This window comes from Adiantum capillus-veneris, chromosome 20, assembly GCF_014529385.1.
Source record: "Adiantum capillus-veneris isolate H3 chromosome 20, ASM1452938v2, whole genome shotgun sequence".
Classification (NCBI taxonomy): Eukaryota; Viridiplantae; Streptophyta; class Polypodiopsida; order Polypodiales; family Pteridaceae; genus Adiantum; species Adiantum capillus-veneris.
In genome coordinates, this window is record NC_140950.1 from 145,216,447 (window position 1) to 145,360,625 (window position 144,179).

Genomic DNA, 144,179 nt, shown 5'->3' on the forward strand with positions numbered 1-144,179 from the left:
TGGTACGAGCTCAGGCTCTCTCCGGGCTCTTGGCTCAGCAGAACTAACTTCTCTAGTGCAGCAAGAAGCTCTTTTCATCTTCGCTCTGCGGAGGAGAACGTGACAAAAAATGTGGGTGGTCCAAGTTGTCGGATCATTGCGAAGACTTTTTTTTTCATCTTTTCCTTGTAGTCGGGGGATGTGCGCAGTGCCTCGAAGTCTCTGAAGTCTAACCTTGAGTTGAGAAGCCTCTCTATGTTTGTGTCTTCTACAACTTGCGTTGCAGTCAGAACTGCACCTACTAGCTTTCCCTTGCGTATTTGCACCCAATTAGAGGAAGCAACTTGTTATGACATGATTTTGATAGACTTGAAAAATAAATTCTCGATGTCCAGGGCAAATCTTCTGTCGAAGTTCAGGAGCTCCCACTTTGCAATCGTTTGATAATCTTTGGTTGCGGCTTCTCTATATCTTCTAGGGGACCCAAAGAAAAGAGTTGGGAAGCTCAACTCCTCGCAATACTTGTCCGTGAAGAGGCTCAACGGTGAATTTCCCTCGCAAGGTGCAACATGAAGAATCTTGCCATTGTAATCGACAACCTCTGCCACACTTGTGACGCCATGAAGCATGACATCAGTCTGTTCATCCTCAAGCTCAACATCGTGCGCATTGGCATCAAGGGTATTCACAGGAGCCATACTTAGACTAGAAAGGTGTACAAGCCACTTATCGTTGATGGTGACACCTTCTCTCATGTAGAGTGGTGTGGACAATAGCGTAGTGGTTGCACGCATTGTGAGCAGGGGTCGCACAACACCGTTTAGGTAACATCTATCGTATTTGAGCTTCCGTTTGATTCCCACAAGGACAGAAGCCTCATCCTCAATGAAGCGAGGCAGCACAGCCTGTCTCTTCTCCAAGTTGGCAAGCACATTGACAACGCTACCTCTAAGCCCATACTGACCATCATACATCAGTTCACGTATCTTGGAGAAGGGGATACGAATGGAGACCAAGAGTGCCTCTACGGGGTTTAGATCTGACACAAAGGGAAGCGCTGGATTGAACCCTGTCTCTTGCAAGCTCCACATGCGATCGCTTGTCAAGTGTTTCTTGCACTGGCTGAAGACGTACACATACCCATAGCGTCTTCGCTTCCTCGAAGTGGATTTCGCAACTAAAGGCAGAAGCTGACGTGTTAGCTGGCGTCGGAATAGCAAGCGTCCACATTTTTTGCAGGGTGTAATGGGCTTGTCCTTGATGCTTTTGTTGTATCTCTTAATCGGCTTGCTCAACCTGGCATGGGTGCGTTGTATCTGAGCACCAGTGACCAGGCCCTTATCTTTCTCCAGGTGTGAAAGCTTGCATTTCACGGGTTGGATTGCGTGCAATGTGTGTGGGTGCTTGGCCTGGAACATGTGGACCACCTCAACATCAGGCAAAGCCTCATGCAACAAGGATAGCCTATGCAAAGTGGCAACCTCATCTTCTTTCCATCCAACACGTGTACGGCTTGAGCACGTTGTGAAGGTGAGAAGGTATGCGATGCCATTGCTTATTTCAGAGAGCAGAATGCCCTTTGCAAGAAATGGTTTCGATGGCATCCCCAAGATGATTGTTCTCATGCTTCCATTTCTTTTCAAATACACTTTTAACCTACAAATCGCAAAGCAAGAAAAGGCCGTTAACACGTCGAGGCTAAGAGCAAGTGAGTTGGTGCATGTTGAATACAAAGATGAGAATTTTGTGGCCGTCATTGCGCTAGTGGCCTTGTCAGTAGAGAAGAAGAGGCATGCACCAGGGATACATGTATTTCAAGCAAGAAGCTCTCAAACAAGTTGTTGAGAAAATTTGATCTAAGGTCATGCGGTGCACCTGTTGAGTTTTGGAGATGGTGTAGCGCGAGGAAGATGTCTGAATTGTTCGGAAACTGTGCCGCAAAAAAGATATCGACATCGTGTTCGAGCAAGTGAGTCATTGCAAAGACACGCAAAGATTGTAAATATTCAGCCGTCTTGTGTGTTTGTTTTTGTGTGTGTGTGTGTGTGTGTGTGTGTGTGTGTGTGTGTGTGTGAGAGAGAGAGAGAGAGAGAGAGAGAGAGAGAGAGTCTGTGCTTTGGAAGGTTGAAAAGATGGAGAGGAAGGAACAGTAGAAAGCGAGTTATGGAGAGACACCACGACAACAAGGCTCAAAAGCAGGATACCATTTTCTTATGAAACTCCATATACAATGGACAAGCCAAAATTTAGTTCATCGATTGTAGAGGGGTCTAGGTAAGGAAGCATAGTTATTCGTGGTGAAAGGCCAAAAGCTATGGAAATCCATGCTCTCAAAGCATCTAGGTTTCCAACAAAGGAGTGAAAGATATCATAGACCCATTTGTGCCAATTTTGAACACACCCTCGCCAAGAGATGTTGATAAAATATACCTCACCTCTGGAATGCTCTCCATGTAAACCTCCTTAAAGCTCCTTGGCAAGGCCAAAAGACGATCCACCATAGACCCTGACACTTGAACCGCCACAACACGTCTGTCAATGCTGCTTCGGATCTGTGCCTCCAACCTGAGAGTCGTGTTGATGACGTGATCTTTATTGCAAAGAGAACAACACAGTCGGCCTTCAACCTTCTTCACCTTTGGCGAGTCACAAACTGAGCACTGGGAATGCAAGAGAGCTCTATTGAAGTTCACAAAGCGCAAAGTCCCCACAACCTACAAAAAAAACAAACGTGTAAAGACCACTAAAGATGTCTTTATCCGGTTGAGTACAAAGCATGCAAAGTCACCTCTCTATTGTAGCCGAGAATCTCATGTTGTCTATGAAATGCTGCGGTCAATTCTTGCTTTAAGCATGATCTTCCCACGGGGGCCAAAGTTGTGACGTCCAAAACAGACAATGTGCGCACCTTGCCAACAAAGAGGTCAATATTCCTAGCCACAAACATAACAATGTCCTCCCTAGCCATCTGGGCCATGACTCGATCATAGTCATGCTTTCAAGAGCTTTCAAGAGTTGACAAATCTGACCTACATATGACAAAAGGTTTGTCAATATCGAAAGAAAGAAACGCTGAAGCCAATGCTTCTGATACGTACAACTGATTTGTCGTCTGGGGTTGGGCCATCAGCAACAACCAAATCCCAAAATGTAGTGCCAATTCTCTGATGGAAATTACGACTTTGCAAGACAAGAAACGCCAGTGTCGCTAAGGGCATACATGGGCTAGTAGTCTCGGAAATTGCAGCGTCAGCAAGAAATGTGCTTATCTTAGTCTCATGATAGAAAGCTAAAGAAACAGGGAATGGGTCACAAGGTCGAATGGTTGTCGACACACCGACATGCAAGGAGAACAAAGCTGACCCAACATCATTATGGTTTTTAGCCCTCACAAGAGGATAGTCAATCCTGATGAACAAGCCGATCTTGAGCTCCCTGGTGTAGGTCTCAATGAAGGGATCCACAACAACGACCGTGATCGTGTCGATGCAATCAGCATCGACGATGTCGAACTTGAAGTAACGTGCATTTTTCTTTTGCCCAGGTGAGATGGAACGGTATGTGCCATACCAATTCATGATTTTTCCCTCTATGGAGAAAGGTTTACTACCCTCATCTATATCGCTAATCACGAATAGCGGCAAGGTTTCCTTGACTAACAGGCTTTTCCCATTGTCCAGTAGCTTGCCGCTGTCCAAGACATTGTGAGCAGCCAAAGATTGGCCAACTTCAGAAAATGAGGCTGCAACTTTGCTTAATTTGCGAGCTGGGCAAGGAAGTTGTTGTTGAGACGAAGACGGTGCTTGTGTGCACTCCTCCCCTAGTGGAGAGTATCCTTTGCCTGCAAAAAAAATCAGAGCACCTTCTTAACGCAACTCAACACTCAAGAGTGCATTGTAGCAAAGAACATTGCAGACACGTCAAGCCTGTTCCACAAAGAATGATTGTGCACACTGGCCATACCTGCACTGCTAGCGGGATCGATAGCAGGGCTTCCTTGAAGCAAGGCACGCCTACACCTCTTCCAAGCTACGGTTTCCTCGAAGCCCGAATTTGGGGGCGACCCGGCAGAGCTCGACACCACCAAGTGCGATGAACGTTTGCTTGAAGGACATGGAGGAGACTCAACGAACCTGCGCAGCTCTGCAGGAGGAAAAGAAAAGGAAGCATCCAATTAACCGTAGCATTGACTAGTTGAGCAAAGCAAAGAGGGTGTAAAAAACATCCTACAAGTAGCACACTCGTAAAAGCAAAGGAAGAACAAGGCGCAGAAATGAAGCTCTTGAAAGGATGCGAACAAGCTTGCGCCAAATATGATTTCTTTTTGGATGAGTAAGCAAGCAAGTTGTTTAATCTTGGAAAATGTCACGTTTCAAATCCCTCAGTAGGTTACATATACACAAGAAGATTTAGAAATTTTCTCATGTAGGAAAACGAAGTCTCTCAATGTTTTTCATACAATGCATAACATCATGAGCTTCTGCTCGAGAGGCAACGCATATGGAGGCCTGCGAGCCAGGTGGCAAGATTGTGGGTTACTCAAGTGAGGATGATGATAAGCAGTGTCAGGTGGACCCTGCCGATTCACTCCCCTCAGGTGATGGGGAAATGCGAGCATGCATAGACATGCATAAGTCAAAAGCTAATGAAGGACTGATGCCCGAGGCTGGGCTTACTGGGGTTTGTGAGCTGTTGCAAGTAGAGACGGGTCAGAAAAGGTATAACTAGAACATAAAAAGATTAGGGCTGTGGGATACGGGAAAGCCGTTCCGTGTATATCATGCTAGTGCTATGATTAGCAAAGGCAGAGGGTTGTCGAGTGGGGTGTATGCAGGGTTAAAGGAACTGGAGGCAACACCTTTGGGGTTGTTCTCAATGGGTATGCGCCTTGGTAGGCAGGGGCAGATTATGGCGAGCGTGCAATTGTACTTCAATGAAGATGTAGTGAACCATCAGTTTTCAGGTTTCTCACTCAAGGCGAGGTGCCCGTTCGTGAAGTATTCACAAATCCTGGCCATTAAGAGCTGGGGTTTTCAGACTTGGTTTGACGGATCAGATGTGGTGCAGTTGGAGGGTTCAAACTTCCCTCGACTGAGGCGTCCCACAAATCAGGGACGGCCAAGCATGTTATCCAGATGGTGGTCAGTAGGAACTTGTGCCCTAGTTGTAATCATTGTACTCACTCGATACACGGGAGAACTGTCCATTGAATGGCAAGCATGGAGCAAAGTTTGGATTGAATTTTTTTTGAGGACCTTGAGCTCCTTGGCCTGGCTTGACTGGCCAAATATGATGCAACCAAAGGGCCGGCTGTCCCTTTACCTAAGACGTCCCGCAATACACCTGACGATCTCCTCGATGGTCAAGATGGCACGGACAAGTGCAACCTGAGCTAGAGAGACAAGCAAAATGCAAGGAGGTAACATGGTATGGGCCGAGTTTGGTTTCAAACGTGACAGTAATTGAGGGTCTTGGGAGATCAAGCCCAGATTTGTTGTGATGCTCGTGTTGTGGTATTGGGATCGTATGCTCACGAGGAGCAACGTTGAACGGAGCATCCATCGAAGTCATGGATGGCGATTGGGGCTACCTGGGTTTGTTGATAAGGAGCCCCCTAGCGGGGTACTCGATGGGATTGAGCAGGGCCTACTGAAGGTGAAGATATGTGAGATGACTGTTTTTTTTTTTGAGAACCCTGAGCCAAGTTGTGGCAATGACCAATTGTGGCCCTCCGAGCGGGGGGCTTTGCGAGGTCTTCCAAGTAGGTGAAAGTAGGTGTTTGATGCTTTATGGCTGGGGCTCCGTGGCGGGGTCGCTGGCTCCTCTGGACCACTTAGGTGGAGAGACAAAATGTTGGAAGAATGTCGTATGGGACCCGAGAGAAGGTAGCCAATGTTGTGATGCATTTGGTTATGATATGACCTGCATGTGTGGAGGTACTGAGATAACAGCACAACGGAACGCGCTTGGTCGGGGAAGCCACGAGGATTAGGGTCGTTTTTGGGCCTTGATAGATGGGATGTAGAAGGACAAGCATTGCACTTAATGGATCAGCGGAGGCTTGTTCTGTAATGGAATTTGCCTATTCAATTTGAGAGTAGCGGAATTTAATGAGAGTACTTTCAAGAAATGATTTTGTGAGCATAGCGGGTAGACGTAATTGAAGATAGCAACATAATCATAGCAATTAGTTAACTTGGCATAGACAATACTTTTGCAAGAGAGAGAATTTAGAGAACATGACAACAGTTGAGGACCGGATTTATGTGGATCCGGTCCCCCCTCCAATAGGCATTTGTATTATGATTTCTCCCATAAAGAGAGACTTATTACAATACATTCTTTGTGTTCCTTGTGACCTAGGTGAAGCAATGAAGATGGAAAGCTTCATGCATCACCATCATAGCATAACCTAAACTTGAAGAAAGCTTTAACTATACCAAGCCTCAGTCCCAAGACCTCAAACACCTTCGAAGGTGGAGAGAGCTAGTAGGGAATGAGGGTAGGGAAGAGGAAGAAGAAACATTTCATACGAGAAAGAGCTAGTTCCTCACTTATCATAACTCTTGTGCTAGCATACATAATAGCATAGTCATGAAGAAGAAATAGATGGCAAGCTCAAGCATTGAAGCATGGCTCTTGGATGGATTTGCACTCCATAGCCAAGAGTGTTGGTGTAGGCTCTCAACCTCTACTTGCTTGGAGAAAGAGAGGGAGCTCTTGCACTTTGCATAGTACACAATGAGAGTGTTTGTGAGTGTGTGTGGTTGAGGATACCCCCTAAGCACCCCCCTAGCTTGCTTGGGTCGACCCCCCCTTGTAGCTCATGCTTGAAGCTCATTGGACCCCTCCAGGCCTAGCCAATCACAAGCAGGAGCCATTACAAGCAATAGGGATAGCCTTGGGACAAGTGTCCCCCTTTCCCCTTTGAGAGAGAGGACTTGATAAATGCAAAATCAATTAATTAAATATCCTTTATTATCATTGGACCCCTTGGGTGGCCAACCAATATGTTTCAGGCACACCATGAGGGCAACATGAGGAGGAACTTGACAAGTGTCCTTGCTGCCTCTTCAAGCTGGGGCTTCCCTTGTGTGTGTGTGTGTGTGTGTGTGTGTGTGTGTGTGTGTGTGTGTGTGTGTGTGTGTGTGTGTGTGTGTGTGTGTGTGTGTTCTCTCTCATCCCCCCCCCCCCCCCCTTGTAGGCTCGCCCCCCTCCTTGTAGGGATCTTTTTGACTTTGGATGAGCAAGCCCCTTAGTCATCAAGCACGACTAAGCACTTGAAGTAGGGGGTGTTCCCACAAGCATCTCAGGCAAGCTTCTCAAGGCACCTCAAGCACCTTAATCATGCACCAAGTCAAGCACCTCAAGCATGGAGCCAGTCAAGCACCTCAAGCATATTAATCAAGCACCTCAAGCATGACAAGCACCTCAAGCACGACAAGCACCTCGAGTTTGGGCCGGGTTCCCACCTCAAGCTCAACCCTAGCTTACCTAAGGTCAAAGGACTTTTACACACATTATTGGAGGTCTTCAATGAAGCTAACCCTAAGGTCTTATGCTCCATTGGCTAGCCTTGCTCTTGATAGACCATCTCCCATTTGGGCCCCTTTACTATTGGCCCCGTGTTGAGATAGATCTATAAGCACATATCTATATCTTAACACATGTTCATGTTTATTCTCCCACATTAAGTGATCAATTTAATATGAGAAAATCATTTGGGTTGGTTAGATATTAGATTTTATGACATGTTCGAATGCGGGCCACAGATGGCCTATTCCTTTATGCTGTTGAGAGAGAAGGAGAGAACACAGAAGTAGAACCCCAAAGTGTGTAGAATACACACATGAGATGATGTATATATAGAGGGGACCTGGGTGCCATATATAGAGAAGCCATATATTGAGTAGCTTCACATATAAGCTCAACACCCCCGCTCAAATAAGGGTCCCTAACTGTGGATGAAAAAACCCTTGGGGGATCAAGGGAAAAACCCACAGCTCTATATACACCCACCGTTATATTATAAAAATCATTGAATATACAAATGTTTACGAGGAGCTACATCACTCCTTTTACAATGAATGTTTTATGAGGAGTTACATTACTCCTATCAAATACAATAATGAATACAAAGGTTCAATAAAGAGGTGTAAAAGCTATCGATTAGCTTGTAATCAAAAGTGTCTCCGTGAATCTGCTGTGTAGCTTGTCATCAATATCGCATCACCAAACATGTCTTCATGTTGTCATCAATATGGCATCACCAAACATATCTTCATAAATCTTTTATTGTCACCAAGTTTGTCTTCATAAAATCAATTCTTTGATCAATCCTACATAGATCATAGACTCCAAAAAAAAACATGACATGAAAATTATTAGCATCGTTAATGAAATAATTACGTTCACAATGCCATAAGAGATGGTTCGCGACACCACTCTTTTGACGACATATATACGCACGACAACATATGGTACATAAAGTATAAACGTAAAAGTACAAAATGTGTGATTACGTGATACAAATGATATGTGTATATACTACATAAAACAACATTTATCAATGTAGTGATCAATGAATACCATCAAAGTATTAACAAAATATCATCATTATGTCAATAAAAATGAATAAATGATCATGGTATCAACGAAAAGCATCATGATATCACCGAGAATAATCATTGTATCAACGAAACAACATCATGGCATCACCGAGAATAACCATGGTATCAACGAAATATCATCATGGCATCACCGAGAATAACCATGGTATCAACGAAACAACATCATGGTATCATCGAGAATAACCATTGTATCAACAAAACATCATCATGGTATCAATAAAAATCACCATGGAATCAACGAAATATCATCATGGAATCACCGAGAATAACCATGGTATCAACGAAATATCATCATGGCACCACCGAGAATAACCATGGTATCAATGACATATCATCATGGTATCAACGAAAATCACCATGACCAAAGTATTAACAAAACATCATCATGGTACCATCAAAATCACTATGGTATCAATGAGAAATTATCAATAAAATGACGTAAACTATATCTCTAAAAGAATAATTATACGAGAATCAATGAACGAGTATATCATATAACAAAAGATCATGTACCAACAGTAGCCCGATAGAATTTGGACGATCATCAACGGCTTGACTGAATCGGAACGATGTGTAACTGGCTTCTGCAGCAAAGTTACGTCAGTAACAAATATATGATTGATGAAGAAAAATATAATTGAGAAGTTTTCAATTATGAGAAAAATCAAAAGCAAAAAGTAAAATTTTGATTTTCAAACATATTCGCAGTCCGAGACGATAACCCAAAATTGGTGCAGAATTTAGAGAAACTTTCTTCTGCAAAGTTATAGATTACATCGATTCCAATCCCCATCGCGGGTAGTTTCTTCTGCAAAGTTGTAGACCACATCGATTCCGGTCTCTCAAGTGGGTAGTTTCTGCAAAATCGTTTTCAATAAGCAGAAAAATAAAAAATAAAAAACGGAAATTGCTTTTTAGGTATGTACGCAGTCCGCGAACGATAACTCAAAATCGGTGCAGAATTTGAAAACACTTTCTTCTGCAAAGTTGTAGACCACATCGATTCCGCTCTTTTTCACGAGAAGTTTCTGCAAAATCGTTTTCAATTAGCAGAAAAATTAAAAACAAAAAGCAAAAGTTGCTTTTCAGGTATGTACGCAGTCCGCGAATGATAACTCAAAATCAGTGCAGAATTTGAAAACACTTCCTTCTGCAAAGTTGTTGACCACATCGATTCCGGTCTTTTAAGCGGGTAGATTCTGCAAAATCGTTTCTGATTAGCAAAAAAATCAAAAACAAAAAGCGGAAGTTGCTTTTCAGGTATGTACGCAGTCCGCGAACGATAACTCAAAATCGGTGAAGAATTTGAAAAAACTTCCTTCTGCAAAGTTGTAGACGAAATTGATTCCGATCTCCCACGCGGGTAGTTTCTGCAAAATCGTTTCGAATTAGCAAAAAAATCAAAAACAAAACGCGGAAGCTGTTTTTCAGGTATGTACGCAGTCCGTGAACGATAACTCAAAATCGGTGCAGAATTTGAAAAAACTTCCTTCTGCAAAGTTGTAGACCACATCGATTCCGGTCTCTCCATCGAGTAGTTTCTACAAAATCGTTTCCAATTAGCAAAAAAATATAAAACAAAACGCGGAAGCTGTTTTTCAGGTATGTACGCAGTCCGTGAACGATAACTCAAAATCGGTGCAGAATTTGAAGAAACTTCCTTCTGCAAAGTTGTAGACCACATCGATTCCGATCCCTCCAAGGGGGGTAGTTTCTACAAAATCGATTTTGATCAAGAGAAAAATTGAAAACAAAAACGTACTGCTCTGATACCATGTTGAGAGAGAAGGAGAGAACACAGAAGTAGAACCCCAAAGTGTGTAGAATACACACATGAGATGATGTATATATAGAGGGGACCTGGGTGCCATATATAGAGAAGCCATATATTGAGTAGCTTCACATATAAGCTCAACATATGCAAGATATTGTCATGGGTGATTCATGATCAGATTGCTAGTCGAGAGCTTTTGGAGATGTACTTAGCAACATAGTCCTACTGGCTTTGCTTGCCAAGTAGCCCACCATGCCATTTTAGATTCCAATGAAACTTTATGCCCCAAGAGATCATACTCTACGCCGTTTTAGAGCCCCTAATCCCCAATGCAATCTTTTGCCTTCACACCACTCACATCTAGCATTATTTGCATGCTTGCAACTGTCTCATGAATTTGATCATTGTGTTATAGATCAATACCACCTTTTCCTTATATCAAGGCCACTCCACATGCTCTCAAATTTTTGGTTTCACTTTTTCCACTTTTGTGGCCCCAAGCACGTGAGTGAACTGATGCTTGAAGGTTTTGTTGTTGTTGGTTAAAGATGCCAATGATTTGCAGAATTTCAAATGCAACATATATATGATGACAATGATGATGTTGAGCACTACAAGACAAAGAGAAATTGTTTTGATCTCACTGTAAACACTTAAATGGTTCATGTTTTTAAAAAACAAATGGGACTTTGGAACAATGGCTCAACCATAACAATACCTTTATCTAGCCTACTAAGCCTCTGAATAAATTGAGGTTCAAGAGAACCCAAAGTCTCTTCACAGCCTCCAAAGATTGTTGATCCTCGGGACTTAATGTTGCAACACAGCTAGATTAAAAAAAAATGGCCTAGAAGTGGGATAGGCCAAGAATTTGAAGCCTTTAAAGCAGGTGCAAGAAATATTAAAGCTTGAGATGCAAAATATTGCCAAATTTCTGCCACTACATCATGTGAAAGAGCATCCACAACATGAACAAGCTACAAAAGAGCAGATCAATTAGTGAGAATGCTATAGATATACTATTAAAAAAAAAGCAAATCGGCATGTGTTGATCAAAGGTAAAATGAGTTACATAAGCCATTTTAGATAATAGATCAAAGGAGTCAAAAGGACATGGAAAATAGCAATGCATGTGTGCAAGAACCATCAACCATGAATACCTCTGTTAGCAGCAGTTCTTAAAGGTAGCTAGCATTGGGAGAAAACATCAAAGCCAAACTTGCTTGGTAGCCAGATTAATAGACAACTGGACCAATCTTCCTTTGTCTCTAGAATTATTCGTATTTAAGGTCACCAAGGATTGAAAAGTTTGAAAGCCAGTTATAAGATTCTCGACCCTGGTTACATCAAGCCGCTCCTTCCTCGCATACACAAAGTACTTCAATGATGCTCTGGTCCTTGGACTATTAGAAACTACAAGCGATCAGCTCAAAAACATTGACACGCCCCATTACAAGCACTATGGCTTTGTTACCTATGGCTCCGAGCCGACAAGAGGCCTTCGTTGTGGGAAGGCTCTCCTAGGGAAAGGCATAACGAGATCCCAAGCGAGGATGCTACTAATAAGACACAGAGAACTCATAAGACACAGGTTTTGACCGTGGCACCGCGGGTGCGCTCGGGCCGTTCAGTCAAGCACAGCAGGGTGCTACGCTGGTCGCCAACTGACCCAACAGGGGGACTCGGTTTGCTTCAGAGACCTGCCTTGCGGTGCTGTTTATCGAGCGCACAGCAGGTGGCTGTGCTGCCAGTGATTAGTCCACTCAGGAGACTGCGTGCCTTACAGTTGCAGCAGGTCAGAGGGGCAGCAAGGGGTTGTCCCCTGTTTTCAATAATACCCGTATTGGGGCTGTGGTGCAGGAGCTACTTCGTGAATACAGCAAGGGGCAGCAGGTCGAATTCTCATAGAAAGCTCCAGGAGCTTGGGCAGGTTGAGTATTGCTCGTCACGAGCTGACCCAGCAAGGGGGCCACGTGTTATTGATCATTGCACAGGCAGCGAGGCTTTTTCTCACAAAGGAGGTTGCATGCCATTTGGATCTGTTGAGACAGGGTAGGTGACACAGCACATAGAAAGGGGCTGAGCCTCCGTGACTTGCTTCGTCACATGCCAAACCTAGCCGCCAATGGAGGAAACAATCAGCTCAAACAGCGGTGCTCCTAATGCAACAGAAGCAAATGGAGCAACACTAGCCCATGGTAGGCAGGACCACCTCAAAAAAGTAGGGAATGAAATGATGTCACTGCAACTGTCTCGAGTAAATCACTTGCAAGCAGAACAGAAACCAACCGCCAGGAGCGGGAAAAGAACGCCAGCCCAAGAAACGTTTTCGAGTGCGTCGCTCGCAAGCAAGAACAAACCAGAACCAACAATCAAAACCAACACCAGCATAGCGCAAGTAAATCAATTATCGATATACATAAGCATACAAGAAACCGTCGACGAGGCAGAGAAACAAACCTTCAGAGAAGTCCATGCTCTCACCATCACTCGACGAGGCATTGCTTGCACTCCCTTCACCACCACCAGTAATGCCACCATTCGATGCCATGATAATAGAGAATCTAGCTACTTTAAGGCACAACACACAAACCCTCAAACTAATCCACGGCAGATGCTCAGCAAATTTCAACTCCTCACAAGCGACAACAACTTCTTCGACAGTATTTGGAAGAAGAAAACATTCATTTGCATATGGTGACTCAACTCAATTTAAATTTGGAATTGCAACATATCAGAACATAGAAATTGGATAGCAAAGAGAGAATCTTCCACCAAGTAGTGATAGCTCAAAGCTTAAACATCAAAGCAAAGATTGCGACTTGCTGGCATATTTACAAAAGCAGGACAAAGAGAGAATCTTCCACTAGATAGATAGCTCAAAAGCTCAAATTAAATAGTAAAAAAAACTTGAGACTTGCTGCTACATCTACAAAAGCACGACACAACATAATGACAACCAGCTGAGACAAGGGCTTGTTATTACACTGTATTTTTCTGGCCTTTTATACAAGCTACAATGAGCACATGGATTGTTCTATTCCAAGCATTACATTCCAACACGTGCTCTCAAGCATAGAAAATGAAGACGAATAGCGCTCACCACCTAAGGCTACACAAGGACGCCATTGAATGCAGTCGCCCCTAAAAGCATACGGTTCAAGTATCTTGAAAAGCATCCATACAGCGCCCGCCTTCGGCATTAAACAAGCACCACTGCCTTATCGAACACTTGCACCACTGGACCACGTCCTCTGGCAGGAGCAGCACTAAAAAAGCATACCTGCTGTGCGCCATCTTCTCAGAAGGACGACACCCGCTGCACGCGCCACCTTCTCTGGTAGGAACAGGGCAAAAAGGGACGAGATCCACCAGAAGCAGCACGAAAAAAGGAGTTGCAAATTATGTCAAATGAAACTTTAGGAAACCTAATGACACGTGGAAACCATCCAACAACAACATCGAACTGCCTGAGGTTTGCAAAAAATTTGCACCTAAAACCCTATGGCCTTCCGCAAGCCAATAATACTATGAACCTAATATAGATAATATATATTTAATACCGTTTATTTAATATGAGTAATATATGTTTAATACTATATATTCCAGAAGAAAACAAGTTCTTAGCATCATAGAAACAATCCAAGAGATCCAAGGCTTAAACTCTAGACTAATCTGTAGCAATAGAACATTATATAGTGGGGTCCAACCACAACGTAGGATCTTTCTTCACTTGTACTTCAATACTCATGGATTTGTTTCTATATCCTTTTATTGTTATAAGTCACAGGATGGGCATAAAATCCAACACTTTTGTTTTGTATATAAATGTAGCACGACATAGTTGTCTTCTAAACCAATAAATACACAATTTTTTTGATAAAGAAGAAAATATATAGCAAAATACAGCAATAAAAAGATAAAACTAAATCATAATAATCCAAGAAATTTTTTGAGGTACAAGCTAGAAAAACATAGTCTAACAGCATTTTGATTGCCTTGTATTGTGTCCAATGACTTATGTCTACGCTATCAATGTCTCCCACGTATATATCACATATATAGATTCATTAGATCATATATATGTACATCAAGATGTACATATTTTCCTAGCTTATGAGCTATATTGTTGATCAATATAAATTTATGATAAAAACTTAAAAATAACCAAATTGTTACATTTTAGAATATACATCTTTTTTTTGTAAGAATATCCGTAAAGGATTAATTTCTTGAATGTTAGTCGTATTTAATTGTCCTACATACTTGGTTCTACTATATATAGCAATGAAATAACTATTCAGAAAAGCAATAATTATTTGTAATTATCATGCATGGATTGATACACAATTAACATCCAACTAAAGTATTATGCTAACAATACTTATAATTGTAATAAGTATAATACAATTCTTATTTTAAACAGCATACAAAAAACTCAGAATTATATTTTGAAACTACTCTTTCAGCATACAAGTGGTATAATATGTACTTTATAAAAATATACACAAGACATAAGTTATTTGAGTATCGGATATACTTAATTATTATGTATATTTACAAGGAAAAAAAAAAGAAAAAGCTTTAGTACACAGATACTATGTTCAATACCATACTTAAGAAAATAATACAGTCCGCTTGTACTCTATATAATCAACAACACAGAGTGTATTGTGCTATAAAACAAATATATATACATATATTATTTTTTGATTTATTTTTTTGCATAGTAGGAATTAATACCTACCTCATTATTTAATTACAAATACTTTTACATTGATAATTAGCACTTATGTTGTCTTCTTCTTTTCTTCACTCACAAATTTCTGTAAAAAAAGTAATACTTATGTTTTCCTCTTCTTCTTTTGCTTCGCTCGTAGATTTCTTAAATTAAAGTAGTTCACCATGGACTCAGTCAGTGCCGAGCAGGTATGAATTTACGTTAAAAAAAGTTTCATCTTTTTTATACAATAAATTTTGCATTTAATTCTTAGACGATTCAAAACAAAGCTCATCGTCAAACATATTATTTATAATAAACATTGCAAATATATATATATATATATATATATATATATATATATAATATTAAGTTAAAAAATAGTATATTACTTAAAGAAAATGCTTAAACTAATTAATAGTGTGAAAATAGTATAGAGTATATATTCATATAGTATATAAAAATAATTTATTTTGATAAAAAAATAGTACTAATTTTTTTTCCTTTCCCTTTGGACTCATCTGCTCAAACTCCTTCGCAAATAAAACGTTGTTGTTAACACAGGTATAATGAAGGTCAACGATTTCTCTGAACAAATGATATCTGGTACAATCTTTGAAGGGATCATTCTTAATAGATACGGAACATACGGCCAAACTTTTTCTACGAATATGACCCCGTTCCCGCAAGCAGATCTTGTCGATCAAGAAGGATTCACAACAATTACTCTGGAATTAATAAATCTCAGATAAGCAAATTTGAGTCCAGTATTTAGAAACCAACTTTGATTCAACTAATTTTGGTCCAACTAAAAAAACCTCCATACAACAAAGGCAATGCTCTAGTGATTATTGTCCTTGACAACAGTACAGTAATACATAAACTCCGAGCTAAGAACGTCGACATTATGTTCTTCTTGAATGCAAAAATTATTGAATTGACTCATATTTCAAAGCATGTTGAGAAGGAAGATATAGTCTCTGTAGTAGTAATCCAAGATGGAGGACTACAAGTTACAGGCAAAGATAAAACCTTCTTCCATATACAATTTGCAGACGGTGTGAATGAATATGATTGACCTGATGTAAGTGCTAAATTCGGTTTTATACAGGTTTTACCAAAATTATATATACCTGATCAATGTTCTGTGGAAAATATATTTATGAAGGTTGTCTTTATGAGTGGATGCGAGGAAGATTGAAATGTTATTTTGAATGAGTTTAATAATAAGAATTACGCAATGTTCGTACTTAAGAACCCATTCTCTAGTTTGTATAGAGGCAAACGGTCTTTGCAATTCCAAACGTGTTCAATTGCAGTCCTTGTTATTGACGACGAATGCAACCATTTACAGAATGTTGCCGACTTTTGAAAAATGTTAAAAGAGGTGATTTATAGTATTATGTACTATACTTAAATATTTACAAAAGAAGCTATGTATATATATACGCACACTTTTTTACATATACATATACATATAAAGCTTAAACCATTCTTATGTGTACGGGTGAATGGCTGTTTGATTTTTGCAGCTCCAACCCGTCCCTTTTATATCGAATGTAAACGTTGTAGCTGCAAAATCCAATACAGTTCTTACTCTATGCCTAATATCAACACAATGAAATTATATTGCACGTGATGCTCCAAAACTACTCGAGTGAAGCCCATTCCATACTTGACTAAGACAATTCAAATTGATGGGATTTGTATGAATGTGTATGTAATAAATGATTGGGTCATGAAGCTCCTCGGTATAAACGAGCCAATCGACACATTTTTTCAAAACCATAAAAAAGAGTTCTACAAAAAAGTGATTACTGCACGTATTCAAGGCCATTTCAAGATAAATAATGCAAATGCTATTATAGATTACAAAGGAGGATCTTTCAAAAAACCTAAAATCGATGAATCATCACTGGTATATGTTATCACTAGTATATTTTTAGTAAAAAGGTACTTGCTTTTTTAAATCTCTCACGTTTTTATGTTTTGTTCTTCAGGAGTCTGTAACATACTCACTGGAAATGTAAATTCAGGTACTCATTTCCGTGACTACTTGAACATTCACTACTTTTATTACATAATAATGTTTTTTTAACTTTACAGAGACTTGGTGCGAATAGTTTTGAGCATTGTGCATTTTGACAAAAGCAGGAAGAATACATACTTGTAAATGAACTTGGTCATTTTGTATAAAGCACGGGCATTTTACACAGATAATATCTACTTCCTTAACAAAACCAAGAAAAAAACTTCAAAATTTCACAAAACAAATGGTTGACAAATTATTGTATAAGAATTGTACATATTTTGATGCAAGATTAGAATGTTTGAAAGATTATATATATGTACCTGGTGACTGCTTGTTCAATACTCTTAGTTGTTGTAGAACACAATCTCCTCTGCTATATTACAAAAAACTATCATTAATAGATTCATATGCTCTTTACATAATTATGATAATGAAGCTCTAAAATGTTCAAAAACTTTTTTGTCTCTTGACATCCTGTTGACTTTGCACAATGTCTATTCTTTAAATAAATATTTTTTTTAAATGCAACTACCAGCATTGACTGGATGTTTATGGGGAGACCACTTTTGCATATTTTGGTTTTCTTGCTTATTCAATAAGAGTGTGACACTGTGGTCCAAGACCTCCAAGAAAACATATATTACATACTCATCTTAGTTTACTAAAAATTTACATATACTATACGATGATAGGCTTATATATAGTGGACATTTTGAGCCCTTAGTCTCACATCAATCTGTTTCTGCTACTAACTACGAAACGTACCAAAACAAGACACAACTATACTTTACCCAAGCTTTTGTGATTTGCAAACAATCAAAGATTTTTATTTTTATTTTGGTGATTGTATGTTCAATTCTATTGCATTCTGTTGGAGGCTCGCCATAGCATAGGCAATCTCCCACAAAATCTATCAATCCGGAGAGAGAGAGCATGACCCGTTGGAAGCATCACACAAAGAATGTGCGAGAGCGTCATCGGATGCAAAGATTGAGAGGATTCAAGAGCATGCATCCTCCAATGCAAATAGAAATCATCCCAAATCAACTAATGCTAATCGCACATCAAGCATCAATTTCAAGCAATCATCTACACACATCAAGCAATGAACTGAAACACACTAATCTTGGAATCTCTCAAGCACAACTCTAATTACATGCATTGACGATTAAGCACACAAGATCGCATTCAAGTCGGCCACCCCAACCATGCCCATCATGGTGTCCAAATCAAGTCACACATAATCAAATTAAGCTCAAGGCTTCTTAAACCTACACACACACACAAGCACACCATTAGAGGACAACTCTAATCCCTCAATCACGAGTACACCCACTCCGCTTAATCGAGAGAGTTAGATAAGGACACTAATCGGAGTAGCTTAGTATAAGTAAGAGCTAGATTAAAGAAGATCAACACTTCAAAACAATGAAGGAAAGTAGATAAACATGATTGACAACATAATGAAGACTAGATTAATTAAGAGATGATTACACTAATTACATGTGATTAGCACTAGCCTTCTAAGCATGGGCATTAAGCTCAAAGGCTAGGCCATCAAGACCTCCCCTAGGGAGAGAGTTCTCAAAAGGACCACTCAAGAATGACCTCTCATTAAGCATAGGGCTCTTTTATAGCTTTGGGCCTCAAACCCTTCAACTATGGGATAAAGTGAGCTCTCTAGCCTAGACTCATACAACTTTGGAACTCCTAAATGAGCCCAAGCCCTATACAATGAAAAGTAAATACTATGCACTATGGCATATCCACAGCTTGGTGCATAATTGGTGTAGCCTGTGTTAGCCACTGCTAACATTCCCCCCTTCCTAATTTGGCGCACGTCCTCATGTGCCGGTGAAGCAAAACATGGTGACATGGTAGAAAGCATGTAATGGAATTGGCCTATTTAACTTGAGAGTAGCGGAAATTAGTGAGATTACTTTTGAGAAATAACTTTGTGAGCATAACGGGTGAACATAATTGAAGATAGCAACATAATCATAGCAACTAGTTAACTTAGCATGAACAATACTTTTGCAAGAGAGAGAATTTAGAGAACATGACAACAGTTGAGGACCGGATTTATGTGGAGCCGGTCCCCCCTCCAATAGGCATTTGTATTATGATTTCTCCCATTAAGAGAGACTTGTTACAATACAGTCTTTGTGTTCCTTGTGACCTAGGTGATGCAATGAAGATGGAAAGCTTCATGCATCACAAACATAACATAAACTTGAAGAAATCTTTAAGTATCTCAAGCCTCAGTCCCAAGACCTCAAACACCTTCGAAGGTGGAGAGAGCTAGCAGGGAATGAGGGTAGGAAAGAGGAAGAAGAAACATTTCGTAGGAGAAAGAATTAGTTCCTCACTTATCATACTCTTGTTGCTAGCATACATAATAGCATAGTAATGAAGAAGAAGGAGATGGCAAGCTTAAGCATTGAGTATGGCTCTTGGTTGGATTTGCACTCCATAGCCAAGAGTGTTGGTGTAGGCTCTCAACCTCTACTTGCTTGGAGAGGGAGCTCTTGCACTTTGCATAGCACACAAATGAGAGTGTTTGTGAGTGTGTGTGGGTGAGTATACCCCCTAAGCAACCCCCTGGCTTGCTTGGGTCGACCCCCCCTTGTAGCTCATGCTTGAAGCTCATTGGACCCCTCCAGGCCTAGCCAATCATGAGCAAAAGGCATTACAAGCAGTAGGGGTAGCCTTGAGACAAGTGTCCCCCTTTCCCCTTTGAGAGAGAGGGCTAGATAAATGTTAAATCAATTAATTAAATCTCCTAAATTACTATTGGACCCCTTGGGTGGCCAACCAATAGGTTTTTGGCATCTCATGAAGGTAACATAGGTAGGGGCCTGACATGTGTCCTTGTTGCCTCTTCAAGCTTGGGCCTTCCTTGTGTGTGTGAGTGTGTGTTCTCTCTCTATCCCCTAGGAAAAGGGCTCGCCCCCCCTCTTGTAGGGATACTTTTGACTTTTGGTGCTCAAGCACCTTAGTCATCAAGCATGACAATGCACTTGAACTAGGGGTGTTCCCACAAGAATCTCACGCAAGCATGTCAAAGAAACTCGAGCACCTTAATCAAGTAGCAAGTCAAGCACCTCAAGCACCTCAAGCATGACAAGCACCTCAAGCACCACAAGCACCTCAAGCACGACAAGCACCTCGAGCTTGGGCGGAGTTCCCGCCTCAAGCTCAGCCCTAGCTTACCTAAGGTCAAAGAACTTTTACACACATTATTGGAGGTCTTCAATGAAGCTAACCCTAAAGTCTTATGCTCCATTGGTTAGCCTTGCTCTTTGATAGACCATCTCTCATTTGGGCCCCTTTACCATTGGCCCCGTGTTGAGATAGCTCTATAAGCACATATCTATATCTTAACACTTGTTCCCGTTTATTCTCCCACATTAAGTGATCAATTTAATATGAGAAAATCCTTTGGGTTGGTTAGATATTAGATTTTATGACATTACCTCTCTCTTGAAATCATAGTCGTCCTCGACTATGAGGTAGAAGAGATAAAGCCTTAGTCATTAGTCAATCTTACTTGGCGGGTAGAGAATCCCTTTTGACCCTACAACATCTTTCCAAGATGGATGACTAATCCATTTGGTGTTTGAGAGACGCCGTCATCACAAACATGATTCTAAGCATGCATACTAGTTAAATTTGTGCACAATTAAAAAGAGGACTAGTCTTATAAGACAAAAACATGAGTCATTTAAAAGAAATTTGTACATTTGCTTACTCTAATGTAGCATTGTAAGCATTAACAAGGTTCATACTATCCTTAAGCTGTACTCCTTGCATCCATCTAGCATCTTCAAAAGGATAATTTTTGAACTTAAAAAGATACCGTCGGATAATCTTACCATGTCGTAGTACCTTGTCTTCATGCCGAAGGACAGCTTCGGGTTGTAGCACCTCTTCTTGGTCTTCCACTTCGGGAGGGTCTTCAATAATTGGTTCAGTTGGTGGCTCTCCTTTGTAGGGTTTAAGTAGGATTACATGAAAGGCATTGTGTATAAGCCAATGGTTGGGCAACTTGAGTTGATAAGTCGTCTCATTGATGGGCTTCAAGATTTGGAAAGGACCATAGTAGCGTTTTGCTAGTTTAGCATAATACTTTTGATGGCCCATACGATTTTTGCCCGTCGTTTGCCTTAATCGAGCCTTAGGAAACTTGAGTAAGACCCAATCATTTTCTTTGAACACGCTCTTCTGTGCTTATCAGCAGTAGCTGTTTTCCTTTGTTGAGAGATGGATATAGCCTCCCTAATCTTTTGAAAAGATTCTTGTAGGTCACGGCTATACTCATCGGCGGCAAAGATCTTCCCATGTACTTTGAGTAGCAAGGGACTTTTAGGTCTTCCCTCAATGATCTCAAAAGGTGCTTTTCCCGTAGAAGTATGTACAGTATTATTGTAGGCATACTCTACAAGAGGTAAGTACTTTTCCCATTGTGAGCATTGATCTACTTTGGTAACATAAGTCTTGAGTAGATCGAGTATCGTAAGATTGGCTATCTCACTTTGGCCATCCGTTTGTGAAGGATAGGCCAAAGAGAAATTCAATCTTGTTCCTAGATTTTCAAAGAGACCTTTCCAGAAATTACTAGTCATTCTAGGATCTCTATCTGACACGAGGGATGTGGGTAATCCATGGTGCTTGAAAATCTGAGATATGAAGAGAGTTGCCATTTGATGTGCCTTAATAGTCTTTTTGACAGGAATAAAATGTGCTTGCTTGCTAAACCTGCCGACTATTGTCCATATTCTTGTATTCCCATGGATAGACTTGGGTAATCCAAAGATGAAATCCATGGATATACTCTCCCATGGTGAATTTGGAATAGGCAATGGCTGGAGTAATCCAGGTTGCTTCCCTCTATCATACTTGGTCTTTTGGCATACTACACATTTTGATACATACTCTTGTATGTCCACTTTCATGGTAGGCCAATAAAAGTACGTCTCTACTCCTCGGAGAGTAGGTTGAATACCTCTATGCCCCGCATATGGAGGAGCATGAGATTCATACATAACTTTCTCATGAAGGGAATGGGTTACACATAGCCTATTGCCGTGGAGAAGATAACCATCCTGCAAGGTGAATGGTTCTTCTTTCTTCCCCAAAGCAAGGGCTGACATTATGTCTCTAAAGTTAGGGTCAGTAGCATACTCATCTATCATAGAGGATAGATCATTGTGAGTAGCTATAGACACCGCATTAACTTTTGGTCGTCGTGAAAGTGCATCGGCAACTTGATTGTGCTTACCAGCTATGTGAGCAATATGGAAATTAAATTGCGAAAGAAAATTTGCCCGCCTCATTTGTTTGTCGGAAAGCTTGGTTTGCGTCATGAAATACTTGACACTTTGGTGGTCAGTTCGTAGGATAAATGGAGTCCCCAATAGGTAGTGCTTCCATGTGTCTAGGGCATGTAGAACAACTAAAAGCTCTTTCTCATAAATGCCCAAGACTCGTTCATCAATATTCAGCCTTCGGCTCTCATATGCTATGGCATGCCCTTCTTGAAGCAAAACTGCTCCAAGGCAATCACCACAAGCATCACATTGGACCTCAAATGGCTTTGAGAGATCCGGAACCACTAGGACTGGTTGGGAAGTAAGTTTCTCTTGGAGCTTTTCAAAAGCATTTTGCTCCTTAGCAGTCCATACAAACTTAACGTTCTTCTTAGTTAAGTCGTGTAGTGGTCCTGATACTTGAGAGAATTTTGCTATGAAGCGTCTATAGTATGCGCACATACCAACAAAGATTCTTACCTCATGTAGATTTCTTGGGTTAGGCCATGCTTTTATTACCTCTAACTTTGATGGATCCATTTGGATACCATCTTTAGAGATGATATGACCTAGGTATTGAATCGCTTGAAGGAAGAATTCGCTTTTTTTTTGGTTGAGATAAATCTTGTTCTCCCTCAATGCTTGAAAAATCACTTGGAGATGTTGCTTATGTTCCTCCAAAGACTTGGAGTAGATGATGATATCATCAAAGAACACTCCAATGAATTTACGATATGGTCTAAAACTTTTCACCATCAAACGATTGAACGTAGCTGGTGCATTAGTCAAGCCAAAAGGCATGACTAGATATTCATAAACACCAAACGTTGTGTGAAACGCGGTCTTTAAGATATCTTCATCCACTACCCTTATTTGATGATAGCGACTCTTAAGGTCAATCCTACTGAAGTAGGTAGAGCCTTGTAGCTTATCAAACAGATCTTCTACTCGAGGTACGGGAAATCTGTTTTTGATAGTGATATGGTTTAGTGCTCGATAGTCCACACACATACGGTATGTACCATCTTTCTTTTAAACTAAAAGGACTGGAGAACAAAAGGGAGAGGAACTAGGCCTCACCATCCCTTTGTCTACCAGCTCTTGTACTTGCCTCATGATCTCCTCTTGTTGAGCTTGTGAGACTCTATAAGGAGGCTTGTTAGGTGGTGAGCTTCCAGGAAGGAGCTCAATACGATGGTCATCATCCCCTCGTTTTGGAGGTAAGTCCATAGGGATATCATCGATGAACACATCTTGGAATCCTTTTTAGAAAAGTAGACAAGTCTAACTCTTCTTGATTCCCATTATTTACATTTGATGAAACATTAGTATCTTTTAGAGACTCTTTGACAAAAACCATGTACGCAGAAACTGAGCTCTTCATTGACTTATCAAAAGCAAGAGGATTTACAAGTGGAATAGTGCGACCACGATCACTAGCATCTATATACATGTTCTTTCCCCTGTAGGTGAAGTAGATTTTCCTTTCAGGGAACTTCATGTTGGCAGCCATGCGATCAAACCATGGTGCCCCTAGGATAACATCCTCATGTTGGAGAGGAGAGATGAAGAAGTCTTCTTTGTGGACATAGCTTTGGACATGAAGCCTCAACTTCCCAATCAAGGGAGTAACGGAGGCTTGTTGTCCCTTGAAAGCTGCATCAGCCACTACTATATCTCCCATCTCAAAAGCTTGAATGCCCAACTTGGTGGCCAACTCTATTGATATGAAGTTGAGAGTAGAGACAGGGTCAAACAAGATGAAGGCATCATTCTCTCTTACCTTTCCCCAAGCATAGGAAAGTGATGATCCTTTGCAATGAGCATCCTCTTTTGGAGCTTCGATGGTGGAAGCCCTAGGAGTCTCATTGCGAGTATTCTTCTTGGGGCAAGAACGATAGCCATGTCCTTGATCCCCACACTTGAAACACTTATGGTCCTTGCGAAAAGATTCAAGCTCTTCAGGAGAGAGTTTGTTTTTACCTTTGTAAACTCCCTTCTCCTTGGACCGATTGTTGTTGTTGTTGTTGGAATTGACTTGGGAAGTATTTTGAACATTGTTTTTTCCCTTTGCATCATTTTTGTCTTTGTTTTCCATGGGCTTGACATTACGTCTAGCCCCTTGATGGAAATTGATGCGTGAAGCAACCATGGTGTGATGGATTACTTCGGTAATAGTAGCAGGCCATTGAGAGTCGATGTATTCGGCCATCTCTTCAGGTAATCCCGCACAGAATTGCTGCCTTTGCTCGGCAAAGTCTATCTTTTGAAAGACAATCACCTTGAGATGTAAATCCCAAAACTTGTCTACATATTTGTGGATAGACTCATGGGAGAGGAGCTTCAAGCTGCGCCATTCGGTAAGCACTTTGTCCTTTGCATCGCTTGCAAGGAATTGCTTCATGATGAAAACTCGTAGAGTTTTCCATGTCTTTGGGGCTTCACCATTTCCACGAAGGCTAGCCCACCATCGACGAGCTGATTTTTGGAAGTGCATAGCTACATGGCGTAGCTTGGAGGACTCTGTGAAGCCCTCATCTCCAAAGGCCGCATCAAATTGCCGAATGAAGGCCAACACTTTGTCGGTAGCACCAAAGGTGCCATCATAGGTGAGAAAAGAGATACTCTTTCCTCCCTCCTTGAACTTCTTTAGCTTTTGTGACCTTCGCCATGCAGGAAATGATTTGCGATGTCCTCCCCTCTTGTATTTTCTAGGAGAGTAGCCATAACTTTCGTCAGAAGAGGAGGAAGGTGAAGAAGAAGAAGGAGAAGAGGGTGACCTCTTCCTAGCCCTTTTCTTTCTTTGTTTCCTCTCTTGCCTTTCAGAGTGATGAGGAGAAGGACTATGTGTTGATCTTTTCCTCTTGGGAGGAGTAGGTGATCGTCTAGACCGCCGTCTTCGTGGAGCCACATCTTCAGAGGAACTTAACCTTTCATTGCTTTCTTGCTCTTTGGATTCCTCCTCTCGAATGGGAGAGAGTCTTCTTTTAAGGGTCTCTTCAAGAGGCCTCCTAAGCTCTCTCTCCTCTTGGAGAGGAAGGGAAATTCCATAAGCACGAATTTGTTGAGTAACTTTGGCTTGCAAAGCAGGGTTGCCCATAGCTTGCTGCAACCTAGTGACGAGATAATTCACAAACATGGGAGCATCATCATTAGCACCTTCAAGTGCAAAGTCAAAGCTATCAATGTTCATTCTACTCTCTTGATTATTTTCAGCCATGTTAACAAAATTTATGTATGTACTTAGTGTATGCTTTGGCAATTCAAAACCTTAGTTGCCACTCCTCTTAGTCTTTGAAAATCTGCTCTTAAGTATCTACATCCACGGCTCGAAGTGGTTAATTATAGAGAGTAGAGGAGTAGGTCTATCATAGCAGAGTTGCCAAGGGCTAGCTCCTTTCGGACTTCTTATGGCTCAATAATGGTAAAGCCGTAGGCAAGTCTAAAAAGACTCCATTATTAAGTCCAAAGCTCCCGAGGTGTGCACCATCCCCGACATAGTGGGCTCAAAAAAACCGATAATAGATCCCAGTTCCACTTACCCTAATATAATTAACAACATCAACCATTTATAGGCTACTTAAGCACCTCTCTTCTTAAGCAAGAAAAGGGAAACCAAATGCTCTGATACCAATGTAATGGAATTGGCCTATTTAACTTGAGAGTAGCGGAAATAAGTGAGAGTACTTTTGAGAAATAACTTTGTGAGCATAACGGGTGAACATAATTGAAGATAGCAACATAATCATAGCACTTAGTTAACTTGGCATGAACAATACTTTTGCAAGAGAGAGAATTTAGAGAACATGGCAACAGTTGAGGATCGGATTTATGTGGAGCCGGTCCCCCCTCCAATAGGCATTTGTATTATGATTTCTCCCATTAAGAGAGACTTGTTACAATACAGTCTTTGTGTTCCTTGTGACCTAGGTGATTCAATGAAGATGGAAATCTTCATGCATCACAAACATAACATAAACTTGAAGAAAGCTTTAACTATCCCAAGCCTCAATCCCAAGACCTCAAACACCTTCGAAGGTGGAGAGAGCTAGCAGGGAATGAGGGTAGGGAAGAGGAAGAAGAAACATTTCGTAGGAGAAAGAATTAGTTCCTCACTTATCATACTCTTGTTGCTAGCATACATAATAGCATATTAATGAAGAAGAAGGAGATGGCAAGCTTAAGCATTGAGCATGGCTCTTGGTTGGATTTGCACTCCATATCCAAGAGTGTTGGTGTAGGCTCTCAACCTCTACTTGCTTGGAGAGGGATCTCTTGCGCTTTGCATAGCACACAAATGAGAGTGTTTGTGAGTGTGTCTGGGTGAGTATACCCCCTAAGCAACCCCCTAGCTTGCTTGGGTCAACCCCCCGTTGTAGCTCATGCTTGAAGCTCATTGGACCCCTCCAGGCCTAGCCAATCATGAGCAAAAGGCATTACAAGCAGTAGGGGTAGCCTTGAGACAAGCCTTGAGACAAGTGTCCCCCTTTCCCCTTTGAGAGAGAGGGCTAGATAAATGTTAAAAAAATTAATTAAATCTCCTAAATTACTATTGGACCCCTTGGGTGGCCAACCAATAGGTTTTTGGCATCTCATGAAGGTAACATAGGTAGGGGCCTAACATGTGTCCTTGTTGCCTCTTCAAGCTTGGGCCTTCCTTGTGTGTGTGAGTGTGTGTTCTCTCTCTATCCCCTAGGAAAAGGGCTCGCCCCCCCTCTTGTAGGGATACTTTTGACTTTTGGTGCTCAAGCACCTTAGTCATCAAGCATGACAATGCACTTGAACTAGGGGTGTTCCCACAAGCATCTCAGGAAAGCATGTCAAAGCACCTCGAGCACCTTAATCAAGTAGCAAGTCAAGCACCTCAAGCATGTAGCAGGTCAAGTACCTCAAGCACCTTAATCAAGTACCTCAAGCATCTCAGGAAAGCATGTCAAAGCACCTCGAGCACCTTAATCAAGTAGCAAGTCAAGCACCTCAAGCATGTAGCAGGTCAAGCACCTCAAGCACCTTAATCAAGTACCTCAAGCCCCTTAATCAAGCACCTCAAGCATGACAAGCACCTCGATCTTGGGCCGGGTTCCCGCCTCGCCCTCGCTTTACCTAAGGTCAAAGGACTTTTACACACATTATTGGAGGTCTTCAATGAAGCTAACCCTAAGGTCTTATGCTCCATTGGTTAGCCTTGCTCTTTGATAGACCATCTCTCATTTGGGCCCCTTTACCATTGGCCCCGTGTTGAGATAGCTCTATAAGCACATATCTATATCTTAACACTTGTTCCCGTTTATTCTCCCACATTAAGTGATCAATTTAATATGAGAAAATCATTTGGGTTGGTTAGATATTAGATTTTATGACAAAGCAAGTCCATGGAAGAAATGTTGAGCTGCAAAACATAAGAACAAGTAATGAGCATCAAAGGCCACCAAGATTGAACAAAACATGAAGCATAAATGAACAATCATGCAAAGTTATTTTTTGCTTCTAAAAGATGGGTCAATCATAGTCAAAAACTAGACAACATAAAGCAAAAAAATACTCAAACTATTGTGAAGATTAAACCACTTGAAATTTCAGTTTTATGCATAAAACACAAGCAATCAATTATGTCCCTAGGCTAATGCAAGTTCATAAACCTACTAGCCTAAAAACTATGTGAACAATCTTAATAAATCATTCAAGTCTATCATGTCTATGGGCTATAAAAAAGCTCCTAATCTATTAGTCTATTGTCAAAGCTCTTTGAAGCTCATGGAAGTTTTGATTTAGTCATTCATGGAAAAATTAAGGCACAATCACAAGGCTACCACCCCAAGGCAAGTCTAGGTGCGACTCTCGGCTCCTTGAACCCTCAAGAAGGTGTTCCAAAAGCCTACTAGCTTACCGAGGCGACGGCTAACCCCTATCGGCCCAGGGCATCGATTTAGGGCCTTGACCAAGCGAGCCAAGGTGATTCCCCTCGCCTACCAAGTGCCAATAAGGTGCTAGGCCTCACAAAGACACATCATAACATAGAATTTTTATTTTCATGTGCTATTTTTGCTACTTTTTTGGACACTTATTTGCTTCATGATTCATTTTTTTAGCACATTTTTATTGCTTCCTTTATGAGATACTAATGGCAATTGGACTAAAAAAGACTAAAGCCTAATCATAGCCCTAAGTCATGACAAAAATGAGTGGAGTATTACGACTATCACTAAGAATCTAGGACTAGTAAGAAGTGAACCTACATTAACCTAAGGTCAAGGCCAATTACCTATGATTAACATACATAAAACCTAATTTTTTGACGAGTTTTAATTTTCACAAAGCAAAGTGTTGAAACTTTAAAATGCCTAGCTTTCGAACATGAAAAAAAACCATAGCTTAGAAGCAGATTCACTTAAGCCAAGCAAGAGAATGAAGAGATGAGAAAGAGAAAAATCATGGAAGGATTACACCTATTCATGCTCTTTGAGCATCCTTGAGCAAGCATCCTTTGTGTAGAGAAGCCTCTTGATCTTTTTTATTTGCAAAAAGAAGCCTTTTGAAGCTAAGTGTAAACACAAGCTACAAAAGCCAATTATTTGAAAACCAAAAGCACAGAAAAAACATTAATGAAAACCTAAAGCTAGGGTCTTGCATACCCGAATTTGCCAAAGGGAAAAAACCCAAGGGAAAAAAATGCCTTTCGTTATGCACATGATCCTCTAATGTAGCAAATTTATGTATACATAACAACCATGAGAGATAAAATGAGCTTCTACATAAGCAAATAGTGCAATTTTTACCATCTCTCATGCATGATTCAAAGTTGATTAGTTTCTAGCTCACTTGAAGTATGGAAAAAACAATACAAGAGCTGAAAATAATGCACCTTTTGAATGAAATGATGTGGCTCTTTAAAACCAAATTTTACAATTTAAAGCTTTTCAAAAAGTTGGCTAACAACTAGCTCAATAAATTTTACAATTTTAGAGCACGCTATGAGCTAGAGATGACTTCAACTTGATGAAATGAAAATGAATGGCTCTCGACAGCCAAAATTTTTTACTTGAAAGCTCTCAAAAAATTGGGTAAACACTAGCTCAAAAGAAAACATTTGCATTTTAGACCAAGCTATGAGCTAGCATTACAACTTTAATCCAAACAATTGGAATGGCTCTAATTAGCCACATTTTGCAATATTTTTCAATGATGACCCTTTCTTGGATCATTTGAACACACACTTCGTCCACATTCCTTCAAAAAAAAACTCAAAGCATTAGTGCTCTTTAGCTTTTGATCATCCAATACAAGCACTAAAACTTGCACAAAGCCAAGTTCAAATTTTTACTCACACTCTTGTCCATCAAAACAAGCTCAATGTTAGTGTTATGCAAGGATTTTCCATTTGAATCAAACACTAAAAATGTACAATAAATGCCAAGCCCAAACTTTCATGCACACCTTCGATGATCGCATCCAACTAGCACTCATATGGCATGCATAGCAAGGGAAAAAGAGAACATAAAATGAAAAGAATTGAAGCTCCCTCGAGGCATCAAAACCTTGTGTTGTATCTTTGGCCACCATCCCTTCAAAAAAGATTATTGATTAGTGCTATACATTCATATGGTCAACACAATACAAGCACTAAAAATCGTGTTCAATGCTATCCCATGGCCATTCAAGAAACGCAGTGCTATGCAATGATTAAAATCAAGCACTAAAATGCAAAAGCAGTGCTAAGTTCAAACATAAAGTCCGAACCAAGGATCAACTCATCCAATGTAGCTCTCCAATGAAGCTATATGCATGCCAAAAGAGTTTTTCATATACTGTAATGAAAATTTGTGAGCAGGATAAGCACTAATCACAACGCACACAATCAATGCCCCCATTCCTGCTCTTATGTAGCAAGTCTACCATACATAGCATAAGAGAAAGAAGGTTTATGATGAAATAAGTGTCATCTCTCTCAAATCCGTCAATGCCCAATTTCATGTAGTTTGCCATACCTCTTCAAATTGAAGTTTGATCATTGGTGAATAAAACCATTTATCATACAAAGTAAGCATTAAAAAATCATGATCCATCACGAATCCTCCCGCAAAATGTCAATGAAAAAAATAATAGCAATTTTATATGAACATGAATGCCCTTGAGCGCATGCTCAAGAAAATTTCACCGTCACTCTTCACAAAATCAAAGTGTGATTTTTTATTTTTTATTTCTGCCTGCTCCTTTCGATGGCTACTGTGAATATTACCCATTCAAGGCAAGGATGAGAACCTTCTTTTGGATTTCGGAAATTTGCGAGCTCAATCAGAGGTGGGAATACCCTCCAATCTAAAGATATTATTTATTTATTTATTTTTATTTGTTTTCACCAAGGCTTGAGTCGAAGACTGTGACGGCAGTGCGCGCAGGAGAGGTGTGAGGGCCTCAACCTCAAGGGCTCACAATCGATTAGCATTGTGTGTGTTGATGAGGTGGTCCGCAATCAGCGCCAGTGTTGCCCAATGCGTGTGGTTGATGGTGAGAGCCAAGAGGTTGATGGTGAGAGCAATAGGTATGTTGTGAATTCGGATGTGGCCGCATCATGTCAGACATTTCAGGACAGCAGCGCTATCAAGATTTGCAGGAAATTAACAGTGTTTCAGACTTGTCCCATGCTGAACTCGTGCAGTCAGGACTCTTTCATTCTTTCCCTTGTAACCCATGGCCATCTATTGTACCTACATCAGCGTTTTCTCCTCAACTTCGGCCACTTGCATCACCACCTCCAGCTCAGCTCATAACAATCTCTTTTAGCTGCATTTGCGGTGGACATGGAGGCTGGGGGCGGCGATGGGGGCCTTAGAGAGGGGGGCTCCCGAGCGGGAGGGACTGAGGGCCTCTTTTTCCTGAGCTGATCCGTCCCCATAAACTGCCTCAACAGATGAATCCACAGGCATGGGCTCCTCTGGCATGGTGGGGTGTGCTTGGGTAAGATTCTAATTTGGCATGGGGCAAGTGGGCAACATAAGGTAGGCGCCACCCCAGCTACGATGACATTGAGTGTATGTGTTATTTGAAGAGCCAGGAGAAGGTGAGTAGCACAGTGATGGTGGCAGCATGGCGAGAACACTGGGTATGCCAGCATCCGGGGTCTCATGTGTAATTCTTTGAGGGAGTGTGTGTGTTGTGAGCTCTTGAAGCCATGGCAGGCAAACTCGCAGGCTGCAGCAAAACTCCGATGGCACTTGTTCACTGCATCAAGGTAAAGACCAGGCAGGATTGTTTGCACAGCTTTTAGCAAGTGGCAATTGACAACCAGGCAAGGCCGCAGCAGCAATATTCCAGGGCCAGCTTCGAATGCGACAACTGCAAGGATTTGTGCATTGTGCTGAAAATAGAATCGAAATTATGCGCCAGAATTGAGGTCAATACAGGATTCTTAGCAAGCGTGCTAGTGTCAATATAGGGCAGCGCGAATCAAGGCCGGTGTGTGCGTGTGTTTGTGAAGATTCTAGGCAGGAGGATTGTGTGTGTGTGTGTGTGTGTGTGTGTGTGTGTTACAAGCCAGTGAGCTGAGCTGTCCTCAATGCTGTAAAAAACAAAAACGATGCCCACTGCCAATCAATGGCGGGCTTGTGTCAAGCCAAAAGTGGCACATACCGAATTCACTGGTGTCCAAAACAGCGGCGTGCGTGTGTGCCGGATGCGCCAATCCAAGCAATGGGCATCGTGCCAAGCCTGTCATGCGCGCAGAGTCATTTCCCCTTTTTTTAAAAAAAAAATTTAATGTCCTCTTGAGTGTATGTTCCCACGCATAGTATTGTTTGTGTGTGTGAGTCAAGCCGACAGGCGGAGTGGGACTAGTGAATGCCGGGCAGATCACGAAAATTTTGTGAGCGGGGCAAATCCAAAAGAAGCTCGTTCATATTTGTTTTTTTCTTTGGATGGTATCTCCAAGGGAAGGTTCTCACAGAAATTCGACGGTGTGTGAACAAAGTTACGCCCAAGCAAGCAAACAGTCACATGATGATTTGAGTGTAGCGACCATTTAGTGTTAGCAAAATTGAAAAACATTTCATTCTTGAAAAGTCTCTAATTTCCCACTTTCTATGTTTCAATTGAATATTTTCGAGCCATATCAACGTTAATAAGTGCTCATGCATCTCACTTGAACAAACTTTTTGAACTATTACTATCCAAATGGGGAAAAATTTCAATGAAACCATGCTATCCATCTTCAAAATGATGATTCTTTAGACATGCACACACATTCAAATCTTGCCCTAATTTTGGCAATTAGGCCTACTCCATGACCGGAATAGCCTCACATACACATCAATTTAATGATTTGCACACACAATTTATGCAAAACTACCATTCCACAAGCATCTAGGCATCCTATTTGATTACAATTTCATTCCAATTTCATGAAATTAGGCATAAATTTCATCAATTAGGCACACATACCTAATTTTAGCAATGATTTAGCAACTCAATGGGATCAACTTAATCAGTCAAAAATTGAACGGAGTAGGTCAATCCACTTACAATTGATTGCTTGCTCGCTTAGTCCTTGCTCCTCGCATAGACACTCCATTGCACACACATGTGTGCAACTCCGATTCGGTCCAAAATTGATCGAAAAATTGATCAAAATCAACACTCAATCACATGATTAGGCATAAATTAGAGCAATTAAGAGTGATGATCCTCCTCAATTAAGGGGATTTAGCATACATTCCCAATCAAAATTAGTGGTTAAGTTAGCACAATTAGCATGGAGTTAGTACAATTAGCATGAATGGGATGCAAAATTAGTGAAGGTTAGTGAAAAATTAGCAAAATCAAAAGAGAATTTAGGGGTTTTTGGGGTGAAATGACTCTATACACATCTAATTAAACCTAATTACACTACACACAAATCAAATCCTACCTAATTACAAGAAATCGGTAATCAAATTACTCTTATCTTTTGCAACCTCAACTCCACTAGAGTAGGCAACCCGTCCCCGCCAACGGCGCCAATGTTGGAGGCTTGCCATAGCATAGGCAATCTCCCACAAAATCTATCAATCCGGAGAGAGAGAGCATGACCCGCCGGCTAGGGCTTGGAGGCATCACACAAAGAATGTGCGAGAGCGTCATCGGATGCAAAGATTGAGAGGTTTCAAGAGCATGCATCCTCCAATGCAAATAGAAATCATCCCAAATCAACTAATGCTAATCACACATCAAGCATCAATTTCAAGCAATCATCTACACACATCAAGCAACAAAGAGAAACACACTAATCTTGGAATCTCTCAAGCACAACTCTAATTACATGCATTGACGATTAAGCACACAAGATCGCATTCAAGTCGGCCACCCCAACCATGCCCATCATGGTGTCCAAATCAAGTCACACATAATCAAATTAAGCTCAAGGCTTCTTAAACCTACACACACACAAGCACACCATTAGAGGACAACTCTAATCCCTCAATCACGAGTAAACCCACTCCGCTTAATCGAGAGAGTTAGATAAGGACACTAATCGGAGTAGCTTAGCATAAGTAAGAGTTAGATTAAAGAAGATCAACACTTCAAAACAATGAAGGAAAGTAGATAAACATGATTGACAACATAATGAAGATTAGATTAATTAAGAGAGGATTACACTAATTACATGTGATTAGCACTAGCCTTCTAAGCATGGGCATTAAGCTCAAAGGCTAGGCCATCAAGACCTCCCCTAGGGAGAGAGTTCTCAAAAGGACCACTCAAGAATGACCTCTCATTAAGCATAGGGCTCTTTTATAGCTTTGGGCCTCAAACCCTTCAACTATGGGATAAAGTGAGCTCTTTAGCCTAAACTCATACAACTTTGGAACTCCTAAATGAGCCCAAGCCCTATACAATGAAAAGTAAATATTGTGCACTATGGCACATCCACAGCTTGTGGTGCATAATTGGTGTAGCCTATGTTAGCTGCTACTAACACATTCTCACTTAATGATCAAAATACACAAGAATATTTGATTGTTATGCGCGAAGAGGTAAGACATAGAAGCGTCACTAAACTAGTTGAAAGTCTCTATGAGAATGATCATGTAGCTATCAAAACTATGCAAATCCACTTAGCACCATTCTTTCTACAAGACGCTCATGGTATTGACACTACAGAAGAATACATTCAACGAATGATATTAACATCATCTCTAGGTGGTTTATGGGGAGATGCAGTTATACTATACTAGATTGCACAAGCTCTCAAATTGAAGATCAATGTGTGGGGATAATCTTATCATACAATATTATTCAATACAACCTTCATGAGCAATAATAAAAAATTGAATTTACTTTTTCACTACAAATATGGAAAAGAAGGACATTATGAACTGCTAATTCTAATAACAGAAGAGCAAATAAGAGAAAATCAACTCAATACATCGAATGCCAGAACAAGAAAATAGAGTGTACAGAAAAAACAATTTTGTGTTTAGAAATAAGTATGACCAAGACAACAAATTTACCCTTCAAAGCAGGAAAAAATACATAAAATGGAACAAAATTTTTGAGAAAAAGTTATTTAAATTTTTTGAAAACAATATGCATTTGAAAAAAGCAAGAAATATCTAATATATTTTCAGAATAAAATCAAGAATATATTGGAACACTGAATGCAATTACTACTAAACTCAATGGGTTATTGAAAAGACAAAACTCTCCTAAAAGTTTTGAAAATATGGAACATATTAGGCCGCTAAAATGGAACTCATATACAAATATGAAATTGCTCGATTGTTACAAAGAACAACGACTAGCATTAAAAAAAGAAATTTGTACTACTTTTTTGCACCAAACCAATACACCAATAATTAGCCTCAATAAAGTAAGAAAACGCCTAAATTTCCTACTTAAAATTAATAATAACAAACTTCCAGAAGAAGACCCAGTAGAAGATAACAATTTCAAGAACAAAATTTAGTACATTATGACAAAATTTCACGAAGCTACAGAAGACATACCCATAAATCCTCGTGTTTGTTGTAAACGGCTGTGTTTTTCTAATGAGATAATTTCAAAATCATATATACAAAATACGAATGATTGAGAATGAAACTTTGTCTATTTTGAACTAGAACGATGCATCAAAAGACCAGTTATGTACTAGCTGCATATATTATTGTAAAAAAAAGAAAGCTCCAAAATTTACCTCACCTTCATTTATTCAAATGAATGAACATATTCCATCAGTCTATATTCTTAATGAACTTGAAGAATGTTTGATTGCACCAAGAAACACATATGACCAGGTTCATCAATATTTGCATTATGGACAATTTCTACTGCGAGGAAGTATAATAATCTTCCAACAGCAATCGATAAAATTTGCAAATTACTGCCTCAAATAAGCATTGAAAATACAACTATAGGTGTAGCTATTATAAAGAAAATAGAATATAAATCCATTGATAAAAGTGGCCAGATTCAACCACGACATGTAATCAAAGCTTTACTTGATTTGATTTATACTCCGCTATATAAAGAATATGCAGTACAAATTCATGAAGAATTTCTTCAGCAGCTTCTTGCTCTCCGACCTTCAGAATCTAATAACAATATACATAATTTTACTTCATTGAATAATACAAACTTTGAAAATCACAGTATCAAAAATGGTGAATTGCATGAGCAGTCGAGCCACATACAGATACTCTAATTCACAGCTTTTTAGATTCAAATGACTTTTTTGATGCTTCTTCAAATGTTTTAACTATTGCACCTTGCCAAAACAAGAAACCATTAGGTATATTTGTAAATACTATGAAGAACTAAATTTTCCTTCCCCTTCTTTACGAAAAAAGATGCTACAAACCACTTGGACCCTATCGATATACATACCAAGACATTTGCCAATTTGAACTTACGAACAAAGATCGGCGATTTACTAACCATATAACGAACATATTTTTTAAGGTAATAAAAATAATGATTCATCGGATTTACTCATCAACATGGATAAGATTTAGAAAAGCTACACTAAACAATCAAACACTATGTGTCAGAGACATCAAAACGCAAGAAAATCTTGAGAATACACTACATTCAAATATTGGCTATAGAGACCTTCAGCGATTACAAATTTCTCCAAATTACTACGAACAATTACGAAAAAATATTTTCGGAATGATCTGCCAACTTGAACCACTTGCTTTTTTTGTTACATTTACAAGTGGAGAATGTAATTGAAAGCCATTACAAAAAGCACTACAAACTCTATCAAAAGACAAATCACTCCAAAAACAACAACCAAGTTTACAAGACTACATACGAGAATATCCAATCACATGTGCGTGGTATTATAACCATAGAACATGCTTACAAAACACATTGAAGCATGCACCATTTATATATGGTACAATCAAAGACTTTTTCTTTGTCACTGAGTTTCAATCACGTGGAAGTGAACACGATCATGGTCTTCTTTGGATTGATAATGCTCCAGTTTACAACGGGAAAAAACATAAAAGAAATAGTCGTTTTTGTAGATCATTACATATCTTGCGATAAGATGCAAATCGCAAAACATTTGCAGCACATCCAAATACATTCCCACACATATGCACGTAAAAAACATAGTTAAAGCAATATAAACTAAAATTTCAAAACCGCCACTTTTAGATACATTTATTCTTAAACCTCTAGTAAAGATTAAAAACAATGATAAACAAAGTGATAATAAAATTCAACAATACCTAGAAGTATATGATGATAGCAAGGTTCTCAATTTTTGCCAATTCCTCTTTGCTCTAGAAATGATTAAAATTACTTATTTAAGAGAAATACAATCAACAATTAAAAGACCAAAAGTTTTTCTGAGAAGAAACTTACTAAATATACAAACAAATGCATTCGCAAAATGTCTTATCAATATTTGGGAAGCTAATATAGACTCCCAATTCATTTTAGAACCATATGGAGCAGCACAATATTTTACTTTGTATTTAACAAAAGTCAATAACACTCTTACAAAAACCTTCCAAGAAATATTAAGCCGTGCAAAAATAGAAAAGACGAGTACAATTGAATGAATTAAACAACTTGGATCAGCATTACTGAATACGCAGCAAATGCCAATACAACAATCCATTTATATAATACTATCATTACCCCTCTTCCATGCAACATGTACATTCCAATTCATAAATACAGCGCCAAAAAATGAACGTGCTTTTTTTTTGAAACGTCCATGAGATTTGGAAGGCTTACAAGACAAATCTACAAGCATAATGAAAGAATCAATTTTAGACAAGTATTGTCAGCGATCACTGCACTTAGAAGATTGTATATTAGCAGACATTGCTGCTGAATATACTTATGATTAAAATTTATAATTTTTTAAAAAAAAGAAAAAAAGAAAAATTAATTAGATCAATCAGATATCCCAAAGCACAAGACCTTAATGAAAACTACTACAGAGAAATGACACTTATGCACTTACCTTTTTGAAACAATGAAAATACTCTTATAAAGGGATATATGACCTAGAAAGAAGTAAATGATAAATATAACCATCAGTTAAGTAATATGATACAAAACCAATGAAACAACATTGAAGAACTAAATAAAAATATAGAAAATCATTCACGCTCTTATAATGATGACAATACCTACATCAAAATAAATACAACGGGTATAGAAACTGTTGATATCGACACTCAAATAGGATATTAAACATATAAAAAAGAGAAACACCAAATACTAACAATTCCTTGTTCAACTCTTGAAACGTCTCAACACCATATGCAGATATAAAATCTAATGCACAAGAACGATGCTTTTTTTATGATATACAATACAGATTACATTATGATATACAATACAGATTACATTATGAATCTCAAAGCCAATTCTTTGCTTTTATAACAGGTGGAGCAGAAACAAGTAAAACAACTCTCTTAAGAGCAATTAGTGAAGAACTTGTTAGGTTTTATAGTTCGGATAGTAATTCTGAGCTAATGAAGCCAAAAGTTCTTAGACTAACGTACACGGCTAAAACAATATATAATATTCATGGAACTACAATTCATTCGGCTCTACATATACTGATAGCCGTTTTTTCGGCTTTCCATAATTGCCATAGTAACCTACCTCACCCTATCAAATCACTCAAACATTTTGGTTATCCCTACCATTTCACTATATATAGGTGTGTGTGAGTTAGGGAACTTTTCCCATATTTTCTTAAAAACCCTCAATTAGCTAGTCATTGGGTTAGTTGAGCCAAAAAAATAAAAAAATAATAATTAAATATTATGGCCCATTTGTGTGTAAATATTTCATTGTATATAGGGCCTAAATAAAAGGATTTTTCATATTTATTTTGGTATTTATTTAAATATTTCTACCTATAGTGTGTTATTTATGCTATGTATATTGACTCAACATTACCATATTTTTTCTTACCATTTTGCATACTCTTTATTGCATATAAAAATAATTTCATGCAAGCTTCTCTTATTTTTGGTGTAACTCAACAAAAATCCAAAAAAACTAGTTTTATTTATGTGTATATTTTTTCACTATTGTGATTTTTCCTTCCTACATCTATTCTCTTTTACTCTCATAAATTAGAACACCAAAAATATTCATCTTCTTATGGTAGACTTATAATGAGAGAGATTTATTTTGACCCCTTTATATTTTTTCCACCTATATTATTTATATTTGACATGTACATATTTTTTTAGACCCCTCAATATTTGATTTTCTTAGTTGTACTATTCACTTATATCATGATCTCAACAATATCTTCAATTATAGACCTACCAAATAACGTCAAGGGTATGTGGCATGCATGCATGCACCATGGGGAGCTCACTCTTGGAGGTATTCAAAAGAATCATCCAAAGAAGAACCTCACAAGGACCTTGTGCAGTGGAAAAAACAGTCGGTTTTGCTGAATTTTTAAAGATCACATGCTCCCCGAATTTGAAAAGGTGATACAAACAAAAGTTGTAGCTCGTGAGCTGAACTTTCACCTCAAATTTTTTCATATTTTTTTGAGCTACGAGCTGTGATCTATGGTTTTATTGGAGGACCCTAGTTTGCCCATGCTATGCAGCCACACTCCCTCTTCCACTTTATCATTTTCCTCTTTCACACACACTCCTCCCTCTCCTTCCCACTTCCAAACCTGCAACTCCCATGTCCTAATTCACCCTCTTCACCATTGCCACATCTCTCACACCTCCATAGCCTTCATCCTCCATTTCTACACCCTATGTGCCCCCCTTTCTCTCTACATATATGTCCATATTACCATACTCTCTTCAACATAGCTTCATCGACACGCGCTGCTTCGCCATGCTGACTGCTTCTTCTTCCGGTGCTGTAAAGAGGTGAATGTCAACTTCTCCAAAGCTTCAACCTCTCTTTACAAGCTCATCCCTTCTCTAACTTTTCTCATCATATATCTCACCATTTGGTGAATGATTTTGTAAATATTTTTTAGTGATAATTACTAACTACTAACCACTAACCTTATTGTAAAATGCACCCTCTACTAGAGTAGGCACTCCCAAATTATTCACTCCATCCTCTCTCCTTTCATCCGCAATAATTCTCTTCCCTTGAGCCCACATCCATGTGACTCAAACGACAAGAGAGACCCACCCTCATTAAAATAAAAATAAAAATATGCATAATCTTTTATTCCTTCAAATAAACTTGATTAGGCCTAATCCTAATCGGGGCTTCTAAAACCTATAAATAGAGCCCTTCTCTCCCTTGTAAATCATCACATGATCACACTACACCACACCATTCTCAACACATAACACACCACTCTTCAAGCCTAGTTGTGTAAAGTGTGTGCATTGTGAGTGCTCTATTCCATCACTACACATAGGTGCATGGAGAAGCTTGAAGTTAGTTATGCCATCTAGCGGAGTGGAGTGATACTATACTCCGCAATCACACTTGTAGCCTACTCTTGTCCATAAATAAGATTCATAGTTTTGGGTGCAATTGTATGCTGCAACTATGACTCTTCTCTCCAAATTGACTTGATAAGTTGGCTCATCAGGTGGTTGAAGGTATATTGTCCTTGAAGTTTGTTGTGCTATTTCATGCTTGGTGGTTTGAGGGTTTGTTGAATTGTTTGCCTAAAAGGTAAATGGTAAGAGGGTGCTCGGTGAGAGGGCTCCCGTGACCCTAAGACAATTTGTGTATTGGCAACAAGGTCAAGTTTTGTGTTGTCTCTCTATTTCTCATCAAGCTTTGTGTGCATCTAGTCTTTAAGGCTAAGACTGAGTTGCTCAAGTTGATTTGTGCTCTTTACCTCTCTCTGGCGTGGTGAATGTTTGTGTTTGGTGTGTGTGGCTATCTTGCATTCCCCTCATCTTTGTGCGTTTGAGTACAAGGAGATATCACGTGCGTCCTAGTTCGCATCTACAACTAGGTGGTGCCCCTTTTCTTGTTTGGTTTCTGGCTGTGGTTTGTTGTTGTCTCTGATTGTGCTTGCCCCAACCCCAATTAAGCAGCACGGGAGCCTCGAAGGGTGTTTAGAGGCCGCTCTTCTTGTTGCCCACCCCGGACCGCCTCAATACCAATAAATCAGAAAACTCTAACACAGATTTTAGACTAATATCTAACTAAATTATATAGCAAACTAAAAGCTAATATTATTGATGAAATTTTATTGATAGGAGCACGAATGTTTTTGTACATAAATAAAAGTCTTTAAACAATCAAACATATTTACCATCTACCATTTGGAGGACTGCATATATTTTCTTTCGGTGATTTATATCAACTTCCTCCTACAAGAGATAATTGGATATTCTTAGATACTAATCCACTTACACCAAATATGTGGAAAAATTACTTATGCAATATGAACTAACACAAGTCATGCAACAAAACGACACGACCTTCATAGACATATTGAATAGAAATAGAATTAATCAACAAACAAAAATTGATATCAAAATTTTGAACACGTTGTGCTTTAAAAAATTAAGCATGAGATTCATATACTTCACTTATTTTATACACAACAAGAAACTCAAAAATATAATAATGATGTTCTTCAATTGACAGAAGGACCAACCTTTACACTTGTTGCAGTAGACATGCCTCTTATAACTAATCCTATAATTTTAACCAGCAAATAAGACTGCAGGACTATATACGATCATAAAAATAAAACCATCAATGCTAGTTGAGTTATGTGCAGGAAGTTATGATATTTTTTACGGTCTTGTAAATGGGGTAGATGGATATTCTAGAACTATTACAACGTACAATGAAAAAATTATGTGGATTTAATTTTTAAATTAAAAATAGGACAAGAAACAGTACAAAGTATAAATATTTCCCTCTATAATTCTACCATGGATCCTACATGGACATGCATATTTTCAACAACAAAATCATTTTAATTAGGACTAAACACTAATAAACAAACATATAGAACAAAGTTTCTAGTCCAACAAGCTTCTGCTCGAACGGTGTGCCATTCCCAAGGACTCTCATTGCAGACAATGGCATTTTCTCCTAGAAAAACAAACATGGATTTGTTACCATATACATGTGGTAGTGATGTGTGTGAACACACTAGGACCGCCGAGGCATTTTTTCCCTCTTTAGGAGGTTTTTTCCCCCGAGCATTGTATATACGCCCATCACTCTAGGGCTATCCATCTTTCCATTGCACACTAGGTAACACACTCTCTATTGTGTGCCTTGAGCTTCCTTCTTCTTCTCCAAGCTATGTGCATTTCTCTGCAACCCTAATTCCAACAATTGGTATCAGAGCAGGTCACATCCTCCCGGGCTTAGTTGCCAGTTGCTCCAGTGCACGCCTGCTCACTTTCTCTGATTATAGTGAGGTTTGATGAGCGTTCACAGGTCTACTCAGATTTCAGATTCGGGCTCATTTTGGCCTCCGTTTCCACTACAGGCAGGTCTGCACACGCAATTTTGTCATTTTGTGTAGAATTTTTGTCAGTGCCGTTTTTTCCATAACAGGTGCCTTACAGTCTTCTACGATTTGTGCTATATAGCACATGTTTTTCCGGCTCCGTTTCTCCTATTTGTCAAGTTTGATGCATTATGCACATTGTTGTTGCAAGAGTCACTTTCTAGAAAAAAACAAGACTAGGCAGCATGCAGTTGAACAGGCTTTTATTACTTCTCAGAGAAAGGGTGGTAACAGCAATACAACCACTTCTTATGGTTCTACTATGAGTGGAAAAAATTCTATTCCTAATGCTTCTGCTGGCAACAATTCGTCAGGAAATTCTGGTGATAAGGGCAACAAGAAAATGCGTTGCTATTATTCTAAAGCTAATGATCACTTGATCAAGTCGTGTCCTAAGTTGAAGTCCAAAGAGGCTAAGAAGAAAGAGGGTGGTTCCACCGCAAATGGTGGTTCCACTACAAATGCAGCCATTGTTGAGTCTTCTGTGAAAGGAGACTGTGTTGCTGATGTTGATGCAGAATGGGCTTTTAGCGCAGAGTGCACTTACAATCCTGCTGTCCATGATGCATGCTTGTCAGTTGCTGCATATTCACATGTGTGGTATTTCGACAGTGGTGCTACAAAACACATTACCTCACATAGTGAATTGTTCACCTCTCTCAAGTCTGTCCCTCATGGGAATTCAGTCACTTGTGCGAACAATGCCTCTTATCCGGTTCAGAGAGTTGGAAAGATTGTGCTTACTGCTGCAAATGGCAATTCCTTCACACTTGTTGATGCACTTTATGTACTTGGGATCAAGAAGAATCTCTTGTTTGTATCCGCACTTGCTAGACTTGCACTTGTACTCAAATTTGTGGATGATAGATGTACAGTTCGTGATCTCAATTTTCGTGATGAAATTGTTGCATCTGGTCTTTTGTGCCGTGGGTTTTATAAGCTCACTTTGTATGACAAGTGTGGATAAAATTTTGCAAATGCTGTTGCAGATTCAAGGACTATTTCAGATACAAAACTTTGGCATGCACGTTTTGGTCATCTGAATTTTACCAGTTTGCTGCGTTTGCAAAAATCTTATATGGTTGCTTCTTTGCTGTTGCTTGAAGCACCTGTCAAACATGTTTGTGAAGGCTATATTTTGGGTAAGATGCAGCGTTCTAAGTTTCCAAAGGATGGTTCAGTTCGGGCCACATGCAGGTTGCAGCTTGTGCATAGTGATGTTTGTGGGCCCATGCAAACTCCGTGCTTGGGCAATTACCTTTACTTCGTGACTTTCATTGATGATTACTCCAGGAATGCATGGGTATTTCCGCTTAAAGCAAAGTCCAAAGTTTTTATGTGCTTCAAACAATTTCTGGCTATGGCTGAAAATGTCTCAAAATGTACTAATGGCACCCTCCGTTCTGATCGAGGGGGGGAGTATATGTCTCATGAATTCAATGCATTTCTGGCTAGTCGTGGGATAAAACACCAATTTATGCCTTATACACCTCAGCAAAATGGTGTTGCTGAGAGGAAAAAACTTACGAAAATGGCACGATGTATGGTCAAAAGTCAAGCTTTGCCGCATTCTTTTTGGCTTGAGGCCATCATGTGTGCCACTTATGTACTAAACAGGTGTCCTACAAAAGCTTTGCAATCTATTACTTCATATGAATCATGGCATGATAGAAAGCCTTCTATTGAGCACATGCGTGTTTTTGGCTATTTGGCATATACTTTGGTGCCACAAACACATCGCAAAAAAAATGGATGATAAGGCTATCAAACGTATTTTTGGTTGTTATAGTGTTGAAAGCAAAGGTTACAGGTTGTATCATCCGCAAACAAAACGTATTCTGGTTTCATGGGATGTAGTGTTTGTGGAAGATTCTGTTCATCCCTTGCTGTCATGTACTAGAAACGGTAATGTAAGCTCACAGGACATTTTGACACTTTGTTGCCTCTTTTTAGTGGTGGAAATACGAATGTAAGTTCCAATGAGGCAAATGTACAGCCTATGGGGGTTTCTGAAAATGTTACAGATCAGCCTATTACTGATGCAGATGTACATGATGTACTTGATGAGGAAAGGGCTGAAAATGAGCACACTAGAGGTATTCCAAAATGGCTGATGCACACTTTGCGTGACAGTAAATTGGATGCACCTTTGTCTAGTCGTACTCATTCAGGCTCTCGCCATGCATCTCATGCATCAGATTGTTATGATTTGGCTATGTATAGCTTACATGATGTTGAGGAGCCTCTCTCTTTTGATTAAGCATAGAATTCATAAAATTGGATGGCTACCATGCAATCAGAATATGATGCACTTATAGAAAATGACACATGGCCTTTATGTGATTTGTCTCCTAGAAAAAAGGCCATTGGTACCAAGTGGGTTTACAAGTTGAAACGCAAGCCGGATGGTGAGATTGATCGCCATAAGGCTCGACTTGTTGCAAAGGGTTATGCACAGCAAAAAGGCATAGATTATGAGGAGACCTTTGCTCCCACTTGTCGTATGACTACTATGCATTTTCTATGTGCATTGGCAGCTCAGTTTGGGTGGGATGTACATCAATCCGACATTGTTACTGCTTTCTTGAATGGTGACATATTTGAGGAAGTTTATGTAACGCAGCCTCGCGGTTTTGTCAAGAAAGGACAAGAGGACAAAGTGTGCAAATGTAACAAGGCTTTGTATGGGTTGAAGCAATCTCCTCGTGCTTGGTACGAGAAAGCTGACACTCATTTGGTCAAACGAGGCTTTTGTAACAGTCCAACAAAAAGCACATTGTATGTAAAGAGTGAGGGTGATGTACTTCTCATTGTGGTCCTTTATGTCAATGATTTGCTAATCACTGGACCAACTGAGAGACATATTGCTGAATTTAAGGCTGATTTGAATGCTACTTTCAAGATGAAAGATTTGGGGCTGTCGCATCATTACTTGGGTATATAGTTTAAGCAGTGTAATGGTGGTATTGCCTTGTGTCAAAAAAGTTACATAGAGACATTGCTATGTAAGTTTGGACTTGAGGATTGCAAACCTATTGCCACTCCCATGGAAATAGGTTTGAAGTTGAGTCTACATGATGCTAGCGATCCTGCTGATGTCACTCTTTACCAAACTGCTATGGCTACCTCATTTACGTATGCAACACGAGGCCGGATACTCAGTTTGCAGTCTCACAGGTTAGCAGATTTATGCATAGCCCAGGGTCTAAGCATTGGCAGGCTGTCAAGAGGATTTTACACTACCTTAGTGGCACTTTACATCTTGTCTTGTTTTATCCCAAGGGGGGATCATTGCCGCCAGACTTACATGCTTTTTCGGACTCAGATTGGGTTGGTTGTTTTGACACGCAAGTGTCCACAAGTGGTTTTTGTTTCATGCTTGGTAGTTCATGTATATCATGGTTGAGCAAGAATCAACCTATTGTGGCCACTTCAAGTTGTGAGACTGAGTACATGCCAATCTTCACAGCTACGGTTGAGTGTATATGGCTCAGACGCCTTATGGATGATTTGGGTGTTGGACAGGACACTGCCAACACGATCTACATTGACAGTCAGAGCGCATTGGCAGTTGCGAGGAACCCAGTTTTCATGATCGCACAAAGCACATTGAGGTGCATTACCACTATGTCAGGGAGAGGCTCTCAGCAGGAGAGATCAGCTTGGCTTATGTGCCAACACAAAACAACCTTGCAGATCTTTTCACAAAGGCATTGTCTTGTGAGAAGCTTGAAGCTTTCCGCAAAGCTTTGGGCTTACTCCCCTTTGTGGACTGATCATGTCCTCAGGGCATGGCACTTCCCTTTACTCATGTGCCAGCTCTCGTTCACCGCATCACTCCAGGGGGGATTTGTTACCATATACATGTGGTAGTGATGTGTGTGAACACACTAGGACCGCCGGGGCATTTTTTTCCTCTTTAGGAGGTTTTTCCCCCCGAGCATTGTATATACGCCATCACTCTAGGGCTATCCATATTTCCATTACACACTAAGTAACACACTCTCTATTGTGTGCCTTGAGCTTCCTTTGTCTTCTCCAAGTTGTGTGCATTTCTCTGCAACCCTAATTCCAACATGATTAACGTACATAGCTTTGTCGCATGTATGAACGTTGGAATACTTATATTTATTGGATCCTTTGCATGAAAAAAACTTCGTTTTAGACAAAGACGTCGAAAATGAAACCCATAGACTTTCAACAAAAGCAAAATGGAATACAATAATTCCAATATTGAACTCTCCAAACAAAAACAACATCATGGTAATAAAATTAAACAATAAATCATTCTTCAAATATTATAATAATATACAATTACATCCTCTACTACAAGCAAGTGATATAATCTGTCTTTAAGAAGTCAACACGATGAATCTTACTTAACCATTTTGGAGCAAAAAAATTAACTTAATCTCAACTCAAACTTTGCACAATATAACAATTATGTATGATTCATCTATCACACTCATTTCAAAAAGTATATACACATCTGATTTTTATGACATTATCAAAGCAACATTTAGAGCTACTGAAGTAAAGCACTTACAAATAATAACAATTTATCGATTTTCAAACACAAATATATAGCTATTTCTTGATATTCTTGAGACAATTTTACTTACATTCTCTCATGATGCCCATTTACTTATTCTTGGTAATTTCAACATCGCCATGCTTAGACCATCTCATCAACGACTAATCTTACAACAACTAATGAACAAGAATAAGTTTCAAATTGTAAACAAACTACCAACAACTACATATGTAAGTTTAGTTGATCACATATGGACTCGAAACAAATAACTATATTGTATATTGGTCGGATCATGATGCTCTGCATGTATCAATACAAAACAAATCACTTTTTTTATACTAATTAAAACAATACAATAGGACAAAAAATATATTCTTCATATTCTAACGACACAACATTCTTAGGAATAAGAAATCTTAATACATATCAGAATCATAAACATTTAACAATATGTACTGTGCCATATTATCCCAAAAAAAAGCAAGATCTTATATTATATTATCGATAGCTAAAATTACAACAGCTTGTGATTAAAAACAAATTACAATTGTACACAAACTACCAATAACTACGTACATAAATTCACTTAATCACATATAGATTGAAAAAATTGAAAGAAATCTGAGATAGATGACTGCAAATTATAGTAATATGTACTATCAGTATAGAAAAAGAACATTTTTTAATACTACTTAAAACAATATAGAACAAAAAATGATCCTTCTTTGCTCTAAGAGACATTGTATTCTTTGATTTTTTTAAATTGTCTTTGGTTAATTTGCAAACACAATTTGGTTCCTCAAAATACATATTACTATTGCAAATTTACAATATTGAAGAATGCAATATATTTTTAAAGAAAAAAGCAAAATGTTGCTCGAGACAAAGGAAATTTGTTTTACGACCATTGAAAGTAATAATTTTCACTATATTTCTCACTTTTATGCCTGATCGTGTCATAATTACTAATCTACTGTGTTTGACTTCCTCTAAAATAATATCGCAACAATACAAATTCAATTTTTACTAAACATATACAAAAGTCCTTGAAAAACAAAGAGCAAGTCTTTCAAATATAGTATATATTAAGACAAATAACAACAATACTCTTTTGAGCTACTACACAATAAACTTCTTGAGGTAAACACACCATCACTATTTTTTTTGGGAAAAAAAAACTTTGGAATGAACTAGAAGAAAAGAGCAATCAACTTCAAACAAAGTGCAGTGAAACAACGAGTAATGCTCCGCTTCTCTAACTGTATCGGTAAGCAACCTTTCCATGACCAAAAAACTCAAAAAACATAATGTTTCCTCATTCATAGATACAATATGTACAAATACTATTCGTATCCCATCCTTTCTTATTTTGTTGTTTCTATCTCAAGGTACAATTACTTGTTGTCTCATTTAATAGCTCAAGCTTAATATATAAAAAATATCTAATTCTTAAAAGCTTTCCTATGTTTTATTTCTTCATTTAGATTTCATATGTCTCAATGCTATGATACTCACTATCATGTTTTCGCTATTTTAAAAATCTTGCAAATGGATTCTTCTCAACTATGCATATTCATATGGATTCTTCTCAACTATGCATATTTCTATGGATAAAGCCATGCAAAGCCCGGAGTTTATATTGCACTCAAAAATACAAATGGAGATTGTGTGAATATGGTCATACAAGTCGCTTCACCATTTAAATGAGAACAACCATCTTCGTAATGTAGCAGCTATGAAGAGGCAACAAAATGTAAGCATCAAAGAAAAGTTCCTTCTCTTTTATAAGCATTCTCTCATAGTTAAAGATGTTTGCCACGATTCTCATGTAGAGTCTGGCAACAAAATCCATTTGTTTCGTGGCACAAAGCTCAACTCTCTTGATGAATTCTTTAACTTTAGAGCCAAAGGCATACTGATTTTATACAAATCAAATAAGATTTGTGTTGAGGGGGCTTTCTATGTATACAATTTCAGAAGACATGCTTATAAACGTCCATTATATCACTATCCAAGTAGAGACTTAATGGAATAGACACAAGTGTTGACATTCGGCATGTCACCTCGCCCCCAACAAAAAGCCATCTACCATTTTAGATTGCCAATAGCCTAAACAACCAAATATGGAGTAACAAATATCTCACAAAGCTGCCTGCACGACCAAAGAGTTTCCCTCAAGATATTGTTGATCTTGCCATTGGGCCCATCCACAATATCAAACTATTCTGGAGATACGAAGCCTCGGAGATTGCTGCCCAACAAAAAAAAACTCAGCTACTATAGCTCACTTTTTGTTTTGCAGAAGCATAGGATTAGATTCATGAGTTTTGATAATATGTATATAGAAAAGCCCCCGGTCCCAAAAGATGCATCACTTTTGGTCTTTCTTTCTCATCGAAGAGAACAAGCCACAAATTGCTTATTTATACATGTCTAGTTTCCAAGTCTCCTGTTATTCCATTGAAATTGGAATTTGAATATGCTATTTTTGTCAATCACTTTGCTACAATGCTTTTTGGCAATGTCTTTTTGTTCATATAATTTGAGAAATAATTACTGGCAAGGTATAGTGATTGATTATATAATTTGTATTTTGAACTCTTTTGATGGAAACTTTATGTAAGTACTAAGATGGTCTGATGTCACAATTGGACTATGTCGGAGGCTGTGCACGCCTAATTTCCCACAGTATTGGAGATACACATATCTTACGCCACATATTCTACGAAGTGAAACCTTCATACTAACCACTCCCAGATGCACCAACTGATCCCGTGCTTGTAATATACTCAAGCATGTGACTATCCTTCTCCCATATCTCCTTAGCATTCACAAATATTGGTTTAGATCTTTTAATACTTTCTATCTTGCGCCACACTTTTCAGTAATTTACTACTATGAATCACATGTTCTGTTCACAAATACCAAAATCTTTGTTCTGCACCATGCATGCTTTGAGTTAACACATTGTGGTGATATCTCAAAAGCAATATATCCATTATATTGTAATCAAAGCTCACAAACTTGCATTACTTCTCAAACTTGACAAAATGCAACGGTAATGTTGGTATGCGATGACAAGCATTTAATGATATCAACAACACTTGCCCGGTGTTGCATATTGTCTCAAAGGTCCTCTTTAATAATATTAAGCTGCCAATTCAAGCGAGACCTATCTTACTTAGAATAATATATACCTGCCAATATTCTGACCCATTTACTTTCACAAACCAGAATTTAGTATTTTCCTAGATCACAATTTATATCATTTGCTACTATGAACCACCGAGCATAGTTCAATGACATTTTGAACCAGCAATTCCCATACGCAAGGAATGGTAGAGAGAGTTGAAAAGGGGTAGCATTAGAGGGTAGCGCTGGGGTGGGAGCAATAAGGATTGAGGAAAGACAAAAGAGATATACGATGGTGGCATGCATGGTGATCAGCTACGTGGTGCATGTGACTGTTAACTAACAATGTCATAAAGCTGGTTGGCAGCAACGTCGATGGCACTATGGGTGTGTGACACGTGGATGTGGCTGTGGTCAAAAGGGGGTGAGAGGTGTAGTACTAGCGGCATACTCACTATTGTCACTGGTTGAGGCATGCTGTTGTTGTGGATCCTGTCAGATTCCCTCTGCCCACTGTCATCGATGGTGAAAGTAAAATTTTCCATGCTCGTGTATAGCTTTGGTTATGTGCTCTTGTGATTCTCCAGTTATGTAGATCTATTGATTTATCGCATGTAGCATGTTATTTTCTATATCTTCCTGACCCTCTGTGCTCCCAATTGTTGCAATGGTATCAGAGCTAGAAAAAAGATGCTTTTGGTGATAATTATGTCGACAAGAGAGAGGCATGACGATCCTACGTAAAGCTGATTTTTTTAAAACTCACTAATTTCATTAGCAGGATGTTTTTGGAAAGCATAATAATTTTTTTTCTTTTTCAACAACTAGATTGTTGTGTATGTAAATTAGTTACATCAACATTACCTTGATTAGAAGCTTGATTACATCTTTAGAAGGCTAGTGTGACTAAGAGCTTCGCTATGGTGAAGTAGAGAGCAGCAATTAGCCAAACCCGCTGCATACAATCACCCTTATGCCTGAGGTAGTGAGGCTTGTTGACGGTCCACTAGCTTTGACGGTACATTTTTTCTCCACTCTTGACCTTCCTTGAGAGACAAGGTAATTGAAGCTGAGTAATCAACCACCATGATGCTGTCTTTTAAGAGAAGAGGCTGAATTTTGTGGTTTTTTTGATAGATATGGGTAAATTGGAGGAGGAAAAATGAGACTAGGTGGTCAATTTTGGAATGGAATTGTGTGTGGGAGGTATGAGTTCACCATGGTTTCTCTTATTCTTCAAGGTTGAGGAGAAGGTGAGTAGGGTGCAGAGAGGAATGGTGAGAGAGGTGGGGATGATGAGTGGAGAAGTGTGTGTGAAAGAGGAAAATGATAAAGTGGAAGAGAGAGTGTGGCTGCATAGCATGGGAAAACCGGGGTCCACTAATAAAATCATAGCTCACAGCTCGTATCTCAAAAAAATATGAAAAAATTTGAGGCAAAAGTTCAGCCCACGAGCTACAACTTTTGTTTGTATCACCTTTTCAAATTCGGAGAGCAAGTGAACTTCAAAAATTCAGCAAAACCGACCGTTTTTTTCCACTGCACAAGGTCCTTGTGGGGTCCTTCTTTGGATGATTCTTTTGAATACCTCCAAGAGTGAGCCCTCCATAGTGCATGTATGCATGCCACCTACCCTTGACCTTATTTGGTAGGTCTATAATTGAAGATATTGTTGAGATTATGATATAAGTGAATAGTACAACTAAGAAAATCAAATATTGAGGGGTCTAAAAAATATGTACATGTCAAATATAAATAATATAAGTGGAAAAAATATAAAGGGGTCAAAAGAAATCTCTCTCATTATGAGGCTACCATAAAAAGATAAATATTTTTGGTGTTCTAATTTTTTAGGAAAAAAAACAAAATAGATGTAGGAAGGGAAAAATCACAATAGTGAAAAAATATACACATAAATAAAACTAGTTTTTTTGGATTTTTGTTGGGGTGGAGTTACACCAAATATAAGAGAAGCTTACATGAAAATATTTCTATATGGAATAAAGAGTATAAAAAATGGTAAGAAAAATTGTGGTAATGGTGAGGCAATGTACAGAGCATAAATAACACACACCTAGGTAGAAATATTTAAATAAATACCAAAATAATTATGAAAAACTCTTTTATTTAGACCCTATATACAAAGAAATATTTACATACGCATGGGCCATAATATACTTATATTTTTTATATTTTATATATTTTTCATTTTTTTGGCTCAACTAGCCCCGTGACTAGCTAATTGAGGGTTTTTTAAGAACATATGGGAAAAGTCCCGTGACTCACGCACGCCTATGTACAGTGAAATGGTAGGGATAGCCACAGTGTTTGGGTGATTTGATAGGGTGAGATAACTCACTATGGCAATTACAAAGAGCCGAAAAACGGCTATCAGTAGAAAAGGCATGATAACTATGGAAGCAAAGATAAACATGATACTTGTTTAAAGCTTTAGTCAATCATAATAACAATTATTAGGTATCTATAGAGAGTAGTACAAACATTGCATGCAATCTATTGTCGGCTTATATGAAATTGAAGAAGAAGAAGAAGAAGAAGAAGAAAATAGGATATCTTTTAAATTGTAGTGACAATCTAAGGTGACTTCACAAATCATCTGCTCAAGAAACTGAGAACGTCTCAAACCTATTTATTTGAGATAAGCAGACTGAGAGAGAGCACAAAAGCACGTGCAAGTGCACCTCCTAAAGCATAGTGCTACACAGGCACGTCGAGAGGGAAGGGGTGAGAAGATAGAGAAGGACACAAACACTGGGTGCAATCTCCCCTCATGCAAGAGCGAGCATTTTCCTCTTGCACAAATTTATTTATAGATTCTTCAATGCTCAAAAATGTATAAAAATGGTATGCCCGAACATAAATTGACCATTGCTCATAAAGAGCACTTTAATAAAGAATTATCCAAAAACACTATCATCTCTCATCGTCTATAAACTGGTTGTGCTTTTTCACCTGTCATCTACAATAATTAATTGTTAATGCACCATAAATAAATTCCATTATAGGTTGTGGCTTGTAGCCTGATGTGTTGGTGCATGTGGTTATGAGAGTGACCTTGTGCGTGTGCACACTGAGGATTTAAGTTCAAAATTGTTCCAACCCTTTTACTGAGTAAACATAATGGAAAGGTCCTCCTTAAGGGAGGAGGGATGGTATTTGGAGGAATCTGGTGTAGAAATGAAAATAATAAGGAATGTGCCAAAGGCAAAGTGAAACTCTAGCTATATCTCCTGCATGAGAGGGCTCTCCCCTCTATCTTCCATGATGAACCCCCACACAAGCGAGGTGGATTTAATTGCATGGAGTCCCCTTAGGGCCCCTTTTCCTATCTCTCTTGTGCAACCTCAGCCACTTGCCCTATTGGCCACAAGACACCAACCTGCCTCCTCTCCCCCTCCCCTCCCAGGTGGACATCAATGCACTTAAGGTCCTACCAACTGTGGTGTCTGAGAATATTTTGTAGTGCAAATATTTTTGCAACATGATCATTCATGAAGCAAGAAACTAATATGCCCTGGATCCTTGTCCATAGGGTGAGGAGGACAATGACTAGCACCCCCAAACTGGAGTGGTCCATCCCCTTCTTCCCATGGACTTGGTTTTGATGATGGGGACCAATTTGAGGAAAGACTGCTCTACAAGAATCTCCCATTTTATTAAGGACTACCCTATCAAATACCCTACCCCCCTCCCCCCTTCCCTTTCCGCTTAACCCCTCCTCCCCTGAAGCTCAAAATAATCCCTAGCAACCTATCATGCAAACAAGGAACCCCCCATCACCTCAAGTTCCACTTAGCTTGCAAAACTCCTCCAAAACACCTAGCTTCCCAAAACCCTTGTTTTTCCCCCAAAAACCTCCCAACTCTCATCCCAAAAGAGATATGGGAAAGGCTTCAAAACTTCCCAATCAATTTTTTGTTCTTGCTTCTCTCCCTGAATTGGAGGACACTTTCAAACTTTATCCTTTGTGTAAGAAACTGGGGACAACCAAATGCTCATCACCACCCAAACATACTATATAGGGGCCCTTGGCCCTCTAGCTTGTTAGTTGTATATAGACCCCCATACTGCATATGTACCCTGGCCCTTCCCTTCGCCTGCATTACTCTCCCCTTGGAGAAGCATTTCCTCCTTGAAAACAAAAGCGGTAATATCTTCTTAAGAGCACTAATGTTTTTCATAGTGGCACCTCTCATGGGTCCAGCTCTCAATTGGACCAATACACGGTTCAGTAGGAGGTTCAATGAAATTAAGAAGAACATCTTGATTTTCTACATTGTTATCCCTTTGCAAACACTTGTGTAAATGAATTATATCCAAAATAGTGTGTAGACTCTATTTATAACTCACTTGAGTATTGTAATTGAGTTACCACCACAACTAAGAGGTGAATAAATGAATGAACAATTTTTTGACTTTTTGAAGGTGCTAGAATATGTAAGAATACCTCTTCTCAACTTTTTATGAAATTGACATGCCGACATATTTCATTAGCATAGATTAAGTCCTTGACTTGCTATCATTTCTCATCAGTAGGCAACCCTACCATAACTCGTGATTGAGGCTGAAAACTTGACATAAATATGAAGGGACTAAACCTAGTCACGACATGATTTGTATCATGATAAGCAAACTCCAAATGACAGAGGTAATCTTTCCGATTAGATTGCTTCTTGCTAACATACGCTCTAAGCATATCCTCTAGCACAAGATTAATACGTGCAATTGCCTATCAGCTTAGTTGGAAGAGTCATAGCCTATGAGCTCAAAGGTGGCAATATTGATAGTGAGTTGTGTCCCCCAGCCGTTCACAGACAGTCTTCCAGAAATGACTAGTAAACATGGATTCACTAGTATTCATAAAATTGCGGTTTAATCCAGATAATCTATACAAACTGTGAACAACCAACTTGGTTAAAGAGTGGACGTGATTGGACTAACCTTACGCAATCTATGTACAAGCACCCATACCGAGCCATGTCCTTGTATGGTGATTGGTAGACCCAGAATAATTCCCATAGATGTACTTCACTTGTGGTGCAAAAAGCTTCATAAGCTATGACATGCATGAATTTGCATGCCACTCCAAATATGCCTTTGCCAAACACTAGGACCCATAACACCTAGTGTGCATGCATTTAGAAAAAACTTATATGTACCTGCATTTTCATGATTGTACTTGCCAATGCTTATGGCGGGTGTTATACTCACAGTATACAAGGAAGAGGAGGGACTAAAATGTGTAAATAACTCTATTTAAAGAAGCTAAATACTTCCCACTGTAATCACTTGAAAGACTTGCTAAAACATTTGGACCATAATAGAATGTGAAAATGAATCACATCTAAATTCAAACAATAAAACATTTTCATTATCAAAACATAGCTTTACTATACGGGTAAACACCATCCGCTAGTGTTGTTTAATAGTACTTGTAACCTTAACTAGTTTTACTTGGTATCCGACAATTTCTAGCCACTAAAATTGTTCTTGATACTATGTGCTCAAAATTTTCTAATAAATGGATTTGACCAGCACCTAGGGACTCTGTCCTGACACATAATTGGGGAAGCAAGCACCAATGTCAATCTCAAAGACTCACATTCTCCACATGGAATATGTCTCATATAATGATGTCAAAAAATATTGCATCCATATGGCAAGTACAAGATGTACTTGTGTGTCGAGGTAACTAGAAAACTTCAGCGACATGAGTGAGACAGACCCTCATAAACCTTGCTCGACATTGGCTAAACTAAATATGAGTTCCTAGACCATGTTGCAAACCTTGTGACTAGCAACATATACCAAACAAAACCCTACCATATAGGCCTATAAATGTTTCAATAGGGAGTGAACCTCTGAGACTAGAGGACATCTGAATCCTAATCTCTACCTAGCCTCTACCATTTATAAGCACCCTTGAGCTGCATTCAGATAGGCCTCTCGCCCTTGGCTTGACATTATTCTCCCCTTGGAGAAGCATTTCTGTCCTCAAAAACAAAAGTGGGAATTTTCTTCTTAAGAACACTAATGTTTCCCCAAGTGGCACCTTACTTAGGTCTATCTTTCCACTTGACTAATGCTTGTCAACGTACATGATGATGTGTATGTAGATCATGATAGTCAAGGATATGCTAAGGCTCATGTAGCTAAGCTAGAGGTTCAATGAGATCAACCAAAATCTATTGGTCAATAACATTGTTGCCCTTATGTAAGCATTTACATAAATGACTTACATGGAATACCGAATGAATGCAAGAGTGCATAGGTAACAAGAGTTTATAGGCAATATCACCAACTCACTTGAGTATCTTAAAAGGCCCACAATACTTTAGAGATAATTTAAGTGTCGGTCTAATCTTCAAACTTTTTGAATGCTTTGGCACACACAAAAAATACCTCTTCCACTTTCGTGAAGGTAACTTGCCAATGTTTCTCATCAGCGTACGTTTTATACTGATCCTATGCTTGTCAAACATTTTGAAGAGCCAGCATTTCCATGTGGTCTTTGAGAAAATCCTTGATGTTTTGAACATTTTAATTCGCCATCCCACCGTAATTGGTGACCTAGGTTGAAAACCATACATAAATATGAAAGGACTAAAACAAGACATCACATGCTTAGCACTATTGTATGAAACTCAAGAAGAGGGAGACAATCTTCCCAATCCAATTGCTTCTTGCTAACATACGATTGTAGCATATCCTCTAGCACTTGGTTGACACGTTCAGTTTGACCATCCATTTCATGATGATCTGCAGTATTGATGTTGAGCTGTGTATCCAATCATTTAAACACAACCCTCCAAAAATGGTTGTTAAACTTGGGATCAAGATCACTCACAATGCTACTAGACAACCCATATAACATGTACATATTGTCAACAAATAACTTAGCTAACATTGAAGTCTTGATTGTGGACTTAGTTGGAATAAACTTGCAAAGTTTCATCAACCGGTTTGCGACCACCCATACTGAGTCATGACCTCGTATAGTGGTTGGTTCAAATACAATTGGCCTTTCCTCTTTCAGAAGGACTCATCCAATAGCATGATTACTAGTATCTATTTCTAAAATGAACGGTTTCAAAAGATCCACAATAGCCAAAATAGGATTTGTAGCTAATTCGTCCTTGAAAACATCAAAAATTTGCTATTGAGATTCTCCCCATTGAAAGGTTTTCCGATTGGATTTTAGTTGATCCGTCATCAAAACAACAATATGAGCATAGTTTTAAACGAACCTTCGATAAAAGCGTGCAAATCCCAAGAAAAATTGTAACTCTTCTAGATTTTGGGGAGAAGGCCAGCTCCTTATGGCATCCACTTTGGATTTATCCATATGTAGCCCCCAACTAAAATAACATACCCTAAGTAGTAAATTTCCTCCTTGAGAAAATCACACTTTGATTCCTTGGCATATAATTATTTTCCCATAACAATTCAAACACCTCCTTTAAATGTTGAACGTGCTCTTCTTGAGAGGCATTGTACACTAGAATTTCATTGAGAAAAACAAATACAAAGTTGCCAAAATATGGTTTCAAGACGCTATCCATAAGCGTCATGAAGGTTGTGGGTGCATTGGTCAACCCAAAGGACAAAAACTCATAGTATCTAAACCTTCTTCAAAATGTGATTTTGGGTATAGTAGCAAGCATGTTGCGTACTTGATGATACCTTGATCGCAAGTCTATCTTTGTAAGGATACGAGCATGGGTGAGGTTATCAAGTAACTCATCCACTTGCGGCAATGGCGGATACTTGTTCTTAAGAGAAACCACATTCAGTCCGCGGTAATTGATGCATATGCGTAGACTTAACCATATTTTTTATCCACCAACAAGATGGGAGAGGCCCATGCTGATGAACTAGGTTGTGTAAACCCTCTACTAAGATAGTCAACAAGTTAACGTTCCACCTTAGTAGTCTCAAAATGACTCATTCTGTAGGGTGGTTTACTTAGGGCTTACTGCTTGCAACCATGTATATGCCATGTTGCACAACACGTGTGTGAGTAACCCTAGTCGCAAATCATATGAGAATACATCTTTGTATTTCATTAATAAACCTTTTAACTTATTAGCAACATTTTCTTGTGTGTGTGTGTGTGTGTGTGTGTGTGTGTGTGTGTGTGTGTGTGTGTGTGTGTGTGTGTGTGAGAGAGAGAGAGAGAGAGAGAGAGAAGTAGTCTTAGTTGGAAGAGAAGAGCATACGATGTTGAGGAATTGATATTTAAAACATTATCAACATTTGACAGAAAATAACACAGTGAGTAACAAAAAAAGAATTCTTCTATTTCATCTTGAAAAGATGAAATAGAGAACATCCTTCTCTTCCAATAGCAACATGTGCATATGCCATTGGATTCGAACATCAAACTATTGTGCTCATAGCTACGCTTAAGTGATGATCCTAGACTATGTAACCACTCACGACTAAGGAATACATCTAGCCAATCCATATTCATGACTTGAAAATTTAAGGACATGTGATATCCTTGAATCTCTTGTGATACATCTTTCACTTGAGTATCCCACACCTCGGCGTCATGGCCATTAATCATCGCTACCTTATAATGGTGGTAGAAACTCGGAGTCTGGGCAATTTTTTCACTAACTTATAGTTAATGGAATTATGTGAAACACTATCATCCACCAAGATTTGTACCTTGTGACCTTGGATAAACCCACGCATATGCACCAACTCGTGTGGACCAAAGGTCAGTTGCCACATTGAGGCCGTGATACAACACTCGTGCACCACTTCAGTGTGTGTTGCCTCCACATTGGATAAACAAGAGGAGGACTCAAGAGGTAGCAGTTGCACCATGTGCACCTCTTTCTCCTTACCTTGGTGTGGGACGGTGTCTAACCTCACTCCTATCTTATTGCAGACGTAGCGAGAACCACGAATATAATTGTCAATCCATGGGAAGAAGTTGATTTGACTAGTGCATAGAGGCTACAAGAGGTCGTCAATCTCTTGGAAAACAACAAACAACTCGCATCTAACTCAAGCTACACTCAAATGACTGAAATCACCAAAAGCTAATCACTCATTGACAAACAAATCACATCATTACAGCATCAAACGACATCCAAATGTCACGAAAATTCTAGGACATGTTTATAAGACCTAAGCACACATGCTTATGGTCTCAAATCTCACTTTAGGTCAAGTGCAAAAATCACAATTATTAACAGCAGTGTGTTTTTGACCTAGTCGTTTTCGACCCAAAATGCATCTAAATGCTTAGCAATGATGCCCCAATATCTTGCCTATACTTAGTTATTGATTTTGAAGTGTAGATTCCTCCTTATGATGAAATCAGGCCGTGGGTCGGCGACGCCAAAAGCTACGAAATACCGTGAAATGCTTACGTCAATGCTTACGAAATACCGTGAAATGCTTACGTCAATGCGTAGAGCTCTTACCTGCGGTTGCAACGCAACAGACGCGACTGCAATGTGACAATCGGGGAGGGATTATGAAGCGCGAGAAGGAGAGAAGTGAGGCAGTTAGCTCACGCTGTGTTTCTATTATCCAAAACTTAATAAAATCTTTACAAAGTTGGCTTTTATACCTTAGCCAAGGTCTTAAATGTGTAATGTGTGGCGCTCTCAAGACCTTTGAGGCTCCACACTTATTGTATCTACAACTTAGGTACACTAACTAACCTATGCTTTACATCTTGGAACTTTTATTGAGCTCGTAACACGTTACAATTATCACAATGGCTAAATAAATCGAGAAATTACAATACATGGTCATTTTGGAAAAATGCAAAAAGTGTGTAACTCCAATCTTCACTGCTTCTTCATATTCATCTTTGATGTACATTCATAAGGCTTCGATCTTTACAAGCTCCTGTTAACTGACGTCAGCTCAGTTAACATTCCCCCCTTCCGATTTTAATGCCCGTCCTCGAGCATTGTTGAAAAGTGTCCGTCAAGGTTGTGGAAGGTTTTTTATTGAGTGTTGATGGGCTGGTTGTCTTCATTTGTTGTTGAATTTGTTGATGAGGTTCAATTTGCTATAGCATCTTCATTAGTCGAAATATGTCGGTTGTGAGTGATGATGTTGCATTTGTCCGTTGTAATAGCATAATGATAAGGCTGCTGTTTATTTATGAAAAGTATGTACAAGGGAAGTAGAATGATGAGGTTCTAAGTTAGGGTCTAAAACCTGGATGACCAAAGGAAAAAACTCACTAGGAAAAAAGTGCCTTTGGGATACGCACATTATTGGGGTACTTATTAGCATTGGAAATATTAATAAAGTACTCAAGGAATTATTTGCTAATAGATATGGAATAAAAAAGGCAGCAAATATGAGAGGGTAGCATGATGGGACATTGGTTTGCCTATTGTAGTCCACTCAAGGTGCATAGGTGGAAGCAAAAAAGAGTGTCTAATGCATATGTCCAATGATGGGACATTCTATTTATGTATACACAAAAATGCATGGAAAACAATATACTGTGCAAGAAGGATTTTGAGGGATACATCAGAAAGATGGTGTAGCTATAAAAGAATTTGATGTGGCTTTGCAAGTTGGCACCCCTTTAAGAATGGTTTTCGTTGACGAGGATATGTTCTCTCATCTTACTGTGCATTGTGCGTGAGTGTTGGACTCTATGACACTCCACCATGATTAAGTTAATAGACTTTGACTCTTATGCTCATCTCGTCCAGCATGAGCGACATGACTTAGATATGCTCAACTCTTCCAACTTGAGCGTAAGCCTAATAACTATGACACTTAGACAGAGTTTAATATGAATTGAAGCTTTGGGTCTAATGCTTTGCTCATTTTATGGCTCAGCAGCCCGCCGACTCTGACTATGCCAAAGAGTTTTTTTTGCACCCTGGCTGCTTGACTTTTTACATTCTTGTGCTTACTACAAACATTTATTCAGGTAAAAGTAAGCTTGAATCCTCAAAAAGAGGATTAGTGAAGGATCAAGTTGGCATTGAAGGTTTCTTTTGCCATACTTGTTTTATCGCCTTTGAATCTGCATTCGCGCTGGTTTGGTCGTCTTTCTTTGACTGTGAAGACTCCATTATTTGTTTGATTCTCCAATTGGATCTGTTGATAGGAGTCTTTGATGTTGTTGTAGGCCTTTGTTCACTATCGGCATTTGGATTTTGACTAGAAGCATTGGAAGACTTAGGAATCCAAATCTTTTGAGGACCTTTGTATCTCCTTTGTTGACTTTGCTTCGCTCTAGGTCTTGTTGAGTTCTTGAGATCTTCATGTACATCTGGTGTAGTTGCAGTTGGCTTGTGGTTAACTGGTAGCCAAATCTTTGTATAACCTGTGTAGAATCCTTGTCGAAGAGGAACATTCTTTGAGATCTGTCTCTGTTCTGTATCCTCTTGAGAGTTGTGGTAGACTTCAGCATCTTTCGATGTTGTTCTGTTGTATATCTGCTTCTTAGGTATCCTAGGATATTGTCGAGGTTGATACCTTGTGGACCTTCTTTCTTGGGAGGGACTTGACGTTACTTCATATGCTCTAACCTACGGTTTTGGTACCCATATCTGTATGTTCCCTCTATAGTACTCTTGTTCCTTTAAGCTCCATTGTGATGCTATCCATCCCATGTGTTTGTTTTTTTGTGTTGATTTTCTATCTTTGATCCAAACCGGATCATTGACTTTGACTAAACTGCTCGAAACAAACACTTGCTTGATTATCTTTTTCTTTCTTGCGTACTTTGGCTAAAATATCTTTGCTTTTATGGGTGTCTCTTTAGAGGTTTCAGTTGGGTCAGCAAACACTTGCTTGATTATCTTTTTCTTTCTTGCGTACTTTGACTAAAATATCTTTGCTTTTCTTGTGTCTCCTTAGAGGTTTCAGTTGACTTGAAGTTTTGAAAGCCTGACTTGCTAGAAGTATCTGATCCATGGGGGTATTTTGATGTAGAGGCATATGCTGTCACACCTTCTTTGCTAATTGGTGGAGGGTCCACTTTAGCTTTGTCTGCAAGATTTGTCTTCGATTTTTGTGAACTTTACAACTCTGAATCTAGCATTAACGGTACTTGTAAATGTTGTTGGCTACCTCTTGGAAAAGAGAGTATTAGCATTTTATCTTTTTTGTAGGCCTTGTGTTGGTCTAACCATTGATGTCCAATGATGAAATCTGCAAGCATTTCCTTTGAAGGCTTCACCTAAAACTTCACCTTCTCTTCATGATTTTGGATGCTAAGGGTAGCAATCATTTCTTCTTCACTCGCAGCCTTACCTAGCATTGCCTTATTGTTCTGTTTTCCTGGAGTGATCTCGAGTATTCTTTGGATGCTATCTACAACCATATTGTACTTTGCTTCTTTATCCACTAGAGCATTGCATCTGGCACTTGCTCCTTTTGTACTGCTGAAAACTAAAGCTATTATCATTGCTGGTTCTATTGAAGATCTCTGTCCTGCTTTTGCCATGGTCTCATCTTGACCTAGTTGTGTCTCTATGGAAGGTGACTTGAGACTTTGTGTTCCACTCTGACTTACATAGGTTGATTCGACTGGCAATGTTTGGATCTTTGGATTTTCTATTGCTTCCTAGTTGTTTGCAACTCCGTTCTTCTTAACTTCTTGTCTTGGTGGCATTCTCTGCTCAATAGCTATCATGGTTTCTATTTGCTCTGTTTGATCAGCACTTGCTATTGCCTGATTCGCTTTAACATCTTCTAAAGTTCTGTATGATGGAGATGAATCATCTTCAATAAGATCTTCCATTTTGAATTGTGCTTGAGGACTTTGTGCTGTCGTCCGCGAGTGACCAATGTTTCTTCATTCTTTGTTGTCTCTGAAGACTGCATTCTCTTTACATTCTGTATCTCTAACATCTTTTGGGCCATTGGCATTCCCATTATGATGTCGTCTGGCATATCTTTTGCTATGATCACGTGAAAATGATTTATGATGATCTGTGGACCTATTTGGATGGCGCTAGAGATGATTCCCCAACATTCTGCTCATTCTCCATATATACTTACAAATTCATGAACATCTTCTAGCTATGGTTGGCCACATTTTTTCCAAGTGCAAAAAGACATGAGGTTCTTGTCTAACTGAAAATATAGCTTTACTTCACTTGATAGCTTTTCTTCGTTTTCACTGGTGATGTTGCACTTGATCTTCTCATGATTTCTTTCTGTATTAATTGATTATGTTGTGGAAGTGTCCTTGGGTTGAGCTTTTTCTAAATTGGCTTTGTCTTGATCACCTGCTTTCGTAGATGTTGGCTCGTTTTGTTGTAATATTGCACCTTGTTCTTGCAATTGTTGAGCATTGTGTGACTGCATTTGAGTAACTTTGATCTTAGAAGATACACTGTACTTTCTGGCAGAATCTCTCTCTTCAAAGGAGATTTTGGTGGGGACCTTTGTGTAGCCTTCTGGACTTTAGCTTTCATTGATTTTGACTTTTATGTCACCTGTTCTGGCTACTTGAGGCTTTGCATCATCTTCAGATAGTCCTTGAATTTAGGTTTAGCATCCATAGGGGCTTGTACAAGGTCATGAACTTGCTGGTATTCATTGCCATCTGCATCTCGATATGCATATGTAGGCTTGTCTCTTGTTTGAACACTATGGGATTTGTCAGCTTTTGGCCTCGACTTGTGGAGATCAACTGAAATTTTTTATCCTTGATGAGCTTCATAGAAGATTTTTTTTACAGATTTTGATGGGATCTAGGTCAGTGGGAAACTTCTAGCAACCATATGATCTTTCAATGGTTTTTGCTTTGAAAAGGGTCTGTCGGCTAGAAGTTCTTGGGCTTCCAACTGGTGTAGCATTTTTTGGTACTAGAGCTGAGCTTGATAGATTTGCAGCTCCCCCTTTCCTAGGGTGTTCATTATAGTCTCCTTCATTATGAGAGTTCAAAATTATTTGGCTCTGGTTTAGTCTCACCTTCTGGGACTGTGAAGGTACACTTTGGATAGCCTTGTTGATGTTTGGCATCTGTAAACCTTTTGCATAGTTTCCTATGTATCGCCATGAAACATGACAAATAATTCCCCAAGTCAAGCTGTAGATAGCATTATCTTTGCCCTGGTATCCCATGGGTCTCCTATGATATGAGCTTCTGTGGTTTCAGGACCCAAGGCATCATAGATACTAGACTCTTGTCTATAGCTACAACTATTTTGGTCAAAGTATATGCTTGTTTGGTTACAATGTCGAAGCTTGATTTCCAATTGACGAGAGCTTGGCTCTGAACAGATTTTTGGATTCACTCGGGTAATCTATCACTGGATGCACTTCTATGAGCTAGTATGTGGGCCGTTCAAACACTGGTTGATCCTTTTTGTACAGTTTCCCTTTTTGGTCTACATAGTGTGCATATGAATTATGTGTGCCATACAATGCTAACAGTATTCTGTTTGATGTGTCCTTTAGACTCGTGAATGATTGCACACTTGTGGTAGTGGATGCATAATCACACTTGCAAACCTTACAGTCTTTTCAACATTCGGTGATATGTGGACACCTTGACCAAATTCATGCAGGAATTTGTTGTTCAAAGAATCAATTTTAAGCTTTTTAGGTGCCTATGCATCTTTATGCTGATTTTGAACTTGCAGTGCTTTTACTGGTGCTTCTAACGATAATGCAAAATCATCTGATTGCATTAAAAGTGACAAGTTAGATGCACTTACATCGAGGTTCGCATTTCGAATTTGCTCTGTGCCTTTCTTGTTGGCAGTTGATGTGTCCCTGTTGTCTGGATTTCTTGGACAATCTTCAGAAAAATGTCCACCTTTTCATCCACAATCTGAGAATTGCGCCATGACTAATGGTATTTCATTTGGTTCTGTCATGTCAAGCTCTAGCTGAGAAGTTTCTGTTTCTATGCTGGCCAAGTTGTCAGCATCTTCTTTTAAAACACTAAGCATCAAGCTGTAGACTACTCTGTCTTGACCTTTGTACTGTCTTTGGCTCGGTTCTCCAGTTAGACTGGCTTCTATTGGCTGATCTATTGGATCTTGCAATTCTGGCCCTCGACAATAGATCTGACCATTGTAGGCCATGTACAATGACCCTGATTGCATATGCACTAAATGGATGCTCTGTTGTCTTGTGCAGGTTGTTGGATAACCACTTGGATCAATCTTTTGCACTTCTATCTGCACTTCATTTTTGAGCTTGCAATACCTGGCTCCACTGAAATCTGTGAACATCTGAGAGTTCTTTGAATCTGGCTTTACTTTGATCAATAGGATCGTGGATCCTATGCTGCTTTTGACACTCATAAGATACCTATGGCCTTTCGGATCTGTATACAAAACCTTATCTCCAATGTAACCATATAGCTGTAAAATTCGCTTTGTTGCAGTTGTACCTATATTGCCACTGCTACTGGTTAGCTTTGATTCTTGTGCATTTGAACTCTTGGCTTGACTTGAGTCCATGTTGTGCTTAATTTGTAAAGATATCCTTTAGCAGATTTTGATGTTGCTCGGTCAATTTTCTCTTGCTTCGGCTTGACGAACCTACTTGGGCCAAAGCAATTTTGCAGTTCACACTTTAGAGTCCAAAAGTTGACTAACTCTAGCTTGAATGTGTCAGAATTGATTACAACTTTTGAAATAATGAAAATGTGGGCCTTGAATAACCTAACTGGCGGATTAGATTGTTATCCGTTTTTCCACTTGACTTGAATTCAGCTCCTGTCAAGCTCCCAATTCTTTGCCTACAACCTGGTTCTTCAATCTGAGCTAAGTGAGTCAACAAATGAGATTTTCAAATTCTATCCTTGCAAGGAGCTTAAGACTAATCTGCAAAACTTGAAAACTAAGTTACCATGTATTAATTTTGATCCGATGGAACCCAAACTTGACAGTGGCCTTGTATTATGTTGTTCTAACACTGTACAAGCTCAAAAGTCCAAAATTCTGTCTCTGTGTCCCAATAGTAAATAATCGTGATTATTTACTTTTCTCAGTTTCTACACTTTCTAGGCTTGTTTTGCCAAGTAATCACCTTGTTGTGGTCTCTGGACAAGTTTGGTTGAGTTTGAACAAGATTTGTCCAAGTATCCGCAGACTACTCTGATTTCAAAAATCTAGCTTAACTCTCAATTTTGTGATCCAAATTTCATCAACTTTTATTTGTGGAGTCTACTTGATATGCTTGACCTTGTGGTATACTCAGTTGTGCAAAATTTATCAATTCCGGAGCAGATGTAAATAATCACGATTATTTACTTATGGCATTTTTTAACAACTTTTTGTCAAGATGTTGATACCAACTGGTTAAGCAACTCAACTTAAGCTCCCTAGCAAAGTTTCACCAAGTTTGGATAATCCCTGTTCAAACAGTTTTGTGTCTGCAGACTGACATTACAAATTTGGCCACAATTTTCACTCCAATGATTTAAATCTTACCGAATTTGATTTGTGGACTTAATATAACATGTAAAACTTGTGGTATGCTTAGTTGGTCAAAAAAGTTAAAAAATAAGATAAAAATAAATAATCATAATTATTTACTTTTGGTAAGTTTTTGCATATTTTTGGTCATCTGAGCATATACACTTGTTTAACACTTCAATCCAAGCCTCTAAGTCAAGTTTCACTAAATTTGAGCAAGATTTACCAAGTCACACTCAAGTTCTCGACAATCAGTACAGATTTCAATTTTTACCAAGTTTTTGGTCTATTTTGTGATCCAAACTCTATGAGCCTTCACAAAAGATGTTTGTAATCATGCATAGAGTCTGTGGTATCAACCTTGATCCATTTTGAGCCAATGCAAAAAATACGATTATTTACTTTTGACCTAAAATGAAACTTTTTTCAATTTTTTCCCTGGATAGTCTTTTAATGACCTGTTTTAAGCCTCTGAGTCAAGTCTCACTGAATTTGAACAAGATTCATCAATTCAGAAACAATTTCTCGACAATCAATACAGAATTTAGTTTTTACCAAGTTTTTGGCCTGTTTTGTGATCCAAACTCTATGAGCCTTCACAAAAGATGTTTGTAATCATGCATAGAGTCTGTGTTATCAACCTTGATCCATTTTGAACCAAATGCAAAAAATGAAATTATTTGGTTTTGACCTAAAATGAACACTTTTTTCAATTTTTTCAATGGACAGTCTTTTTATGACCTGTTTTTAGCCCCTGAGTCAAGTCTCACAGAATTTGAACAAGATTCATCAAGTCAGACACAATTTCTCGACAATCAGTACGGATTTCAGTTTTTGCCAAGTTTTTGGTTTGTTTTGTGATCCAAACTCTATGAGCCTTCACAAATGATGTTTGTAATCATGCATAGAGTGTATAGTATCAACCTTGATCATTTTTGAGCTAAAAGTAAATAATTGTGATTATTTACTTTTGGCCCACAATGAACACTTTTTTCAACTTTTTAAACGGAGAGTCTTTTTATGATCTATTTTAAGCCTCTAAATCAAGTCAAAACTTAATTTGGCTTCAAATATCAAGGAAAAGTTAATAATTTGAGTTTTTGCAAACTCTTGAAAATTTACCTCAAATGCGTCCTTAAGCTTACCTACTGATTCATACAACTTTTAAAGCATAATCTCCAGCTGGATTCAGTGGTTGACAGTCTTTTGGTGTTGTTTCAAGTTGTAGACTTGAAATTCTGCAATTTCATATAAACAACTCACAGATGATTCCTTTGGAGTGAGCAATGCTTTGAGATCCACCTCGGATTCTACTTACCCTACTCCTAGATTCTACTGCAATGGGGTTGTGGAAAGTGTCCACAAACACTTGTTTTCTTGTTTTTTATGGTTTTTTTGAGTCTTGATCATAAGACTTGTCTCGTCCATCAATCATTCTCAAAATCCTAATCTAATCCTACAAGGTACTTAGCTAGTACAATCTACTCCTAAGCTACCTCTACACAGCAAAAGACGACACTCTTAAGCTATGCGGTTTTTAAGAGAAAGTTAACTCTAGGTGAACCTAGCAGAAGTTAATGGACAACTACATAAGATGCTCTTGTTTTCCCTAGTTTAGGTCTATTCGTCCTCAGCACTGGCACCAAATGTGGGGCGGGTGTCTAACCTCACTCCTATCTTATTGTAGACGCAACAAGAACCACGAATATAATTGTCAATCCATGGGAAGAAGCTGACTCAACTAGTGCATAGAGGCTACAAGAGGTTGTCAATCTCTTGGAAACAACAAACAAATTTCATCTAGCTCAAGCTACACTCAAATGACTGAAATCACCAAAAGCTAATCGCTCATCGGCAAACAAATCACATCCGTTACAGCATCAAACGACATCCAAACATCACGAAACTTCTAGGACATATTTATAAGACCTAAGCACACATGCTTATGGTCACTTTTGGTCAAGTGAAAAAATTGCGATTAGACCTAGTCGTTTTTTATCCATAATGCATCTAAATGTTTAGCAATGATGCCCCAATATCCTGCGTATACTTAGTTTTTGATTTTAAAGTGTAAATCCTACTTATGATAAAATTAGGCCGCGGGTCAGTAACGTCAAAAGCTACGAAATACCGTGAAATGCCTACATCAGTGCGTAGAGCTCTTACCTGCGGTTGCAACGCAATAGACGCAACTGCAATGTGACAACCGAGGAGGGAGTAGGAAGCACGAGAAGGAGAGAAGTGAGCGCCGTTAGCTCACGTTGTGTTTCTATTATCCAAAACTTGATAAAATCTTTACAAAACTGGTTTTTATACCTTAGCTAAGGTTTAAAATGTGTAATGCCTAGTGCCCAAGACCTTTGAGGCTCCACACTTATTGTATATGCAACTTAGGTACACTAACTGACCTATGCTTTACATCTTGGAACTCTTATTGAGCTCATAACATGTTACAATTATCACAATGGCTGAATAAATCAAGAAATTACAATACATGGTCATTTTGGAAAAATGTGAAAAGTGTGTAACTCCAATCTTCACTGCTTCTTCATATTCATCTTTGATGTGCATTCATAAGGCTTCGATCTTTAGCAGCTCCTGTTAACTGATGTCAGCTCAATTAACACTTGGGTAATAGATTTCCCCTTGGGACAATCCTTTTTGTTGTGTCCACTCCTAAACATGTAAAACATAACTTTTCCTTCTTAGCCTTCTCAAACTCTTCACTAGAGACAAAGGGTCCCTAGACCCTTGGGATTCTTAGATGCCTTAGATGTAGCTACTATAAATTTTGTCTTATTATGCCATGTTGTGTGTGTGCATTTGCATGTGTAGTGTCAGATACGTGAATATTATGCAATGCTTTCTTATCAAGATCATCGTGTATATGCACTTGCACTATAGCCTCCTCAAGCATCTTGGGCTCTTGGGTTTTGACATGATTCTTAAGCTCTTATGTCAACCCACGGATAAACCCACGCACTTGATGAAAGGTACCTAAACACTCCAACTTGAGAATCCATCACAATAGTGCGAGATATGAAGGAGTACGAGCGGAAGTGCGACGCGAGAGAGAGTGCGAGAAGAAGAGCACGACGATATGGTGAACTCGCTCTACTGTAATGTGTAGAGCATAGTGAGTTCTTATTAGGTTTTTACAAAAGAATATGTGTACATACCTGGCGGCCCGCCCACTTACCTGGGCGACCACATTGGGCTTTATACCCCAATAACCTCCCACTTAAAGTCCAATGTGGTACTTTAAGTGTGAGAGAAGCTACTATACAAGCTAATATACAAGAGATGTAGAGAAGTGATGTACTACCCTACACCTAACTGCTTGCGAAAATGCGCAAAGCTCTCTAAGGGAAGTCCTTTTGTAAGTAGATCAGCAGGATTTTCTGTGGTGTGAACTTTGACAAGTTGAAGTTGCTTATCCTCGAGCATTTCCCTGATGAAATGATACCTAACATCCACATTGCTTTGAGTGATAAACTGGATTGCGAGCCAATTGTATAGCACTTTGACTATCACAATATAACACAGGCATCTCTTCTTTGATTCCCAAATCTGTTACTAGTCGATTAAGCCAAATTGATTCTTTGCATGCCTCTGATGCTGCAACATATTCAGCCTCTGTAGTAGACTGAGTAACACAATCTTGTAATCTAGAACGCCATGATACTGCTCCACCAGCCAATGTAAAGACATACCCTGACGTAGACCTTCGGTTGTCTAAGTCACCTGCATAATCTGAGTCTGTAAAACCCTTTACACTTAGCTCCTGACTCCCATAGCATATACGCATACTCTTTGTAGCTTTCAGGTATCTCAATATTCCTTTCACTGCCTCCCAATGTTTCTTGCCTGGGTTTGACATGTATCGACTTACTACTCCCACTGCAAATGCAATGTCTGGGCGAGTAGCAATCATTGCATACATCAAACTACCCACTGCAGACGCATATGGAATCTTATCCATTTCAGCCTGTTCTTCCTCAGACACAGGACAATCTTGTTTGCTAAGTTTCACATATGGTGGCAATGGAACACTCAGTGCCTTTCCCTTCTCCATATTGAAACGTTGCAAAACCTTGTCAATATACTCTGTTTGAGATAACCAAATCAACTTCTTTGATCTGTCTCTCTCAATGCGCATACCAAGTATATGACTTGCCTCACCCATGTCTTTCATGTCAAACGATTTTGCCATCTTTGACTTCAAAGCTGAAATTTCTTCCAAGTGCTTGCCAGCAATCAACATGTCATCCACATACAAAATAAGGATCAGCCAACTGCCATCCTTAGCCTTCTTTGTATATAGACAGTGATCGAACTCACTACGTTTGTAGCCTTGAGAAAGCATAAACTTGTGGAATTTATGGTACCATGCCCTCGGTGATTGTTTTAAGCCACTTTAAAGCCCTTGGCAACAAGCCTTGCTTTGTACTTTGGCTGACTATCATGAGTGGTGATCTTATACCTGTAAACCATTTACAGGTAGAGCCTTTTTGCCCCGTGGTAATTTAACTAGCTTCCATGTCTGGTTTTTATGCAGAGTTGTCATCTCTGACTGCATGGCCAATTGCCAATTCCTGGAGTCCTTCATTTGCACTGCTTTCTTGTAACATGAAGGCTCATTGCAATCAGTCAACATGACATAGTTCATAGATGGAACAAACCTATCAGGAGGTCGCGTGATACGTCCAGATCTATGCACAATAGGTGGCTCAGGCTCAGCCACAACCTGTGGTTCAACTCTTCCTGTCCTTGCTCCCTCTTGAGCCCTGACATTTTGTCTTGCTCGTGCAGGTCCATCTTCTTGGAAGACAACTCTTCTAATCTCCTCAACCCTCTCTGGTTTAGAATGATATTTGGATTCATTCAAGTGAACATCATTGTTGCGGACAACCTTTCTGGATTCGGGATCCCAAAGTCTGTACCCCATCTCACCAGAATTACCATAGCCTAGAAAGATGCACTTTCTACTCTTTGGCTCAAGTTTTGTTCCTAATTCCTTTGGAACGTGAGTATATGCCTCACAGCCAAAGACTCTGAGATGCTTGTATGAGGGCATTTTTGCCTGACCATACCATCTCTGGCACTGAATCCTTCTGCAAAACCTTGCTAGGAGATCTATTTACAAGATGAACAGCTGTTGATACAGCTTCAGCCCAAAACCCATTTGGTAGCTGTGGCATTAGACAACATACTTCTGACCTTCTCTTGTATGGTCCTATTCATCCTCTCAGCAACACCATTTTGAGGAGGATTGTAAGGAGCAGTAAGTTCACGTTTTTTACCTTTTGACTCACAAAAGTCCTGAAAGGCCTTTGAAACATACTCTCCCACCATTGTCAGTGCATAAGCATTTAAGCTTCTTGCCACTGATTCTCCACAAGTGTCACAAACGGTTTTGAAAACACTAAACGCTTCATCCTTGTGCTTGAGAAAGTAAACCCATACTTTCCTCGAGTAATCATCTATAAATGTCATAAAGTAAGAAGCTCCCCCTAGAGATAGGTTAGGCATAGGTCCACACAAATCACTATGAACAAGTGCCAAGTGCCAACTGTGTATCTCTTCTACTGCTTCTATGCTTATGTGGTGTTTGTTGTGTTTGCTTACCATACAGACAATGTTCACAGAATTAACAATCATTAAATTAAAAGCCAGGAAAATAACCAGAACAAGACAAGATTTCCATTCCCTTCTTGGACATATGTCCTAACCGGCTATGCCACAAAGAAACGTTTCGGCTGCTCGGTTACATTGATTACATTTTTAGAGAGACATTTGATACATAAATCATGTAAAGTCCTCCAGACTTTACTCCATGTGCTTACTGTCATAGAACCCTTGGATATCTTCCACATGTTCTGTCCAAAAGTGGTGACGTAGCCAGCATCATCAAGTAAACCTGTGTTGATCAAGCTCTTTGTAATTGCGGGAACATGTCTCACATTCTTCAGCGTGAAAGAAGAGCCATTCTGAAACTTCAATTGAACATCTCCAACACCTAAGATCTCACATGTTGCCCCATTGCCTAGCCGAACATGATCTTTAGTGGTCACATAAGAGGTAAACCACTCCTTGTTTGGAGACACATGAAGTGATGCCCTGAGTCTATAATCCAGTCGCTCAGTGCATTTCCATCAAATGTTGTAAGAAGAGCTGAGTCCATTGCATTTTCTCAAGAAGTAGATGTCTCCTGACACTAGACTATCATCCTAGCAACAATGTTTGTCACATTTATTTCTTGAATCTTCACTGAGGACTTGTTCTTCTCACCATGGTCTTCAGCTTTCTCTTTGCCTTTTTCTGCTTTCCATTCTCTGTAGTCTCTTTTCATGTGACCCTTCTTGCCACAATGGTAGCATTCTATGTCACTCTTGCCTTTAGCACTGCGGGACTTGCTACGAGACTGATTCCTCTTTCCACCTTTGTACTTTTCTTTGGTCCTTCCCCTGACAACTAAGGCTGTTCCTTTGCCTTTGTCCATTGTCTTTCTATTGGTTTCTTCAGTAAGCAGTTCTTCTTCTCACCTGCTATGTTCAAAACCATCTGGAGGTGCAGAATTACTCAAAGTTGTGCGAAAAGTGTCCCAACTTTCCGGCAATGTGTCAACAGGAACATAGCTCTAACAGGTTCATCAAACTTGACACCTTGAGCTGACAACTGACTATAGATTGTGTTGAATTCATTCAGATGATTGGACATAGGTGTCCCTTCTTTCATCTTCAAGTCAACAAGCTTCTTAAGCCAGTATACCTATGAAGCTGCACTCTTCTTCTCATAAAGATCACTCAGCTTTAACCATGCTTGATAAGCCGACATCTCGTCTGCTACATTGAAGTAAACGCTTTCTGCCAAAGTCAGCATAATGGTAGAAAGTGCCAATTCATCCATTTCGCTCCATTCATCTTCGTCCATATCTTCTGGTTTTATCCCCTTGAGCTTTATAGGTTTTATCTGCTTCTTTTGTACCAACACGTGCCAAATCTGCTACTTCCACAATGGGAAATTGGTTCCATCCAGCTTCTTGATATTGTAAAGAGAAGTGTCCTGTGATCCACCAGCCATAGCTACGCTTCATAGTGGTTTACTTTCCTGGGAAAAGTTCGACAGAGTTTCCCCTGTAAACTGACCTCTGAACCAATATCAACCTATCAAATGAACCAAGAAAGCTTCAGATTCTGCATAAATTTCGGCAGAGTCTCCTTTGTAAAATGGCTTTGGTGTACTCAAAAACAGACCAAAAAACAGCTCAAAAACACTGTCTCTCTGACACTGTAAGCTGTGGGTAAACCTATCCTACACCTCTACTGTCTCTGACTGTTCTGTCACTGTCCTGTAAGCATAGACTGCGACAATGCCTCAACGGCAGTAAAGCAAAGATGCAATCCCAACTGTCTAACTCATAGTCAATACATCCTAGCTGCCTATCTAAGGGTGCTCGAGGGATCGCTCCAAGACCTGTATCACCGAAAGGATCTCAACATTCGAGAATCCCCTAGCTCAATAAAACCTCACTCGACCCTCAACAAAGGCTGCAGTAAATCTGACAGTACATAGACTTCCCACAAAGTCAGACATCCACAAATTTCCCACTGTATGTTGTAACCGTTGTGGCGGTTGTTTGCTGCGTGACTCACAGCCAGCAAACCCTCAACAGACATACATCATCTCTGATAATACATCCCATGTGGAAGTACCTGCAATGTCAGGATGAAATCTGGAATATCAAGCAGCAAACACAAGCTACCTGGTGAACTAGTGGATGTCGCCAACAGTCTGTGTGTAGATGCGCCCGTGTCGTATGTGACACGCCTCCAAGAACTGTGAGCCGTCCTTCGATGTGTAGACATCCACAAATCAACACTCTCGGAGTGTCGATATCCTCAACACCTGCAGTCGTAGGCCAAAAACCCCAAATTTGCAGAGTCGGATCTGCACCCCACCCGCCGAGACCAAAATGGCCTGCGCAGACCTTTGTCGAAGCTGAACGGTGGCCGAGATGACCTTAGAATGAAATTCTGAGAACACCAAGCCCTTCCGCCTTTCCCACAAGATTTGGGGCCGTGTCTTCGCCTGTCGAATTTCACTCCAATCTGAGCTGGTGACTCTAGCCTTCTGCAGTGCTGCCCCGAGCCTCGATCTAAGCTCTGATACCAGTTGAAGGAGTACGAGCGGAAGTGCGACGCGAGAGAGAGAGTGCGAGAAGAAGAGCACGACGATATGGTGAACTCGCTCTACTGTAATGTGTAGAGCATAGTGAGTTCTTATTAGGTTTTTACAAAAGAATATGTGTACATACCTGGCGGCCCGCCCACTTACCTGGGCGACCACATTGGGCTTTATACCCCAACAAGATATACTCCAATAGTTTCTTATATTGATGCATAGAGCGCTTGCCGCATGCATACCAATTTATATCCACTTCATTAGTGGGTAGAAATTCTTTTCTGAATACGGTCTCAAAAGTTGTCCAAGTCTGTGGTATGATGCCCTTATCCTTAAGAGACATCCACCATTTTTAGGCCTTGCCTTCTAGTGTAAGACTCGTTTGTAGTGCCTTGAGTGCATCTGGAGTGCACATAAGATCATGAATCCCATCCCATTTTCTCAAGAATATATTCATAGTATCTTTGTTACGTTCCCTTTCCTCTCCCCTAAAAATGCATGGCTTGGTATTCTTTAACAAGATTTCAGCTTATAGAAAGGTCCCTTGGGCTTACCCTGCTTCTTATCTTTTGATGCCTCTTCCATTACCACTTATGGAGAAGGTTTGGAAACGTGCCCCTCATCTTGCTTACTGCTAGATCTGGTTGCTCTTTTTGATGTTCCTACAACATATTCATCTCTTTTGTGCTTCTCTTTTACTATGGCTTCATTAGCTTGAGACCTGGCAATAAATGCATATATTGAAAGTGAATCTACTGGATCTGCCCATCCTGTAGTTTCCCTAATGCAATTCCCAACCTGACATAACTTTCCATGAGTCACCTTGCCTGCTTCTGGAGTCTTCAAAGCATAAGGCCACAAATCACCTTTAGTTCTTACACCTTCATCATCTACATTATTGTATACCTACAAACCATATGTAGCTGCTTCTACCATAGCAACATTATGTTGTGTTTCCTCCGCTAACTTCTTCATACCACCCCTCCCAAAATTCAAGCGGAGCGGCTCACCTGTTGCTTTGAGATGAATCTTCTTGTCTTTCCAAACGACCACATTTTTCTTGTATGCTTCATCAAAATCTTCACAGTCTTTGCGTTCATGATCTTTACTATCACACCCCCCGGGGGATTCACTCTATATACAAATGAGACGCCACCTGCAAGCGGACAACTTTGATAAAACCCCTATATATGACTCATATTAGGGAATATGACCCCCCTTTCTACGCTTATACGAAAACCAATGCAAAAAACTATCATACCCCTATCTTACATATAAAATTTAGGTCTCACATGGTCTAAATGAGTAAAACTAGTCAAAGAGTGTGTAGCATAGTGATTGACAGCGTACTAAGTAACCACTTTTGTTGATAACTAGATGTACCCTCAATGTGTCTTAGTTTGACTTTCAAACTATGTGCACGTTCAGCTTACACTCTAGCTACTCGTCCAATTATGACCCATCTAAATTACTCAAAGAACATGGTTATAAAGTTGTGTTAGGTTCTCCATGTAAATTTTCATCTATACAAACTCTTTATAGCTTCCATCCCTGAACAAATGAACTATAATCACAAAACAAGCATTTGATACAAAGAAGTGTTAGTTCTTGCATGTATCTTTGTAGTTACTATTGACTCTAATTTTGAAACACCCCATCTAAATTACTCAAAGTACATGGTTATAAAGTTGTGTTAGGTTCTCCCATTGTAAAATTTTCATTATACAAACTCTTTATAGCTTCCATCCCTGAACAAATGAACTATAATCACAAAACAAGCATTTGATACAAAGAAAGTGTTAGTTCTTGCATGTATCTTTGTAGTTACTATTGACTCTAATTTTGAAACACAAAAAACTTCCTCTCATTTTTCCCTTTTTCACTTCCCCCCTCCCCCTCCCCCTGCCCCCTAAATATGATACCCTCCCTTATTTTTCATCTTGGGAGATAAATTATTGGGGGCCTACCCCTAACTTATACGCTTATGTAGCTTGTAAAAAAATCCCCCTCCCCTGCACTTACGTGGTGCAGTAAGTTTTCCATGGTGAATCCCCCGAGATCACACCACATGCAGTGGTCATCCCAGTCCTTACGTGGAGGTCATTGCCTGGGCTCCAAAGTGGAACCCTTGGTGCCTACCCCTTCAAGCTTAATTGCTTTTAGATTTAGATTTAATTCTTGTATACCTTTGATCAGCTCGTAAAGAACACGCTCCTCTAATTTTTGTTTTCCTGAGGCTAACTTTTCCTTAATTTCTTCATTCGTTGTCTCCATGGGATAAACCACAATCAGCTTATCCACCCTCGTCTCCCGCTTTACAATCATGTTGACTGCTTCAGAAACCAGCTTCCAATCAGATGTTAAGTCCAATTCACTTGTTGAATCCTCAAGTAGCTACACCAAGCTCTTTTGAAGTTGTGGGTCAGCAGCTTGGACAAATAACTCTACCCAATCTGGTTTCAATGACCACTGCTCTCCTATAGATAGCTGCTCAAATTTCTTTTCAAATTCTTGTAGCAGCTCTCATGCAGAAGAATCCTTGTTTTTCTGTTGGATCCACTTCATAAAACTTTGCTTAGTTACCCTTTGAGAATCTTCAAGGAAATACTCCTCCTATAATGCCTTTTTAAAATTCTGCCAGTTTGGTCTTTGTGCAGTCTGTATCTCCCTAATTCGAGCCCTAAGCTCTGGTACGACAATCAAATGAGAACCCTCAACTGCTTCATGATCATCAATCCCATTATCCTCCATGGATCGCTCATAAACTTGGCAAAATTTTGAAACATCTCGACCTTCAACTGCTGTAATTCTTATGTTACTGCTTGTCGAGCTTTTTGTATCCGCTCATGCAAATTAAATTGTTGTTGTGCAATCTGTTGCTGTTGCATGTAAGCAGCAAATTGCTACATCTTCTGCTACATCGCCCCCTCTTGCAGTGTAGTCATCTTTCATGCAAAATTTTCCCACCCAGGCTCAGTTTCATGTCGTGTTCACCAAAGATGTCGGGATAATGGGTTCGTGAGGTGAGTAGGCTCAGCACCAGGCTGCTCGTTGTGGGAAATAAGAGAGACAAGATGCACGACATAAAGTAAAAGACTTTGACGACACCTTAAATGCTTAAAATTGACAACTTGAATGCTTTGAGTTGCTAATGATTAGCCGAGGTGGAATTCGATTAGAAATGTTTATCGTTAACGACACTGATAGAGTTAAGAGAGTTTAATGCTCCCAAATTCAACCAAGACTACAAATTTCCACTTATGCCCGCCATTAAAGCTTTTTGAAGCTAATTAGGAAAGAAGTAAATGGAAAATATTCCTTACCTGATGCCTTTGTATCTCCCAAGTAAGGTAGAGAGAGGTTATCCTCTCTCCTTCTTGCCTTACTGCTCCTCATGCCATAAAACACCACTTTCCTTCGCTATTTAGCCTCATGCTGACATGCCCTTATTAATTCCTTATCCATCAAAGTCAAGAGGGATCATGCTTGTTTGAAACCCTCAAGGTAGAGAGAGATTCTTCCATGCCATGGAAGAACCTTTGCTTTCTTCACTACGTTGACAAAGAGAGAGATGGATTGCAAGAGAGCTTAGTTGAGAGAGACAGAGAGAGAGAGAGATAATCGACCAATCCCTTTTTCCTCTTCTTGTTCTTTACCTGCTCTTGCTCCCTACAAGCCTTGAGAGAACTTTGCTTTGCTAAGCTGAGAGGGAGGGAAAGAGCTTCCTTCCTCTCCTTCTTCGAAGCCGAGTGAGAGAGATTATCGAGTTGGGAGAGAGATTGAGAGAGAGAGAGAGAGAGAGAGAGAGAGAGAGAGAGATTTCCCCTCTCCTTCACTCGAGCTTGCCTTGCCCTTCTTTCTCCCGTTCATCTGATTCCTTATGTTTTTCACACACCTTATCTCTCTCCACTTATTCCCTTTTTTTTAAAACATAAGCAACGACGGCGTCATCATTGCTAGGGGTGCATGAATCGAGGTGATGACATGGCAGTTGACGGATGAGAGCTGCATGAAAACCCACGACAATGGTACCAAGTGTGGGCCCCCAGGCCTGCTGATGATTCCTCGCTTCTACGTGACGCTCATCCGAGCTCCATAGCGTGCGCTACAAGCTCCTCATCATGTTTGATTTCCCTGCTTGTTGCCACCACGCCCTGCTCTCCTTCTTCCTCCCCCCCCCCCCCCCCCCCCCCCCCCCCCCCCCCCCCCCCCCCCCTTCACACACATTGTAAGCCTTATTGGCTCAATGGGCAGACATACCATGGGTGGCCGATCTCATTGGCTTTAGTTTGGGTGACCTTTTGGCCCTTCATTTCATAGAGGAACCACATTTGGCATGCAAATTAACCAAGGCATTGCTTCACATGGAATTCATTTGCAGCAGATCATCGTGAATTTTTTTGCCCATTTCATTTCCTTGGATAGTGCCACTTGCCTTCAAGATGCAAGTATAGGTGATTGCATTTAGCAAAAGGCCTTCCCTTCACATTCAGTTAAATGCATCAGAGCTTTTGTGCCGTAGCTAGGTCGGACATACTCCGCAATCAATGCTCACATATCAACCAAATTAATGTTGAAGCACCGTATTAAGCCCGGACCTAGTAGCAGATCATCCAAAATTCTCCTACCATTGTCCTATGTGGCATTTGTGTCGACTAATCCAGTGCCGCGCTCAATTTTTGCCTTCCGAGCATACCCAGCTACCAATGCACTGCAAGTGATGATGTTCTAGACAAGATTCTCCTTGAGCACTTATTCTACTGCATTCCAAAATCTAACTAAAGCTCAAAACTCCCAGATGGAACAATGACCAAGGCGACCAAAGTGGTACAGAACTGGCCCCCGATGGAACCTAAACCAACAATATCCTGACAACCAGAACTCAGATTGTCGATCTAAAAAGACAGGCACTCTCCACAACATGAGCACTTCAAGTCCATGCACTTACTTCACCCTTGACCCTTCATCTGTAGCTGCCCAATCCGGTACATATCTGCAATCAACTAAAAGTTCAAATTGACATAACTTCCTCAGCATATCTCCAATTGATGACTTGTAAAGACAGTCTCGTAGAGCACTTTGAGCACTACAGTTCTAATACATAAACTTCCATTGCTTAACTTCAGATATACCCACTTTTAGCATTAAAAACATAAGTTATGGCCCCTTAAAGCTTCATCTGGCATACATTTAGCATTAAACTTGGCCTGTTAACAAGCCCTGATCGCTGCTCAATAAATGTGTAGGCTTCGAAGAAGATTCGCTTGCATTTCTTTGCTCTTTTTCCCATCATGGAAGCGGAGCAGTACAACAACGTGCTTTGCAACCATGGCAACAATTGCCTACAAAAAAAGTGGCAAAAACCTAATGATAATGACCAGATAACTCTATGTTGGATGAGACGCTGTGTAGCAATTTTGAAAAGACTAGAAGGACCTATGCCTTGATTTTTCTTCAACCAATTGACATTGTCAAGCTAAATTTACCTGATTACTACCAAATCTTCACAAACCCATGGATTTGTGTACTGTAAAGCAAAAACTTGAGAGAAAAGAGTACACATCCCCGCAACAATTTGCTAAAGATGCACGACTGACTTTTCAAATGCCAAGAAGTATAATAAGGATCAGGATCCTCATTTGATGGTACACATAATGTCCAGCATGTTTGAGACACATTGGAAGACTTTCAATTCTGAGCTTAAGCAGCTTTAGCGTCCGAGTGAATGGGACAATCATGACAAGGAGGACCACATTACCAAGAGGGACATATTCTCACCGACCACATCTTTAACCACGATGAGAGGCATTTCCAAGCTTAAGAGGCTCAAGCATCCCAGTGAAAGGGACAATTGCGAGGAGGACCACACTACCCAGAAGGATGTGCTCTCTCTAACCACATCTTTGGTTGTAATGAGAGGCAAAAACCAATCTTAAACCCCCGCCATCAGAAGGGCTACTAATTTGGGCTTTAAAAAATACCCTTGCATACCAAGAAAAAAATTGAACCCAATGAGCAAAGCACCAGATATTCGACCGATGAACCTTGCGGCGGAAAAAGCTTCAATCATCTCAGGTTCAATAGGTCCAACAAATGCAAGCAGGCAACGACACCCGGACAGAATACAAAACAAAAGACCTACAAACAACAAAGACAGTGATTCAAATGAATCATCTTCAACATGTCCAATTATCGGTGCCTACCAATAAAAGATGCCAACCCAGGGAGCACAGCACCAGATATTCTACCAATAAACCTTGCGACGGACATATATTCAATTATTTCAGCTTCAACAGGTCAACAGAGCGCAAAAAGGCAACACCTAGACAGAATACCAAACAGAAGGCCTAAAAACAATGAAGATAGTGATTCAAATGAATCATCTTCAAGCAATTCAATTGAATCATATTCAACAGGTCCGAGTATCACAAAAGAGTAGGCAATACATAGTTCCACAGACCTACAAGAACTAGACAAAATCACCTTGAAAATGCCCTATGATCTACTGCATGCAACACATTTTGGCGCTAACACTGATCTTGATTTTAAAACTCTCGATGGTTATGCTTACTGACTAAGATATCAAAGCAGATAAGGATCAACAAGCAGCTCATCAAATTCTGGTCTAAGCAGCAGCTCGAGGAGTTCAAGTGGTCTATATTCAACACTATAATATTTCCATTTCGAATGTAACATTTCAGATGACGAGGTTTACCCGTTTGCAAGCTTTGACAAAGACAGTGAGTCACATGTAGACAACTCTAAACCTACTAGTCCAACTAAAGCATCACCAAACAGACACCTCAACATGCACGATGTATATCAAAGGCAAGAAGCTTTCAAGCTCACTGTAGATGTTGTTCTTGCCAGGAGAACAACGGACAAAGAGACGGCTTGAAACAATGCCCTCATAGAACCACAGAGTATCATACACATTCCGCCTCATAGAAAAACAATAATCACACTCTGCTTAGAGTGTCAAGAAGAAATTTTCACATTGGACCCAAAGTTGTTGTCACCTTTTGGCAGCACTCTCTTCGACATGAAAGCAATAACTCTAGAAACATGACGCTACTCACACTCAACAACAAAACAAAATAAGAGAGAGAGAGAGAGAGAGAGAGAGAGAGAGAGAGAGAGAGACTCTCACACACACACAATTGTAGACCAAGTAATCAAAGCTCTAAATAACCTAGATGATAAAAGAGAGAGAGAGAGAGCTCTTCAAAATTGCACGATCACTTCCTCCCTCTCGCAGCCTCGCTATCATCACCTACAACACAAAAAAAGTACAAACACACACAACCAAATTTCCATGCCCAAAATGCACCCAATCCACCGAACAAAAATAGAAATCCCATGCATGCCCTCCACCCAAAAAACACACCCTTACTTGGCCACTAACCATTGGTCTAAGCGCTTATGGCCATGCTAGCAAATTTCCTTCCTATAGACTGTGCCTTACGGCAGTGCCAACAAAGCTGCACCGGTCCCACAAACCAACAACTACGCAAAAGGTTCTATCCAACAACTACAAGCCAGATTGCATGCCATAGATAAGCAACCCTTGTAGCCCATATGTCTTGCATCCTCTGTGATACACACCATCTTCGCGGCCCCTCTTGGCCTTATGCAAGCTACTATAGTGCAAACTTCATGCTCAAATCTCTCTACATGGTTGCGACGTCATCGCGAGTGATTAGCAAAGCATGGCTACCGTTTGGCTTGATCTACGCATCACACACTTGTGTACACGAGCAATTTGGAAAGCCTTGTGTGTTGGACAAACCAACCATCCGAATATTGTTGCTATGAGGACAAGGGAAGTACAGCATGCTCGTCTCCACCCAAACTTGCCCTAAATAGACCCCCTGGTCCCTTTTTTAGGAGCCCCCTAAACTATGCATGCGTAGAGCGGGCCATGCCCACCCCAATCCTACCTTAGGCCTGACATTATTCCCTTCTTGGAGATGCGTTTTTGTCCTCAAAGACAAAAGTGATAATTTCTTCGTAAAGAACATAGTGGCATCCTTTATGGGTCCAGCTGTTTCTTTGATCAAAACACGGTTCAATAGGAGAATCAATGAAATCAAGAAGAACATCTTGATTTTTCACATTGTTGTCCCTTTGCAACCGTGTTGTGTAACCGGCCAATAAAGTCCATTTTTAACTCGCTAGATCATGCTAAACGAGTTATCATAACTAATTAGAGGTGTATTAAAGTAAATCTCTTCTCACTTTCCATGAAAGTCATATGTTGTCATAACTCATCAGCAAAGATTAAGTCCTTGACTTGTTATCATTCTTCATTAGTAAACAACCCCACTGAGAACTTAATTTAAATATGAAGGGACTAAACTTAGTGGTAACATGCTTTGCCTCATGGTAAGCAAACTCCAACTAGAGAGAGAACCTTCCCAATTGGTTTACTTGGTGTGCTGACGTATGCACTTAGCATATCCTTTAGAACAAGATTAACACTTGTAATCTGGCTATCCTCTCTGGATAATTGGCAGTACTGATATGTGTATCCTCACCGTTTATAGACAATCCTCCAAAATAACTGGGAAATAGGGATCACAATTCCTTGCAATATTGTTGATTATCAACAATGTAGGAACAACCATCTTGTTTAACTTTAGTGAGCTGATCTACAAGCACGCAAATTGAGCAATGACCTCTATTGGTGATTGGTAGATCTATAATTAATCTCACATAGATAGCACATATAGTGTCAAACTGTTTAGAAGCTGCTAATGTCATCAATGTGCATGCCGCTCCAAATCAGCCCTTGTTGCTAAACACTAGGACCCATAACACCTAGTGTGCATGTATTTAGCAAAAACAGATCTAAACCTGCATATTCATAACCGTACTTGCCAATGCTCATGGCTAATGTTATGCTCACAACTCACCGGGAAATAACTAAATACTTTCCACATGAAAACCATGCTAACATATTTGGACCATAATAGACTATGAAAATCCATCACATCTAGGTAACAAATGAGCTTGTTCATTAAAACAACACATAATTTTTCTACGTTTATAAACAATAATCCATTAAAGTTGTTTAATTGTACTTGTAACCTTAACAAGTTTTACTAGGTATCCAATAATTTTCTACCACTGAAATGTTCCTCATACGATGTGCTTAAAATGGTCTAACAAACGGATGCGACCAACATCTAGGGACTCTATCGTAACACATAATTGATATAACGGGTGCCAGTGTCCCAGAGACTCATATTCTCCACATGTGGAATATGTCTCATAGGAGGATGTCCAAAAGAATGACAACCATCACGTATGAGTTGTACTTGTGTGTGGAGATAAATGTAAACACTCAACGACATGAGTGAGAGGACCCTCATAAACCTTGCTCCACACTTGGATAAACCAAATTCCATGAGTTCCTAGACCATGTTGCTCCTCTTGTGACAACATGTGCCAAACAAAACCCAACTTTAGGGTACAAAAATGTATCTGATACACGTGTCCAAAATTCTTGGCTCCTACATGACCTTGTGATGTGTTTGAAGAGCGAAATGGATGTAAGCGTTCTAGCATATACATCCTACTTTGGAAAAGTCAAGCAAAACATATGTAGGAATGAAATGAAACCAAACCATAGGCATACGTGGAGGTTGAACATAGCGTTCACTTACCCGTAGTCAAGTGCACTTTGCAAACTGGAAGAGACAACCTAAAAGGTGGCTTACCAAAAGTTAGCCTCAACGAGCTAGTATGTCATTGCCATGTTAAACACTAGATGAAAAATTAGTTAAAATCACGTACTATTGAACTAGTAACCCTGAGTGTGACCTTGGCAATCCAAACCTTTTGGTTAAAATCATATAATGTAAAAACTCTTAGTTAGACTCTGCACGAAAACTGCTCAAACTAGTAGCCAACAATGACCAACACAATCTACCATGTCTAATAGTGATTGGAATCAACTTGGGAGGTTAAACTTGTCCACTACCCCATAGCAGATTGCGAACTTCTTTCCTTGAAATTTCACCTGTGATGAGATCGAAGTGCGATCATCAACATCTATGGAGTGATTGTATATTAGATGGGTCATACCCTTGAAAATACCACTCCTAGAGACATAATCATTGTTGCAACTAAGAAACATATCGTCTCAAGTTGGAATCTTATTCACAGATAGACCGTGAAAGAATCTTATCTCTCCATTAACAAAAGGGAAAGATGTCTAACACACCAAAAAAAGGTAGTAATACAAAAATTTCTTGGGTGTTCAAACAAGAGATCATGTGGTTTGAGGCTCACTTAGTGTATTCATGTTGTTCCATGAATTACTTGCTTAATAGAGAGGCCATGCCTACTTGCTATCCACCTTAAAGCATCATCTATATTGGATGCACCTTGTGCATAGAGACAATGATGTAAAATGCCCGCCATTGTATGTATATACAACAATCACAAGCAAACTTACCACCTCAACTCATTTTAAATAGAGTAGTTGATGGTAAAGCAGAAGAGTAAACAATGATTCGATAGAAATAATCCCACCGTACTAGCATGCCATCCGTGCATGTCAAAAAATTAGAGTGACAAGCCCTTGGCGTTAATGACGGTCTCAATGATTTGAGCCGTGCCATCCGATTTTAAATAGCATGGATACATCACAATTGATCGTTGCCAACAGTAAACTATGAGTGTATATTTTCTGATTGCCAAACCTTTGTGCCATTATCCATTATCCCAAGTCAATGAACATTACTTTGGCATGGAATATAAGCCTTTCTTTGCATTAAGTCTTTCAAAGCACTTTGCTTTGCACAGTAGAGAAATGTTTCAAATGTTAAAGACAAAAAAACAAGTAGAACTTAAAATGGACTAACCTTATCACCCCTCTGATATCCAATGCCTTCGCTTGAATCTGGTGCATATCCATGTATGCTGATGAATGTGGCTCATAGCCATGTATACTGAGAAATTTAGAGCTATCAGTTGTACCCTGTATGCCCTCATGGCTTGGTTCATATCGACCTTCAAGAAAAGATAAGGTAGACATGTTACCAAGTTTTTCCAAGTTTGTATGCTAATAGCATATTCCAAACTTTGGAAACTTCTAGGCAAGATGCCTTAAAACAAAGCCTTGCTTCGCAAAAGTCCATCAAAAAGGTGAGATAGAACGCAGCCTGAGTGCTCATAGCTAACAGGTGCTCATGTCAAAGCAAAAGAGAATTGACCTTGTCGAGCTTTCATAGAGAATTGGTCTTGCCAAAGCAGACATCTTATTGAAAATCCTTAGATTGCCAGATCTTGAAATAGATAGCTCAAGAATCTTAGCTCTATCAAATTTCATGTAACTCTGCCAAACTATGCTACACCGAAGCATTTCAAGTTGGCATTGTAAAAAATTATGCAAGAATAAATAAGTTCAAATTTTGAAACTTAAATTTAACCTACTAACTGATTTGTTGGAATCACCGCCCTTGGTATCCGAAGTAGTAGCACCCTGTGGTAGGATTGTCGACGTTGGATTAACCTCATAGTTGTGAAGGTAAATGTATTGTCAATGTGCTTTGTATATTTAATTTGCATGTACTACGCGGCAAGATGTACATGCTTTGGAATGACCATGCACCCACTGCATGTGTATAGATATGGAGTCGTGCTCCTAAAATTCTTCTTTTCCTCTCCGCTTGTGATCATAAAGAGGACATAGGAAAGAGACAATGGCCAATGAAATCCATGGAGCCTTGCCTGCTGAGCTACGCTGACTGCATCTATGGGACGCAATATGGAATGAGAAGAAGATGAAGAGCAAGTGCATCAAGGCATTGGATGCAGAGTCGCTTCCAAAAAGAGTGCGCATCGCCCAAGACACGATTGTTGCATCGTCTGGGTAACGAGATGTTGTAGGGAAGGAGCAATTATGCACATTGTTCACAACTCCGTGTGCATACATCTCATCCGCATCCCACATGAATTTTTGTAATGCCCAATACTGCTTGCATTTAGTCGTTGCCAGATACCTAGGAGCCATGCCCTAGCAAATCCAAAACTTTGAACTACAACAATAACTAGTTGGCCCTACCGAATACCATTGTCGCCTTCGACGAGCAAAGATATCCTAAAAAGAGCAAGCCACAAACCTTGCCTTAAGTGGCCTTACTGCAGTGGAATGACTTACCAATGGAAGCTTAGGGTGGCCTTAGGGCACCCTTAGGGTTCCCAATATGAGCTCATGAGGAAAAAAAGAAAAAGAAAATATTGCTAGGGCCGCTTGCTGCTGTAGACGACATCGGAGGGGGGAAACACTCATAGGCGGCCCACCTGCTACTCAAAACGATGCACTGCAGAAGCATCTTTCTCTCCAGAGGGATGACGACCCCATTTGGAAGCAGCCCCATGGCTTTCTGTAGAGAACGATTGACCCGCTTCTTCAAGTAAGAGTGATTTCCCATGGCCCACTTCTCGTTGACTCTACAGGGAAGTTGCACACAGCCATGCCTCGACTCCCTATAACCCTTGCCTTGCCTACTCCCTTTCCTGCAGGCATGAGAGAGAGAGAGAGAGAGAGAGAGAGAGAGAGAGAGAGAGAGAGAGAGAGAGAGAGAGAGAGAGAGAGAGAGCATGCAAGGCCACGACCTCCATGTCTCCCCTTCCTGTAACCCCTCTCCTCCAAGCTCTGATACCAGTATGAGGACAGAGGAACTACATCATGATCGTCTCGACCCAACCTTTCCCTAAATTGACCCCTTGGTCCCCTTTTTAGGAGCCCTTTGAACTATGCATGCGTAGATTGGGCCATGCCCACCCCAATCTTACCTTAGGCCTGACAGTTTGAAGGAAGAAATATAGAGTGCACTAGATCTTTAATGCAAGCATAAATGGTTATGTTCTTGCGGAGTTAAAATGTCTCTTCTCTTCGTCTTGGGGGGTTCGACATAAACACGACAATCAAGATGATGGCAAAATTGTAGAAGAGTTGATTCTTGAGATAACGGTAGGCATGATGTCTACCAGCAGAGTACATAGGAAGCTGGCTATTGAAGGCTTTGTGATGAAAGAAAAGGTTGCATTTCATCCCCAGCCTGCCATTTTTACAAGTGTCACCATTTGCACTAGTGGCCCAGCTCTCTCTCTCTCTCTCTCTCTCTCTCTCTCTCTCACACACACACACACACACACACACACTACTCTTTACATTCATTAACTTTTGTCAAAAGAATGATGTTCCAATTTCCTACCAATGGTTCCATGTATATTACCAAAGTGTCAAGGTGTAGGAGGCCCTCTACTATTGCACACAAATTACATGAATGTGAAAATCTTTATCTGCTCGTGACACTCTAAATATCCCTAGTCCCCAAGGTCTTCATGGAGCTATTTATTCTTATATATCTTGAGGATTGACCTCAACCAAATGCCAAGGTGCAAAAAAAATTCACGCTTAAGAGAAATTTTTTTTTGTTTCAAACGCAGGATCCAATCATCCAAATAATATTACCCATTAACATTCCCATCTAAAAGATCAAGTTTACATTCGGCTACCTAGTGGCAGCTTTTCCCTTTGAAATTGTGAAATGCTCGTTCACTTTTTCAGGTGAAAAGCATGGTCTTTTAGGATTTTGGACACATCCCACACCCCCATGTTATCAACGAACATAATTCTTGAACCATTGCATTTCATTGTAATTGGCCTTAAAATTATTGTTCTAGAAGTGTTTATATTTTATTTCAATGATCGTGTTGATTATTGTTATAGAGCCAAGCCATCATTTTTAATGTTTTGTTTATTCATGATAGTGCATGAATTCTTCATCATACTGCTCTCTCTCGCTTTTTTTAAGGGTTTTCCAACAGATTGTCTAACAATTGTAGGTCGGAGTAGTTCATAGAACTGTCTTATTGTTTAAACCCTAGATTCTACTTCAATATTAGCAATCAATCCAAAGCATAAAAACCTTGACCGAGGCTTCAAAATTAAGCAGTTTTAAGATGTGAAAAAAAGTAGCAAGTAATTCAATTGCCTCGTTTAGCGTATGTAGCAACTTTTACTGAATTTTGTAGATTTGTTTACATTCTCATTTTAATCATAATTTTTTATTCCATTATGGCATGTATTTTATGAACTTTTTTCTACAATCATTTGGTACATCCTTGAAGCATCTTTTGCTCATCCTAGCAATCTTATAAGAATTATATTTCAAGTTGGTTAATGCTTTAAATTAGGACAAGTCAATAATTTTATCTGCAAACCCTCCTATAAGCTTGTTTTTGAACCACTTTCGTAAACTGTTATGAATGCATCTATAGAGCTTACAGATTCTGGCACTTACAAATCTGTCGAGACTTTCTTAAATTTCTCCTATTCAAACATCTCATTCTTATATTTTTCTAGTTGTTCGTTACATGTGGTTTCCGTACTTTTGTCTAGTCTACAAAAATTTGAATAATCCAATTGTCTATCTTGAATGACATTAACCAAATGATGATTTTGCTAGTGACCTTTGTTTTTTTTGTATCTGCAAAGAGCTGTGTAGAACATAATGTGGTCTACCTACATTTTTGAGCTTAATGCATATAAGAACAAGCAGGTTATCCACATTCCAATACCTAGCTAACCTATACCTTATAATACTTAGTTGGTAGTCCATACTAGTTCTCTAGTACAAGGCTAGGCCAACATCTTAGAAGTGCCAACTGCTCCCACTCAAAGAGAATAACCGAGATACACAACCTCAAATTATAAGGCTTCGTTATCACTTTGACTACTAGCTATATCTTCAGATAACATCGAAATATGGGGACTATCTCATGCCATTTGTGACAAAGAGGAATTCAATCGGATACTTTTAAAGGGAAGAGCTCTTGTGCTATCGAGGATAAAATATCAATAAAATATACTTCAATTTGATGTCAAAGGAGGAGTAATATTTTGTCTTTTATGCCTTGCATAGTCCATTAGTCACGTGTACAACGATCCATTGATTTAGGTAGTGTGTAAATGCTCATCCTGATGTAGATTCGTTGATTTAGGCAACACCAATTGATTGTGCAGATTTGTCGATTTAGGTAGCGCAAGCGTAGATTTGCCGACTTAGGTAGCAAATCAACAAACAACAAATTCACTAGTTTAAACAATATTAAGCATAGATTCGTCAGTTTAGGCAGCACAAGTGCAGATTCATCGATTTTGGCGACACGTTCCATTGTTGGTGTCAATTCGGTGATTTAGACAACACCGACTACAAAATCATGCTGCAATGGCTATATATATATATATATATATATATATTTATTTATATTTATATAATGGAAATGATTTTGGTTTTGGAATTGGAGCTAGATTTGGATCAGATTTACGATGATTGGTTGTCAACATTGTGCATGGAATTGGACTTGAAATTCATGAGAATTGATTATTGAACGATGATTGTGGCCAATGATATCTTGATACATCAAGATATGGCATATAGTGCTTATTCTTGTGGTATGGAATACTAGAATATGTAGTATGTGGATGAAAATAGACATAAGAAAGTTTTGTTTGTTTAAATTTATGAGTTTTCATTTTTACACATAATATTTCTGACACATGATTTTAACCATTATTTTTTACAAGCATGATTTGTAGATTAATAACATAGCAACTTAGGAAAGTTGCTTTCCTAACGAAAAGGTATGTGATGGAATTTATTTATGATGAATTAACAATTAATTATTTGTAGATGACAGGTGGAAAATCATGACCACCTTATAGATGATGAGATATGATAGCATTTATGGGTATCTCATTATTAAAGTGATCTTAATGAGCAATGGTCAATTTATGTCTGGGCGGACAGCTTGTATACATTTTTCAGCATTGAAGAATCTATAAATAAATACGTGCAAGAGGAAAATGCTCAGTCTTGAATGGAGGGAGATTGCACCCAATGTTTGTGTCCTTCTCTCTCTCTTCTGACCCCTTCTCTCTCGTTGTGCCTGTGTAGCACTCCTCTTTAGGAGGTGCACTTGTGCGTGTTTTTGTGCGCTCTCTCTCGTTGTCTGTCTCTCTTAGATCGTGTATAGATTTGATTATGTGCTCGTGCAATTCTCTAGGTATGGAGATCGATTGATTTTATCGCATGTGCATGTTATTTTTTGTATTTTGCAGGCCCTGTGCACTCCACTGTTGCACGACCATCAATAAAGTTTAAAAAAAGTTTCACGAGCTTTGTGACTACCAACAAAGCACCCTTACAAGTAGTGTGCCTCTCCCCGTGGGCAACCCTCAACCTCTAGAGTCTAAGCAACCCCTGCTGCTCTTTCCCTTGCATCACGTGACACCTTAGGCTACCCTTACTCGTTTCATCTCACTTGATTCACATTTCTTTTTTCAATAAGATTCAGTCGGTACCCCACATCATCTCTACTGGCTCTATGGTTATTTTATTAGGTGGAATCTTTGTTGCTCCAGTTCCCATCTATAGCCCACCCCTTTGCATGTCTATCCAAAAAATTTAGGTAAGGCCTCTCGTTAACCCTGCCCTCATAGATATAACCAACTTGTCCACTCCGTTTAGCTGTTTCTTGTATATCAGAACTCTTTTAAACAAAAGCCAACTTCTGCACGTACTCTTTTTGACTTTTCTATTTTTCTCTACAATCTCAAGAGCTGTATCTTGCAATATTCTTCTTAATAACCCTTTTCCAAAATGTGTAAGACATACCCCTAACGGGTGGCACTTATCTATACTAAGAATAAAGGGTGGAGAATTTTCGGTCCTTCCCTTACCACATGTCGTGTCCTCAGCCATCCGACACGAGGAGGAGGCATAATTTGGCTATCCGACTGAGAGAGAGAGAGAGAGAGAGAGAGAGAGAGAGAGAGAGAGAGAGAGAGAGAGAAATGAGAGAATTTGCATGGGAGTGAGGGTGTCGTCTTGCAGGGGTGTGTATTTTAAAATTCGATACGCCGCAAATAATGAATGTGCAGGTGTGTGTGTTTGTGTGTAACGATCGATGCTAATGCTAGAGAGAGAGCCAAAGAGAATGGTTGGCAATCTCACACTGCACTACACTCACCCTACGGTGCCGCCACATGTGTGTGTATAGAGAGAGAGAGAGAGAGAGAGAGAGAGAGAGAGAGAGAGAGAGAGAGAGAGAACAACTTTACGAGTGAATGTCTTAGGCTATGAAGGCATCAAAGAATGGTGAATAATCTATTAAGGTAGCAAAGAACGCTTCAACATCAGCATCTAAGCATGCAGCAAGAGCAATAGTTGGACGGTGGGAGTAGTAGGTCAACGGTGGGAGAAGCTTGACGAGAGACACAACGAGAGCTGTAGTTGGTCGGAGGAGCTTGACCAGCAGCGACGTCGCGTTTGAGAGAGAGAGAGAGAGAGAGAGAGAGAGAGAGAGAGAGAGAGAGAGAGAGAGAGAGAAGTGAGTTGACCATGCAAGCTCTGACTCAGGCCATGCTGGAAAAAAACTTAGGTCTAGTGCTATCCCACCTACAAATTTTGATATTTACTTCTAAACCTTAAATTCGAACATGAGAAAACCTACAAAATTTACCTTTAATATTTTTCAGATGTAGGCTTTACAAGATTTTTGAGATAAACTAACCTGGACTTAGAATATTGTGTCATGGAGAGATGTATAAAGATAGACACATACATGCACACACATATATGTACCATTGGTAAGAGCGAGCGAGGCTTGGGGGTCGCACGAGCTAGTGACACATTACAGGGCTTTCACACGGTGGGTTTCAAAACCCACGCTCACCAAATAAAGGGAGCAAGAGCGAATAAAGGAAGGCTTTTTTGGCCTACCCCAAAGGGGGGAGGCCCTAGTGATGGTTTCCCTTTTTGCTAATGAAAAAGAGAATATTTTTTTTTAAATATAATATTTTATTATAATTTTTATTGTTGGTTAATAGAGGTAGCGGACATTTATTAAGCCATAGGATATTGGAATAATCATGAACTCTGATAACGAAGGTTGGATTTCATAGAATAATGATGATAGGATAGAGGGTATGAATGGGCTGCGCACACATTGTGGTTCTCATGACTCACTTCCAGTGAGGGCCATGTCAATGATGCATGTGGAAGATGCTGGCTGATAGGCTAGCTGCTCATCATGACGTTCGTCAAAACTAAGACCAACAACAAGCAAGTAATAGTGATAGAGAGGGCGACACTACAGCCAGATGATGTGAATGGGACTAGGCAGGTGCTGGAGCATTGCAATCAAATATGCTATGGGCCATGCCGGTTCCATTTGATGCCGTGCTGGCCCACTTGCAGCGGCGCCCACTTGCATAGCGACAGACATATGGCTCAAGATGGTCTTGCCCGCGACTAAAGCTAGGCATTCACTGGTAAACTGCCCTTCGTTCATGGGGATGGCAGGTGACCCAATATTGTGTAGAGGTTATATGATTCTTGAATAGGACACAGAAGCGGTCAGCAACCAATTTTGCCTCTTTCCTCGTGATCGCGACTGGAGTGTACAAGAGCTCTCTCTCTCTCTCTCTCTCTCTCTCTCTCTCTCTCTCTCTCTCTCTCTCTCTCTCTCTCTCTCTCTCTCTCTCTCTCTCTCTCTCCCCCCCCCCCCCCAATTCTCTAAAGCGGTCTTCATAATTAGATTCCTTTATCCTCGATGCCCCAACCTCTTCAAGGCCGACATGAGAAGCTTTGCTCACTACTACGACCAGTTGGACATCATGATCTTCTTCATCATCAGTAACGGTGAAGTTAGCAAGGCTAGCGTGGGCGGAGGAGTGTGCATCTTATCTTATGTTTGTAATATGCATGCAGATTTTATTCACTTGTGCATCTGGGTCTCTCTCTCTCTCTCTCTCTCTCTCTCTCTCTCTCTCTCTCTCTCTCTCTCTCTCTCTCTCTCTCTCTCTCTCTCTCTCTCTCTCTGGAGTAATGTTTGCGTAAGGTGTGTAAAATTACCATGGTTGGCCCCTTTGCCGCTGGTCCATGTCATTGTGGTTGTCTGCAAAGCATATTAATGTAGTGACTCAAGCCAACATTGATCGCCTCAATAATCATTGCCGTTGGCCGATAGCTACTACCCAGGCTACTCGCCTCAACTTGTGATTCTTGTGTTGCAGAGCTTGCAACAGCTTCGTGCTCTAGAAAGTTACCTATAAGGAAAAACCTTTGTTACTTGTGTGTCTTTGTTCGTTGGGCAATGCTTATAAAGAGCATGGGCTGGCTACTTGGAGGCTTGCTAGTTAGCTTTGCAATGGGATACTCATGCCGGGAGTAGTAATCTGGTTTCTGATGCAAACTTTTTGGTCTTACAATAGAACAAAAAAGGGAGCGATATGCAGCACATTAGTTGTGCTAGTGATTTGCGAAGACTTTATTATTTCTAATGATGTTTAGTGGTGGGTTATACATGTAACGTCATCTATGGATTTTTCTTCATAATCTGAAGATAGTAATTTCAAAGCCTTGAATGTTTCTGAGATTTAAATGATGCATTGCATAGGATGTTAATTGTCAAAAATTTTGCTTCGAGGAGTTTGGGTATGGTCTCTAAACATAATTTTAATGCCTATCTAATAGTTTCTATTACAATATACAAGTTGTGTTGTGTGTGATTCCTATGCTACTCACAAGTTAGCATTTTCTCGTGGCGCCACTCTAATATCCAAAGAGTAAGCCTAGTAATTAATCACCTCCTTTCGAAATTTGAAGTGATTAATTTAACGAAAGTATTATTAATGTTTTTGTTTTTGGACGTTTATGCCAATCATCATGGGCAGGCCTTGTGATTTTATCACTTGTTACTTCGTTAGCGTAGAGGCGATTTCGCAATCCTTGGCCCGTCAACAGCCCACGTGGCTCCAGTGCTCAATGGCCCAGCGCTAAAAAAAACAACGGGCAAAAGCTACGCCGACCAAAAGCAATTATATTACAGTTGAGAGGATACGGCGTCGACTACTTAGCAGAGGTGCAGGAGGATGCGATAATGCTCAATGTCACGATAATCACGAGGAGAGACCATAGTCTAGGGGAATCAGTGCTATTGTGGACTGAGACAGGGATAGTGCTGAGTATATTTGATTCATTAGCTGTTGTAAATGTACAAATTGCAGAGCGATTTGGAAACCCATGTGACAATCATCAAAGTGAGCTCGGATGTCTCGGATTCAAACATCGAGGGAGCTATGGATGCCTTTCTTGCATTGGCTGACCAGGCAGACTATGCATTACAGCTCACTTGTGGTAAATCAGGAGATCTGGATGTAGGCTATTTTGGAGTGGAGTTTGGCTTTCATACACATTATAGATTGATGACCAGAGCTTGTATTTGTAGGGGAAAATTTGTACTTGAAGGAGAGCTACACAAAGATGTCGCATGCATTCTCGGCATACTTTCCATCAGGCAAGCTATATGCATCTAGTTGTGTGAATGATACATGAGAACCGCGATGCAGAAAGGAGGTCTTCTCCATTGTTTCCCGAGGGCCAGTAGTGTCCAACACCATGACCTATTCTTTGGGTGAGACCACATACTAATTAGCTAGGTATAGTCCAAGATGTCGTCGATTGGACTGCATTTATTGCAGGATATGCCCGACATGGGCAGGGTCACGAAGCTATGGGCTGTTTTCATCGCTTGCGAAGCAAGGGCCTCTCTCCGGATGCAGTCAAAGGTTGTTTGAGAAGAATGTCGTGCTTGGCAATGCGTTGGTATACATGTATGCTAATTGTGGTGTACTTTGGAAAGCACAACAAGTTCTGGACGAGCTTCCCACCCGAGATGTCATCTCTTGGACTGCATTAATTGCAAGATATGCCCAACAAGGCCAGGGCCAGGAAGCTTTGAATTGTTTCCATTGTATGCGAAGTGAGAGTTTCTCTCCAGATGCAGTCACCTATGCTTGCATTTTGAAGGCATGTGGCATTCTGCGAGACATTGATATGGGCAAACAAATTCACGGTGAGATTGTGAATCAGGGGCTGTTGAAAACAACTGTCATGCTTGGCAATGCTTTGGTTGACATGTATGCCAAGTGTGGTGTACTTTTGAAAGCTAAACAAGTTCTTGACGAGCTTTCTGATCGAGATGCGGTCTCTTGGAATGCATTGATTGCAAGTTATGCCCAACAGGGACATGGCCAAGAAGCATTTGGATGTTTCTAGCGGATGTAAAGCGAGGGCTTCTCTCCAGATGCGGTCACCTACGCTTGCATTTTGAAGGCATATGGCATTTTGAAAGACTTCGACGCAGAAAAACAAATTCATGATGATCTTGTTAGTCGGGGGCTGTTGCAAAAAACTGTCGTGCTTGGTAATGATTTGGTTGACATGTATGCCAAGTGTAGTGTACTTTCCAAAGCACAACAAGTTCTTGACGAGCTTTATGTCCGGGATGCAGTCTCTTGGAATGCATTGATTGTAGGATATGCCCAACAAGATCAGGGCCAGGAAGTGCTTCGCTGTTTTTATCGGATGCAAAGTGAGGGCTTCTCTCCGGATGCGGTCACCTATGCTTGTGTTTTGAAGGCATGTGGCATTATGCAAAACGCTATCATGGGCAAGCAGAGTCATGATGAGATTGTTAGGCAGGGGCTGTTACTAAGAGATGTCGTGATTGGCAAGGCTTTGCTTGACATGTATGCCAAGTTTGGTGTACTTTTGAAAGCACAACAAGTTCTTGACTAGCTTTCTGTCCGGAATGAAGTCTCTTAATTGCACTGATTATAGTATATGCCCGACAGGGGCAGGGCTAGGAAGCTAAGGGGTGTTTTCAACGAATGTGGAGGGAGGGTTTCTCCCCAAATGTAGTTTCTTAGGTTTCACTTATAGGAGGATATGTCTAGCAAGGGAGGGCCAACGTGGCAGACTTTCACACGGGCTCCATCGTTTTATCGATGTACCTAGGACAGCGATACGCACAGGGAGAAGGGCCGAAGCATGGACTCTTGGCTATTTTTACAAGCTTGCAGGGAGATGCAGGGCTCTCTATAGCTTTCTAAAGCCAAGGCAGGAATGCAGCCCAACCCGCGTTAGAGGCTATTGAAAAAAGTTGTCTTGCTTCGCACTGTCTTGAAGGGCCAAGTTTTGAAAACAACGAGTGAAGCGAGGGCTCAGTGAGGGCAGCCTCTCTTTAGTTGGAATCACTTATGCATGCATCTTGAAGATTGTGGCTCTATGCAAGATGCTGATATGGGCACAAAAAATTAACAACTATGTTGTTACTCATAGGCTCTTGAAAAGAGGGCTCTCTATGCCCGGCATGGGCAGGGTCACAAAGCTATGGGCTGTTTTCATCGCTTGCGAAGCGAGGGCCTCTCTCCGGATGCAGTCAAAGGTTGTTCGAGAAGAATGTCGTGCTTGGCAATGTGCTGGTATACATGTATGCTAATTGTGGTGTACTTTGGAAAGCACAACAAGTTATGGACGAGCTTCCCACCCGAGATGTCATCTCTTGGACTGCATTAATTGCAGATGGAATCACCTATGCATGCATCTTGAAGATTGTGGCTCTACGCAAGATGCTGATATGGGCACACGAATTCACAACTATGTTGTTAGTCAAAGGCTCTTGATAAGAGGTGTCGTGCTTGGCACTGTCTTGGTTGATATGTATGCGAAGAGAGGTCGCAGCCCGGCCACTAGAGGCTGTTGAAAAAAGTTGTTGTGCTTGGCACTGTCTTGGAGGCTTGAGTGCCAAGTGAAGCCTCTTTAGATGGAATCACCTATGCATGCATCTTGAAGATTGTGGCTCTACACAAGATGCTGATATGGGCACACAAATTTACAACTATGTTGTTAGTCAGAGGCTCTTGATAAGAGGTGTCGTGCTTGGCATTGTCTTGGTTGATATATATGCGAAGAGAGGTCTTCTCTCCAGATGCAATCACCTACGCATGCATCTTGAAGGCATGCGGCACAACAATTGAGACTGATATTGTTAGTCATGTGGTGCTTGGCAATGCCTTGGGCGATATGTATGCCAGATGTGGTGCGCTTGACAAAGCACAAAAAGTCCTCGAGGAGCTTCTTGCTAGGAATGTCGCCTCTTTGAATGCACTGATTGTGGGATGTGTGCAACAAGAGCTGGGCTAGAAAGCTCTAGGATATTTTCAGTGGATGCAAAGCATTGCAATGCACTTTCCCCATAATACACACAACATGAAGCAGATGCAAATGGAAGGCGTTTCTACAAATGCATTCACCTATGCTTGCACCTTGAAGGCTATTGACCTTATGCAAGCTTCTTGTGCTGAACCCGCCACAAGATCGCAGGAGGGTCTCTATCCAGACGCAATCAACTACGCCTACACAGGAATCTAGAAGGCATGCGGGTCAGCAGACGCAATCACGTACACAACCATAGATATTAGAATTCACGATATGATCGCTAGTCAACGTTTGTTGGGAGTACGATTTTATGCTTGGTGGTGGTTTGATCGATATGGATACAAAATGTGGCATTCTCACAATATAACAAAATCTTCTGGAAGGGTATCCTCCCTGGGATGTCGTCTCTTGCAGCGGGTTAAGTGCAGGAGATGTCCAACATCGTTGACGCAAGGAAGTCCATTGGCGATAGACATTCAATCGCGCGGTGAGTAAGCATTATCATTTTATGATTTGACACTGAGAATGCAGTTAATGAACACACTAAAAATTGCACGCTGCCGTGGGAATGGCACGTTCTCTCGTATTATAAAAATTGGGGAGGACTGTGCAAACTCTCCCATGCAAGAAAACTTGCATGTTTTCTTTTTTTTAAAAACATAAAAATGGAACAACAAACAATTAATAACATTGACATCTTGTATGATCATGAACATTGAGCTTGACAAAACTCCTTGTGGTTTTTGGCGAGGTACCCCTCTGAAGCACTACAATCGGTAACCAATTTATGTGGAAGTACACCACTAAACCACGACGATCGGTATCCCAAACACTCTCATGTAAAAAAATCTAACTATCTTTCATGAAATCTCTCTCTCTCTCTCACTCTCTCAGTTTCCAATATTTTATTCAATCTCAATTCGATGGAACATAGCTAACGAAGCACTCTAGTTATAGAAGAGAAAGTGAACTTTATTTTACTTTTTATAGGCCACGTGAGTTTGCAAACTCACCGCGTGGAAGCTCTCTTAGTTTTCGATCATAACTTTGCTCAGGCAACCGTCCACAAATCTAACGTGTATGAAAGAGATGTTTGTGACGCCACTCGAAGCCCCTAGAGTGGAAGCTGCGCTTGGGCGCACCGCGACACACACACACACACACACACACACACAGAGAGAGAGAGAGAGAGAGAGAGAGAGAGAGAGAGAGAGAGAGAGAGAGAGAGAGAACAAGCTGAGCATTCGTGATCTGAGAGACTGGGTGCGATCCATGGCTCAGCTTGTGGAAGATTGGTACAAGCAAATGCCTCTCATCACTCGCTCCTACCTTACCCTTTCTGTTCTTACCACTGTTGGCTGCGCCCTGGATGTAGGCCCTTCTTTTTCCCTGCTTTGTTTTGGTGTAGAAGCAATTGCGGTATTAACACGTTGTAATTTTCTGCAGGTGATATCTCCTTATCACATATATCTCAACTCTGAGAAGGTCATTCGGCATTTTCAGTACTGGAGACTGTTTACAAATTTTTTCTATTTTGGCAAGCTTGGTAAGGTGTACAAAGTTTAATTGTTAACCTTTGCAGAAAAAGTGCTGGAATAGTTGAGGAAGGAATCACTATTGTGCTCGAGTGCTTGAGAGGGGGAGGTCAATGTAAACTAGCTGTTTGGAAGGGATATTGCATATGATGACAATGATGATTTTGGAGCGTAGATTCCATTTCATGTGGACAATAAATTCCGCAAAAGCATGCTAAACTGTTTGGTGTTTGTATGAAATGTGCTTTTTGCTGGATGCTGTAAAGTTGGCATTTTTCTACCAATGATGGCAATGTAAGAAAGACGGTCTGTTTAACACACAGGAAAATATAAGTCTGCTAGTTTTTGTACGTGCTTATGCCAAAGTCAGTGCTGATGTCACCATTGTAGGTATTGTTTCATGCATGCACTAGGCTGGTACCCTCGACGTTGAAATTAGATTGTGGTTGGATATTTAGCCCCTTTTCAAGAGGACTTTGCTTGTAAGACTCTTCAAAGGCACTTGTTTGACCTTCGTATTGTTTGACCTTTGTATCATGCTCTACCTTGTTGTTGAATGTCGCAACTGCCTCTACACTCCTTCCGCCACGATGCCCCTTGTGGTTGATCGGTCGAAATTGCTTTTGTCCTGCTTATAGGCTTCTCATCTCATGTGCATTGGCTCTTGGTTGTGGTTTGTCCGCCCGTTGTTAGATGGAGTGGCATTGCGAGCATAGGTAGAATCGAGAACTTTCACAATCCTTTGTTCTTTCTTTGTGCTAATGAATGCAACTTTGTGTTATTGTTTTTTTCCCGAGAAAAAGATCCTTCCATTAGTTAATAAAACTGCCCATAGGGCTACAAACTACCTCTACTAGAGAGGGCTACATCAAAAGCATGGGGAGACTCTCCCAGTGAGTAAACGAAATATGTACAATGAGGCTGGCCGGTAGTGCCATTTGGGCGCACCCTGGACCAACCAGCCCCCCATTGCTGTGAGCTTTGTGTGCAACGCCACTGGAACAAAGTGACTCATCTTGGCTGTCTAGAGTCCCACAACCACTCCCAAAAGCCTGACAAGAACTCAGCTGTGAGACCCTTCTCTTGCCGATGAAGTGTTGCAGCAAGACGAGCCTCTCTCTGTGCTGCCGGTACTGAAAGAAAGGGATCCCAGGGTGGTCGGCTGAAAAGAAGGGGTCTCTCCAAAACCACTCTCCAGGGTCCCACTACACTTGTGCCAGAGGGCAGCTCTCCCAAGCCCAAAGCCTCCAGTGACACAGGTCCTCCCACAAATGCCACTACTCGTATCCTCTGAAAACAGCACTCTGCAACCTGTCAATTTTGTGTTATTCATGATACTTGAGAGAGAGTCAGAGAGATGTAAGAGATAATACTTTGTGTTATTCATGATACTTGAGGCGATAGAGGGGGGAGAAAAGACACACCAATGGGGCCTCAACCAACCCTCTTATGTACACCATTGCCATGCATTATACCTCAATGTAAGACTCAACTCGACTTGATGGATGATGTTCCACCGATAACTCTTCAAGATGAAGCGTCTCTATTGAATGCATCAACGAGGTCTGGCTTGATGTGGCTTGCAGATGGTCGCGAGAGGGCACACTCGATGTGAGATGAATCAAGACTCCAAAAGTTCACTCTCTTCCATCCACTTTGCATCCATAGGTGGATAGTTCTTGAACTTCACCAAATAGCGTCTTGTAACCTATCCCTTAACTTTTCTTCCTTATGTGCCAAAATCTGCTCAGGTACCCAGATCTCATCAAGTTCCTCAACTTTTGGCTGATCTTCATTTGACATATCTTCTGGCACATTACCCAAAAAGGGTCTTAGAAGACTCACGTGAAACACAATCTTCCAAGTATCAGGCAATTTCAGCCTATAAGCAACATCGTTGATCTTCTGAAAAGGTCCATAGTAACGCATGCTGAGCTTTGGAAACAACCTTTCCTTGCCCTTCATCTTCTTTAACCTTGCCCTTTCAAACCGTAAAAGTACCCAATCACCCGATGAAAACAACAATTCACGTCCGTGACGATCAAAAACTCTTTGCCTTAGTCTTCTCCAAGGCAAGCTTGATCTTCTTATACATTTCATCCATATTCTCAACATATTGATCTACTTCGTAAATTGTCCTCTGTGTGCAAAATGGAAGGAACCTTTTTGCCACCCTCAACAATCTCAAAAAGCGCCTTGCCTATTGACGAATGCACTGTATTGTTGTATGCATACTAAAGCATGGGTAGATACTGTTCCCACTTGCCCTTATTATCTAGCACACATTTCAGTAGATCTAAAACAAGAGAATTAGCCTCTTCTGACTGCCCATTAGTTTGTGGATGAAACTTGAGCGTGGTGCCCATGTTTTCAAATAAGCCTCTCCAAAACAGGCTTGTCATATGAGGATCACTATCACTGACAATAAACTGTGGCATACCATGGTACTTGAACACATTGTACATACACAACCGTGCCATCTAGTCAGCTTTTATCTTCTTCCTGACAGGAATAAAATGGGCCTGCTTGTTGAACCTGCAAATAATGGTCCATATACCATCATTCCCTGTCGGCGTTCTTGGGAGATCAAAGATAAAATCCATAGCAATGCTTTCCCATGGCTTATCTGGAATAGGCAGTGGCTGTAATAACCTTGTTGCCTTTTGCCTGTCAAACTTCACCTTTTGGCAAATCACTCATGCTCGCACCAAGGCATCCACATCTCTCCTCAAAGTAGGCCAATAAAAGAATGTCAAGATCGCTTTTATTGTCGCATCTATACCACGATGCCCTGCATATGGTGGGACATGGCTTTCTACCATAGCCTTATGTCGTAATGGCCTAGTGACACATAGTTTGCCATGCATCATCATAAAACCTTCCTTGAGGAGGTAGTGCTCATTGCGTTATCCATCTTGCAACTGTTCAAAGATCCTTGCAAAATCTTCATCAGTAGCATGTTGTTCCTTCATGTCATCAAGCTCATGATGATGAGGAATTGACACAGCTGAAATTTGTGGCTTTGTTGACAACGCATCAGCCACAACATTTTTCTTGCCTTTTACATGCAAAATCCGACTTGAAACATAGAAAAAATGTTTGCCCATCGCATATGCTTTTCGGATAACTTGACTGTGTCAAGAAGTATAGCAAGGTCTGATGATCTGTTTGAAGAACAAAATCAGCACCTAACGGGTAGTGCTTCCAACGTTCTTGATGGTATTTTTATTCAACGCACGGTAATCAATACACATGCGCCAAGAGCCATCATTCTTTTGCACTAGAAGCACTGGGGAGCAAAAGGGTAAAGAACTAGGTTGAATCAGCCCTTTCTCTAACAGCTCCTCTACTTGGTCGATAATCTCTTTATGCTAAGTGGCGTTAACCCTGTAGGGAGGCCTATTTGGTGGGCTACAACCTGGCACCAAATCTATCGCATGATCCTCGGGCTTCTCCGGCAGCAACCGAGACGGTAATGAATCAGAAAAACAGTCACTACTAACTCTTGCATCTAACACATATAAATTTGACTGACCATTATCTGAAACATCACGTGCAAAAATCAAGTACGCAGATGTCAGGTGCAACTTTATTTAGCTCGGATCTAGTACTGATCTAGTACTCCGCACAAACATAAGAGACACGTTACTTTACTTGAAAGACTGAACTAAATTGAAAGAAAGAAAGAGACAAGAGAGAGAAAAGAGACGACACAGGGATGTCGGCTCCCAAACCCTCAAGGGTCCCCTTGCTCTGTTGCTAGAGCAAGTACTTTCTTTATTTTTGCACAATGCTGGTACAATGATGCTAAATGCTGAGGTACTGATGCTATGATGATGACGATGTCGACGACGACGATGGTGTTGACAACGACGACGATGTCAAGGCTGAAATCTGAAAATGTTGATCTGATCTGAAATCTGAAAACACTGAATCTGATCTGAGGCTGAACCAGAAAACGATGGTTTGATCTGAAATGCTGGTGATGTTGGCTGAAAACGCTAATCTTGTCCTGAGGAAACCTTGGGTCCCTGAGGTGCTGCATGATTGCTGGGTGCCTGTCTCCTTGTGTCCCTGCTTCTTCTGCTTCTGTTGAGTGCCCAATGGGTTTCTTTTATAGTTCCTTTAGCCATTTGCCCTACCTACATTCGAACAAGGATAAATGAAAAGTCACTTATTAATAAATGGCCTATAAGAGGTGGTTCACGCCTGCATGATGAAATGCTGTCCTGCGTAAGAGAGGGTGGACATGCATGTCCTGCTAGAGGCTCACAAAGGTGTCAGACTCAGTCCTCAGCTAATGACTCATGCTAGACTGTAGCAGAACATGTCCACGTAGCGCAAGTGAAGTGCGTACGTGACATCCCCCTGTTAAAGGTGAGACACAACTGCTAAACTTCAACTGTACTTTTGGTGCTGACTGCTTTTGATGCATGTGGATGAGGTAGCCTTACTACTGTCGCAGAATACCAGCCTTCTTGCTGACTCTACCTTGCGAGCAAGTACGACCACTCGAATAGTCTTGTCATGAAAACATTACGGGTGAAGCTGAAAGGTAAGGGTGCTCGGAGGTATTTCCAAGGGTTTCTTGTCCATGGAAGTGGATGCACGCTACATGCAAATGCGAATGCGAATGCAAAAGAGGGTTAGGGATCCTGTCTCCAAGTCCTTCCATATCCACATACAAGGCTAGTAGATCTTGGTAGTCAAGATTTGGGTTGTCGTGTGTCCGATGTCGATCTTCCTTCAAAGACATGGCAATGAAGATGGGAGCTAATAAGTCCATGATCGGGACTCAAAGATTCTGTCAGGAAAATAAATCGGGAGAGGTTCCTTGGGTTCTTAATGGTGCTTTGGTTCTTGGGTTCTTGACTTGCAATTTGTGTGTAAGAAGGCTTTTCTCTTATCCAAGCTCAACTCCTTCCTGTAGGTGCACCCCTTGACGGCCTTGCGCTCACACCAAGGTTGCTTTTTCCCACCTCACGTTGATTGGCTTGCCCCTAAGTGCAAGGTCCGCTCTCAATGAGTGGAAAAGAGGAACGAGGGAATGCTGGACAAGCCCTTCTTTCTTGGGTTACCTGCCACTCTTCAAAAACACAGATTAGGGATCGACACGCCCAAGTGATCTTGGGTTACGTGCAACCACAAGAAGCAATTTTTTTTTTCTTGTGGTTCTTTCCTTGAGTGATGATTCCGAACACTTCCAAAGAGTTGAGGTGTGATACCAATGTCAGGTGCAACGGAGAATGTTTATGGATTTAGCTCGGATCTAGTACCCCGCACAAACACAAGGGACACTTTACTTCACTTGAAAGACTGAACTGAATTGAAAGAAAGAAAGAGACAAGAGAGAGAAAAGAGGGATGTTGGGTCCCAAACCCTCAAGGGCCCCCTTGCTCTGTTGCCAGAGCAAGTACTTCCTATATTCTTGCACAATGTTGGTACAATGATGCTAAATGCTGAGGTACTGATGGTAATGGGTACTGATGTTGTGGTACTTGACAACGACGACAAGGCTGAAATCTGAAAACGCTGATCTGATCTGAAATCTGAAAACGCAGAATCTGATCTGAGGGTGAATCAAAACATGTTGGTGTGATATGAAATGCTGGTTGAAAACGCTCATCTTGTCTTGAGAAAACGTTGGGCCCCTGAGGTGCTGCATGATGCTAGGTGCTTGCCTCCTTGTGTCCCTTGTTCTTCTGCTTCTATTGAGTGCCCAATGGGTTTCTTTTATAGTTCCTTTAGCCATTTGCCCTACCTGTAAATGAAAAGTCACTTATTAATAAATGACCTATAAGAGGTGGTTCACGCGGTAAAATGCTTGCATGATGAAATGTTGTCTTACACAAGAGAGGGTAATGCAACTATGACTGGCCTTGCATTATGACTGGCATGGACATGCATGTCCTGCTAGAGGCTCATAAAGGTGCCAGGCTCAGCCCTAAGCTAATGACTCATGCTAGACTGTAGCAGAACATGTCCACGTAGCGCAAGTGAAGTGCGCACGTGACAACACAAAGATGATTCTTAATTACAGAAGTGATAGCCAAAGCATATATAGTAGGGTCAGACTCTCCTTTGAACGTTACATCTAGGATGTGAGTTTTGCCCCTATGCGGAAGGGTGATCTTCTTGTTGAAGACATCAAGCACTCCATGTATACGGAACATCCACGGGATTCCCAACAGCGCATCGCACCATTCCAGTGGCATGATATAAAATTCCTCCGTGTCCACATATGACTGAATATGGAGACACAACTTTCTAATGATAGGCGTAACACACTCTGAGTGGCCACGACATGTACCAAATCTCTTCAGCTTTGATGTCCGCTTGATGGCCAACTCTGGTGAGATAAAGTTTGCTTTAGCACCTGGATCAAAGAAGATAAGTGTTGTCCGGTGATTGACTTTACCCCACGCTTTGCATAGTTCACTGTCATTTGAACTTGGCCTACCACCCACCATATCTGGCATTAGACCTACCGTGGGTTTAGGCTTCCTGCCTTTATATTACCTCTGGAACAACAAGGGGAACATTTTAGAACTGTGCCACAAAGTCAACTGGGCAACCAGTTGGGATATTTTTAAGCGGCAACCTTGAAACGGGAAATTACTTATAAACGCGCCGGCACAATTTGCACTTTCCTCTTGCAGAAAAATGGGCGCTGATTTTTAAGCTTGGAGAGGACTCATTTGTTGTCTGTCACAGGTCAAGAGCTATTGACTGCAAGCTTTCCCTCTCATGTACAGTGTGGTGCAAGAAGTCATGTCCTGCACACCTCACACTGCTCTCTTCTTCACTACGTGCAGTAATGTGATGCCCCACAAGAGCGCTCTTCATTTGACTCATGTATAGCTGTGTGGTTACGCAAGAGCCTCCCTGAGCAGGAACAGGAGTAGCTGATTGCTGCACCGGTGAGGGTGATAACCTCACCGTATAGGTGCGATTTCAGCGCTGTATTTTTATTGTTTTGCAGCCATACGGCCTTGGGAATAGTGCCCCACGGCTAGAGGGCAGTTTAGGGCTGAAAACAGGGCAAAAACCAGTAAATACAGCAACCTGAATTTACTGTTTTTGGGCAGAAATCGGGGGTTTATGCCAGTGGACGTGAGTTCCAGCAAGGGAATTGGTTTTGGGCAAGTTTTGGGGCTGTTATGTTGCGGAAATTTTGTCAAAACAGGTGGTATCTAGCTGGATACAGGTAAAGAATTTCCAGGACTCTACTTTGTTGTTTACTCTCTTAAAGTATAAAGAAATACCGAAAGGGGGGCCAATTTTCGGGCCTACAAGTTGTCGGCATCTGCTCGGGGCATTCTAGCTTCCAAGCCGTGTGTGTGCTCAAGTGCTAATTCTTGTCGTAGGTTACCTTTGTAAAGTGCTCTGTGTGTGTGTCTAAAGTAAAGAATTTCGGGTGAAAGCCAAAGCCCACCGCCCCACAGGCCGGTTTCAACCGAGCACGTCGAAAGCGCTATCGAGACTAGTCAAGTGAAGGTGCCGCAGGAAGCGTGTGCGAGTGCAAGTGTGAGAGTTGAGAGAGAGAGAGACCTACTGTTGGGTGGAGCGCACAACAACGTTATCCTGTCGCAGCTCCTTATTCACTTTTTATTAAAGAATAAGTGTATATGTGGTTAAGTTAGTAGATGGGTTAGTAGTAAGTGGGATGTCCGGCCAGTTGGCCTGAATCCCAACAAACTCTCACTTGAAGGCCAACGCAACCAAATGACCTGGTATGTACAACCGTGAAGCAATCTAGTGGCTTCAACCTATACCCATCAACTCACTGCAATGTGTAAACCGCTCCAAAGCTAAGCCTTTCAAGTTTCGTCAAAGCATTTGCTGGGGTGTCGTCAATGTGTACCTTGACCAAATCAATGAGCTTTTTGGCCAAGAAATCTCTCACGAGATAATACCTAACTTCAATGTGTTTCCATTTGGAGTGAAACACGGGATTCCTTGCCAATGTAAGAGCACTCTGACTATCACAATATATCGCTGGAGTCTCATCAATGCCAAGATTTCTGACCAAGCGAGATAACCATACAGCCTCTTTACTTGCATCGACAACGCAACGCTCTGTGTCACGTGACACATCCAACCCTATGTGTCCGTGGACAAGCTACAGCATGATCAGGGTGCAGTTCAGTCAAGTCAGTCTAGAATAGGAAGTGATCTGGCACTTCTTTGAGTCTGTTCACAAACCGTGCATGTCAAGACACTTAGATTAGATGGATATCCTCTGGTTGCACACAACATGACCATCAGATTCCAGTCAGATCCCATCAGTAGCATTTTTACAGTGAATAGGCCTATTTTCCCTATTTTTGACATTTTTCACTTATTATTTTTAAGTGACTTTTGTTGGAAAGCAGGTAGGGCAATTTTGCTAAGTTTGTATATAAGCAAACCTAGCGCTAGCACTTTCTGGCAGAAGAGGCAGCAGGAGCACTCGCTCAATAGGCAACTTCTCAGCAGAATCCAAGAGGCGTAGCATTTTCTGCATCAGCAGGACAGCCCTAGCGTTTTTCATCTACAGACCAGCCACGACGATTTTTGCACAGCAGATCAGCCCGGTGGAACATCCGGCGACAGCAGAACCATTTTTAGCCCTAGCGTTTTTGATTTGCAGATCAGGCCCAGCGTTTTGCAGATTCACCGCGATGGAACACCAAGAAGTATCAGCGTTTTCAGTTTTCAGCCTTTAGACATCGCAGAAGAAAGTCCCGAACCTCGCAGATCTCACCTTCTCGCAGCAGTTTCTCGCCACACGGTCAGTTTCCGCAAGGTTTACAGTTTCAGCCCGGAAAACGCAGATTTCAGCATCTGCGTTTTCAGCGCGTCGGCGTTGCATCGTCGTCATCGCCGTCGTCATTGACATAGAGTCAGAAGCAGCAGATAAAGATTTGCAGATTTCAACCCTTAGCATTTCCAGATTTCAGCCCGTCTCGTCGTCGTCTTCATCGTCAGCGACATCATCGGCAAGTCCAAGCATTGTAGAGATTTGTGCAATCATAAGTAGACCACTCTCGCCATAGAGTGGGGCCTTCGGAGTAGGGTTTTACAACATCTCTGGTGTTGTATTCTCTTCTCTATCTCTCAGTCTCATGCACGTTCATTCACAGTGTCATTCACTTTGTTTGTGTCCATTGCACTCTCTCACTAAGGGAACGGAACGCTCTCCCTTCCATAAGTAAAAGGATCCTAGAGCACAGTTCGGAGCACTCATCTTGACAAAGTTCAAACATTCATTCCGCTGCACCTTACATTGGTATCAGAGCTTTGGCAGTGTTCTGTATCACTCAAGGAAAGAACCACAAGAATCACAAGAATTTTTTTTGCTTGTTGAGGTCGCACGAACCCAAGTTCGCTTGGGCGTGTCGATTCCTAATCTTTTTTTTGAAGAGTGACAAGAATCCCAAGAAAGAAGGGCTTGTCTAGCCTCCCCTTGTGCCTCTTTTTACTCATTGAGAGCGGACCGTGCACTTAGCGGCCGGCCAATCGACGTGAGGTGGGAAAAAGCAACCTTGGTGTGAGCGCAAGGCCGTCAAGGGGTGTGCCCGCGGAAAAAAAGGGGAACACGGGTGAAGAGAAGATCCTTCTCTAACACAGATTGCAAGCGAAAGAAGAACCGCAAGAACCCCAAGAACCAAGACCCCCAAGAACCCAAGTTCCTCGTGAACTTAAGAACCCAAGACCACAAGAACCCACAAGAACCCACGACTTCAGTGTATAGCGGAATGGCTACTTCGCTTGGAGGTGATGAGCATGAGAGAGGCGAAGAAGAATTTTCCCCACCAGGAGGTTTTTCCGACTCTCCCCCTTCCGCATCTACGTCAAGGATTGTACTAACTCCTATGGAGGCTTTGGACCAGATGTTTATGGAAAGGAAGTTAGAACGCGAAGCAAGAAGAGCAGAAAGAAAAGCAGAAATAGAGCGCGAACACCAAGAAAGAATGGCAGTCATAGCGCGTGAGCGAGCAAGCACGCTTGGAAGCCAAAGAACGATAAGCCAATTTGGATCGTGAAAACAAAGCAAGACAAGTAGAAAACAAAGCAAGATAAGCAAAATTTGATCGCGAGAACAAAGCCATCAAAGAAAAGAGCGACCAACACATGAAAGAATTCTTGCGACTCTTTTCTCAAGTTCAGGCACAGATGCAAGAGATTCGGGAAAAGGAGGCTCTCTCAGTCTCTTCTTCCCCAAAGCATGACACACATGATGTGCATGATGATGATTTGAATGACAATGATAAGCATGATGATTTGCACGATCAAGATGTGATATCTCACGAGCATGATGCTTTGCATGATGATCAAGATGTGATTTCTCACAAGCATGATGATTTGCGTGAAGATGATGTGATTGTTCACAAGGATGATGTGTTAGTTGATACTTTCTCTAGTGAAGCTAACCTCATTGCAGATTCGATCAATCACGAAGAACCGATCTTGGCTCTTGAGTCGAGGTCCACAGAACCCTTACAGGAAGACTCGATCCAACACGAAGAACCGATCTTGTCTCTCGAGTCTAGGTCCAAAGAATCCTCACAGGAAGTATTATGTGTTTGCATGATTAGTACGCACGCATTGTTCGAGTGTTTCATTCGTGATCGTTTCCTGTATTTTCGTCAGCGTCTTTATGTGATCCCTTTTCCTAGGCATGACATATTGTACGTTGAGCACGTTTCACTCCTCAATGAGCACGGATGTATGCGGATTGTTCATGAAAAGCTAAAAAGTATGCATTCAAGGAAGTCACATTCCATGTCTCTTCCTTGGCACGACACAATTGTAGAACGAGCACAAGAAAGTATGAGCACCAAGCATGGGCATTTCCGTTGTGAATTGCCACAGTTGATTGCTTTAGATGAGAAGAGAAAGATTCGATCTCATTGTTTGCGTGTGTGTGGTGAACGGTTTGGCACTCCGTCTATTTATTCATCTAAGTTGCATGCACAGTGTTTTAGGAAGACAAGGTTTTTTCCAGTCACTTTACATGGAATAGGTATGTTTATGGTTTTTTGTTGGAAATGGTTTCAGGAATTTTCAGCCATGGAGATTCTTGAAGAAGAAAGAAGCAGGACTTTAGACGAAGTTGAAGTCGAAGGAGCCACAAAAGACTTCCCTCTCGGCGTGGCCCAAAGAAGCAAGCGTTGCAGACCTTTATGAAGTTCAAGTACCGCACGACCCACACATCACAGTGGGCCGGCGAAGAGTCCCTTGCAGGATTCCTTTTGCTGTTGGCGATCTCCCTCGACGCCGTACAGTTTGGTACCAGTACCTCACTTTGAAAAGGAGGGGATGTCACGTGACACATCCAACCCTATGTGTCCGTGGACAAGCTACAACATGATCAGGGTTCAGTTCAGTCAAGTCAGTCTAGAATAGGAATTGATCTGGCACTTTTATGAGTCTGTTCGCAGACCGTGCATGTCCAGACGCTTAGATTAGATGGATATCCTCTGGTTGCACACAGCATGACCATTAGATTCCAATCAGATCCCATCAGTAGCATTTTTACAGTGCATAGGCCTATTTTCCTGTTTTTGACATTTTTCACTTATTATTTTTAAGTGACCTTTGTTGGAAAGTAGGTAGGGCAATTTTGCTAAGTTTGTATATAAGCAAACCTAGCGCTAGCACTTTCTGGCAGAAGAGGGAGCAGGAGTACTCGCTCAACATGCAACTTCTCAACAGAATCCAAGAGACGTAGCGTTTTCTGCGTCAGCAGGACAACCCTAGCGTTTTTCATATACAGACCAACCACGGCGATTTGTGCACAGCAGATCAGCCCGGCGTCAACACGACACAATAGATCAGCCTAGCGTTTTGCATTAGCAGAACATCCGGCGACAGCAGAACCATTTTCAGCCCTAGCGTTTTTGATTTGCAGATCAGCCCCATTGTTTTGCAGATTCACCGCGACGGAACACCAAAAAGCATCAGCGTTTTCAGTTTTCAGCCTTTAGACATCGCAGAAGAAGTCCCGAACCTCGCAGATCTCACCTTCCCGCAACAGTTTCTCGCCGCATGGTCAGTTTCCGCAAGGTTTACAGTTTCAGCCCGGAAAACGCAGATTTCAGCATCTGCGTTTTCAGCGCATCGTCGTCGTATCGTTGTCATCGACATAGAGTCAGAAGTCAGCAAATAAAGATTTGCAGATTTCAGCCCTTAGCATTTCCAGATTTCAGCCTGTCTCGTCGTCGTCTTCATCGTCGTCGACATCATCGGCAAGTCCAAGCATTGTAGAGATTTGTGCAATCATAAGTAGACCGCTCTCGCCATAAAGAATGGGGTGTCATGGGGACGTGGCAACTGTTAACTATGTCACGAGGACGTGGCAACTGCTAACTTTAGTTGTTGGTTTCTTTCCAAGGGGTTTTGTTTTATTTTTGAGACCCTCTTCTTGAAGTAGCAAACGGTCGGACATTGCATGGCCAAGGTGAACGGTAGTTTCACCCGCAGATGGGTAGTGGTTGGCACTGGAATTCGTATGGTAAGAGGATGTCTAGGCTCAGAGCAAGATCATATAGGTTCCCCCGTCGCACTTAGCAAGTTGGTGGATACTAGGAAGTGAACTCAATTAAGGCGTAAAGTCAAGGTGGGACTACCAACAAAAAGTATCCGACAGTTGGGCCACATTGCACTTTTGGATGCGGTCCCAATGAGGATAGATGGTCAGAAGACTAGTGGGAGCCCAACGGAAGCATCTCCTAAAATTGAGGGAACTGCTATTTTGGGCCGTGAAATGTGCTCGTGTCATTACCTCCGGTGACTAGGGGAATATTTTACAACTGTGCCGCGAAGTCAACTGGGCAACCGGTCAGGAGATTTTTGAGTGGCGAACCCGAAACGGGCAAATGCTTGTAAATGCTCCAAGTGTCGATTTTTCATGAACTTTCCCCTTGCAGAAAAATGGGCGTTGTTTTTTAAGCTGGGAGAGGCCTCATTTCAGCTTTTGTCACAGGTTAAGAGCTATGGAGTGCTTCCTTTCCCTCTCATGTACAGTGTGGTGCTAGGAGTGATGCCCTGCACACTACACACTGCTCTCTCTCTCCCCTACGTGCAGTTATGTGATGCCCCACAAGAGGGCTCCTCATTTGACTGATGTACAGCTGTGTGGGTTCATGCTTTTGTGCTGATGCAAGAGCCTCCTTGAGGAGGAACAGGGGTAGCTAGCTGCTACTCCAAAGCAGGCACTGGTGAGGGTCATAACCTCACCATACAGGTGCAAAATCAGCGTTGTGTATGTGCTGTAATTTTACTGTTTTTTAGCCATACGGACGCCAGAACCTTTGGGAATCATGCCCCACTGGCAGAGGACAGTTAGGGGACTGTTTGGGGCTGAAAACAGGGCAAAAACCAGTAAATACAGCGTGCTGAATTTACTGTTTTTGAGCAGGAATCAGAGGGTATACGCCAGGAGAAGCAAGTTCCAGCAGGGGAATTGGTTTCGCACAAGTTTAGGGGCTGTTATGTTGCCGATATTTGGCCAAAACAGGCGGTATCTAGTGGGATACAGTCAAAGGATTCCGAGGACTCTTCTTTTTACTTTACCCCCTAAAGAATAAAGAAATACCGAAAGGGGCGCCAATTTTGGGGCCTACAGGTTGTTGGTGTCTGCTCGGAGCATTCTAGTTTCTGAGCCGTGTGAGTGATTAAGTGTTAATTCCCGTTACAGGTCTCCTTTGCAAAGTGCTCTGTGTGTGTGTCTAAAGTAAAGAATTTCGGGTGAAAGCCAACGCCTACCGCCCTACGGGCCGGTTTCATGCTTCCGTTGCCGGGACATCAATCACTTTTTCCTTAAAGAGTGAGCATGGATTGTTTTGGGTAAAGACACAGAGTGCAGGAACGCAGGGATTACACTATGGCCGACAAGGGGAAGGGAATTATGGAAGAGGGTTCCTCTTCAAAGGACAGGCAGGAGATTCCTATGGTTTTTGAAATTGGCGAGAGCTCACGGCCACGTCAGTCCGTACCTCCTGTCAACGTGAATTTCCCTCCAGTAGTACAGGGCTTTATGACTGGGCAACTTGAGGATGATGCGTTCAAGACTCAGTTAGTTGTCGCGGTGAATGTCTTTTCGCAGCTGGTGCAGAATCCGAGGTTTATGGAATTCTTGCAAGCGCCACCAGTGCAACAACAAAATATGCAACCTACGCTGCGTACGGAGCTTGTTGATGCTCAAGCCCAGGTACTTCATGTGGCGCTGGAGGATGCAGAAAACGCTACACCTCTTGGATTCTGCTGAGAAGTTGCCTGTTGAGTGAGTGCTCTTGCTGCCTCTTCTGCCAGAAAGTGCTAGCGCTAGGTTTGCTTATATACAAACTTAGCAAAATTGCCCTACCTACTTTCCAACAAAAGTCACTTAAAAATAATAAGTGAAAAATGTCAAAAAGAGGGAAAATAGGCCTATGCACTGTAAAAATGCTAGTGATGGGATCTGACTGGAATCTGATGGTCATGCTGTGTGCAACCAGAGGATATCCATCTAATCTAAGCGTCTGGACATGCACGGTCTGCGAACAGACTCACAAAAGTGCTAGATCACTTCCTATTCTAGACTGACTTGACTGAACTGAACCCTGATCATGCTGTAGCTTGTCCACGGACACGCAGGGTTGGATGTGTCACGTGACATCCCCTCCTTTTCAAACTGAGGTACTGATACCGAATTGTACGGCGTCGAGGGGGATCGCCAACAACAAAAGGAATCCTAGAAGGGACTCTTCGCCGGCCCACTCTGATGTGTGGGTCGTGCGGTACTTGAACTTCATAAAGGTTTGCAACGCTTGCTTCTTTGGGCCGCGCCGACAGGGACACAAAACACGACACAGCAGATCAGCCTAGCGTTTTGCATTTGCAGAACATCCGGCGACAGCAGAACCATTTTTAGCCCTAGCGTTTTTGATTTGCAGATCAGCCCCAGCGTTTTGCAGATTCACCGCGACGGAACACCAAGAAGTATCAACGTTTTCAGTTTTCAGCCTTTAGACATCGCAGAAGAAGTCCCGAACCTCGCAGATCTCACCTTCTCGCAGCAGTTTCTCGCCACACGGTCAGTTTCCGCAAGTTTTACAGTTTCAGCCGGGAAAATGAAGATTTCAGCATCTACGTTTTCAGCGCGTCGTCGTTGCATCGTCGTCATCGCCATAGAGTCAGAAGTCAGCAGATAAAGATTTGCAGATTTCAACCCTTAGCATTTCCAGATTTCAGCCCGTCTCGTCATCGTCTTCATCGTCGTTGACATCATCGGCAAGTCCAAGCATTGTAGAGATTTGTGCAATCATAAGTAGACCGCTCTCGCCATAGAGAGTGGGACCTTCGGAGGAGGGTTTTACGTCTCTGGTGTCGTATAATTATTCTCTTCTCTATCTCTCAGTCTCATGCACTTTCATTCACAATGTCATTCACTTTGTTTGTGTCCATTGCACTCTCTCACTAAGGGAACGGAAGGCTCTCCCTTTCGTAAGTAAAAGGAATCCTTGAGCACAGTTCGGAGCACTCATCTTGAGCAAAGTTCAAACATTCATTCCGCTGCACCTTACACTCTGCTTCCGTAGTGGAAGACGACGTACAATCTTGAAGACATGACCTCCAAGATACTGCTGCTCCAACAAATATGAAGACATAGCTAGATGTCGATCTCCTATTGTCGACACAATTCGCATAGTTTGCATCCGTATAACCCACGATGGATGCATCATGTATCAGACTTGGGACACTCCCAAGTCAAGAATCTATTGTGACACCACAAGAAATCACTTTAAAACAGTTCACAGTTTACAGTTCACGATTGATTCGACACTGGCCCGATGGAGTTCTGTGCCTAGAGATGTTGGCCCCAAAGACTGGCGTCCCTTTCCGTATTTCTTTTTGTATTAATCTGCAACTCAAAGTACAAGCGAGTGGGAGGCTCTTACTCTCAGACTCTGTGTGCAGATGCTTTGAGAAGTGGGAGGCCTGCCCACTTATTTAAAGGTTTACAAGGGATGCCAAAAGTAGAGCCCCAAAAGCTGAAAATAAAAAGCCTTGCCAAATAAAGCAAAAGCTCTTTGTCTCTCACAAGCTCTCTCTTTTGAGTAGAAATAAAGCAGAGCTTTTAGTTCTCTCTCTCTCTCTCTCTCTCTCTCTCTCTCTCTCTCTCCAATTGCGTAGCCAAATAAAGCAAAAGCTGTCCACGCAAATCTGCCCAAAAACAGCGTCGTAAAACGTGGACGTTCGTACAGCCTGCCACGTGTCAGCATCTCTGCATTTCGCGGGCCTGTCCGTTCGGTGCAGCCACATCATCATCCAACGGATTTTTCCGGGGGCTGTCCATGCGAGGAGAGTGTGTGTGTACCGGGCAGCCACGTCACCAATTTGTGACATACCCCCCTATAACCGGCCTCTACAACGTAGAGGGCGGTACTATTTCAATTACCTGTTAACTTTACACAGAGCACTGAGAAGGGAAGAGAACACAGTTGCATCCAGCGACTAGAATGTCACTGCGCACACGAGACCGACACCCTGTAGGCCCGAAAGACTGGCGCCCCTTTCGGTATTTCTTTATTCAATTAAGGTAGACGATCCGACCACTTCGCACAAGCTTTCACAAAGCTGTCCAAACCTGGCGAGGGCTGAAAACGCAGGTTTTCGACCTGATTTTGGCAACATAACGGCGCAAAAACCCCTATAGGTCAAAAGCACGTGTCTAGGACGGATTCCCTCGCTATTTGGAAGCTTTCTGGTGAGCTGTCACAGAAATTCAGCGGGCTGTAATTCCCTGTTTTTCACTGCTGGATGCCCAAAAGCCTGTACACGCATCCCAAGGCTCTCACGAGGCTCCCCCTTGCAGTTTAGGTGCGAAACCCTAAACCTGCAGCAAAACACAGCAGGCTGTAATTCGCTGTTTTGGATCGTTTTTAGCGGAGCGAACACGCCTACGCGTGTCCCAAGGGCTCCCGCACGCAATGGGACAGTTCCCCTGTGAATTGTACGAGTTTTCACGCGAGAAAACTCTCCGAACTCGCAATCTTTTGCGATGGAATTGTGCGTACCTGTGGGGGATTAGCAATTAGCTAATCCGGTTCCTGTTCAGAAGGCTCTCGCCTTGGCAAACGCGCATAAACCCCCAGAACTGTACATGTTCATCTGAGTAGCCCAACTAGTGGGGCATTACCATATGTGCCAAAGGGGGGAGAGAGATGCACGAGAGCAAGTCATCGCGCTACATGAGACAGAGGAGAAGGCAAGCTTTCCATTAAAGCTGTAGACCTGCACCCACTACTCACACACACTCTGTAGGTCACTTGTGTTCAAAAATCAGCCTCCTCTCTCAAATTGGGCGCCCCCTCTTCATGCTGGAAGTGGCAAAACTGCCTGGAGCCGCCATGTGTCCAGTTTACCCCTTTTGAGTTAATTCTCTAGTTTCCACTGACTTATAAAGTTATAAGTGACTTTCCGAGTGGCCAAGACTTCATTTGGCGCACACAGGCTTCCATACTCATCAGAATTCAGTGCTAACTGGCCCGACCAGTCCCAGATTGACCGACCCAGACTCCCGCTGTGAGAAACCTATTCGGCCATAGCTGTTTCACACTGGCCATGCAATGTCCACTTGCACCTTTTTAAGGGTTCCGGGGAAAACAAGTAAAAATAAAAATAAATAAAAATATCTAGTACTTATTTACGGAAGGCAACAGGAAAAATACACCTCCTGGTGACACACCCCACCCTTGAAATACTGCAAGCGACCTCGCTTGCATGCCAATAATACATGCGGTATCTCCTGATATCACATATATTCTATGATGGGAATCCAAGATATACATGCTTCTGGAAATGTAGCTTGGACGATTAAACAATCCCACCAACCTGGCTACGACACATATATCAAGCATAGAAGTCTTCTAGTGTACTCTCAAGCACAAACTTCTCTAGCTAAATTCTGTATGGAAAGAGTAGATACAATTGCTTAACTACTCTCTTGAGCATCATGAACCATGCTCTTGCCTTGCTCCAGAGAAGGGTACATCAAGTCACTGTGGGTTCCATCTGAAAGGCTTCAAGATACAATTGCAATAGCTGAGGTGAATCAACCAATTCAGACTCTTCTATCCATTTAGCATCCAATGATGGATAGTTCTTGAACTTCACCAAATAGCGTCTTGCAACCTTTCCTCTAACCTTTCTTTCTTTATGTGCCAATATTTGTTCAGGAACAAGGATTTCATCCAATTCTTCCACTTCAGGTTGTTCCTCATCAAGTATATTTTATGGCACATCACCAACAAAGGGTCTTACAAGGCTGACATGAAAAGCATTATGTATTTTCCAGCCTTCTGGTAGCTTTAACCTGTAAGCTACATCGCTGATCTTTTCTGAAATCTGAAAAGGACCATAATATCGCATACTAAGCTTAGGAAACAAGCGTTCCTTGCCTTTCCTTTTCCTTAACCTAGCCTTTTCAAAGCGCAAAAGCACCCAATCACCAAGTGAAAATACAAGTTCACGACGGTGACGATTAGCCTGAGTCTTCTCAAGAGCAATCTTTATCTTCCTGTATGTTTCATCCATATCTTGCACATACTTGTCTGCCTTAGAAAATCTTGTCCTTAGTCTGCAAAATGGGCGGGACTTTCTTTCCTCCTTCCACTATCTCAAATGGTGCCTTACCTGTTGACGTATGCACAGTGTTATTGTAAGCATATTCAACCAATGGAAGATGATGTTCCCAAGTTGCCTTGTGCTCTGACACATAACATTTGAGTAGGTCCAGGACAGTAGAATTTGCCTCTTCTGACTGTCCATCAGTTTGCGGATGAAACGAAGAAGAGAACTTTAGCGTACTGCCCATGTTCTCAAACAATGCCTTCTAGAAAAGACTCGTCATACGTGGATCCCTATCACTGACAATTGACTGAGGCATCCCGTGATATTTAAAGATATTGCTCATGAATATCTTGACCATGTGTTCCGGCTTTATCTTCTTCCTCACAGGAATGAAATGGCCTGCTTACTGAACCTACAAATGATAGTCCAAATCCCATCATTGCCTGTTTGCGTCCTTGGAAGATCAAAGATAAAGTCCATTGCTATGCTTTCCCATGGCCTATGTGGGATCGGCAATGGCTGCAACAGTCCCGGTTGCTTTTGTCTATCAAATTTGACTTTTTGGCATACTAAGCATGATCTTACAAATGTGTCAACATCTTGACGCAAAGCTGGCCAATAGAAGAATGCCTCAACCCCTTTCACTGTCGCATCAATTCCACGATGCCCAGCATACGGTGGAGCATGACTTTCCATCAAAATCTTTGGCCGTAACTGTTTGGTAACACATAACTTTCCATGCATCATGAGAAAGTCATTCTTAAGCATATAGTGCTCATAATGTTGCCCATTAACAAGCTGGTCATAGATCCTTGCAAAATTTGAATCTTCAGCATATTGTGTCTTCATTTCGTCTAGTTTACAATGGTACGGAATTGACACTGCTGAAATTTGGGGCTTTCGTGACAAACGCATCAGCCACCACATTCTTTTTCCCTTGCACATGCACAATCTGAAAATGGAACATTGACAAGATGTTTGCCCATCGCATGTGCTTCTCAGACAACTTCGTGTGTGTGAGAAAATATCGCAAGGTTTGATGATCTGTTTGGACAACAAAATCAGCCCCTAGCAGATAGTGTTTCCAACTAGTGAGAGCAGAATTACTGCCAGCAATTCTTTCTCATAGACTTGCAAGTTTCTTTCAGTCTTCAAAAGAATTCTGCTCTCATATGCGACTACTCGGCCATTCTGCATTAGAACTGCACCAAGACTATGGCCACACGCATCGCACTGAACCACAAAAGGTTTTGAAAGATCTGGCAAAATGATTACCGGATCTAAAGTCAGCTTCTCTTTCAAGTGTTTGAACGCTAAAATTTCCTTGGCTGTCCACTTGAAAGTAACTCCTTTTCCTTGTAGTGCATGGAGTGGAGAAGCAATCTCAGCAAAATTTCGGATGAACCTCCTGTAGTAGGAACATAAGCCTAGAAAGCTTCGAATGTCATGTACGGACTTTAAGTGTGGCCATGACCTAATTGCTTCCACTTTAGCGGGATCCATGCGTACCCCATCCTTTGAAACAATGTGCCCGAGGAAGTGAATCTCTTGCAAAAAGAATTCACTCTTCTTCGCATTAATGAGTAGCCTGTTCGTACGTAACTCATTGAAAACTGCAGTCAAGTGATCCCTATGCTCCTCTTCAGACTTTGAATAGAAAATCATGTCATCAAAGAAGGTACCCACGAAGTTTCTATGTGGTCTAAAAATTCTGTCCATCATTCTATTAAATGTGGCAGGAGCATTTGTGAGACCAAATGGCATAACAAGAAACTCATAGAGACCAAATGTTGTCCTGAACGCAGTCTTATGGACATCTTCTGGCCTAATGCATCTGATGATACCCACTCTTTAGGTCTATTCTTGTAAACAATGACGCTCCCTCAAGCCGATCAAGAATGTCATCTATCCTTGGTATGGGGAACCTATTCTTGATGGTATTTCTATTCAAGGCGCGATAGTCAATGCACATGCGCCATGAGCCATCCTTCTTCTGCACTAAGAGTACAAGCGAACAAAAAGGGGATGAACTGGGCTGAATCAGCCCCTTCTCTAAAAGCTCGTTGACCTGACTCATAATCTCTTTCTGCTGGGCTGCACTAACCCTGTATGGTGGTCTATTCGGTGGACTAGAACCTGGACAAGATCTGTAGTATGATCCTCAGGTCTCTCAGGAGGTAACTCCCTTGGCAAAGAGTCTGAAAAACAATCACTGAAACCACTCAAAAAAGTTGACCTGTCTTTATCTAAGGTAGACAAATTAGATACAACTTGAGGTACTTCTTTTGCAAAGATCAAGTACGCAGAAAGATGATTCTTTATTACAGATGAAATAGCAGAAGCAGAAACAACTGGAACAGACTCGCCTTTAAGCTTTACATCAAGGACATGAGTCTTTCCTCTATGTACAAGGGTAATCTTTTTGTTGTAAGTATCTGTGGGGGAGCAAGAGAGAGAGGCCACTTGCTGTCCTATGCAATGAGAGTGAAGGAGAAGAGAAGAGAGGCGCTGAAGAAGCTCACGCAGAGAAAACGTGAGAGAGAGAGAGAGAGAGAGAGAGAGAGAGAGAGAGAGAGAGAGAGAGAGAGAGTTCGTTTAATTTTTGGGAAAAAGCCACGCTATTTCATTTGGGCTTCACCTTTGAGTATATGAGTAAGTGACTAGGGGGCCATTCACACTTGGGCCCCCTCACTTATAAGTCTTTTTAACTTATAAGTTATAAGTACAAGGCACTTAGGCCTTTATTCCCTAACAACCTCCCACCTAAAGGCAATGTACCTTGGGAGATCAAAGAATCAGCTAACTATGATACAACAGCTGATCATGCACTTACTCATCCAACACCCATCATCTGACGGCAATATGCAAACCGCTCTGCTGGAAGACTCTTGGTCAAAAGATCTGCAGGGTTGTCATCTGTGTGCACCTTGACAAGTGTAATGCTCTTGTCATCAAGCACACTTTTGATAAAATGATACTTCACCTCTATGTGCTTTGTCTTGGCATGAAAAACAGGATTCCTTGCAAGCATAATAGCACTCTGACTATCACAGTGTAGCACAGGAACCGGTGACTTAATGCCAAGCTCTTCTACCAAACGCATGAGCCACAAAGCTTCTTTGCATGCCTCAGTGGCAGCCACATACTCAGCCTCAGTGGTAGACAAAGCAACACATTTTTGCAGTCTGGAAATCCAAGAAACTGCACCTCTTGTGAAAGTAAACACATATCCAGAGGTAGACTTCCTGCATTCTGGATGTCCAGCAAAATCTGCATTTGTAAAGCCATGCACAGATGTCTCACTCTTCCCAAAACAAATGCATAAGTCTTTAGTGCCTTTCAAGTATCTCAAGATACACTTCACTGCTTCCCAATGCTTTTTGCCAGGATTGCTCATGTACCTGCTTACCACTCCCACCGCAAATGCAATGTCCGAACGTGTAGCAACCATAGCATACATCAAACTGCCAACGGCTGATGCATAAGGAATCTTGGCCATTTCAGCCCGCATATCATCTGTGTTTGGGCAGTCATGTGCAGTTAGTTTTACATATGGAGGCAACGGAGTACCAAGTGCCTTTCCCCCATCCATATGAAAACGATGTAGCACCTTATTAACATAATCTCGTTGAGATAGATACAGACGCCTGTTGGGTCTATCTCGAGAGATACGCATGCCCAAAATATGATTAGCATCACCAAGATCCTTCATGTCAAAGCGATTCTTTAGGCTTTGCTGTAATGCATCCAACTCCGTGACATTTTTACCCGCAATAAGAATGTCATCAACATACAAAATCAGCAATAGAAGAGATCCATCACTTGCCGTTTTGATATACAAACAGTGATCAGAATTACTTCTTTTGTATCCTTGAGACCTCATGAATGTATCAAACTTGTGATACCATGCACGGGGAGACTTTTTCAAACCATACAAGCTCTTCAAGAGTCTACATACTTTCTTCTCCTGCCCCTTTGACACAAAACCTTCTGGCTGCATCATATAGATCATCTCAAGCAAATCGCCATGCAAAAACGCTGTTTTGACATCCATTTGCTTTAACTCCATATCTTCAGAAGCAACCAGGCCTAAAACAAGACGTAATGTGGCAAGCTTTACAACAGGAGAAAAAATCTCATCAAAATCCACACCATGCTTTTGCTTGTACCCTTTAGCAACCAAACGTGCCTTGTACTTAGAAGAAGCATCAGATGTGACCTTGGTCTTGTAAACCCATTTACATGGCAGAGCCTTATGCCCTTTAGGCAAATCAACCAAGTCCCATGAATGGTTTTTCTCCAAAGACTGCATTTCCGAAACCATTGCTTTGAACCATTTCTTACTGTCTTCTCGTTGCATAGCCTCTTTATAGCAAGACGGCTCACCACAATCAGTAAGCATGACATAGTCCAAAGACGGTTCATATCTATCGGGGGGCCTTGTCACCCGAGTAGACCTACGCACCCAATGATCCATAACAGGTGGATTTTCAGCCTGTAAACCATCAAAAACAGCAGGCTGTTCAGCCGGTTGCATCGCAACAACGGGCGGTCTAGGAGCATCAACCTGTTCCTCTACTTGTGGTGCATCAATGGCAACTTGTTGGGGCTGATTTTCAGCAGCTAATGGCTGATTTTCAGCATGTAAAGGCTGCTGAACATTGGGTCTTCTTGGCTGTCCATATGTAACATCTTCACGAAAAATAACCCGTCGCACTTCCTCGACCTTTGTGGGCTGTTTGTGCATGCAATTCTCATTGAAGATGACATCATTGCTGCGTATGATTTTCCGTAATGCGGGATCCCATAATCTATACCCCATTTCACCATCCTCACCATATCCTAGGAAAATGCATTTATGAGACTTTGGTTCTAGTTTGGTGCGCAGTTCACTCCGGATGTGAACATAGGCCTCACAACCAAACACTCTTAAATGTGCATATGAGGGTGGCTTGCCAGACCACACCTCCTCAGGCACCTTTCCACCCAAAGCCTTGCTAGGTGAGCGATTAATCAAGTGAATAGTTGTTTGCACAGCTTTTGCCCAAAAACCATGAGGTAATGCAGCATGTGACAGCATACTCCGAACTTTCTCTTGGATAGTCCGGTTCAATCTCTCTGCAACTCCATTCTGAGAGGGATTAAAAGGAGCCGTGAGCTCTCTTTTAATACCTTTAGTAGCACAAAAGTCAATAAATGCTTTTGATACATACTCCCCCCCATTGTCTGAGCGCAAAGACCTAAGCTTCTTGTCAGTTTGATTCTCAACAAACGCAAGAAACTTCTTGAAAGTATCCAAAACATCGCTTTTAGCACGTATTGGATACACCCACACCTTACGTGTAGCATCATCGATAAACGAGACAAAATATTTCTTTCCCCCTAAAGACAACTGTGGCATTTCACATACATCGGAATGCACTAAGTCTAATCTGTCAGACTTCAAAGAAAGTGACCTTTTGTGCGGTGTTTGACTGTGCTTTCCGTAAATACAGTGCTCACAATGAGAAAAATCAGCATACCTCAAACACGGCAAATAACCACAACGAGACAGAGTTTCCATTCCTTTTTTACTCATGTGTCCCAACCGGCCATGCCACAAAGAAACACTTGGCTGCTCGGTTACGGCGACAACATGGTCACGCACACTAGATACATGCAAAGGATACAAAGTGTCCGATTTACAACCCTTGGCTACAATCCGGGCCCCTTTACAAATTTTCCACTTACTATCACCAAAAGTGGTGTGATAGCCTGCATCATCTAGCTGCCCTGTACTAATCAAACTCTTCTTGAGTTGTGGCACATGACGCACTTTGTGCAAAACAAAAGTCATACCATCAGCAAAAGAAAACTGGACACTGCCAATACCTGCAATGTCACATGTATAGTTATCTCCCAAATAAACAGTGCCCTGCACCTCACCTGAGTACTGTGTAAACCAATCCCTATGAGGTGTTACATGAAAGGAGGCACCTGAATCAAGAATCCAAGTATGCATGTCCACATCAGAACCCATAGCAAGGGTATGTGCATCCACAGAAGAGGCATTGAGTACGTCAGTGCTGCTGTCACTGTCACAACTACTAGCAACATTGATTTCCTCAATCAACACAGTGCTCTTCTTGGCATTTCCCTTGTCCTTTGCATCAGTTTGAGCACCCTTGTTCTTCTCTTTCTTCCACTCATAGCATTCCCGTTTATAATGCCCTTTCTTTCCACAATGATGACACACAACATCTTTCCTACGAGATTTGCTGCGTGCCCTGTCCTTACTGTCAGATTTCTCCCTCTGTTGAGACCTGCCTCTCAAGTGCAATGCATTAGAAGACCCGCCTGTGGTGTTCTTCCTGTTCATCTCTTCCATCAAGAGAGAACTCTCTACATCTGCATACTTAAGTGACGCACTTGAGTTACTAAGAGCTGTCCGGAATACATCCCAACTCTCGGGCAATGTGCATAGCAGAAAAGTAGCTTTGAACTCCTCATCAATCGTGAATTTCAGCTCTGTCAGTTGGCTGAAAATAGAATTGAATTCATTGAGGTGCACTGACATGTGCGTACCCTCCTTCATGCGAAGATCCATAAGCTTCTTAAGCCAATACACTTTACTGGAAGCACTCTGCTGTGCATACAACTCGTCTAAACGCTTCCACATGCCCCATGCTGTCTGCTCATTCTCTACATTGAAGAGTAAATTGTCAGACACCGAAAGCATGATCGTAGAGCGAGCCAACTCGTCCACTTCTTCCCATTCTTCAACCTCCATATCAACCGGTTTCACACCCTGTAACTTAATAGGTTTCGCCTGTTTCTTCTGCAATATCACATTATAACATTGCTTCTTCCATATAGCAAAGTTATGGGCGCCTTCAAGCTTGCGAATGTGCAACAAATTGCCACTTTCACTGCTAGAAGCCATTCTGAGTGATTGCAAACACTGAAACCCTGTTTTGCCGACCTAAACACGCCCAAATGTGCGCAATCGGGCAAAAAACAGCTTGCTGTTACAGAAAAACAGCGAGCAAATTTCAGGCGAAATCACCCCAAAACGGCGTACATTCACTGCCAAACCCTTACCAAAGGTTTCCACAAGGTGTATACATCATTTGCTTGCTGAAATTCCCTGTTTTAGGGCAAAAATCAGACCTGTAAACACCTGTTTTGCTGAATTTTCAGAACCTCGTTGGTGGAAACACCTGTAAGATTGACCTGTGAGCCTTGCCCTAATGAAATTGCGTCAAATTGACCCCGAAATTGGTCAATTTCAGCAGAAATAGGCTGCTGTTCGCCAATTTTTGAAACCCTAATTTTGGGGAAACTGTCACCGGAGGTCGATTCTACACGGTGAGAGGATCCCTTCGCGACAGAGTTGATCGAAAACGGTTGAATATCCTTCCCGCAGCGAGCAAAAACAGAATTCTGATCTGTGTTGCGAAGATGGCTCTCTTGGAAACCCTAAAGCTCTGATACCATGTGTGGGGGAGCAGGAGAGAGAGCCCACTTGTTGTCCTATGCAATGAGAGTGAAGGAGAAGAGAAGAGAGGCGTTGAAGAAGCTCACGCAGAGAAAACGTGAGAGAGAGAGAGAGAGAGAGAGAGAGAGAGAGAGAGAGAGAGAGAGAGAGAGAGAGAGAGAGAGCTCGTTTAATTTTTGGGAAAAAGCCACGCTATTTCATTTGGGCTTCACCTTTGAGTATATGAGTAAGTGACTAGGGGGCCATTCACACTTGGGCCCCCTCACTTATAAGTCTTTTTAACTTATAAGTTATAAGTACAAGGCACTTAGGCCTTTATTCCCTAACAGTATCCACCATAGCATGCAACCTGTAACACCATGGGATACCCAGTAACACATCACATCCCTCAAGTGGCATAATATGAAATTCTTCCGCATCCACATAGCTCTGAATGTGCAGACGAGGCTTCCCCAAAATGGGAGTAACAGGCTCTGAATGACTTGGGCATGCCAAACCTGCTTCCCCTGTCATACCCATCTCCTCTGCACGAATGCCCAACTTTGATGCCAATTCTGGTGATATGAAATTTGCACGGGCTCCTGGATCAAAGAAAACCAGCACTGTCTGGTCTCTAACTTTGCCCCAAGCTCTGCACAGCTCCGTGGCATCTGTGTTTGGCTGGTCTCCAACCAAATCTGGAACAAGTCCTGCACTTGGCTTTGGCTTCTTCCCTTTATGGTCTGACTTGTCATCCTTATCCTGTGACTTCTTCTGTGGGCATTCATTTGCAAAATGTCCTTCCTGTTCACAAATGTAGCATTTCTTGGCCTCCCTAAGAGCTTTCCGTTCTTCAAAAGTTTTGCCAGAAAAATGCCTCTTTTGTCCTTGTCCTTGTCCCGAAGAAGACTTAGACTACTTCTTGGACGTATCACCTTCTTCAGTGGAGGGCTTCTTTGTGGGAGGCTCAGAAGGCTTTGCTGCAACATTGCCCTTGGCTAAAAACTGTTTGCCCTGGGACCCTTTCTTGTGGCTGTTAAATCCATCGGAATCTGCTTTCGACAGATTGCTGGCCACTCTTGCATTCTCTATCAACTAAAACATATTCATGACAGTAGTCTTTGTGCAGTAGTCCCTGATTTTCTTGGGCAATCCTCAACAATACTTCTCAATCTGTTCTGACAATGGCACAAACCTGTAAGAGGTGATTGGCAACAGTGCGGCCCAAAACTGTTTATTGTACTCTTTCAGATTTGCACACTGTTTAGCATTCAACTCGTGCCATTCTGTCATCACATCCACTTCAAAAGTGTTTGTCAACCATGTAGGCGCAAAAAGCTATTTGAATTGGATCCACGTTGTTGGGCCTTGACCCTGGTTCAGCAATGCGGTCCACCATTGAAGCGCATTCCCTTTCAAGAAAGTGGCAGCCTTGCGTATCTTTGAAGATTCCGTGAAGTTTCCTCCAGCATAAGCTGCATCGAAGTGCTGTATGAAGGTCAAAGCCTTCAATTGATCCTCAGTTCCTCTGAAAGTTTCAAACTTCACTCCCTGCCCACCTTTCTTGTAATCCTTAAGCTGACTCAAAGGAGCCACATTATCATAAACAGGTGCCTGTAACAGTGGTGCTCCATGATTGTTCATTCCAGCACTCGCATCAACTGTTTTACCTGTCATATCTGCATTTTGTATGTATGGCTGCGAAAAACCAGCCATACCAAATTGTGTTCCAAGCACTCGAAACTGGCCATAGGCACCTTGAAAATCTGGTTGGACACCATGTTCGTGTACATAGGGTTACCCATGCCAGTTTGCATTGTTCCGAACACATTCCCTGGCATATAACCTGTGGAAGGTCTAGCCATAGCTTGAAACACTGAACCACCTCCAAAATAACCAAGATAAGTATTAGGTAATGGAAGGGTCTGACGCATAGCGTGTTCATTACTCCCTTGACCATTCACAAACGGTTCCTGTCCAGCTAAAGCAAGTTGCTTTGGATCATTGGACACCGCTAGTCGCTCAACCACATGGGCTTTCCCTCGAGCATCATAAGTCCTCTGCGCATTGGAAATCTCCTTTTCCTGCAACGGCTCAGTCATGCCTTGTGTAGGAGGCTGAAAACCCTGTGTCGGAGCATGTAAGAACTCCTACATCCTTGGGTTGTTAGCCAACTGCTGAAACATCTCCATGCAACAACGCAGTTGAGTTCTAAACAACCTGTCCTCTTCTTGAAGAGTTGAAGGAATTTTCTCTGTGCCATGTGAGGAAGATCCCTCTTCAGGTACTTGGTCTCTCTTCTCTGCCATATCGACAAGCTCTGTGTTGCTTTCACCCACAACAATCCACGCTGCACTTTTTGAAGAAAAAGTGACTATCCCGTCGATGGAACCATATAACCGGCCTGTACAACGTAGAGGGCGGTACTATTTCAATTACCTGTTAACTTTACACAGAGCACTGAGAAGGGAAGAGAACACATTGCGTCCAGCGACTAGAATGTCACTGCGCACACGAGAACGACACCCTGTAGGCCCCAAAGACTGGCGCCCCTTTCGGTATTTCTTTATTCAAATTAAGGTAGACGATCCGACCACTTCGCACAAGCTTTCACAAAGCTGTCCAAACCTGGCGAGGGCTGAAAACGCAGGTTTTCGACCTGATTTTGGCAGCATAACGGCGCAAAAACCCCTGTAGGTCAAAAGCACCTATCTAGGACGGATTCCCTCGCTATTTGGAAGCTTTCTGGTGAGCTGTCACAGAAATTCAGCGGGCTGTAATTCCCTGTTTTTCACTGCCGGGTGCCCAAAAGCCTATACACGCATCCCAAGGCTCTCACAAGGCTCCCCCGGTGTTCCCTTGCAGTTTAGGTGCGAAACCCTAAACCTGCAGCAAAACACAGCAGGCTGTAATTCGCTGTTTTGGATTGTTTTTAGCGGAGTGAACACGCCTACGCGTGTCCCAAGGGCTCCCGCACGCAATGGGACAGTTCCCCTGTGAATTGGTCGAGTTTTCACGCGAGAAAACTCTCCGAACTCGCAATCTTTTGCGATGGAACTGTGCGTACCTGTGGGGGATTAGCAATTAGCTAATCCGGTTCTTGTTCAGAAGGCTCCTGCCTTGGTAAACGCGCATAGACCCCAGAACTGTACATGTTCATCTGAGTAGCCCAACTAGTGGGGCATTACCATATGTGCCAAAGGGGAGAGAGAGATGCACAACAGCAAGTCATCGCGCTACATGAGACAGAGGAGAAGGCAAGCTTTCCATTAAAGCTGTAGACCTGCACCCACGACTCACACACACACTGTAGGTCACTTGTGTTCAAAAATCAGCCTCCTCTCTCAAATTGGGCGCCCCCTCTTGCTGATGGAAGTGGCAAAACGGCCTGGAGCCGCCATGTGTCCAATTTACCCCTTTTGAGTTAATTCTCTAGTTCCCACTGACTTATAAAGTTATAAGTGACTTTGGCCCGACCAATCCCTGACTGACAAACCCAGACTCCCGCTGTGAGAAACCTATTCGGCCATAGCCGTTTCACACTGGCCATGCAATGTCCACTTGCACCTTTTCAAGGGTTCCGGGGAAAACAAGTAAAAATAAAAATAAATAAAAATATCTAGTACTTATTTACGGAAGGCAACAGGAAAAATACACCTCCTGGTGACACCCCCTTTCGAAAGCATTGTAATCGCCCTCGATTACGCCTGCAAAATAGACAGAAGCCATAAACTGTCTTAGCAGACACTGAATGTTAGTACTGACGCACTAGGAAGCTTTGTACCAATCGACAGTCACATCACACGACGTCACAGGACATCACTTGACATCACAGGACATTACATGACAAATCACATTCAACCTTCATTCGGATCTTAGACCATGATTTATCGGCAATGCAATTAACAACAGCATCTAGATCCACTCAGGATCTCATATATGCCCGATTGACTAATCCCTATTGCAACCATTTCTATCGAGATCATTCAGACCAAAATGCTGCAGTCATTTCGTCTATCAGTTCCTGCACTTAAACAAGTCAAGAACAAATCAATATTATATTATCGGGAATTCCATTTCATAAAGTCATTACAGTAGAATACTGTCAGCTCTCAGTATCCCTGAAGCTCAAAGAGACTTCAGTGGCTCTAGTATTAGAATTGGCAATCTTAGATTGCCCGTCAGTTTGCGGGTGGAAAGATGATGAGAACTGCAACCGCGTGCCAATGTTCTCCCAAATTGCCTTCCAAAACAAACTCGTAAATCTGGGGTTCCCGTCGGAGACAATCGTCTCGGGCATGCCATTAATCTGAAGATCTGGGCCACAAACAGTCTCGCTAAGTGATCGGGCTTGACTCAAAGCGTAAACACTTGTCGACCGTACCTTTGAGGTACCTAAGAATGTGCTTCACTGCTTCCCAATGCTTGCTGTCAGGATTTGCCATATATCGGCTCACCACTCCCATTAGAAAAGCAATGTCTGGCCTTGTGGCCACTATAGCATACATGAGACTGTCCACTGCCGAAGAATATGGTACCTTAGCCATTTCTGCTCGCTCGGCATCAGATTTGGGTGCATCTTCCTTGCTGAGTTTCAAGAATGCTTGCATTGGGGTACTCAATGCTTTCCCCCCCTACATATTGAAACGCTGCAAAACTTTCTCAATGTATGTTTCTTGAGATAACTCAAGAATACGACCTTTGCGATCTCGTTGGATTCGCATGCCAAGAAAGCGTGTAGCATCCCCCAAATCTTCAAAATTGTTGCTAAGTGTTTTCTTCAAGTTGGCAATCTCCGCAATGGATTTCCCAGCTATAATATCCCATCACTCCATCTGCACCATATCCAATGAAAATACATTTGTGTGACTTTGGCTCTAACTTTTGTCGAAGTTGTTTAGGCATGTGAGCATAAGCTTCACAACCAAAAACACGTAGATGGTCTTAGAGGGGCTTACGTTTAGACCATAATTGTTCTGGAATCTCATAATTCAATGACGTACTAGGCGAACGATTTATGATGTGCACTGCTGTCTAGACAGCTTCTGCCCAAAAGCCTTGTGCGAGATTTGCCATAGAAAGTATAGCTGTGACTCTTTCCTGAATCGTACAATTACGTCCTAGAGGGACTACTGCCAAAAGGGAGGCTTGAACCAAAAGTGGCGTCCTCAAGTAGGGCTGTCCCTCCCGAGCCGCTCGGCTCGTAGCGAAAGCACTACCAAGAGAACGACGGGCTGTTGAAGACTGTCTAGCCCCCTGTGTAGGAGGGGCGCGAGGCGGGTCAGGAGAAGCGATTGAAGCCGTAGTGGGGGGCGCGGGGAGGAGGGGGACTGGTGGTGGCGAGGCTGCGGTGGCGGGAGGCTCCACTATGTCCTCTTGCTGAAGAGGGTCGAAACGGTTTCGTGTAGGAACCCAATGCTACTGGACTGGCGCAAGGCGGCCACTAGGGGGAAGCAGTGGGGCGAGCTCCCCTATGTCGCAGGCGGCCGTGGACTTGCTGCCAGCCATCTGCTGCCTGGGCACCGGGCTTTGCTGAAGTGCCAGCCTGAGTGCCTTGTGTACCTATCTGTTGTGCCTGCTCCGCCCTCGAGGGCTGGGTCTGCACCGTAGGGTGAGGTCTCCGACGAGGATAGACCCTTGCTAGATGGCCAATCTGTCGGCAGATGAAGCACTGATTCGGGAGACCCGAATACTCTTACCTTTTGTCGGAACCAGTCACCACTCACCTTCGGTAGGAGGACTACTTTTGGGGGATAGTGGGAGTCCCGAACCTGAACGTGAACCGTTGGAATGCCTGCTGCCTTGGCAGCAACTGACGCTGCCGTGCAAGGAGTCTCCAAGACTGTTCCAATCGCGGAACCAATCTTGGAAAGGAGCGAGAGGTACTCTCTCCTCAGTCCAGGGAAGCAAGTCGAGATGGGCAAATCTGCTTCCTCGGCAAGAACATCTGTAGCTGGGTTGAATCCATGGCGCCATTGTCTGAAGTGAGCCCTGACCACACGAAGGGCCAATGGGCTCATTGAGCTACCTTGGAAGCCATCTCGGGGGTCTCAAACTCAATCTGATAGTAAGCTCGCCGGAGAAGCTGAATGTCGACAATCTTTCCCACCTCAGAAGAGATGGGCCTGAAGGAGGTCTCACACTTCCCCTCTAAGGTGGCTTGGAGGTGCTCCACCTCTGTTGCAAGGCACGCTTGTTCTGTTGGCGATAGAGCAAGTCGGATGGTTGGCTCGGCGGGGTCGGTCGAGGGGGCTTCATCTGAGTCCCTCTGGGGTGGAGCACGAGCAGCCCTCTGTGTTTACTATCGCAAGGGAAAGCGAAGGGGGAGCTCGACTACCAATCAAACTGTCAGAAGTCCATGAAGCTGCTGAAGGTCCGTGACGCACACGAGCGGAGGATTGGGGGGGGGGATGGAGGCAGCAGGCAGCGCGATAGGGGGGGAAGGGCGAGCAGCGGGCGCAGGGAAGGGGGAGCGATGGCGAGCGGCGAAGGGTGCAGCAGCAGCGAGGGCTTATCGTAAGAAAGTTACCAGTAGAGTGGGCCAATTTTGAATAAAGAGTTCTTACCAACTTATGGGGCCCCGTCCGATGGGGTCCAAGTACCTAGGGGATTATAATAAAAATAAAGCAAGATCCACATGCACACACTACCCTTGCGTAACCAGGCTGATGATGTGGCTGCTGTACGGCTGGCTGATGATGTGGCATTGTATGAACGCCTGCAGATTGTGCTGACAGGCTGCTGACGTGGCAGTGCGGATTTCCGTGAAAAGCGATGACAGAGTTTGGGTCAGGAGCTTTTGGACCAGATGTTTTTGACTTGAAGCTTTTTATTGTAAACAACTTTTCAGGCCAAGGGCCTTCAAATATGCGCCATGGGCTCATTCTCTGGCACGTTTCTGCGTGGAAGTGCAGAGGACGGAGTACCGGCGTTGTACTGAGTTGAAGCAATATAAAGAAACACCGAAAGGGGCGCTAGGGTTTGGGGCCAGTGCTCTCTTGGGGTGGAACTCTGCCACTCCGCATCTTGTGTGTCCTGCATCTCTTTCAGTTCAGTTATTTTGAAGTATTAAAAGGTGTCGCTTCTGTTCTTTTTTGTTGGCACGTGGTGCCATCCCGTTACATGCTCTAGGGGGGTGACTTCCTTACAGAACGCCCAATAGTCCCATATCTACTTGGCATTCGTCATCACCTTCTCATGTATCAACACATTGTGTACAATCCAATATGAAATGGACCGCACTCCAGCATTAACATGAATTTATAAAGCCCCTTTGGCAAATCCAAATCCATCTTGATTTTCTTCATGATGCTAAACTGGGCAGTCATTTGCCACATGCTATAGTTGGTACCATCCAACTGTCACTCAAGTGGAAATGTCAATGGGCAGGTATCTTCTGATACCAACTGTCACTCAAGTGGAAATGTCAACGAGCAGGTATCTTCACCATCTTGTCATGCCATTTTTTGGGCTATATATGCGCCATGGATCAGGCATCTCTTTCTGCGTACATGTTTTAATCTTAGAGATATGGCATGTTCATATCACAAGTTATGAACTATATACCATAATTTAGACGTGCCGGTTTAACACCAAAATCTGAACTTGAATTTATAACAAGTTAAAGACATTGAAACCGCACATTTTACTAGTTATAGATTTTATATCGTGTCATTATTCTCCCCTGAACTTTATGGCACATAATAGCCCCATTTGACTAACAATACGATATTGCGATCATCTTTTAGCCGAATCAAACTCATGCTCCTTTCAGGTGAAAATATTTTCTACATGTGTGTTTTGACGTGAGCTTGTTTCTTATTTCAAATTTTACAATTTGTCATGTTACGAAGTGTAGATGCTTTTCCTGGGGATTGCAAAAGCACAAGCAAAAAATAATACAATTTGTAGCAGTTTTATTTTCTCTATGAGAAGGTTGTTACATATTTTAAGCTTCTGATTTAAGATTATTTTAATTATTGCAGATCTTGATTTTTTGTTCCACATGTTTTTCCTGGCACGATACTGCAAACTGCTTGAGGAGACATCATTCAGGGGTCGAACGGCAGATTTCTTCTACATGCTTTTTTTTGGTGGAACTCTTTTGACAGGAGTTGTTCTTCTTGGTGGAATGTTTCAATTAGTGTCCGAGTCCTTGGCAAGAATACTGTTCTTGAGCAACTCCCTCACTTTCATGATGGTAACCCTTAACACATCATTATTAGTTTAGTATTCGGGGTGTGTTTGAAGTAGTTCAATCATTATTTGATTAGTATTCTTATTATATTTGGTAATATTTCGCACCCCGCCGGGGGGGGGGGGGGGGGGGGGGGGGGGGGTTAACCAATGTGCTGCTGCGAATCAATCCTGGGTCTTTATGCACCCAATCTGATGTCGTTTATCATAAAGCCTGTATAATTGCTGGGAAATAAATGTATCTGCTGGTACTCATTTGCAGGTGTACGTTTGGAGTAAACGCAACCCACACGTACACATGAGTTTTCTTGGACTTTTTACTTTTACGGCGCCCTACTTGCCTTGGGTAAGCATGTTAAAATTTGGCTAGATTAAGGAATTTGGTCTTCTTTGAACTGCCCTTACTTCTGTGTTATTGGGCCTGCCGCATTAGATGTCTCATGGGTTAAAGCAAAATGGCATGGACCGTTTGGGCTAACAAAATTTCGGTGCTCATTTTCTGATTTTTCCTGATTTTTTTTCATGGAGGAAAATAATGTATTGGTTGTTTGTAAAAGTCTTAACATGCTCACTGATTAGCCTTGCAATCACTGCCACATTTTAAAGAGGGAGATTGAAAAGGTCACATTATGAGTACTCTCTTGTTTTGCAAATTAAGTTATGCAAGTGTACACTCTCTTCTTTCGCAAAATAAAGGGGGAGAGTTAAAGAGGAGTCCAGAATTTTAGCTAAGCCAAAAAAATTAGGCAGGCCTTGTGATTCTATCACTTTATTTGCTGGAAAAGCTACAATAACTTCAGTTTGGCTTGACTTCTGGTGTTGACTCTGCCTCGGTGCTGAGTGAGTCAAATTTGCGCTTGTTTGTTCTGTATACCTCTCTGATTTTCATGAAGCTTGTCCTTACAACATTTTTTCTATTAGATTCATTGAGGCAGACTCTTGCAATTTGTTAAAACGTCATATGCCAACTGTCAAAAAGGTTTTTTGGATGTGTGCCATATTCACTTCTGAGAGCTTGCTCAAGCAAGCTGAAGATCATGGATACTTCTAACCAATTTTTTTGGCTAATTAATGTTTCATTAATCAGCAACTTAAGCTACATGTCAATCAGGTGTCAGTATATGCTTGATTTGGAAATCAATCCTAAACCTTCACTAAATTAACACAGCTCTCTAGGTGATTTTTAGCTGATTTGTCACTGATCCTTTCTTGCCATTGCAGGTGCTCCTTGGCTTTTCGATTATTGTTGGGAGCAGTCCGTGGGTTGATCTTTTGGTATGAGCTTGCATGAATGCTACTATTGATAAGCTGATATTCTATTTACTAACCGTGAGCATGGTGTTGGGAATCGCAGGGCATGCTTGCGGGTCATGCTTACTATTTCTTAGAAGATGTATATCCTCTCATGACTGGCCGCCACTTCTTAAAGACACCTGCCTTTGTCAAGGCCCTTTTTCCAGAAGACACGGTGGTGGTCCCTAGACCAGCAAACGACAGGTGGGCTGTTGGAGTCGATGGTGATCGTAGAGAGGATGCCCAAAGAGCTTTTTGAAAGGCTAAATTTCAGCTTTCGAATGAGTGGAGCTGCAGCGAAGTTACAATTTGCACAAGGCTTGTCACTTCCGTGTTTGAATCTATCCGTGTGATACTTACTGCGGAAAATTGCTTTGGGAAGGTTTTCTTTTACTGGCGAGAGTTCACTCCCTTGTATGTGTGTAGTATATTACAAAACAGGCCTGTGTATCTTTTCTTAGGAGACCTGATTCTCTTTTTTGTGTGGGGGGGGAAGGGGCATGCTCAGAGTTACCAATGGAAGGGGTGTTATCAAATCTCTTAAGGTTTTTTTAGTGCAATGAGGCAGTATGTTATGAACTAGAGGCGAAGTCCTTGAATTTACTTAACATTCCATGCTTTATCAACATCCTGTTGTTTGTGCATGCCTGCGTGTACTTGCCACAGAGAGAGAGAGAGAGAGAGAGAGAGAGAGAGAGAGAGAGAGAGAGAGAGAGAGAGAGAGAGAGAGAGAGAGAGAGAGAGAAGAAAAGAAATGACGATGTTATTAATGTCTTCTAGAGGCTCAAGGATTGCAGAAATGTGCATCCAATTGAGAGTTCACATCGTGGTTGGCAGATGAATGTGTAGGGAGGCCTCCTGGTTGAAGATGAGGAGAAAGCAAGATCTAATGTGATCAAAAGCTGCGCACTCAAGTAGGGTGTGATGCTCAAACTTTTTGGGGGACATAACTTGAATAGTTGATGTGCTCCCCAACACCTTGGGCTGCATCGTAGAGAACGCGAGCTTCATCAAATGGAGGCGAGGGTGCTAATTGCACTCAATGGGGTAGGCTCAAGCATGTGAGGGCAGGTGTAGAGCAAAAGATGGTTTTGTAGTTGAGGGCAACATATTTGGTGTAATGTGTGAAGCGTAAGCCTCTAGATTTCTTCCAATGCTTGCTACATTGGCATTGTAAAAAAGTCTCATTCACTTCAAAGCCTGTCGAGGCATCATGAAGCAAGTGTACTGCAGCCCCATTCCCAAACCACTTCTTGATTAGTTGCATCTGTCTGGAACCTGCTTTTGTCCATCTCTTGGAATTATTTACTCGCTTATCATTTAATTCTTGAAAGACGATGTGAATTGTTTTTTCGCATCTCAACCATGTACATTTTGAGACTCTCCATACCCATAACCTCAATGGGAAGTGATCCCGACTCGAGAACCAAGAGCATGTACGATCTTTAGTTGACTTCAGGGAAGTTTGCAAGAAAATGCTTTTGGACGTTCTCAAACTCTTTCCTATCGGACTTAAGAGATGTTACTATCCCTTCTACTCCATGAAGAAGCATTGGTATCACCTAAGTTGTCAAAGAGATATTTCTTGAGAACCCAACATTTAACCTCTCTTGCATTGCACATGGTCTCAAATGCATAGTAGGCTCTCTTTTTGGCTTTCAATCTCTCTTGCATTGCACACGGTTTTGTTTTGGCTTTCAAGCATTGTCTACTGCATTTATTCCACTTATGATTGGCCGGAACCTCAAGGCCAAGGTACTTGGAACACCTCACCATTGCAAGGAGCTATTGATATCTTTCCAGGGAGAAGTTTTGGGGACACATGGAGGAATTTCAAGTGCCAAGAGACCATGTGCGTGGAATTTCTCATATTTAAGAGAAGGTGATATGTTGAGTGTATATGGGAGGGAATTTTAGAATTTTTCATGAGCACCTTTGGTTTCAATATGGATGTTGACTTTTACCGATTCTCTTTGGGCTACTCATTGATGGATTGGAACACATAGTACTTGAGGTAATGCAACAAGGAGGCTTTTGACGAGGAATGCATGATCATGCTTCTGACGAGGAATGCAAGCACCGTTGGTGTTAAACAAGGATGTCGACTTTCACCAACTCCCTTTGGGCTACTCATTGATGGATTGAGACACATTGTAGAGTTTATGCAACAAGAAGCCATTGATGAGGAATGTAATGATCATGTTTTTGTACATGCGGATAATGTAGGGCTTTTGGCTCATCGTTAAGAAGATGCACAATAGCTTATGATTGTCTTGGAAAACTCTTTCTTGAATAGTGGAGTGATTGTGAATAGCTCCAAAACATTGGTTATGCTTGCAAAAACTCTCAAACAAAGAGAAGCCATGAATTGTGGATGGATGGAGAGAGAGAGAGAGAGAGAGAGAGAGAGAGAGAGAGAGAGAGGTTTATTTACGTTTGCAATAGACCTAAAAGACCTATGAGACCATAGAATTATGCCATCATTATCGACCCAAATGTTCAGTACAAAAGACTAAGCAAAATGCTAAAACTTCAACCAAATAAGGGAACCAACCCATTGAGTTGGTGGCTTATCTCACGAAGCTTCATCTCTAGAGTATGTTGCCAATGTATGTGCCATCACATAAACAATCTCATGGGTCGCTGCATCGTGACCTCCTTTGTGAAGTATCTTGTAGGAGCTACTTATGCATCTCCGGGAATGGTAAATGTATTGTTGAAGTGATCTACATGAGGGTTTTGGGTGTCGAGATCTGAAATCTCAGCCGCTCTACCTAGGAGAGTCCCATGTATTGAAAAGTGACGTGTCTTCATGTTATGTTCAGGAGTGTTGCTTTAGCAGATTGTTCTCTGGCTCTAAGTTAGATAGTTGGCATACACATTGTTTTAGAGGTACCAATGTACATTTTTACGAGTCTCTATGGGAGGGTGTACAAAGCTGTTGTATGCACATTGAAGACCGTGCAAGAGATATTAATTCATAATCCTATTGATTTATGAACATGTGAATACAAATGATGATGCATCCAAAGAATACTAAAAGTATGTCAATTTGTCTATACTAAAGCCATGCAATTGAAACCAAAAGTTGACATCTATGCATACCAATATCTAGAGTCTTACCACATGCCTAGGGATCATATCGCATAACAAAAAGTTGGAAACTTCCACAAGCCATATATGTAAGATATTTATCTAGTAAGTGCTTAAGCCACAAATTTTGTAGCTCTTAATTAAATTCTAACGACCTCATGTGCCAATGCCACAAAATGTAAGTTTTCGTCTACTTAAATGATTTCTCACTAGATTTATTCTAGAAAGAGAAAATAAGATGGAGTGGAAGGGCTAGGGTTAATATTGCGATAGAAAGGTGCATCACTGAACCTTATGGTTCCAAAAGGTTGACGCTGCCTGCACAAAAGCTTAGGAAATTGTGTAATGGTTTGTACGCATTTTTACTGGACCAAAATGACCATTAGAGAGAGAAAGCACATGTCGAGGACAATGATGCATGAAAGGAATTGCACTCATGGCTAAAGAAGTGCCAAAAGATGAATGCCACTTTATAAGTGCATGGAAAAGTTTCCTAAGATCTCACAAGAATTTTACGAGACTCAAAACGACAATATAGGGTTTAGGTGGGTGGGAATAGGAGGCAAATTGGGTAGAAGGGCATGCTGATGAGCATGAGGGTTTAAAATATTTATATGCCCCTTCAAAAATGCCAAAAGAGGCAAAATACACACATTCATACTCTCATACTTTGGACTCTTTGAGCTTCTCTTAAAAATCTAAAGTTATTATTTCTAAAAAGGGAGGAAAAACTAGTCCACTAAATCAGGCACGACTCACTCATCCAAGGTCAGATTGCAAAAGTCTTTTAAATCAAAACTTAGCTCTTTTAAAGATCTACAACTTTGTAGAGGAAGTGGAAAGCTAATTTGGAGATTACAGAGGTCATTTGATTGAAGACACTGTATCAAATTCCAAGAACCTCCACTAGTATTCCATATACTACTATGCTATGGAGCTTCTTCTTCTGACCAAAATCCTAAGGATTCCACTCATTTTATATGCAATACAATTGTATTGATTATTTATTGATGCTTTGAAGACGAGGAAAATGATATATGATGATCAAGGAAGCTGCTAAGTTGATTGGGTCATGGAGATCTTCGTCTCCATGGTCCTATTTATACTCAAGCTTCTCAAAAGCAAAAGTTTGTTGCCGGCAAGTATAGGTGCAATGCCTAATTCAAAAAAAGAAAATGATTGGGTTCATCCTAAAATTCCCAAAGCTCGTAATAGGGTATGTTACTGGCAGAAGTTGGCATGGAGAGCTCATGGTGGGTCATCTCAAAAGTACTGTGCCAAGTTGGCAAAAAGACAATATGGTCCTTCCAAGGTTCGAGGCTGATCATTGACAACTTACAATCTTAAGTTTCCTGCATTTCAGCCAAGATGATGCAATGTTCCATGAACGTTTATTAAAAGCCTTTATGGTTAAATCCCTTTAAGGTTCAATAGCAAATTCTCCTTTGAAATAGAAGAGAAGAGACCACCATGAAGACAAAATGTTCCATAACGGTAAGGTATTGTGTAAGTAATTATTTAAGCTTTAGAATTTTCTTTAAAAGTTTCTAAAAGAATGTATAAGCTTGAGCTAAACAAATGCATAAGATTTAGCTAAAGGATTAGTTGTACTTTGTTGTTGCTTACAATGAATTGCATAAAATGTAAACATCGATGTAAATGTTGCAAAATGATCAAATGAAGTATCCTTGTGTCTGGATGTTAATTCATTTAACAATTTTACAATTTTTTCTCTTGTGTATGAATACAAAAGGACAAATAGTGCGATAGTTTTGCCTCCCAAGTACTGAGTGGACTTGCTATCTTCTATTACAAAAATGTGTGCAACTCAAACATTAAGGATACACACTTGCGACAGCTTTGCCTCCCAAGTACTGAGTATTGATATCTACTGCAAAAATGTGTGCAACTAAAATATTTAGACACGCTCACGGTATCCTAGACTCACAAGCACTGAGTAGATTGGTCATATACTATAAAATTGTGTGGATTAAAAAAGAGGGATCCTCTACAAAATGCCTATGGACCAGGGATTAATCGCTCCTTATGAGAAGCCCGGTCAAGGATGACTATGATTATAAGGGCAAGGTAATGAATTTTGGCTTGCTTAAGTAATTCTCTCTCGCCATTCTAAAGGGACAAAGTACAAAGTGTAAAATAACCAAGGTTATAATGATGGCAAAAGGTTGTATCCTAGGACCTTATCGTGCCAACAAGGATCATGATACCTTTAGAAGTGCCTAGTCAAAGGTGACTATGATTCTTCGAGTAGGTTAATATTTAGCTCTTAGTCTACTTGAATGATTTACTCTTTCAAAAAGTCAAAAGCGAACAAAGGCTAGAGTTATAATGATGGCATAAACATGTATAATTTTTTTTTAGGTTGCCAACACGGAGGATATTGCCTTAATAAGTGCTTAAGAAATGAACCACTAATAAGAAACATAATCGAGGATGATTGTGATTTCAAAGGGCAAGGTCATGTGACAAAGTTTAAATGTTGGTCTGCTTGAATAATCTTCTCTCACTAGAATTGTCATTCTAGTAAGAGAAAATAAGATAAAGTGGAAGGGATAGGGTTAAGATTACAACACAAAATGGTGCACTGTTGAACTTTATGGTTTCAAAAGGTTGATACTACCTTCTTGAGTGCTTAGAGAATTGTGCGCTTGCATTTTTACGGGACCAAAAAGACTACAATAGAGAGAGAAAGCACACATCGAAGGATAATGAGGCATGAAAGAAACTACAGTCATGGTTAAGGAAGTTCCAAAAGATGAATTCCACTTCATAAGTGCATAAAAAAGTCTTATAAAATCTACGAGACTCAAAATGGTAAAATACGACTTTGCTATGGGTGGGAATGGAAGGCAAAGTTTAGGTTGCTTACAATTTGTGTAAGCAAAGCTATGTAAGTTTTGCTTTCTCATAATGCACAAGGATCAAAGTAATTTTAGTAGCAAATCTCAAGGTAGATGTGATGCTACTACTATAGTTGACACACAAGATTTTGTATTGGATGAATGATGAGAAAGAAGATTGTGCTTAAAACTCATGTCTCTTTTGCTAAAGGACACTGTTCCATTTAAATGTTATGATGACAAGGTTTCTACTTATAATACTTGAGATCAAGATATATCCTTGCCTATTTTTCTGAATATCTAAAGTGTTTGAAAGGAAAATCATATTCTCGAGAGTGATTATCGATTGGATTGTTTCAAAGACACAAGAATCAAATATTATGGTAATAAATTTATGAAACCTTTAAGTTTATTGAGCAAGTTTTCTTTTATGGTTCATGGAAAAAAGAAGTACATTTAGTAGATCAAGCATATCTTACTATAAAGTATTGTTTTAACTATATAACATGTATCAAAAGTTTTGCTCATGTTAAGGATACATTGTACAAGATTTAATGCAAACAAGTATGGGTGTGATCTTCGGCTGATCTTCGGCTTGATGTAGTACAGATAAAAGGCACTATCTCAATATGCCAACAAAAAAGTAACATGCTCACACATTGGAAACTTTTCAAAGTTTGATATGATGATTGACTACTAATTTTGGCAAATGAGTATGTATAGTCTTCAAGATGTTATCTAGAGATAAATAATAAACATACAAACATTGCAGTAAATAAATCGGCTCATCATAACTCTCTTGAATTCAAAATCATGACTCTTTGCAAAGTGTGCGATCTTTTAGATATTATTGGAAAGATAAAAAGCACATCAGATTACATGGTATCAAGGAAAAAATCTTGGTTAATGCATCAAAGACTTTTTAAGATTAATTCAACCAGTGATTGTTATCCCATGTCCAACAAGGCTTGTAAATATTTAAACACACGCAAGGACTACAAGGGTGAGAAATGCCTACATTACTAGCCTCATGCAAAGTTACCTAAATGGTCACAAAGAAAGCTAAAGCTTATTAACATTGCAAGAAGAAGTCCTTATATCTCTTTTGCTTTTGTAATTCTAAAAACACCATGGTTTCATTGCACGGCCACTCAACTTAAGTTTAATGATAGACTCATAAGTTTTTCATCATAGAGGTAGATGTATGAGTCTTAGTACGATGAAGAAGGGAAGTACAATTCCAATGGTATCACATGTATCTATACAAAATCAATAAATTCTTCTCTTACTTGTAAATGGTTTTGTCAAATATTCCTCTCCCACCATTCTAATACTAACTCATGATTTAATGATGAAATGAATCACATGCATTTCCTTAAATCATTTAGTGATTTGTTTTTTGAATTTATCTCTAGTGAACTACCTTCCTCAAGAGGGGATGATGACGATAAGATTGAGCTAGTGCTTGGATATGCTACTCATAAATGGACCTTCTTATCGTGTTTCTCATACACAACAAGAGGAGATTCTCTCCCAAGTTGATGAGCTCATAAAAAAAGGTAATTGTACGTCCAAGTTCACCTCCTTTTTGCTCATTTATGATTTTAGTGCAAAAGGAGGATACATCCTACCGTATGTGTGTGGACTATCCTGCACTAAGTAAGGAGGAAATCCATACACCGAGCATAAAAAACCAAGCACAACATTTTTCCGAGCAAAAGTAAAGAGAATTGTAACACAAGAAACATTTTTGTATTAAGCCCTACCATAATGTCAAGTGTAGGCAGTCTAACAAAATGGTTTATCAATAGAAGGTGATCATTGTGACAATATGAATTCCTAATTGATTAAGTAACATAAGCTATTGAAACATTGTAAGTATAATAGGCACCCATCTTGCAATGGAAATTGCACATAATCCAAAACAATAACCAATCCATAGAGGACCATAAAACTTAGCTCAAAGCCGATGCTATGCTAAAACTTTGGCCCCACACAAATTCACATTCCCTAGAACAACTCTACTTTTGTTAGCGCTACCTTATGCACAAACTCATGAGCTACAAAATCCAACCCAAGGCCTCAAAAATACACAAAGTACACGTGTTTGCAAGGCAGTTACGTGTGGCGCTTGCTATCTTTGTTGTGGAAATCCTCACAACTACATTGAGGGAAATCTGCAATGCAACACATTATGTACCAATATATTCTCTCTCACTAGTTGTGCTTGCATGCTTCGGACCAATGCTATCCTCTCATTGAAGTCTTTGCTTAAATTTTGACCTCCATGTAACATGATTTCCATCTCTAAATTTAGCACAAAAAGAACTAGGCGGTGTTCCACATTGCCCACTATTCAACTATGGACTTGGTATTTGCATTTCTAGAAGTACTGATTGAGCTGCATCATCAAGTTTTCTATTTGATGCAAAAACTGACTGATTACTCATAAAGCTCGATGTTTCCAAGTCTACCACAGTGATATTGTGGATGGTTCAACATAAAATATTGTGCCAGAATTTGTTACATGCACCGTCTGAACATGCAGTAAAGTGTGCAAGGAAGAACTCAAATAGTTAAGGAGAATATGATATGCTATTTCCAACATTGAAGACTTGGTTGTCATGGTGGGATGTTGTAGTGCCATGATCCCCCCTTGGGATAAAACAGGCCAAGATGTAAAGTGCCACTAAGGTAGCCAAAAATCCTCTTGACAGCTTGCCAATGCTTAGACCCTGGGCTATGCATAAATCTGCTGACCTGTGACACTGCAAACTGAATATCCGGCCTCGTGTTGCATACATAAATGAGGCATCCAACAACAGTTTGGTAAAGAGTGACATAAGTTTTGGATCACCAGCATCATGTAGACTCAACTTCAAACTTGTTTCCATAGGAGTGGGAGTGGCAAGGTTTGCAATCCTCAAGTCCAAACTTACATAGCAATGTTCTATATAACTTTTCTAACACAAGGCAATACCACCATCACGCTGCTTAAATTGTATACCTACATAATGATGCAACATTCCCAAATCTTTCATCTTGAAAGTAGCATTCAAATCAGCCTTGAATTCAGCAATATGTCTCTTATTTGGTCTAGTGATCAACAAATCATCTACATAAAGAACCACATTGAGAAGTACATCAACCTCACGCTTTACATACAATGTGCTTTCTGTTGGACTATTATGAAAGCCTTGTTTGACCAAATGAGTGTCAGATTTCTCATACCAAGCACGAGGAGATTGATTCAACCCATACAAAGACTTATTACATCTACACACTTTGTCCTCTTTTCCTTTCTTGACAAAACCGCGAGGCCGCGTTACATAAACTTCCTCAAATATGTCACCATTCAAGAAAGCAGTAAGAATGTCTGATTGATGTACATCCAACCAAAATGAGCTGCTAATGCACAT

General features: G+C 41.1%; 1 protein-coding gene and 2 pseudogenes across 1 annotated transcript; all 3 read left to right on the plus strand.

Annotated features, from left to right (window-relative positions):
* Nucleotides 1-3,528: 3,528 nt before the first annotated feature.
* Nucleotides 3,529-4,075, plus strand: LOC147433364 (uncharacterized; annotated as a pseudogene).
* Nucleotides 4,076-12,508: 8,433 nt separating this feature from the next.
* LOC147433365 (uncharacterized) lies at nt 12,509-81,213 on the plus strand (annotated as a pseudogene).
* Nucleotides 81,214-98,795: 17,582 nt separating this feature from the next.
* LOC147433366 (derlin-2-like) lies at nt 98,796-135,284 on the plus strand. The gene is made up of 6 exons (XM_086492954.1): nt 98,796-99,097; nt 99,173-99,272; nt 133,303-133,517; nt 133,776-133,859; nt 134,735-134,788; nt 134,868-135,284. Exons 1-6 carry the CDS (start codon nt 98,807-98,809, stop codon nt 135,063-135,065), a joined length of 942 nt encoding a protein of 313 aa, XP_086349080.1. The 5' UTR covers nt 98,796-98,806; the 3' UTR covers nt 135,066-135,284.
* The last annotated feature ends 8,895 nt before the right edge of the window (nt 135,285-144,179 follow it).

What these genes read in the sequence shown, in the direction of transcription:
- LOC147433366 (XM_086492954.1), top strand. Translation starts at nt 98,807, where the DNA reads ATGAAAGAGATGTTTGTGACGCCACTCGAAGCCCCTAGAGTGGAAGCT. An exon ending in ACTCCCTCACTTTCATGATG is followed by an intron (nt 133,518 to 133,775) that starts GTAACCCTTAAC and finishes ACTCATTTGCAG; the next exon opens with GTGTACGTTTGGAGTAAACG. An exon ending in GTCCGTGGGTTGATCTTTTG is followed by an intron (nt 134,789 to 134,867) that starts GTATGAGCTTGC and finishes TGGGAATCGCAG; the next exon opens with GGCATGCTTGCGGGTCATGC.